Source organism: Rana temporaria, chromosome 4 (genome assembly GCF_905171775.1).
Source record: "Rana temporaria chromosome 4, aRanTem1.1, whole genome shotgun sequence".
In the NCBI taxonomy this organism is placed as follows: domain Eukaryota; kingdom Metazoa; phylum Chordata; class Amphibia; order Anura; family Ranidae; genus Rana; species Rana temporaria.
In genome coordinates, this window is record NC_053492.1 from 185,684,630 (window position 1) to 185,806,525 (window position 121,896).

At 43.1% G+C, this 121,896-nt stretch overlaps 3 protein-coding genes across 6 annotated transcripts; 2 read left to right on the forward strand and 1 right to left on the reverse strand.

Annotated features, from left to right (window-relative positions):
- Nucleotides 1-4,911: 4,911 nt before the first annotated feature.
- On the reverse strand, nucleotides 4,912-8,438 carry FAM43A (family with sequence similarity 43 member A). The gene has a single exon (XM_040349502.1). The coding sequence runs from the start codon at nucleotides 8,304-8,306 to the stop codon at nucleotides 7,260-7,262; it is 1,047 nt and encodes a 348-aa protein (XP_040205436.1). The 5' UTR covers nucleotides 8,307-8,438; the 3' UTR covers nucleotides 4,912-7,259.
- Nucleotides 8,439-28,527: 20,089 nt separating this feature from the next.
- Nucleotides 28,528-54,031, forward strand: LSG1 (large 60S subunit nuclear export GTPase 1). 2 transcript variants are annotated; one of them, XM_040349503.1, is made up of 14 exons: nucleotides 28,528-28,733; nucleotides 32,197-32,323; nucleotides 34,559-34,679; nucleotides 34,887-34,973; nucleotides 37,902-37,988; nucleotides 41,084-41,144; nucleotides 41,914-42,090; nucleotides 42,402-42,764; nucleotides 44,436-44,537; nucleotides 45,929-46,072; nucleotides 50,858-50,981; nucleotides 52,282-52,361; nucleotides 52,457-52,630; nucleotides 53,627-54,031. In XM_040349503.1, exons 1-14 carry the CDS (start codon nucleotides 28,641-28,643, stop codon nucleotides 53,804-53,806), a joined length of 1,920 nt encoding a protein of 639 aa, XP_040205437.1. In that variant the 5' UTR covers nucleotides 28,528-28,640; the 3' UTR covers nucleotides 53,807-54,031. The 2 variants fall into 2 exon arrangements, with proteins under 2 accessions (XP_040205437.1, XP_040205438.1); XM_040349504.1 differs by having other exon boundaries at nucleotides 42,405-42,764.
- Nucleotides 54,032-64,424: 10,393 nt separating this feature from the next.
- On the forward strand, nucleotides 64,425-117,207 carry TMEM44 (transmembrane protein 44). Of its 3 annotated transcripts, none has more exons than XM_040349505.1 (10): nucleotides 64,425-64,848; nucleotides 70,300-70,426; nucleotides 74,917-75,010; nucleotides 77,842-78,005; nucleotides 91,213-91,299; nucleotides 97,920-98,090; nucleotides 99,779-99,934; nucleotides 101,899-102,000; nucleotides 103,990-104,157; nucleotides 116,477-117,207. In XM_040349505.1, the coding sequence occupies exons 1-10, from the start codon at nucleotides 64,694-64,696 to the stop codon at nucleotides 116,612-116,614; spliced, it is 1,362 nt and encodes a 453-aa protein (XP_040205439.1). In that variant the 5' UTR covers nucleotides 64,425-64,693; the 3' UTR covers nucleotides 116,615-117,207. The 3 variants fall into 3 exon arrangements, with proteins under 3 accessions (XP_040205439.1, XP_040205440.1, XP_040205441.1); XM_040349507.1 differs by having other exon boundaries at nucleotides 64,716-64,802; XM_040349506.1 differs by lacking the exon at nucleotides 103,990-104,157.
- Nucleotides 117,208-121,896: the final 4,689 nt, after the last annotated feature.

Genomic DNA, 121,896 nt, shown 5'->3' on the forward strand with positions numbered 1-121,896 from the left:
TCAAGTATGGGGCAGCACCAGTGGACACCAATAGCATTCTATACTTTATTCAAAACGGTGAGGGTATGCATGCTTCAGCCTTGTTTTACATATATGATATGGTCTAAAGTTCACACTAAGGTCCATTAATTCAGGACTTTATATGTATGTGTATATATATATATATATATATATATATATTACATTTTTGAATTGAGAGATCTACAGTATATAATTCATGAAGGATTGATTTAATTTGAAGTAAGAATCCAGAGTACAGATCTTTGTTTTATGTACGATGTGTAGTTTTGGCCAAACCATTTTATATTGTTTTATGTATTGGTTTCAATAAAGGACGTATGTATTAATATTACATGGAGGGTTTTGCTGATATGGTTTCATTTTCAGTAATTGTTTTTATGGATACTTTATTATAAAAGCCTGGGTTGAGACTACTCTAAAGTGTGCACTGGTGCTTCCTCTAGGTCAGGGGTCTCCAAACTTTTTACGCAAAGGGCCAGTTTATTGTCCTACAGACTTGAGAAGGGCCGGATTGTGGCTAGCAAGGGCAGAAAATGTCACAGGCCCGGCATGAGTGAGAATAAATATGGCCTTGGGGTTTGTGGTCAATAGTAAGAGGAATAGTATGCCATTATTGGTATCGGTGGAAAGAATAGTGCCCCATTTTTGGTGTTAGTGGGAGGAATAGTGCCCCAAGGGCCAGATAAAGGCTAGCAAAGGGCCACATTTGGCCCTCGGGCCACAGTTTGGAGAATATATATGTGTATGTGTGTGTGTGTGTGTGTTCTTTTGAATACATTATTACTATACATGCAAGAAAAAAAATATATATCTTAAATTAGTTTTTTTTTTATTATATTTTCCAGGTGTGCAAACAAACATCATAACAGTGATGTCTTTTAAAAAACAAAGAAAAATAATTATATACACAAAATATGTACAAGTGAACAAACAACATATTGGTCTTTTGCACAGCAAAGATAACATTTATATTTATGTGACGTATGTACAATATCTATATATTTACACATATGAAACACTGGCAAGGTACTTCACAACAGTGCAAGTATTACAAAAACCATAATGGAATGTAATGAAATAAAACAGAAGTATCCCAGTGGGTTGGTTAAAAAAAAATAATAATAATAATAATAATACAACAAAAAAAAAAAGATGTGTAAACATTTAAAATGTACCAATTCTCCAAGAATATTTTTGGTGGAGTTTTGGCAGGTGGCGGCAGGCGGCAGAGGCATGAACACATTTACCAAGTTGGCAGGAAACAAACCTCCAAGTAGACTAATGAGCTTCTTCTGTTAGATGCTATTACAGTGTGTTGTGGGATATGCTGGAAACAGATTTGTGGATGATTTGAGATTTTTTTTTAAATGTTATTACTGATCTGAATATAGGAAATCAACTCCATCACTATAGACTACCACACATTCAACTTCCTTACTCAACAGGCCCAATGGGTCATTTAACTTTCCTGTAGAAACCCTGGTGTTGCCTATAAGAACCAAATAAAATTTTACTGATCTGACTATAATCGTAACTGGTCCTTTTGGACTATTACACATTCATCTTCCTTACTAAATAGACCCAATGGGATAATTTCCTATACAAAAACCCAGGTTTGGCCTTTAAAGGACAATCCAAAGTGTTTGATCTGACAATAGGAAATAATTATTGGTGAACAATTGAGTCCTTCCTATAGTCAGATCAGGAAAATTGGATGGTCCTTACCGGCCAAACCTGAGTTTTCGTACAGGAAATCACCCCCCATTGGGTCTGTTTAGCAAGGAAAATTAATGCATAATCTATAGCGACCAACTCAGGCTATTACGTATTCATCTTACTTACTAAACAGACCCATTGGGGTCATTTAACTTCCTGCAAGAAAACGTAGGCGTTGCCTATAAGAACCATCTAATTTCACTGATCTGACTATAGAAAAACAAGCTCAACTGGTCACTATGGACTATTACACATTCACCTTCCTTACATAAAAACTTACTTGGGTCATTTGAAATTTCCTTAAGAAAGCCCAGGCGTTACTTAAGAACCATACAAATTTACAGAGCCAGCTACAGAAAACTGAAACCTATTAAATATTAAAATCGCTATATGCGCATTTATCTTCCTCAACTAAATGCCATAAAACCCCTCTGTTGCCCATAATAACCAGTTTTACAACTAGATGTTGTACTGCACATCTAACAATAAGCATACCACACACCAGTTGTCTTAGGCACTTCTTAGAAGCTTATACAATTAGGTTACTGGGGTACTTGTAGGTCTAAAGCAGGGAACAGCAGACATTTGCTATGGAAACTGGATTTCTGAGACATTTTCCCCTAGCCAGGAATAAAAAAAACTGAAATCATGAAAGATTATTATTGGCCAATAAATCCATTCAGTACATAAACCTTGTCCCCACTAGCTGGGAGTGCATAGCCATTGGTGATTCAAAAGAAGAAACCGCAGTACTCAAGAAATAAACCTCAAAAAGGTTTATTGAGGTGATAATGCATTGATGGTAGGAAAAAAAATAAAAATGAAAAAACACATCACATTTCAAGGTCACAATTTCAAGGCCACATGGGTGACATATAACCACCTTGAGAATTTTTTTTTACATGGCCTTGAAATGTTGATTATGTATTCTTTTCCCATATTGTCCTGCCATCAATGGACTGTGACCTCATAAAATGTTTGCGCAAAATTGACCAAATGCTGCTTTTTTCTTGTTTAGAGGTTATTGCAGACAACAGATACATCTGTTTAATCCAGTGTTATTGAAAATACTGATTTTTTTTTCATCAGGGTAGAAATAAGAGAAGGATAAAACGTATCGGTTTGTTATATGAAGAATGTAAGAGTAGCAAAACTGTATCAATTCCTCAAACAAGCCAATCACATTTTTCTCCATTCTGAATTCAATGTGAATACAAATTTGATGGCCTAAAGATCCAATTAATAAACCCTCTCTGTTGGTAGCTTCTCTGGTAGTACGGGCTTGTTCACCCCATATCTATTGAGCTACATTTTTCTGCACACAACCACAATCAGATGGTGTGAACAGGACAAAGGCAATTGTTTCCTAGGTCCCGTGTTCACACCATATGTTTGCGGTGATGTACAGAAAAATGCAGCTCAACAGACACTGTGGGGGTGATTTTCTAAAACTGGAGAGTGCAAAATCTGGTGCAGCTTTGCATAGAAAACCAATCAGCTTCCAGTTTTTTTTTTGTCAAAGCTTAATTGAACAAGCTGACGTTAGAAGCCGATTGGCTACCATACACAGCTGCACCAGATTTTGCAGTTTTAGTAAATCAACCCCTGTGTGTACAAGTCTCAAAAAGTGTACCCTCAGTCCGAAACCACACAGGTTTTCCTACACAATAGTATACAAAGTGGGTTACTTACGAAGACTGGAGCATGCAGAATCTGGTGCAGCTCTGCATAGAAACCAATCAGCTTCCAGGTTTAAGCCCAGGTTCACTCCTGCTTGTCAGTCCGTTTTCGGCCGCAATTACAGAGACAGTTTCTGTACAGATGTCAATGTAAATCGCGGGCCGAAATCGCAAAAAGTAGTACAGAAACGACTTTTTGAAATCGGTGCAGCGCCGCAGATGCGGTATCGCACCAATTAGGATTGTGCCATTGCCTGCAAATGCCGATTTTGAATGGCATGTCAAATCGCACCAGTGTAAATCAGGTCTTATTGTCAAAGCTTAATTGCACAAGCTGAAATTAGAAGCTGATTGGCTACCATGCACAGCTGCACCAGATTCTGAGTGCTCCAGTTTTAGTAAACCCCCCCCCCCCCTATAGTCATGAAAGGCCACAGTATCATACAGCAAAGGGTCTTTGGCATGACTGATTATAAATGTAGCTGCGTCTCTTCAACAACGGATAGAAAGAGTAGCACTGGCAGATATTTAGCAATCTAGAAACAGCAGGCTAATTATTTTAAGTAGTACTAAATTGTAAATCAAGACAAAACATGACTGGGGAAGAGTTTGTTAATGTATCTATTGTGTCGTCAATAGCAGAACCACTATAAACGGTTACCTCTTCAGATTCCGCTACTAGAGGGTGGCTGAGAGGGCGGATTAAGCGGTGATTAGCCAAAGCACTTGGTCTGCCATGTGCTGCTTACCTTTCAGCTGCTATGTATTAGTGTACCTGGTGCATGAGCAGATTGGCAATATTTAATCTTGTGCCTCACCCCACCACAGTTCTATGTGCAAATATCGCACTAAACCAAGAACAAAACAGGAAGCAGACATGGAAAAAATAAATCGTGTGCCTGGCCCCGCTTGACTTCCCGGCATCACTTTTTTTTCCCCTTTCATACAATCCTGAACGTGAGCCCAGAACCTAACAAACAGCAGCTGGGAAGATACTGCTCATAAAGTGCTGCTTCTGCACGACTGCCAGAAAACGTCTGCTTCTGGATTCACAATTAGAATAAAATAATCAAGCCGGGTATGAGAGTGTCAGCACAACTTGGATGGGTCACCTACATTTGGGAAAATCCCCAATTTAGCAGCAGAGTCAACCAGGGCACACACACATCTTGGATAGATAAGTTCTGGACCATACACTTCTGAGGGTTCCTCAACAACTAGAATTACTACAAACACTAGAGTGCTACTGCCCAAAGATGTCATCCATTATGTTCTAAATCTCTTGGATCTCAGTTAAATGTTTAAATACAAGAAGAATTAAAACAACGTTACAGGCAATACTGAACGAAACAGAAGGTGCTGGCACCATTCTAGTTATGGAACATACACCAGGCCACAAAGTGCTTATTACGCATACCACATGGTTTTCACTGTGCACCTGCTGGGCTTGAACGCATATAGTGTTGGAAATTGAGAGACATTGCACACAAGTCCCAAATAAAAAAAATAATATTAATAATCTGACATGGATACAGCTCTTAGTAAACCTGGATTAAGAGGGGGCATAAGATGTTCATCACAGTTCAGTTGTGGAAGCATGTGTCAACCATTTACAATTCCTCCAAACGATGCACTTTGACAGAAGTAGAACAGTTTGAGGGGAATAGCCTGGAAATATAATATGCCTCTGCCTCTCTATAGCCTAAAGGCCATACATGCATTGAATTACAATTGGCTTCTGCAGAATCACCAAACTTAGCTCTGTGGGTGGCCCTGTCAGCATCACCTGGATTGTCAAAAAGTTGATTTTTCAATTAAATGTTTGTCAAAAGAAGCAGGAGGAAGCTTGTCAGCCAAACCACGTCTGCATCCAATCAAATGCAGGCACTGTTCTGGTATTCTGCACAGTTTAGGGCTAATGGAGGAATCTGATTTATTTATTTTTGTTCGGTCTGCAGGCTGACTGAAAGAAATCAATACATGTATGACCAGCTTAACACATGCATTCCCACAGTGCACAACCTCCAGAAGGACTGACCCCTGGACAGCACAACATTTGTGGCACAAAGAGCATCAAAATATACATTTCAAAAAGAATACATACAACACATGCACACTATGCAGTACTGTAAACGCATTCACCCATGTGTCACCATAACAGTGCATGTGCCAGATCATCTTCTGCCATCATAGATATGCATTGTTTTCCCTTCCATGTCAGAAAATCCTTTTGTACTCTCTGCAAGGGGGGGTGAGTTAGAACTGCAGGTCTCTGGCAGTCCTGAAGGTGCAAAGTCCCTAAGGTGCCATCAGGATGCGGTCATTGTCTAAAGGTATTCCTGACGTCAGTGCGTTCATGTATGTAAAGATGTGCAAGATCTGTAGGACCCCTATTAAGATGCTGTCATTGTTCAAGGTATTCCTGATGTCAGTATGTTCTTGTGTGTTGTATATATAGTGAACACAGTTCTTGTATGTACAGAGCTGCAGGACCCCCATAAAAATTGTATCATTGTTTAAAGTATTCCTGACATTGGTAAATGATTGTATGCATGAAGGTGCACAGTCCCTATGAATCAATCAACATGCTGTCATTGTCATTGTTGAAGGTTTCCTGGTCTCTAGGACCCCATCATCAGGATGCTGCCATTTTTTATGGCCTTCCTAACGTCACTAGGATTCATAGATGGTCATTGTCTATGGTCCTCCTAACATCAGTATGGTTCTGGTGTTCTGTCATTATAGTCTTCCTAATATCAGTATGTCCCAAGTATGTGGTCATTGTCTATGGTCTAATATCAGTATGTCCCAGGGATGTGGTCATTGTCTATGATCCAATATCAGTATGTCCCAAGGTCTAATATCAGTATGTCCCAGGGATGTGGTCATTGTCTAATGCCTTCTTAATAACAGTATAAAGGCGCATGGTCTCTACAATGCCATTAGGATGCGGTCATATGTCCCAGGGATGATGTCTAATGCCTTCATGACATCACTATGCCCCAGGGATGGTGTCATTGATTATGGTCTTCTTAATATCAGTATATCCCTGGGATGCTGTCATTGTCTAATGCTTTCTTGATATTGGTATGGAGGTGTGTGGTCTCTAAAATGCCATTTGGATGCCGTAGTATGTCCTAGGGATGATGTCAATAATGCCTTCCTGACATCGCTATACTCCAGGGATGGTGTCATTGTCTATGGTCCTCCTGCCATGAAGTATGTCCCAGGGATGGTGTCATTGCCCATGGTCCTCCTACCATGGAGGATGTCCCCAGGGATGGTCTTCTTGTCCTCCATGCATGGAGGATGTCCCCAGGGATGGTGTCATTGTCCTCCATACATGGAGAGTGTCCCCAGGGATTGTGTTCTTTTCCTCCACACGGAGTATACCCCCAGGGATGGTGTCATTGTCCTCCATACATGGAGAATGTCCCCAGGGATGGTGTTCTTGTCCTTGATGCATGGAGTATACCCCCAGGGATGGTGTCAGTGTCCTCCATACATGAAGAATGTCCCCAGGGATGGTGTTCTTGTCCTCCATACATGGAGAATGTCCCCAGGGATGGTGTCATTGTCCTCCATACATGGAGAATGTCCCCAGGGATTGTGTTCTTGTCCTCCACACATGGACTATATCCCCAGGGATGGTGTCATTGTCCTCCATACATAGAGGATGTCCCCATGGATGGTGTCCATGTCTTCCACACATGAAGTATGTCCCCAGGGATGATGTCATTGTCCTCCACACATGGAGGATGTCCCCAGGGAAGGTTTCAATGGCCTCCACACTTGGAGGATGCCCCAAGGGTTGGTGTTCTTACCCCCCCCCCCCTCCCTTGCTCATACAGTCTCAAGCACCCTGCACTCCTGGAAACCATTGCCAATGTGTCCATTCTCCTGGTTGCTGTCTATGGAGGACTCACTGCCCGTACTCTCCCCGGACAGCAGCCTGGTGACCCTGAGGTCAGCTTTGAGGGTTTGCAGGTCATTGCCCAGACTAAGTTCCCCCAGGTCACTGATAAGCTGGGCCAGTTCTTGCTTGTCGTGCTCCTCATCCCCCCCTCCCCCAGCGTCCAGCACATCCTCACACTCGAAGCTCATCGCCCTCTCCTCCTCCTCTTCCCCCTGCTGATCCTCAGTGATGGAGCCCAGTTTGGGGGCGCTGCGGCTCCTCTCCACGGGGGGCTTGTAGCAGCACTGACCATTGAGGAGTTTGCGGAGGGGGACAAGGGGGATGTTGTGCTCCCCGATCAGTTGCTGCTGCTGGTGCCGGGCATCTTCCCTCCTCTTCAGCCTCTTGAACTCTGCCAGGGCGTTGGCGGAGGTCTGGTAGAGGAGCAGTGCCATGGCCTTGGCCTTCTCCGGCTTGGACACCAGCACTGCATGGCATCGCAGCATCACCGCCTTGTGCTTCATCTCGTGTCTGTAGATCCAGGCGAAGATCTTGGGCAGCCGGGGGTCGGCCACACAGTAGGTGACCCGGTGCAGTAGGTAGAGGTGGCCGGGCCGCTTGGCTTTGTCCTCCATGTGTACCATACGGATACCCTGGGCACTGACCGTCAGCTTCATCTTAGTGCCATGCTTGCCCATCTCACTCTTACTCCAGATCTTACACACAGCCAGGTCGGTACAGCCGTCCCCCTTAGACTGCAGGGTGGTGGCATTGCCCAGGTAGAGCACGGTGTAGGTCGGGTCCTCCCCGGTGATCTTGATCTTCTTCCTCTTAGATTTAAACATACTGCCCACCCTGGTGAGGGCACCCTCCGGGCAAGACTTGGCCAGGGAGGTCAGGGCGCTGTAGTTCAGGCTCACCGCATAGCCCTTCTGCTTGCTCTGCTTGCTGTCCTCCTCGATCAGGTCGAACTTGCTCTTTTTCCAGGGCAACATGTCTGTGTATGGGAGGGCGAGGTGCGATCGTCCTCACTGCATCGCTTGGTGTAGGGGAGAGCTGTCACTACATGCCGATCATCAGCACCGCTCCGACCCCTTCCACTGCTGGGACTCCCCCTTCCCATCTCTGAGCTTTACAGCTCTGCACTGTTACATATAGCCTGGAATAAACCATCTCCGACTACAGAGCAGGGGAGGCCAGCCAATGGAACGTAATACTCCCCATTAACACTCTGCTTACCTGACAGCACATAGGATCTCTATTCATTTACAGCCCTATGAAGAGGGACTACATAGTTACATAGTTAGTCAGGTTGGAAAAAGACACAAGTCCATCCAGTTCAACTACAAAAAATAAATAAACAAATAAATAAAATAAATAAACAAAATAAATAAACAAACAAAATAAATAAATAAACAAAATAAAAAACACAATACAATCCCATACCCACAGTACAATGAATATACATGACACCAAATCAGAGAAAAATGATACAAGGAGCTGACAATCATTAGTGTCATCAGACAGAGCTGGAGAATACTAGGATGGGATCCAAGGTTCTGACAATGCATGGTCAGGGTTCGCTGCATTTAGAGGCCTACAGCAGATCGTTTTCTACACATGGAAACGCAGCACTATAGTAACCAATGAGCCCATACGCACATCTGCGTCTACACACGAAAATGCGTGCTGCATTTATCCACGCGCGGAAAAAGTTTTATGCACCATCAGTACTGTGCAAAAGTTTTAGGTGTGAAAAAAAACTGTAAAGTAAAAATATATATTTCAATTGTTGATTTTTTATCAATTTACAAAATGCAAAGTGAGTGAAAAGAGGAAAAATCTAAAAATCAATATTTGGTGTGACTACCTTTGGGCTTAAAACCAGCATCAGTTCTTACACTAGGGTGACCAGACATCCCCAGTTTCAGGGGACAGTCCCCTGATTGAGGACACTGTCCCCGGACCAAGTCTGTCCCTGGTTTTGTCCCCAGATTGGATCTAATAGGGGGCAGGGGCAATTTCAAAGACAGTCAGTGCCGAATTAAAATAAAAAAATCTGAATTACACCCCCCCGCTCTGCCGTACCTACTAGCATAGGGGGGCAGAGGCGTATCTAGTGAAAATGGCGCCTATGGCAAGCACTGAAACTGCGCCCCTGTCAAAACATTTGAAACCTTTCAGATTTCAAACCTTTCATATAACCAGGGATAGGGAGGGACGCAGTGCGAGGACAGAGAGGGACACTGGGGATCACTGGCATCTGGTGCTTAAATTTTTTTGGGGGGGGCGCAAACAAACTGAAAGAAAAATCAATTACAGCCACTGTGCAATCAATGGCAGGTCATCGGCCGTCATGGGGGCGCCTGTCACTCCCCTCTGTAGGCCAAGCTGCAATATTAGCAATTGTTGTACCGGCGCCACGCTTCAGCAGACCGGCTGCAACGCGGGGAGCTACATTAGTGCGGGAGGCGGCCACAGGAGGACAGGTGGGGTTATTTTTGTGTGTGGGGTAGCTTTTTGCCGCCCCCCCTCCCCATGGCCTCCTCCATCTGGTCACCTTAACTTACACACTTTGTACACTTGCACAAAGTCACAGATTTTGTAAGATTAAAGTGGAGTTCCACCCAAAAATGGAATTTGGGGGGAATTTGGGGGGAGGAGGGAGCAGTGTAATACAGGTATTTGCTCCCACTTCCTGGCATAGATCACCGCGATGATCTACGTCGTGTCAGGCGCCTACACTGTCCTCCCCTCGCTGTCTTCTGGGAAACACACAGGTCCCAGAAGATAGCGGGGACCAGTGAGGACGCACAGCGCGACTCACGCATGCGCAGTAGGGAACCGGAATTTGAAGCCACGAGGCTTCACTTCCTGATTCACTCACCAAGGATGGCGGCGGGGGCAGCTGAGAGCCGATCGATTGATCGGCTTCGGCTGCCGACATTGTGGGCACCCTGGACAGGTAAGTGTCCTAATATTAAAAGTCAGCAGCTGCAGTATTTGTATCTGCTGGCTTTTAATATTATTTTTTTAGGCGGACCTCAGCTTTAAAGTGATTGTAAGGGCAGAAGTTTTTTTTGTTTATCTTAATGCATTAAAGCGGAGCACCACCAATATAAAAGTCAGCAGCTACAAAAAGTGTAGCTGCTGACTTTTATTAATCGGACACTTACCTGTCCCACGGTCCAGCGATGTGGGTGTACGAAGCCCCGCTCATCTCCCCCTCCTCTTTGTAGCACCGGCATCGTAGCCCGGCTGTGGCTTCACAGCTGGGCACGCACTGCGCGAGACGCGCTGCACGCTGTGATTGGCATGGCAATCATCTGGCCCCTGTGACGTGTCGCAGATGATTGCCGACAGGGAGGGGGGAGAGGTGAACTTCCTTCCGGCACCGCGGTGCCCCAGGAGGAAGTGGGAGCTGTAACCCCCCCCAAAAAATTACATGCTAAATGTGGCATGTCAGGGGGTCGCCTTCCCTTAAAGCGGAAGTTCAATTTTTGGGTGGAACTCCGCTTTAAAGTGTTACTAAACCCACAACAGTAAAATCCATCTTTATATGCAGTAAAGCATACTTGTTATAGTCACTGTGGAACCTAAGGTGTTAATCCTCCACATTGTGTAAAAAGTCTGTTTGATCCTGTATGCACAGATCCTCCTCTTCTTCCACTGTCCCCAATACATCTACTGATAGAACAGAGCTTTTGTTGTCACCTCAAAATCCACGAGGGATTACATCAAGAGGCGTAAACTGAAGGTTTTGCCATGGCCTTCACAATCTCCTGACCTCAACATAATTGAAAATCTATGGATAGACCTTAAAAGAGCAGTGCGTGACAGACAGCCATTTTTTTTGTTTTCTGTAATTTTGAAAGTGTAAATGATGGAAATAAAATCTAACTTTTTTGACATATTATAAGAATGTCTAATCTGTAATTTGATGCCTTTTGGAGATTTTTCCATCTTTCCTTGGCTTCGTTATGCACATTAATACAAATTTTTACCTGGGGTGCCCAAACTTTCGATCCCCACTATATATAGCAGTCTTGTGACTTCTATCAGTGTCCAACTGAGAACTGGTTAGAGGAGTTTTCATTCTTCTATAAATGTCCTATAAGCTGCATGACCCCTGACCCTCTATCTCAGAGGTGGGCAAACTACGGCCCGCGGGCCGTATACGGCCCGGCGGACCTTTTAATCCGGCCCCCGGGCGGATCGCTAGAAATCTGAATTTGAAGTCTGAATTTGCAGCCGAAAGAATTGCGGGTGTTACTTGCACCTCTTTCCCGCCCCCCGCTGGTGCAGCCGAAGAAACCCGTGGGTGTTAGCCGCGCCTCCTTTCCCGCCCCCCGCTGATTCAGCCGAAGAAGCCATTGGAGCTGGCCACGCTTCCTTTCCCGCCCCCCGCTGACGGCATTCCCAGCCGCCCGTCACCACATGGAGTGAGTGTCCCCGAATTCAAAAAAGTCCCCCAATTCCCGCCAAGTAATGACCCGGTCCCGACTCCTCACCTCACACTGTGCACACTGCACAGGCTGCTGTAGGAGACCCGAGACGGCCGAGGACTGCAGGCAGCAAAACACTGACAGGACAGAGATTTCATCATCATCATCATCATCAGGTACTTGCTTGTGGGGATGCTGGCAGCAATTGATGGCACACTGGCAGCAATTGATGGCACACTGGTGGCACACTGACAGCAATTGATGGCACACTGGTGGCACACTGGCAGCAATTGATGGCACACTGGCACCAATTGATGGCACACTGGCAGCAATTGATGGCACACTGGTGGCACACTGGCAGCAATTGATGGCACACTGGCAGCAATTGATGGCACACTGGCAGCAATTGATGGCACACTGGTGGCACACTGGCAGCAATTGATGGCACACTGGCAGCAATTGATGGCACACTGGTGGCACACTGGCAGCAATTGATGGCACACTGGCAGCAATTAATGGCACAATGGTAGCAATTGATGGCACACTGGCAGCAATTGATGGCACACTGGTGGCACACTGGCAGCAATTGATGGCACACTGGCAGCAATTGATGGCACACTGGCAGCAATTGATGGCACACTGGTGGCACACTGACAGCAATTGATGGCACACTGGCAGCAATTGATGGCACACTGGCAGCAATTGATGGCACACTGGTTTATGTATGTCTTAGTGATTGATTAACATCACAACTTCATTGATTTGAAATTGATACCCTTATTTTTTGTATGATTTTTGCTTTTGCTCATCACTGCCACACACATGCAGCCATGCATTGCACGTGTGTGGCAGTAATGAGCAAAACTAAAGATCATACAAAAAAAAAGCTATCAATGAAGTTGTGATGTGAATCAATCACTAAGACAATAAGACATACATAAACCATAATTTATGACACGGCATACATTGTCGTTTGGCAGGACTTTATGGGGACAATGTCTGCAGTCTCTGATCCTCTCTAGTATCATGTCTGCAGTCTCTGATCCTCTCTAGTATCATGTCTGCAGTCTCTGATCCTCTCTGGTATCATGTGCGCAGTCTCTGATCCTCTCTGGTATCATGTCCGCAGTCTCTGATCCTCTCTGGAAATTTTCACTAATATGAGTCACAAATAGTGAAAAATGTTCATTGTTTTGGGAAATTTTGTTTAATAAATTAATTTTTTTTTCTTGTAAGGCAACCTCACTTTTTCATTGTTTAACTATAACAAGTACTCGTACCAGTTGTCCAACAATGATATTTACTGCTTTTTATAAAGAAATACAATTGATTTTATGCAGTATTGAGTTTAGCCTTTTGGCCCGGCCCTCCAAAATATTTTTAGTTTCTCATGTGGCCCCATAGAAAAAATAATTGCCCACCCCTGCTCTATCTGGACTGTGCAGATTGGCCCTGTGCTGATCACATGCACCCTCCAAAGAAGAAAAAAACTGTTTAGCAATACACACAAAACTGAGCATGTGCAGTGTGACTCCAAAGGCTCTGTCTTATCAGGTGGTGGCTTGGGGACATTGGAAAAGTGGAGGATCAGAGAAGACAGAATCAAACAGCCTTTTTACACAACATGAAGGATTAACCCCTTATGCTCCATGCACACTGGCGTTTTGTGTTCTGCCTTTAGAAACAGCTCAGTGTTATCCTATGTGTCCATGCATATTAGGACAATTGGAGGCAACGTTTAGAGTCAGGAAAAAAACCTTTCTGGTTTGCGTTTCTGATTGGAGCTCACTGTTGTGGGTTTAGTAACACTTTAAATGTACAAAGAATTTTTATATAAATATTCTTACAAATGTTCATTTGAAAATCTACTAGCGTATGGCCAGCTTTACATATTCCTCCTCCCATACAATCAAGATAGAGGAATCCCTACCAGCCAGGACATTATATTGTGACAGCCGCACCAGCCACCGTCAGAATACAATAATCAGCAGCTGCAGCTGATTGGGTGAAAGAACAGCAAACAGTTTAATAATACAGTGCTAATAATACACTACTAAATGGTTCACTTCTGGTGGTTCGCTCAGCTGCTCGCACAAGAATCTCTATAGACCGTACACAGTTCTGAAGTCTCCCTCATATTATTTCCCCTGCTGGTTAAATGTAGTTATCCCAGGGCTCGACAAACCCCGGGCGCCAGGTCGCAATTGCGACTAGAATTAGCGACCTGGCGCTTAGGGCGGCACAGCTGGGGTACCCTGTCTCTGTCCCCAACCACCCCGTGATCACGTTGGGCTGCGCCGGCCAGTAATTGAGGCCGCAGCTTTGCGGCCTTCTGCAGGGCTATGGTTCCTTATGTGATCTGGCGCCATCTTGTTGTGGCCGTTGGTATGACAAGACAACCAGCAATGCTAATGGAGCTTCCCTGCCTGTTTTCATTGCCCGCTTATCTCCTTCCCTTAGAACCCCCAAACATTATATATATTATTTATTGTAACAATAAAATGGCGGTTGGGCAGCGGTCCTACAAGCACACTTTTTGGGGAAAAATACACTTTTTTTAATAAAAAATTAAGACAACTGTAAAGTTAGCCCAATTTTTTTTATATTGTGAACGTCCGCTTTTACCCTTTAAAATCTTCATAGGCGACGTTTAAAAAATTCTATAGGTTGCATGTTTTGAGTTACAGAGGAGGTCTAGGGCTAGAATTATTGCTCTCCCTCAACAATCGCGGCGATACCTCACATGTGTGGTTTGAACACCGCTTTCATATGCGGGCGCTGCTCAGGTATGCGTTCGCCTCTGCATGCAAGCTCGGCGGGACGGGGCACGTTCCTGGCTCCTAACTTTTTTAGCTGGCTCCTAGATTCCAAGCAAATTTGTCAAGCCTGTTAGCCTATCGTGTTAGGTTATTTACTTTTTAACTCTTATTCTCTTTTGGGAAGTTTTCTATTAGGACCAAATGTCAGGTGAAAGGCAACAAACAAACTATTACACATATATTACAAATATTATGGGTATTATTCGTTACATTTGTGTGAATGATAATTTGCAAAGGAAATTTTTTATAAATAGACTTTTTTATTTCACCAGTTTAGGCATGGGGCAAGGAAAGGATCATATAATTTACAAAATCAGATATGTCACAAAAAAAAAAAAAAAAAAAAACTTGTGAAAAATGTGTTAAACTGACATGCAGAGGAGAAAGAAATTGTAACCTTAAGGGCTTTATAGATGTGTTTGGCGCTCCATTGGCTTTGGTACTCTAAAGCCAGCAAAGTGCTATTAAATAATTGGAGAAAGTAAAAAAATAAATTGTGACCTGCACTCCTCCAACCACTGAGCTCTCTCAAATGTGTTAAGCAAAAAAATTCTGTAGGGCACGGTGACCGTTTTTTTTAAAGCATCTTGCAATTTATGAAAAGGTCATATAATGCAGACCATACTTTTTTTTCAGGAAGATTGTTTTTTTGTTTGGTTGTAAATGTTAATGGATATCTTCTGATTTAGTATAGTACAAAACATTTAGTGGTATATTTCTTGCTAGTACCATAATCTAACAACAAAGAACAGTGAAAAATAAATTCTCCTGCTCCTAACGATTGCAGCAATACCACATATGTGTATATTATTTGTTGTTTGTACCTGTAGCAGGAGCCAGAAACAATAGTCTGTATTATGCTTTTTTTTATTCTCATTAGCAATTACACTAAAGCTGGCCATAGATGGTGTGATTTTCTAATGGGGGACTCAAGCTGCTTTCTTTCCTGCAACCTGTGGTTGCAGGAACGAAAATAGCTTCATTCCCCTATCACAACAGTCAGTGTTGATGGTGGAATCCCTCCCACAGAGCTATTGTGTTCTCCCAGCATGGATGGGGGGGGGGGGGGGGGGCAGAGGGAGCCATTCCTGCCAGGAGCGACTATAGTCGCTGGCAATATCAGGTGGTTCTTCATCACTATTATGTTGGCTTCTGTTGTTTTTAAGACATGGGCATCTAATGTACCTAGTTCCCTAAGATGCATTGGCATTTAGTATCCTTCGCTGCTTGGACACAGGTCGCTCTCTTTGTCGCTAGGATGCTCATTTGTTGCTAAAATGCAGATGGATCCTGCTGCCTAGCAATCTTCATCTTGGACAGTGGTGGCTCTTGATGCCTAGGTCATTCATTACTAGGGCTCTGGTGGCTGCTGCCATCTAGCTTCCTGTTTTGTTAGGACCCAGACGGCTATTGCCACCTACCATTGCTAGTCATGGCAACTGTTGTCACTGAGTGTCCTTTTTTGCTAAGATGCAGGTGGGTATTGCCAGCCTAGCATCCTTCTTAGCTAGGATGCAGATGGTTTCTGACACAGGAGGCTATTGTTTTCTGGAGTCCTTCATTGCCAGGACATAGGCAGCTTTTGTTGCCTCATGTTCCTCATTGCAAGGGTGTGTTCTTCATTTTTGGGATGCAGACAGCTGTTGACGCCTAGTATCCTTCATCCCTAGAACTCAGGAGGCTCTTCACGCCTAGCGTCCTCTGTTGAATGGACGCAGGCAGCTATTTCCTGTCTAGTATCCTTTGCCAGTAGGACACTGGTTCCTCCCACCTATCCTTTGGTGCTTGGAAGCGGTCATGTATGACGAAACTAGTAGGGTGGAGTTTATGTTCAATCACACCACGTTTGTTTGATTGTGATCTGTAGATTGTTTTAACACAAGATTATTTCATGTCTTGCTAGACTTGTAGAATTTTATATTAACTTTTCAATAAACCATCATGGTTTTATACTATGGGGCAATTGTTTCCCCTTTTTTACACCGTATCCGTGAGAGAAAGAGGGAGTGACCAGTGCGGTTGGTATCAACATCACCCTGCTTACATCCAGTGGATGGATCCCTCGTGATGCATGAATCCATGTCTTACTAGACTCCTAGAACGTGGAGTCTAGCTTTCTGGTAAGGGCACAGCCTTTTCTTATCACGGTGAAAGCTGCACTTTTGGGTGTATAGTCGTCTACCATCCTTGAGACACAACTGCAAAGGATTCTTTCACATTGTTTGTTTGGACACTCTCATGGACTAATCATTGTTATTTATTCATTTTATACATAATTATTATTTCACTTACATAGTGTGGCAATTTAAATTTTTTCTTTGTATTTACACAAATGTTCTGTTGTGTGATCGCCAGTTGCTTTTTTTTTTTATCATATTTTATATTTTTACCCTCAAAATCACTAGATTTTCTTCAGGTCAGCTATTGTTACCTAGTGTCTTTATTCACTAGGATGCTGGCGGCTCCTGGCGACTAGCATTCTTCATCACCAGGAAACAGGCAGCTCCTCCCTCCCAGCATTCTTTGTTCCTAGGATGCAGGTAGCTATTGCTGCCTGTTGTCCTTTGTCGCTAAAACATAGGCAGCTCCTTCCCAGAAATAAGCCCATGTGTATGTAAAACATAAACAGTCATGGAATTTAGCAGTGCTCCAAAGCCTATCACTTGAATGGAAAAATGTAAACGCAAAATGTGTAAAACTACTACAAGATATAAGTAAAAATAAAACAAAACACGTAAAAACTGTAAGGTACAGGTTATCCAAAAACAAAATAGCCAGCTGCTTCCACTAAATGATGGTGAATGCTGCCAGGTAGACTGGAGGGGGAGCTACAACTCTATGTGAAAAGAAGGGGGGATGGAAGCGCAAACACAAAAAACACATATAGGGGGTTATCTTCGAAAGGCAAATCCACTTTGCACTACAGTGCAAAGTGGATTTGCCTTTCATAAATAAACCCCACAGTGTTAATCCACTAAAAGATGCAAAAAAAAACTCCCAAACGTGCTGTCCCTCCACCCCTGAGCACAACGCACTTACCAGATTTATTTGTCTAACTTTATTCAAGAAAGGCAAAACAGGCAGAGACACTGGGGAATAAAATGGCATTTTTGTTGTTGTCACACAGTATTTGTGCAGCAGTTTTGCTAACCCTTTTTTTGGGAGAAAAAATACACTTTAATGAATTAAAAAAAACACACAATGTATACCCCAATTTGTTTGAAAAATGTGAAAGATGATGTTACGCCTAGTAAATTGATACTTAAGGTGTCATGCTTTAAAAGTGCGCACGCTCGTGAAATAGCGACAAACTATGGTACTTAAAAATCTCCATAGGTGATGCTTTAAACACCTTTACAGGTTACAGGGCTCTAGTACTAGAATTATTCCTCTCACAGTTCGCAGTTAATGTTCACAGCGATACCGCATATGTTTGGTGCGAATACCGTTTACATATGCGTGCGTGACTTACGTATGCGTTGGCTTCTGCACGTGAGCACGTAGGAATGGTGGTCCTTTTGTTTTTATTATAACTTTTATTCCTTTTACAAGGAATGTAAACATCCCTTGTAATATAAAAAGGGATGACAGGTCCTCTTTATGGAGAGATCTGGGGTCAAAAAGATCCCAAATCTCTTCTTTACATTTAAAAGCAAAAGATCCAAAAAAAAAATTCTTTTGATCTTTTGTTTACAAAAAAAAAGAGATTTACTTTCAGCCTGGGCTGGAAGTGACGTTGTGACTTTGCTCAGGTCCTCCAAGGCCATAGAGGCAATCAAAGAGGATCTACGCTTTAATCGCCTGTGGTAACAGCCAGCCCCACAGTCCGAACAGGCGGAAACGGTAAGCCTGAGAGACACAGACAATAGGCGGGAGGGGGGCACGTCCCCTCCCGCCGCTTCTCAAAGCCTTTCAGTGGCTCATGAGCTGCTCAGAATGCTTTCATGAGAAAACTACCTGCCGGCTGTAAAAAACGATACCGGGGTTATGGCTGATTTATTCGACCATAATCCTGGTAAAGCACTTCAAAGCTTTAATGTATATATACCTATTGCAGTCTTGAAGTGGTTAAAATAAACTCAAAACTACTCACTAGCAAAATATCTTTAAGGTGCAGCATAAACAAGTATAACCACTGTTGTTACCAAGCGGGCACTCCACTAGAAATGCGTAAGTCAATTTCATACGACCTATGCATGTCTAGTCAGTCAGTTTTTCTCTGGTTAGCGTTTTTGGGTTTATAGGGTTTGAAAGTGGTGAATGACCTATGCTTGTGAGTAAATTGTAAGCTCATTTGAATTTATTTGAAAATCGTATTACTACTACTATGGTGTTCCGTTTCTTTTTATGATACATTCTGTTGTGACTGATAGGGGGGAATTCTCTTTTGAATTTGAATTACCATTTTATAGGATTTGATTATTATTGTATTTCACTTATTTAGACACTGTTTATTTTACGATAAGAGAAGTGTAAAGTTGTTTTTATATTTAAAGCTCTGGTTTTTGAATGTTGAAACACCAGGGCGTGTTATTTTACCAGCAGGTTGGGAAAGTAGAGCTGATTGCAGGTAAAGTGAGTTATTGATAAGCAGATCCTGCCCACCGAGCATCCATCGTCACCACTCCTGCTGCCTGGATTTCTTCTTTGCTAGGATATAGGGTCCTTTGTCTCAAGGCAGTTCATGTGGTCTAATGTGATTCCCTACTAGGATTCAGTCAGCTCCTGTTGCCTACCTTCCTTTGTCTGTTTTGCCACCTAGAGTTTTTCACTGTTAGGATGTAGGCAGCTAATACCAGCTAGAGTCCTTCATTGCCAAGAGGAGGGTGGCTATAGCAAAACATAAGAAGGGATTCTTCTGGACAGCCGCACGCCGCAACAAAAGTTGCCTTTATTGTGTAGCGCCTCCTTACTTTCAGTATGGGCACTACGCTAAAGTTAGTTGGGAATGGGAGAGTTACCTTGCTCCCATTCACTATTTGTTCAAATTGTGGGACTTCTGTCATTCCAGAAATGTCCACTGGGTCAGTCTGTGGTCCAGGGATGCAATATCATCCCTGGCCAGCAGTTGGCGCCAGAGGGGTTCTGGCAGAGTAAGTTTCTCCAGCAGCCAATCAGAGGAGTTTTTCCCTCGGGGGGCGTGCTGGAGAGGAGTATATCTGTGACAGGTGTCATGTGTTCTAAAATCTTCGCGGCCATGAATGCAGACTACTTGGGACCTCACCTGGAGGTACCAGGGGACCCCAGCGACTTGCTGGGTTCCCGATTCCACTGAAAGGATCCCAGGCTGGGTGCCGTTCGATTGGGGAGTCGGTTTGAGGGGGACCCGGAGGCAGGTCGTCCAACAGAGCCTGAACAAACCAATTGGGGTTCCGGTGACCAGAGTACTGACAGGTATGTTTGCTGTCATCTGGTGACAAATGCAGAAATCTACTGGGAGGATTCGCTCCATCTATCTATCTAGCTCAGTTAGTTACCAGCCGAAAATAAAAACTGTCGGCGGGTATACAACCGCTTTAAGGAAGTCAATGCATTTTTATACCTAGGTATGTTAAATGAATAGTTAACTTTGTGACCCAGCTGAGAAATGCACTATTTTGACTGGTGGCTGCAATGGATTTGTAAACAAAGAACAAAATGCATTTACTGGAATGTTGCATAGAATTTTCCACAAGTCCAGAAGTTTGTGTTTGCAGTGTGTCACAAGCTGGAAGGATTGAAGGAGAAAAAAGGTAACTGTGCATATTCGTAAGTAATGGAATGCTACCATCTAATGGCGGTCTTTGAAATTACAGATAGGATGTTTGTGCATGTTGTGACAGGAACACAGATACAGTTATGCCGCGTACACACGGTCGTTTTTCGGCATGAAAAAAAACAAAATTTTTTAAAATGTCATTTAAAATGATCGTGTGTGGGTTTCACATTGTTTTTCGGCTTCTGTAAAAAATTATCGTGTGTGGGCAAAAACGTCGTTTTAAACCCGCGCATGCCCAGAAGCAAGTTATGAGATGGGAGCGCTCGTTCAGGTAAAACTACCATTCATAATGAAGTAAGCACATTCATCACGCTGTAACAGACAAAAAATCGTGAATCGTCTTTTGCTAACAAGGAATCAGCTAAAAGCAGCCCAAAGACGAATAGAACTTCCCCTTTTGAGTTCCGTCGTACGTGTTGTACATCATCGCGCTATGTTCATCTTTTTTCCAAAACAATGGTGTGTGGGCAACATCGTTTTTAATGACGAAGTTGGAAAAACGTTGTTTTTTTTCATGCCGAAAAACGACCGTGTGTACGCGGCATAAGTGATGTCCATTATACTTTTTTTTCGCACTAGCCCCCTCTTCTTCTCTATTGCTTATCTGCCTAACTTTGTTGCTTTTGTGTGGTTTTCGAAGATTGTTGTCATGGCAGATTTTTGCTTCATTGTGTTCCAGTACTGCTTGAATTCAGAAGAAGAAGGAGACACCCTGAAAAGTTGTCCTGAAAATGTAACTGTTAGGCCAGGGTTTAAAGAAAACTCTGCTTTTACAGTAGTTTTTCATCACTTCGATGTTAGCCATGTACACATAGGCCTTTACAGACAAATTAGAAGAGGAGCATTTACAAGCTAAGAAAAAAAACATCACCATTGCATATAGGATAGGAGCGCTTGAACAGAAAAAACGAGTTTAGTGCTTGAGCGTTCATTTGTGTTAATGGCCAGAATAAATAATATTCCAGCCAATGGAATTCAGTAACACTCAAACGCTTAACGCACCTGAACGCATCTAAACCCATGTGCAAAACCTGGATTAGGGTTCTGTGCCCCGAGGACAACGTAATACAAGCCAATTATAGCCTCAGGCTCTAATCACATGCTTGTCAAAATTAAACACTTACCTGAGTCTTCTCTCAATCCAGTGCTGTCCTGTCTGCAGAAGCTCTTCTCCCCTCTTCCTGGCCTTGCATGCTTTGCTGATAGCAGCATGATCCATTGGCTCCTGATACTGTAAATCAAATACTGTGAGGAGGGACCGGGGGTCAGAACCAAGCTGTGATGTGTGTCAATACATGCACACAGCCCGGCTCTTGGGTGTGCCTGCTCAAGTACCATCATCGTAAGTGGCTTGCTATGTAGGTACTCAGAAGAGAGAAGCAGAGAGCACTGGCAGGGCACCCCAGTAGAGGAGGCTCTGGGCCGCTCTGTGCAAAACCATTGCACAGAGCAGGTAAGTATCTCATTTTTTTTTGTAAAAAAAAAAAGTTTACAACAGCTTTAACCCCAAAACAATAATACAGTAATATATTGCAGCTTACCAGTCATTGCACAAGCAATAACAGCAACTATTTTTTTATTTTTGGATAAAGGTTTTACATAAATCAATAGCTGATCATTATAAGAACTCCTGCCAGTGGTAAATGGTCTCTCTCAACCCTCAAGAGTTTGTTCTCTTGAAAAATAATAGACTTAAGCCGTGTACACACGATCTGTTTGTCTGATGAAAACAGACCGATGGACTGTTTTCATCGGACAAACCGATCGTGTGTGGGCCTCATCGGTCTTTTTTATATCGGTGTTAAAAAATAGAACATGTTTTACATTTTTCCTATGGATAAAAAAACGATAGAAAAATACGATCGTCTGTGTGGAACTCCATCGGAGAAAAATCCACGCATGCTCAAAATCAAGTTGACGCATGCTCGGAAGCATTGAACTTAAAGTGGAGTTCCACCCATAAATATAACATTACATCAGTAGTTTTAAAAAAATGTCATTAGTCCTTTACGAAAAAAATTTTTTTTTTTAGATGCCTTCAAAGTGTTGTTGCTAGGCAGAATAGTTAATCTTCCCACTTCCTGCACCTAGGTGCTTAAGCTTCCTAACCTACACCGCACAGACTCCTGGGAATGTAGTGGGTGTAACTTTCCAGGAGTCTGTGCACTCCCCAGTCTCAAAGAATCATGTGACTTGGACAGCACAGGTGCTGAAACCTGATCTGACACTGCTTGTGCAGCACTGAGCATGTGTGAGATTTGCAAGGCTGAAATCCAGGAAGTCATACAGTCTGGCTTCATGATGCCCACACTTAAGATGGCCCCAGTCAATTTCTGTTTTATAAAGGTTGTTACAGCATTTAGACATGCTGTAACAACCTAACAAAACGGACCTTAGTTTACAGACTAACTTTACTAGAATACATTAAGCTTGTGTATTACAGGGGTATTTATAGTTAAAAAGTGAAATTGTGGCCGAAACTCCGCTTTAATTTTTTTCGGCTCATCGTTCGTAGTGTTTTACGTCACCGTGTTTTGGCACGGTCGGAATTTAGTCTCATGGTGTATAGGCAAGACTGATGAAAGTCAGCTTCATCGGATATCCGACGAAAAAATCCATCGGATTAGATTCCATCAGAAATCCGATCGTGTGTACAGGGCTTTACTGTCTGGATCACCAGATGAGAATAAAGGAAAGAAAGCCTAAGGCTGGGTTTACACCAAATATGGACACGGCTCACAGCAGGCATCCGGTCAGTGTCGCCCCCCTAATCCATGCGTCCGGCCACCTAATCTACATGTGGAATGCATTGATTCCAATGTGGGTTATTTTTTTTAGAAGCATTTGATTAGAGCCAGAGGTTCTAATAGGATTTAAAAAAGGGTGGGCTCAGGGCGCAGAGCACTGCGTCCCAAGCCCACCCACTTGTGTTTCTGGTGCAGTTCCATTGAAGTCTATTACCCGCAAATTGTGGGAAAAAAGTCCCTGACCCTTTCCAAAAAACACACTGGCCGCAAAATGCATTGTACCGTAGGAAACCATGTTAAATGGACTGTAGTGCGTTTCCGCAAAACGCACTAAAAACGCATAGGTGTGAACCTAGGGTTAAAGACATTAGTGGATCCAGAGCAAATCATCTAATGGGTGGGCCCTCTCAACACACAGTTTGTTCAGCAGCTCCATACAGAATAATGTATCAAACCCATTTTCAAAATGTGACTTTAGTTTAACTTGCAAATGTGTGCCCACTCATGATCTGAATACCTTTGGGAGTGGGTGCATGCTGGTTTTTCTATAATTCCGTAGGACAGTTTCAGGTCATGTTCTTTTTTTTAGCAATCACCTTGCTTATGCTTGCCACCCACTCATCAATTTTGCATATGTTCTTTATCCAGTTTTCTAATCATGAAGGAAAATGTATTTTGGGTTTCTAAATGCGCGTTAGCTGTTTTTTTTTTTAAATTATTTAAGTTATTCTAAATTAAGACACAAAATCGTCAGTGTGCTTTTCTTATGTTATATATGTATCCTAATGACTTTATCTTAAAAATGTTATTAAGAATGGTGTGGCTTATAAGTTCACCCTTTCACAAAAAAAAGCAAGGTGAATTAACAACCACCCCCCCCCCATCAATGCCGCACTTACCTTGATGGGTGATTGGCTGCACTGCCCATGCAGACAGTGAAGCCCTGCTCTTCTCCCGCTTCTTTCCTTGGGGCTTCCAGGATAAATCAGAGTCATTTGTATTGGTCAAAGTGGTCACCAATCAGAATCACTCAGATCTGTCCCGGAAACCTAAAGAAAGAAGTGGAAGAAGAACAGGGCTTTCAATTCCCAGGACCACTGTGCCAGTTTCGCGGGCAGTGACAGACAATCACTCACGGAGGTAAGTGCAGCGGGGACCAGGGGAGAGGTTGGAGGCTGTTATTTCACCTTATTTTATAAGTACTTTTAAATACTGGCAAACCCTAACATGATGACATTTAGTCCTTGTTCACACCGGCTGCGGCTTTGAAATACTTCAGTGCGATTTCAAGGCTTTAGACTTGCATGTGAAGTCTAATGAAGGAAAACTTCAAATAAACTCTGTAGCTCTGACAATGGCTCCATTGCTGGTTGGTTACCGCTGTCCAGTTGCTATTCCATAAGAGTTCAATACTGGTTCTAGTATAGATCTGTGAAGTCATTTTCTCTGAGTCGATTTAGGTTTTATCCTGTGTTGACCCTGATGAAGGGGAAGTGGGGTTGCCCCCGAAATGTGTTGGATGTTTTTATATGACTTTTTTTTATTAACATTTAAAATCACGCTGGACGATTTCATCCAGTTTTGGTCTTGCGCTCCTTTCTGCATTTCTATCCTAGAGTTGAAGGCACGTTCCTTTCAAGCTGCAAAAGATGAAATCAGCAATAACAAGCAGAGAGAGGTGAATCGAGGAGTTCATACTTTATTAGGGAGTTTTTCAAAGTAGTCTCTAAAGTCCTAGACTTCCCCATCCCTGCTTCCCCCCTAACAGGAAGCTTTTCAGAACTAAAGCCTCAAAGATTACATTTTTGCCACAAACTGGTCCTTATGTTTCCCATAATGGCCAAACAACAGGCAGGGTCCCAGCACACTATGTATACAGAGACCTCTTTCCCAAGATTATTATTATTATTATTATACAGGATTTATATAGCGCCAACAGTTTGCACAGTGCTTTACAACATGAAGGCAGACAGTACAAATCAGTACAGGAGGAATAAGAAGGTCCTGCTCATTAGAGCCTACAATTTAGAAGGGAGGGTCAAGTGGAACAAAAGGTAATAACTGAGCTGATGGAGAAAATCAAACTAAAGTTGTTAGGTGTGGGTAGGATAGGCGTCTCTGAAGAGAAGGGTTTTCAGGGATCGTGTAAAAACTAATAGAGTAGGAGATAATTGTACAGATTGGGGTAAGGCATTCCATAGGATTGGAGAGGCTCTGGAAAAGTCCTAGAGCCCAGCATGGGAGGAGGTGACGAGGGAGCTAGAGAGCAGGAGGGTTTGAGAAGAACGAAGGATGTCCCACATTGGCAGGGGCAGGGCCGCTAAAGTCTTGTTATACAGTGGAACCTCGGATTGCGAGTAACGAGGTTAACGATTGTTTGGTAATAAGATCACTGTATTTTTAAAAATCCTAACTCGGTTTGCGAGTGTTGTCTCGCAAAACGGGCAGGATTCAGGCCAAAGTGGTGTGCAGTACCACGTTTGGCCTGAGGTGCGGGGTGCCGGAACTGAGCGGAGTCGAACAGCGCTATTCGGAGCCTTTCATAAATGCTCGGAAAGACACGGAAATACTCCTTTGCAAGGTTTGCCGAGGTCAGCTGTCCTCGGGCCTTTACGGCTGTTTCCGAGGCTCTCTGGCACCCCCCACCTCTGGCCACATACGGTATTGCATGCCATTGAAGTCAATGCGGAACAAATTATTTTTGTTTCCATTGACTTCAATGGGGAAACTCGCTTTGATATGCGAGTACTTTGGATTACGAGCATTCTCGTGGAACGGATTATGCTCGTAATCCAAGGTTCCACTGTACATGGTAACACTTCACTCATTACTCTGGGGACCTGTAGAAGCTACTTAAGCAACTACACTGCCTACACTCACTAAGCCTAGGTTCACACTAATGTGGTGTATGAAACCCAGTGATCCATGCGTGTTTCCCCGCAGCGCATTCAAATTGCACTGCCCTTGCGATCTGCAATGGTTCTCAGTGCAATCTTAGTCACACCACAAATGCAGGTCACAAATGCCATAATTACCATACAATCCAGTTGCAGAGCCGTTCCAAAATTGGTGCATGCACAACTTTTGTGTGATTTAAACCGATTCAAAATAAATGGGCTCAAATCGCAGGGCATTAAATCATATGTGAGTTGAACAGGAATGTGGTGCCGCTCCTGTGCGATCACATGCAGTTTATGGTGTGAACGGAAGCTAAAAGGGTTCCTTGCACTAACTATGGAGACACCTAGTGGCTAATTTGGGGAACTAGAGGGGCCCCCATTTTACATGACAATTTAATTGGGCTTAAAATTAGATAAAGCGTGCCTGTAGTTTGCTTTTATTTGTTACTTCCATTATTAGGCAGGTAAACCTCCAAAACCTATTAAAAATGTGTGTGATAAATGAAAAATCAAGCTGCTCTTTTCAGTAGAGGAAGAAGTGGTAACCATAATCAATAATGCAAATCACATAGTGTGTGCAAAGCCAGTTTTTTAACCACTCGTGCTGTATTGCTTTGTGTGGAGCCTGTATGAAGCCTGCAGCAAGGAAGTGTGGAGCTCGGGAATAAATGCCTCCTCTGGGAGTTTTTCGGCCAGGCTTTGGGGAGTATGTAAATGGCCTACACCAGGGGGTCTCCAAACTTTCTAAAGAAAGGGCCAGTTTACTGTCCTTCAGGCTTTAGGGGGGTCAGAATGTGCCCAGTAGGAATAAACAATGCCCAATCTTTGGTATTAGGGGGATAAATAGTTGGTGTCAGTGGGAAGAATAGTGCCCCATTGTTGGCGTCAGTGGGAAGAATAGTGCCCCATTGTTGGTGTCAGTGGCAGGAATAAGAGCTGGGCAAAGGCAAGCAAAGGGCTGCAGTTTAGAGACCACTGACCTACACCTATAGCGAGGGCATTAGTCAAAGCAGAACAGTTTGCTTTTATCTACAGGCACCTCTTACCTACATAGACAATTCTTTGGTAATGGTAAAGGGACCTTGTAACCACTTACTGCCCAGCCGTCACTCTGCTATAGGCCAGGCGGGAAGTTGCGTTATCCTACCTGGGTGTCATATGATGTGCAGCCGGATAAGCCGTACCTGCGGGGGCGAGCATTGTGGCGACCGGTGGCGCTGTGTGTCACTCTGACACACCGCAACTCCAATCGTGGTAAAGAGCCTATGACGTAGGCTCTTTACCATGTGATCAGCTGTGACCAATCACAGCTGATCACAGCACTTAACCTGAAAGTGCCGGTAAACGTTTTTCCTCGGTTCACGCTGACAGGGAGAGCCGACCGGCGGCTCTCCTGTCAGTGGGGGGGGGGGGGGTGTGCACTGATGATCAGTGCATTGATTATCAGCTCAGCCCCCTTCAGAGCTGCCCACCACAGCTGCCAATCAGTGCCCACCAAAGTGCCAGTCAGTACCCATCAAAGTGTCAATCAGTGCCCATCAAAGTGCCAATCAGTGCCCATCAGTAACGTCTGCCAGTGCCCTTCACAGATGCCAATCAGTGCCCATCAGTAATGACTGTCAGTACCTCACCATCAGTGCTGCCTATCAGTGCCATCTACAGTATTAGTCTCCATCAGTACCATCTATTAGTGCCCATTAGTGCTGCCTTTTAGTGCCCATCAGTGCCCATGGTCAGTGCCTATTGGTGCCCATTAGTGCTGCATATCAGTGCCGCCTATCAGTGCTCATCAATTCTACATATTAGTGCCTCCTCATCAGTGCCACCTTATCAGTACCAACTCATCAGTGCCCATCAGTGAAGGAGAAAACTAAATTGTATAACAGAAACAAAGAAATAAAAAATGTTCACAAAAGTCAGTCATTTTTAGTTTGTTTGGCAAAAAATGAAACCCCCAGTGGTGAATTAATACCACCAAAAAAAAAAGCTTTATTTATGGGAAGAAAATTATAAAAAAATAGTTTGAGTACAGTGTTGTATGACTGTGTAATTGTCATTCAAAGTATGACAGTGCTGAAAGCTGAAAATTGTCCTGGGCAGGAGGGGGGGGGGGGAGTGCCCGGTATTGAAGTGGTTAATGTGCTTGGTTATTGCTTTGTTCCTCTGCATGCTGCATGTATATCGTATGTGCTGTAATTTAGTGTTATTATATGTTACAGCGCCTCACAATGGCCTGTGTGAGAATGCAGCCTGGTCTATTTTTTCAGCACATAAGGGGGATGCCTTGTTCTTGTGTAAGGAACACAATACTGTGTGATTGAGCCCTAATTATTAAACACTCAGAACGTGTTCATGTCATTAGAATAGCATGGCAGTCAGAGGACTTTTCTATGGAGACTTCCCAGGTGACTGCACACGTTTCTTCCTATAGAAATGTAATCCCTATAGGAGAATAGAGCACAGTCACCACACATCAGCACGACCTGGCCACACCCCCGCCCTCTCCTGATTGGGTGAACCCGCGGCATCCTGGAAGCTAGGGGGGAACTCAGAGCTCATGTACCTAAACACGGGGAGCGCTTTTCCTGTTACACCCTTCTTGTGTGTTTCCAATTTGATTCCGGGCACGTGTTTCCGTTCGCAAATCCTGTGTGATAGGAATGGGGAAGAAAAAAGCAGCATGTGGTTTAGGAAGAGCCCTGATCCGAGACCAAACTCAGAGCCAGAGGGGGCAGCGGATGAAAGATTCCTGGGTAAGTGTTCCCTCTGACATGTGTGCCAGGCTGGGGAAGGGGGCTGATAGAACCTGACACCCCTTTATATGTAGGCTGCTTCATTCTCTGCGGGGTTGTCACCCTCTGATATGTGATGGCAGCTGATAACATTATGGCACCCAATTTTATCTCATCCTCTGTGGGGTTGTCACCCCCATATGTGTCTGGGGACTGGTACATCATAACGCACCTTTATATCTAGGCTGCCTCTTTCTCTGTGGGGTTGTCACCCCCTGATATGTATCATGACACCCCTTTTATAATTAGGGTGCCTCGTCCTCTGTGGGGTTGTCACCCCCTGATATGCTTCTGATGGAAGCAGACATAGCATGACGCCCCTTTTATATTGTGCCTCATCCTCTGTGAGGTTGTCACTCTCTGATATGCATCTGATGGGGTCAGTCATGTTCTATATGCTTATATCAGAGAGCGACAACCCCACAGAGGACACGGCACCTCAAATATAAAAGGGGTGTCATGTTCTATATTCTTCCATCAGATGCATATCAGAGAGTGACATCCCCACAGAGGATGAGGCACATTAAATATAAAAGGGTCGGCCATGTTTCATATGCTTACATTTAATGTGCCTCATCTTCTGTGTGGTTGTGTCTCTCTGATATGCATCTGATGGGAGCAGATAGAGCATGACACCCCTTTTATAATTAGGGTGCCTCGTCCTCTGTAGGGTTGTCACTCTCTGATATGCATCTGATGGGAGTACATAGGACATGACACCCCTTTTATAATTTGGGTGCCTCGTCCTCTGTAGGGTTGTTACTCTCTGATATGCATCTGATGGGAGTATATAGGATATGACACCTCTTTTATAATTGGGGTGCCTCGTCCTCTGTGGGGTTGTCACTCTCTGATATGCATCTGATGGGAGTATATAGGACATGACACCCCTTTTATAATTGGGGTGCCCTGTCCTCTGTAGGGTTGTCACTCTGATATGCATCTGATGGGAGTATATAGGACATGACACTGCTTTTATAATTAGGGTGCCTCATCCTCTGTAGGGTTGTCACTCTCTGATATGCATTTGATGGGAGTATATAGGATATGGCACCCCTTTTATATCTAGGCTCATCCTCTGTGGATCTTTTTTTTTACTAACTGATCCTCTTGTACAGGGATAGTCCCTATGTATGTATTGTTTCCCCAGACAGTCTTTTTGTGTTACTAATACCAAGCTACATTTTAAATGACTGCTTATTTACCACAGTCAATGTTTAAAAAAAAATTGTTGGTGCTTACACCCGATTCCTGTATGTATCAGACACCTGGTACTGAGGTTAGAGTGTGCATTTTGGGGGCCCCTCTTTCTCAGTGTGCTCCCTCTTCACTGCACCCAACACACAGACACATGGCTAAGGAGTTTTTTTTACTGGGGTGAAGGGACCTGAAAGATTAGTTCCCCCATCAGGTCTTTTGATTGACACGGTTAGGGATGAGCTCAGACATGTTTTGACACAAGTCCAAACCTGACAAAGTTTTCCCACCTGAAAGCTGTCAAAGCCGATCATAGCCGGCAGGAGCATGCCCCGCACATATGCAAGAGGCGTATATAGCTGCAGCTGTGGGGTGGGGAATACCTCCAACAGCTATTATTGGCTGTCAGCTTTTACATCTTCCTGGCTGGATCGCTCAGATTGGCTTGAACCCGTGTTTGAACATGACTAAGCTTATCCCTTTTATGGCAGTGGGCGGATGTACAGATGCTATTCAGTCCAATCGTGACTTTTAAATCCACCCACTACCAATCCAAAAGCAAGGCGTATCTGATGGGGAACTGGTTTCTTAGGCTTTGCCCACCCAACAGATGCTGTGGGGGACTAGTGCCCCATCAGGTCTGCCTTCCCTATGAGCTTCTTGTTCCACGTTTTAGGCATTTCCCTGAAAATAACCTAGGTTTAAATCAAAGTATTGTCTATTCTTTGCTTGCTTTTCTGAAGTGTGTGTTTTTTATATATAATGTATATTTTAAATATTCTGTAACATCATTTTATTGTAGTGGGGTGCAGCAAAATGCATCTCAACAAGACATGTCAACAAGCTCCAGGCCCATGCAAAGGGAAACTCTCCAGTGAGTTAGAATGTCACTATTTGACACACGCCTCTATCTGCGGAGATGCCTAGAACACTCTTTTTTAGGTTTTTAGAAAACGACAACAAATGCGAACAATGCTTTAAATCCTTAAAGCTGAATTCCAGGATTTCGGACACTTTGTGAAAAATGAAGGCACACTATGAGTTAAAGGGGTTGTAAAGGTAAAAAAACATTTCCTAAATAGCTTAATTTACCTTAGTGCAGTCCTCCTTCACTTACCTCATCCTTCCATTTTTGCTTTTAAATGTCCTTATTTCTTCTGTCACTTCCTGTTCTTCTGTCTGTAACTCCACACAGTAATGCAAGGCTTTCTCCCTGGTGTTGAGTGTTGTACTCGCCCCCTCCCTTGGACTACTGGAGAGTCAGGATGCCCACTAACACACAGCTCCTTTCTCTATCTGCAACGTGGAGAGCGTCCTGACTCTCCTCTAGTCCAAGGGAGAAAGCCTTGCATTACTGTGTGAAGTTACAGACAGAAGAACAGGAAGTGAGGATTTCTCAGAAGAAATAAGGACATTTAAAAGCAAAATGGAAGGATGAGGTGTAAGTGAAGGAGGACTGCACTAAGGTAAAGGAAGCTATTTAGGAAAAACATTTTTTACCTTTACAACCCCTTGAAGTCCAAGGAGCTGCATGATATCTCCTGAGCTTATCTCTATTATTTTTATCTGACACATTTATTGCTCTGCTGGGAATTACACTTTGAGACACTTGGGGCTATGAGAGAGGAGAAAGCCACACAGAGCAGCTGTGCCAACCCTCGCCCCTCTGTCCATTCAGAGAAGTCTTTGTATGTTGTGAATGAGCTAGAGGTGGGGAGGGCACAGCAGCTACAGCGACTCTCCTGTTCAAGATGCAGAGCTTAGTAGGATCAGCTTTGCCCTCTCGGATCTACAGCGATAGATGTCATCCAGGAGTACTATAAAGCTGTCGGATATAAACAGAGCTATGCCCAGAAGGTGTCATGCACCTCACTGGACTTGGTGTGCCTTCATTTCTTACAAAGAAGCTCAATTCCTGCTTTTCATAATTGACTAGCCATGCATGGCTACCATTAAGTAAATATTTTCATCACAACTGCTTTCCTCCTTGTATAAGTCAATGTGAATGCGCAAACAGCTTAAGCAGATCAGTAGCACATGCAAAGTAATTTAGAATGACCTCATAAAATCAGATATAACCTAGACAGTTGTGCAGAAGTATAGAATGGTATTTTATATTAATGCAGAGGCATTGTATGCTTGGGGATAATTCTTTATGTACTGTAATATGATGCATTTACAGGTCACACTTGCTGATCTTTCTAACCCACATTGTGTCCTTTTGTAGCTGCACACGAGTGAGCTGAACGATGGCTATGACTGGGGCAGGCTTAATCTGCAGTCAGTGACAGAACAAAGCTCTCTTGATGACTTTCTTGCCACAGCGGAGTTGGCAGGGACAGAATTTGTTGCAGGTGAGCAAAGCAGTTCTGACATTCTTTCCATTAATGTACTCTGATGTCCTTGTATAGCACAGAGTAAGGCTAGACCTATGCAAATTTAATTTAATAAGATTATACATAAAAACAGTATTTCTGAAGTGCTTAGATTCTTTTTTTTCCATACATACAACCCTTCAGTGAAATTTGCTTAAACTGATTTTGTCACCAAATAAATCAAAGATAAGACAATAATGTTGTTGTACATGCTTGGATTAGCTACCTGGTAGTGTGGATTGCAGCTTCATCCTGTTCCCCACCATGCATTCCTATTAGCCATTTGCTATGCTTGGCAGCCTCAGTGACCAGTAGGGACTTTCAGATTGCAGGAAGGAAAGAGTAAGCCCATTAGAATGGGCCAGAGACACCGCTACTACAGGTATAGTATGTGCCTGCAATTTATAGCTGACAGCAGGTGTGTGGGTTGTTGTTTTTTTGTTTTTTTTCTTTTCTTTTCGATGCAGGATCTGGAAACTAGTGATCGTTTTGATCTTCTGCCTGTTATAGTGTATACTTGAGATTCAGAAGATCAGTTTGAAGTTATGTGAGCTTTTGTTTTAATAAAAAAAACACTATAGGAATGGAGTTAAACCTTTCATCCATCTACCTATCCTCCGTTAATAGAGAGTTTTTCATTTGGAAAAGTTATGGTACGGCTTCTATGAATAGAGGATAGTGGGTAGAAAGGGAAGTCAATACTTTGTTATTGAGATCTACCAAAATTTCAGTGACTAAAACATATCGTCCTAAAATTGTGTTTTCGGCATTTTGTCTATAGAGAAAAAGGTGCCAAAAACGCACATGATTTTTCTGCAATTTTTCTGTGCTTATGCTTTTTTTTTCATGGGTCATGTAACTCAAAAACTGCATCAAAAACATAACATGGGTGAATTATTGTGTTGCTAGGTTTTTAATGCATTTACACGGGGAGGTGCGTTTTTGCCGATAATGGCCAACAATAAGTTCATAATCATTAAAATTTATGATATTAATTTAAGTCATATAAATAAAAAAAATTATATATAAACTGTCATTTTCGGTTTTGGCCGAGTACATTTTGAATTTTTTGGTTTTGACACCAAAATTTCCCTTCAGTGCGCCTCTACCTTGTTTATTGACCTGGAGCAAGCATGCATAGTAGGAGTTTTGACTTTGCAGACAAATTGTTTTGATTTGGTAACTCAAAGTATTAAAACAGCGGTAGCCAGTTAACGTGCAAAAGAAGGGCAGTAACTGAAGCTCCCACAGTTCTAAGCCTGGTACACACACACACACACAGTTTTTTTTTTTTTTTTTAGTTTAACATATCGCTGTAAACTAAAGCAATGCTAGTATTGTGATCTCCCCTGCTGTGCTATTGTGTTCTTAAAAGGGGGACGGCCCACCCACCAAAACACACTGATCAGCACGATCGCGGCGTGTCACTCCGACACCCCGCTCGTGATAAGTAGCCTCTGTCAGAGGCTTCTTACCTTGTAATCAGCTGTGACCAATCACAGCGTGAACCAGGAAGTGCCGGTAAACGGCATTCCTCGGTTCTCGCTGACAGGGAGAGCGGATCGGCTGCTCTCCCTGTCAGAGGGGGGGTCTGTGCTGATAATCAGCACATTGATTATCAGCACCGCCCCCTCAAATGTGCCAATCGCCTACCAATCAGTGCCCAGCAGTGCCACAATAATAAAGTTAGCAAGTGCCCACCACAGTGCCAATCAATAACACCTGTCAGTAACACGTCAGTGCTGCATATCAGTGCCATCTATTGGTGCCTATCGGTGCCGCCTCATCAGTGCCCATCAGTGAAGAGGGGAATTTTTTTTTTTTGACAAACTGAGAAACTTATTTAAAAAAAAAAGAAAAATTGGTACTTTTTTTAGTTTGTTTAGCAAAAAATAACCCCAGAGGTGATCAAATACCACCAAAAGAAAGCTCCATTTGTGGGAAGAAAATGATAGATGTAGTTTGGGTACAGTGTGGCATGACAGCGCAATTGTCATTTAAATTGCGACAGCGCTGAAAATTGTCCTAGGCAGGAAGGGGCGAAAGTGCATGGTATTGAAGTGGTTAATTATGCTTGGATGTTTGACTATTCTAGTATCTTGACAGTTTGTTAGATTTTGTGTACAAAGAAAATGTTAAAATGACTTGTTGCCTGTCATTCATACTTTTTCTCTATTTATTTTAATGGAGCTTATCCTTGCATTTCTTTTCCAGAGAAACTAAATATTAAATTTGTCCCAGCTGAAGCTAGAACTGGTCTGCTAACATCTGAAGAGTCTAAGAGAATCGATAAACTGCATGAAGAGTATAAACAATTTCTATGTATTCCAAGGAGGTAGGTATATGATCTGAATCATTGGTGTTTGTTTATACAACAGACAGATGCACTTAATTTTTGTTCAGACGTATAAAGTATTTTTTAGGTGTAAAGGTTTTTTTAGGGTTTGTACCATCCATATGTAGTTGGGATATGGAGACATTATAGTTGTGTAAGTATTAAGATTGATATTGACTATTGCTGTTTTGTATTTTACAATTTAAGGCCACGCTGGGATGAAAATACCAGCGCAGACGATCTACAGCTAGCAGAACGCGAGGACTTCTTGAAGTGGAGGCGCGAGCTCGCTACGTATGTAATTATATAAAGGGGCAGGTATTTGGCTGTAGTGATAATTCTGAAATAGAATCTCAGGTAAATCTTTAAATACATACAGTTAGGTCCATAAAGATTTGGAATTGTAGAAAGAAATTTTTGGACAGCCGCACTCTGGAAAAACCTTCTCGGTTGCCTTTTATTGGTGAAAGTATTCAAACACCAGCTATGAGAAAGCGCTGATTGATGGTGTGAAACGTCAGCTGTATGCCCCTGTCTTTGCTGTGATGTGTGGTGTTTGAATACTTTTACCAATAAAAAGCAACCGAGAAGGTTTTTCCAGAGTGCGGCTGTCCAAACATTTCTTTCTACAATTGCTTCGTGCATTGCCGGCACCTGGGTTTCTCTGAGAGGATACGGATTCATCCACATACCTTATTGGAGCGGTGACTATCATTTCTCCATAAAGATTTGGACACAGGCGCAATTGTATTTTTTTTTTAAAGATATTTACCAAAACATATTCAAGCTATAGTTTTATAATGTATATTGGCTTAAAGTGCACTCTCTCAGGTTTAATTGTGAAGGTATGTACATCCAAATGTGAGGAAGGGTTTAGGAATTACAGCTCTTAAGAATAGCCATCCCCCTTTTTCAAAGGATCAAAAGTAATTGGACAGTTGAATCAAATGCTGTTTCATAGCCAGGTGTGGGCTTTTCTTTAATTTTCTTCATCAAATTAAGCCGGTGAAAGGTCTGGAGTTGATTCTAAGGCCCCATACAGACATAGATTTTCTGCAGATTTTTGTCTTCAGATTTACCAAAACCATATAATATGAGGTCAAACTTTCAGAGTTTCAATTTGTATTCAATTAGGCAGGCCCTTCTACAACATGGTTTTGGTAAATCTGAAGACAAAAATCTGCAGAAAATCGAATAGTGTGTATGAGGCTTTAGTTTGGTATTTGCATTTGGAATCTATTGCTGAGAACCGACATCATGCATTCAACAAAGCTGTCCATGCAAGTGAAACAGGCCATTGTAAGGCTTAAATAACTAAACAAATCCATTAGAGAGATAGCAACGTTGGGAGTGGCCAAATCAACAGTTTGGTACATTCAGAGGAAAGAACGCGATGGTTAGCTCAGCAACATAAAAGGCCTGGACATCCACGGAACACAACAGTGGTGGATGATCGCAGGATCCTCTCTGTGGTAAAGAAAAACCCATTCACAACATCCAGACAAGGGAAGGACACTCCAGGAGGTGGGTGTATCATTGTCAAAGTCTACATTCAAGAGAAGATTTCACGAGAGCAAATACAGAGGGTTCACCATAAGATGCAAACCATTCATAAGCCTGCAGAATAGCAAAGCCCCCAATGAATCATGGTATGTTGAAGCTGTTTTGTGTAGTTTTCCAATTCAATCCAATGCTGCATCTGTCTCCCACCGTCTCTGCACTGAGAACCGAGCGATTTGAACATCGTCGATGGCTCGGTTCTCGCAGATCCCTGAGCAGAGAGCTTCTGCCTGTCAGTCAGCAGCTCACTACTCTGCCCCCCACCAACACTCAATGGAGCGCTGAGCTGTGGAGGGGTGGGGAGCGGCCGTCTCAGGCTCTCAGCGGCTCGCTGAGATGGGCATCAGTCCAGGCACCTGGCGGATCCAGACTTTATTGTCGTGATGCCTGGACTGATTCCAGTGATGTCAGCAGAGAGCAGACCGCTCTCTGCTGAAAATGGTTTACAGAAGTGCAAAACGAATTGCACTCCTGTAACCCATAGGAGAAGCCCAGCCAAACGAGCTCAGGCTGGACTTCTCCTTTTAAAGCTGAAAGTCTACACTTCAAATTCATTCATTTGGATTGTTTTGTTTTAATTTTATTCTGGTGGCATACAGAGCCAAAAGTATGAAAATTTGTGCCTGTTTCAAAATATATATATATTAGTGCTGTGCGTTAAACGCGATATTAACGGCGTTAACGCAAACCCATGTTAACGCCGTCAATTTTTTTTATTGCGCGATTAACGCTCGGGGTGGACGTGCAGAGTGTGCAGCGGCGCGGCTTACCTTCTCGCTGGATTCACAGGCAAGTTACTCACCTTGTCCCTGGATCCAGCGATGCCACCCCGCTGTGTGATCGAGCGGGTCCTCCTCGCTCGATTCACAGTGTCTGTGTGCCGCCGATCTCCGTTCCCTGCGATGTTACGACGCACGGGAGCGGAGAACGGCGCCAAATTCAAAAAAGTAAACAAACACAATACACACAGTATACTGTAATCTTATAGATTACAGTACTGTATGTAAAAAAATACACACCCCCCTTGTCCCTAGTGGTCTGCCCAGTGCCCTACATGTACTTTTATATAATAAAAACTATTCTTTCTCCCTGAAAACTGTAGATTGTCCAAAAGTGTCCCTTTATGTCAAAAATGGTTTTAGATCAGCTAGAAAACAGCGATCAAAATGTATGACGAATTAATCGTGAGTTAACTATGACATTAATGCGATTAATCGCGATTAAAAAATGTAATCGTTTGACAGCACTAATATATATTAGACCTAACTGTATGTGAACTGTTTTACCTGCAAAAAAAGATTTATAATTCTTTCCATCCAGTTTTCTGATTCAAACCCTTGCATAGCCAGGAAGGTGCACTAATGTAACTTTTTGTTGTCGCCTGCCTTGTGAATGGACTGTAAAAACAGCAGCATGAGATGTTTTCCCTGTGCTCTTTTCTTGTCTAAGCAGCGCCCTGTGCCTGAAAACATGTTGGCTTTGAAACGTTCTATAATAGAACAGATTTATAAATCTTCCAGTCTAATTGATGAGATCAATCTTCTAGCCATTATACTAGCGGCTATTAGAAATCCACATAATGATTTTAATGGATACATGCATGGACTTAAGGATGCGAGTTTTACTTTTTTTATGCTTTTTTTTTTTTTTTTTTACTGTTAGACTTGAAGAAGAGAAGAAGTTAATTCTCACACCATTTGAACGCAATCTAGACTTCTGGCGTCAGCTCTGGAGAGTTATTGAAAGGAGGTAATGTTAGTCTGAAATAAAAGTGCTTGATATCATGTTCTTGTAGAAGGAGGAAAAGTATATTTTCTTTGCTAACGATTCAAAGGACTACCTGTCAATTATGAACTATCCAGCTTATGAACAACTTGCTGGTATGTGATTGGTGAACAAAAACTCCAGTTTTTGCCTTTTCTTAATATAAAGATGAAGAATCCAGGTTGTCAATCACAACCATATTCTTTCTGTCAGTCGTGTCGAAGCTCTCTGCGTATCCCAGGGGATGTGGTTCGAGATAAAATTTCAGCTGAAAGTGACACTTGACTCCCCTCCAGTGATTTTTTTATTTTGTTTCCCCTTTCCTACTGGCCCTAGATTTTTTGCTAGGGTGCGTGGCGATACTTTACTTTGTGGCGAGTAGTTGTCATATATATATATATTTTTTTTTTAACGTATACTACCGTTGCGTTCATTTTGTGTCCAGGGGCTGAGGGCTTTAAAAATGTTTTATTTTTTTTTAGGTATTAAGCTTTAATAGAGGGATGATAAACCTCCTGTGTGATAGCCTGGTTTAGGTGCCAGGTTCTCTTTAAGGGGACCTCAGGAGTTCATTAGACCGCCTAATATTATCCCTGAGCTCTGCTGAAGCCAGTTGAGCACAGACTTTGCTTGATCGGTGTGACGGAACACTGCCACCCTGCCTGGTTGCTACTGTAAAACAGTGCTTCTTGCTCTCCAAATCCTTCTAGTAGACCTATTACCAGCATCGTACATAGACAAGACTTTGAGGTAAAACCAAGGGAGTGACTCTTTATTGAACAGAAATACAGGTTTTTATACACTTCAAAAGTAGGGTAGTCACCACAATAAAACCAAATGATACACAATACATCACACAATGGTTTGATAACTAGGTAAAGTTGATGCAAGGCTAATCCCTTCATGTATGAACCTTCAAGAGGATTGGCCAACAGACTGAAACAATAGGTGACTCGAATAACTTGGCAATGGGAATTCACACATGGACAATGCTTTGCTTAATCAGGGATCCCAGACTGTCCTACAACAGTCTGAGACGAAACTTATACAATGGGGTTTATTTGCTAAAGCTGGAGAGTGCAAAATCGGTCTCACTTCTGCATAGAAACCAATCAGCTTCCAGGTTTTACTGCCAGAGCTTTATTGAACAAACTGAGGTTTAGAAGCTGATTGGTTTCTCTGCAGTAGTGAGACCCCAATGTTCCAGCAGTCTGAAAAAGTGGAATTCATTTATCTTCATAGATTTCTTGAGGGCTATTGTTGATAAATATTTCTGTCCCAAATGGATCAGCTTCTCCCACCCAGTCTGCAGGAGGGCCACCATATTCCCTCTGACTATTCACCTGTATAAGATTAACATTACACCTTTCCATCCACTCCAGAAGGGAAGCTTTATTGTCCTTATTCAGAGAATAAATCCAAGCCTCGCATTCATCATATTGTTGTTCGTCATTACAGGATGATCTGCTCTCTCCATGGAATCAGAGGCTCAACTGAGCTCTTTACCGTGCTCTGGCTGGGAGAAGCAGTGGGCTATGGGCCATAATCAGTGGGTTGGAGGCAAGCCCCTGTCCCAGTTGGATCTGACACAATCTGCTTTTTCTCCAGCCAGAGCGCTCGGGGGGGGGGGGGGGGTGTTTAGTGTAAAATTGATCACTATATACCCTCCCAAATCACTTTTTACAAGAAGGCCAGCAGTTGGGGGGGGGGGGGGGGGGGTATAAACTTCTCGCTGCTAAATCCTTGGTAGTGAAAAGGTTAAAAATTCATTGTTCCCAAACCTCTTGTATGGCCAATGAATATGCAGTTGAAAGGAATTGCGGAGAAATTGTAAAGCTGAACTCCTGGATAAGCAAATGTCTAAATACAAGAAGCATGTGTATTGTTACTTTGAACCTTGGTGTGCTTTTAGTAATACTGTAGATCTGTGCAGTACTCTGGTGTGAAACTTTGCCTCTGCAGGAGCTTCCTGTAATAAACACCAGTCACCACTTCCCTTCTGTAGGGCAACTGGTCTAGTTTTCTGAAGGCAGCCTAGGTTGGGGGTGCACCACCGGTTAGGTCCCACTCACAGCTTCTCTCTGCACAAGCTGTATGCACAGCACACTGATGATGTTGCAGCTACTTTACAAATGAATATCTGGGTTTTCAAAGGCATTTGGTGTACACAAAGTTGATTTATATATTTTGTGACTATTGAGGAATATATTTAAATGTATTTGTGCTCAGAGTTCAGCTTTAATGTCAATTGGGCAAACTGTCTGTTAAGAAAGCTGCAGTGTTTGCTGAATAGCATTTTTTTGCCATATAGTTAATTTCACATGTTGCACTTTTATATTTTATTTTTATTTCTATATTTTGACCTGCTTTATTTATTAACCACTTAAGACCCGGACCATTATGCAGGTTAAGGCCCTTGCCCCTTTTTGCGATTCAGCACTGCGTCGCTTTAACTGACAAGAGCCCTCCCTTTTACTTACGGGATACCAGACTTTCCAGCAACAGGGACAAGCACACCAGCTCCAGCCGGTGGTCCTGATTGGATAGATTGATAGCAGCGCAGCTATTGGCTCCTGCTGCTGTCAATTCAATCATGCAGAGATGGGGGCAGGGCCAAGTCCTGCTATCTGTGTCAATGGGCGCAGCAGCAGGACACAGGAGAGTGCCCAAAGAAAAAGCGGCTCTCCAATGTGGCACTCAAAGAGAATCCAGGAGTGTCGCTGAGGGACCCCAGAAGTGGAGGGTGAGGGCCACTCTGCAAAACCAACTGCACAGAGGAGGCAAGTATGACATGTTTGTTCTTTAAAACAAACTATTACATATCCTTTAAGACGGCGTCGCAGGACCCAGTGTGTGACAGCAGCAGGACAGCACTGGATTTGCTGGGTGGGTATGTGAATTGTGCTTAAGACAATTCAGAAAAGATGAGGGGCAAAAAAAAATGTGGGAAGGGGGGGAAAGTTCCCTTTTACAGGGCTCTAGTCCCTATGACTTTTTCTTAAACGTGAGATTATTTTAAAATGTGTGCTGGTGCAAGTGTTCTTACTGGAAATTCGATCTGCTTTTTCTTTCTATAACAGTGATGTAGTGGTACAGATTGTGGATGCCCGAAACCCGCTGTTGTTTAGGTGCCAGGATTTGGTGAGTTAGTATCCTGGTTTGACATGCATCTTTCATTGCTTTCTGTTCACTGCAGGAACCTTACGTATTTATTTATTTCTTTTAAGCAGCTTGTTAGGCATGGATCCAGATGAGTGCTGTTACTTAAGCTTGTTTTCAATCATATGTAATTTTGAGTCTTCTACTAAAATGAAAGATTAGTTCATATTTGTTTTCAGTGTCCATCAGAATTTTGCAGAGTTTTTTTTCTTGGGTGCTCCTGTCTTAAGAGATCACTGGTATTGTTTCATTACCAAGCGTCTGAATAGAATGTCCATGTGATATTCTCCACTGTAATACAATTTTCTGTGCTTTGTTACAGAACAGAATACCTTCTCTGATTTTGCACTTGTCTAGTTGTGCAGGTCCAAAATTACAGCTATTAACATAGTTCTAGCAAATCTGAGTGTGTTCTTTAAAATGCTCAGAATGGTGGGTGGTGTTCCTTATCAAATGGAAGTTTTTGTATCAACAGTATTATAGCCTACAATTTTTCTGCGAGACACCTACAGATTTCTATGGTCGATCTCCACATACGCTCAAATCCATACTATCTACACCTCAGCAGTGTCCTAGGATAGGATATTTCTTTGTACAGTGAGGGCAAGGTATGAACCATGGTATAGGGCTTGAGGGAGTACACCCATTTGGATTGCTTTTGTGTCTGTCCCTACAGCTACACTAACCTTCACAAGGGGCACAGCAGGTCACCGTGTCAGATTGTATACTAAATTCTTTTAAATTTTTTCAGGAGCATTATGTGAAAGAAATAAGTCCTCATAAAGAAAATATCATCCTTATAAACAAGGCGGACCTGTTAACAACTGAGCAGCGTCAAGCCTGGGCAACATATTTTGAGAAGGAAGGAATTAAGGTTGTCTTCTGGTCAGCCTTGGTAGAAGCACAGAGACTTGCTGAAGTTGTCATGGTATGCTATTTGATTTTTTTTTTTTTTTTTTACATGTATGTTGCCTATTGCTTCTACAACTTATTTTCAACTCTTGTGACATGATTTTAGCTTAGCCTATTGCCTGTCACAGGACACATTTTTATCTTGTGCTGCAGGGTTTGACCGGTGGCACTGTCTGTCATACTTGCCCATTTGAGTTCAACCAGCTCACAGTTGCAGTGCATTTGTTTTTTGTTCACCGCAAAAATCCCCCTTGTTGTTCCTGTATCGGTTGGCAGTTGTAATACATTGTATTTGTGCTTGTTGCTAACATTCTGTATGCGCTTTAGCAGGGTGCTGAGCCAGAAGATGTGATGCAGGATGATGTTTCAGATGATGAAGACAGTGAGGATGAGGAAGACCGTGAGGATGAAGAAAAGTTAAGTGACACAGAAGCCCAAACTGGAGATTCTAGTCAGTACAGCTCAGATGATGAGTATGAGGACTGTGAAGATGATGAAGGCTGGCAGACCTGCTCTGAAGATGCAGAGGGGGAAAATGAAAGGATCTTACCAGACCCAGAGCCTAGAAGTACTGAACCAACAGAGGTCCATAACTATAGTCACTTAGTGCAAAGTGATGAACTGATGGAGATCTTCAAATCTATACACACAGGCAATAGGGTTAAAAAGGAACAGGTCACTATAGGACTGGTGAGCGATCTTCTTTTTTGTTTTTTATGAATTTTTTCGTGTGTGTGTGTGTGTGTGTGTGTGTGTATATATGTATATGTGTATATATATATATATATATATATATATAATGTATATATTTTTTTTTTTTTACACACAGTAATGTAAGCAGTACTATATTGTGATTGATGATCGGACTGGTGGTCAACATGAAGACAATTCAATGTGTTTTGTTTCAGAATATTAGTTTGGTGTGTGTATATAAAAAAATATTCAGTCTTTTTTTTCCTCTTTGACCATTTGACTTTTGCTGTGCTTTTACATATTCATGAAGTATCTTTTATTTGTAACAAAGAGTCAAAAACAAACTTTATGTCTTACTATTTTAATGGTCCTTTCACATGACCCTTCTGTCTGTTCATTACACAGGGTTCATTTCTGCATTGGTTGTTAGGAGTCGGCATCCTAACAACTATGGATCCTCCCTGCTATCGGAGGGGAATTCCCATCTAACAGCAGAATGTAAACCAAAAGAACTAGAAAAAATAAATTGCATAGGGGGTCCCTTATGGCGTGGGTTTCCCCCAAAAATCCTTACCAGACCCTTTATCTAAGCATGCAGGGAAGGGTACGATAGCGCCACGCCCCCCCCCCCCCCCCCCCCCCACCACCTGAACCATGGGGAGGTGCTTTGCCAGGGGAGATTTAACAAGAGGGGCCCCCAGTGTGTTTTTTTTTTTTTTTTTTTTTTTTTATCCAGTGTGGGATAATGCCAGTACATAGTTCACAAGCCCTTAACGACAAAATCCTAAGATTATTTACATAAAGATGATCTTTCACAAATGTGTCTTTTAAGGGCTCTTTTCTACAGCATGTGTTCAAAAATGAATGCATTTTGACACATTTTAAACGCAGAGCCCATATATGCTCAGATTTGCATTTTTTTTTTTATTAGTATGCATTTTTGTATGCCTTTGCACACCTTAAAGTGGTGGTTCACCTGAATTTTTTTTTAAAAGCCAGCAGCTACAAATACGGCAGCTGCTGACTTTGAAAAAATGGACACTTACCTGTCCAGGTCGACCGATGCGGAGGGGCAGGACTCCCGTGGGAGTCTATACCAGAAAGTGGTGCAAATACCTGTTTTATACAGGTATCTGCACCCCCTCCCCTCCTATAAGGTGTCAAATGTAACACCGGAGAGGGGGAGGGTTCCGAAAAGCGGAGGTACACTTTTGGGTGACCCTCCGCTTTTAAGTTTCCTGTTTTGTCACTTACTCATAAACTTTTAAAATTTATGTAGAAAGCATGTACCATACAGAGTAATATATGCATATACAATTCTATATTTGCATGCTTTAATAGAAAACAACTTAAAATTAATGTGTTCATTCCCCGACTTAGTTAGGGTAGGCGGTACACTTTGGTGGGGGTGGGTCAGCCACGCCCTGTGACCTTTGACCTCTGGGAACCCGCCTTTTGACCTTTGGGGGAGGTCCCTGTTCCAATTCCTGAGTCCTAGCCATATTCTTCAATTGGAAACCCTAACCCCCTGACCCTACCACTGAGTGAATTTTGGCCAGTTCATAAGAAACCAGATGCAATTTGATTAGTGTATGGCCGACTTTAGAGGCAGCCAGTGAAGTCAAACTATTTATGGGACAGTGAAATAATATTTTTTTTTCCTGCTAGGTGGGTTATCCCAATGTTGGCAAGAGTTCAACCATTAACACAATCCTGGGGAACAAAAAAGTTTCTGTTTCGGCAACTCCAGGACATACAAAGCACTTTCAGGTATTTGATGTGAATTCCTTTTTTAAATGACAATTCTGTAACAAAACATTCATAAGAAAAAAATACACTTTAAACCTTGTGGAACCGCATTAAATGGGGGAAATATCTTATAATGGTGGGTTATTCTGCCTGAGAGTATATATTGTGTTTATAAGTCCCAGGGATTTAGGAAGGAACCCATCTGTATGTTGCCAAACGCTATACAGAATTGCTTTGCATGGCGAGTCTTGTCTTTCTCACCATAACCTTTCCTATCATAGCAACTTTAGCAAAAAATACTTTTAAAGTGACCCAGGCGCAAACCTGGTCAACTGAAGCTCCATGGATGTGAATGGTAACTAATCAGCTTCTAGCTTTATATTTTGAAGCAACTGAACAGGCTGAAGCTGGAAGGCGATTGGTTTCTATGCATGGCTACTGCAGATTCTGTCTGCTCTAGTTTTAGTAAAACGATTGGATGATCCACAGATGGAAGCTGTTGACGTATTGGCCAAGAATAACTTTTCTAGCAAAATTGCATTTAATTCAAACCCCTTTTGTTCCTGACCTTCAGTACTGGTTAATGTGCCTTGTTCAACTCTCGATCGCTAGATCTACTGATCCTTTTTGTATGTATGTAACCTTTTTAGGGTGTTTTTTTTCCCCCCGTTTTCTTGATATGGTCAGTTTTTCATTGGCTTTAACCCTCGCTTCCCCTTCAGTTAATCACTTGCTTTTGTAGGACATGCTTAGTCTATATTTTGTCTTATTTCTGTTACTTTATATAATGTTTTGATGCAGATATTTAAGAGAACTTGAGGCCCTGTTCACACCTGAGCGTTTTAGAGCTATAAGCAGAAAAGGTCTCAACAAGCTAAATCGCATTTATTTAAATGGCCCCTATTCACATCTGAACATTCTGTTGCCTGAAGCAAAACACCTGTTGCTCAAAAAATACATGAGCTTATTTTTGGAAGATTACAAGTGTTTTTGGCCCCATAGGCTTCAATTGAAACGCCTGATTTGAGCTTAAAAGGGCTCAAATAGCAGCTCTCCACCCCTAATTCCCTCTCCTAGTGCTTTCTATTAGCTAAACAAAAACTTCTGAAGCTGTAAAATGTTTGTAAAAATGCTTTTAAAAAAAAAAAAAAATGCCCAAAAAATGCCAGTAAATTGCTGCGCTCAGGTGTGAATGGAGCCTTGGATAGACATTAATCATAAATAGTAGAAGTAGGCAAACTTCAGTCTTCCATCATGTCTCTGGGAGCCATGCTTGTGGCTGTCAGTCTTGCAATGCCTCATGGTTCTTGTAGTTCCACAACAGTTGGAGGACCAAAGTTTGCCTACCCCTGAAATGCAGTATTGCTTGCAAAGATGTGTGTGTAAATGAATGTCACTTTCTTCTGTTGTAGACACTGTATGTGGAGCCTGGCCTCTGCCTTTGTGATTGCCCAGGTCTTGTAATGCCATCCTTTGTCTCCACCAAAGCAGAGATGATATGTAGTGGTATTCTGCCAATTGACCAAATGCGAGACCACGTCCCACCAATCTCTCTCATATCCTTTAACGAACAATTCACAGCAATACTAAACTGACATTTGATTTTTTTTTTTTTTTTAATGTCCAAACTATTTTTACTTTTTTTTTATTATTATTATTATTATTATTATTATTAAAAATATCTATCTATAATATCTACCTTGTCAGTAAGGGAGTTTACAATTGTGTTTATATTTTGTATCCCTGTTCTTTTTATTTAAGCAATCTGTAGTTCCGCCATGTTACTAAGTTTATTACAGCAGTCATCAGGTCACGGTGTATGTGGATATGGCTGTCCAGTGCCTCATTAATCGTGACCTTGCATCAGACCTCTTCATAACAGGCACAGCTGTCTATTACATTCACTTTTGAGATGTGGGTGAGTTAAAGTGCTGATCACATAAGCTTGTTCATCCTGCAGCACCACCATTACCATAGCAAAGTTTATTTCCCTCAGATGCACAGACATTATTTTCGGGGTCCGTTCAAAGCTAGATGGACTGGTGTGTTACATTAACATGCGTTATGTTAATTCAGCTCCTTCAAATAAATGGGCTAGCAACGGACCAAAACTCAGGAAAACACTGACATGCAACATTTTTTTTGCAATACAACATATGGTAGTGTTTTAACGGTGTGCTGTAATGTATGTACATTCGCTTGGTCTATTAGGTGGCCATTATAAACCAATGGCACTGACTGAATTTGTATTGGTAAATCCTCTTTATCTCAATAAAAAAAAAATGTAAATGTCACTTACAAATTGTGTGCAGAAACTTGTAAATGTTTCCCTCTAGCCACCGGGGACATCCCCCAAGTTTGTGTCTCTGACTTGTGACAGGTGGAAAAGCAAGAGCTTAAATGTGCACAAGAGCCATATCTGTCATAGTGGTGTTACAATCTGTTTCATATTCCCTCTTTATATAGATCAGCAGTCTTAATTAAAAAGACTGATTAATTGGTAGAGTAGTGCTATTTTTGTAGGTAGTCTGGTAGAAGTTTACCACTGCAAAGGGTATACCCACCTGGTGCCTTGTAGCGAAATCATGAAAGGAGCACTTTACTTTACGGCCCCCTTCACACTGAGTGGATCCGTTTGACAGACTCCGCTTGCTTAGCGTGGATTGATCTGCTAAGCAGGCGGATGACGGGTCTGTCTCTGCTCACTGTGCTGAGAGTCCCGCTCTCATCTATGGGAAGAGTGGATGAAAACGCCTGTCCATTTTCATCCGATCCTCCTGACAGATGGAAAAATAGGACCACCATTTGGTGGACCGGATCGGATAGCAGTGGGTGTCGGACACGTCACCGCTAACATCCACTGCCCCATAGCGGTGAATGGAGCGTCCAATCAGGTCTGCCTGAAAAACTTGCAGGCAGACCTGATTGGACAGCTCATGTGAAAGAGCCCCTACACTAAAAAATACACATTGCAGTTGGGGTGTGTTAGTGTCGTTTAGGTTAATAAAGGAATATGCATTAAATGGCATTTTTGGTTTGTGGTGCTCAGATGAAGTATAGTTCCACTTTAAGAGTTGATCAGGGAAAAATAGATGGTGTGAAGCTCACCTAAATGCAGCAGCTCCTAAGCTCTGTACATTGACACATAGGCTTATTTTAGGAGCTCTGGCAAACAAACGCCCAAAAGCTCCTAATTTGAAGTTTAGGAGTTGCTAGTGTAAATGAAGGCTTAATGATCCAAAATGCTCAACAAACACAATCCCATGCTTTTAATTTGTGCCTGTTTAGGAATGAGAAATAAGGTGTCTGAAGCTCAAAAGGGTAAATAAGCTACCTTTTGAAGCAGAATCTAACATTTTTAGCCCCATAAACTTCCAATGGAGTATATGGAAAATTAGTTTTTTTAAGCCTATATAACAATTTCCGCCTGTTCCTAGTAACTAGCTTTCCATTGGCTAAAGCAAAAATGCTCCAACCTGAATGTCTGAAAAAACTGTTCCAAATTTGCCTGTAAATATTCATGCGTGAATGTAGAGTTTTGTTGTGATGCTTGAGAATAAATTGCTTCACGTATAATAATAGTAATATCATACAGGATTTATATAGCGCCGACAGTTTACGCAACGCTTTACAATATAAGATATATGCAGCTAGAGAGGTCAGGGATGGTTTGTTTTAAATCTTTTTGCTACTTAAATATGTGAATACTTTACAGTCCATAGTCTGGACACCGGTGCACTTTATTTTGACAGCCTTGGCCCATCTCCTGTAAGAGACTTTGTTTCTAATATGGCTTTTTTAGGGAAACTCATTATTGTGGATTTCAATTTATGGCCGTCATTAAAGACTATTATATTTTTCATTGTATTTCTTCAAGGTACTCCATTTTTAGTAATCATAAAATATGGTAATCATTATATAACATTATACAGTGGATATAAAAAGTTTACACACTCCTGTTAAAATGTCAGGTTTCTGTGATGTAAAAAAAGAGAGACAAAACAAAATCATTTTTGGAACTTTTCCCACCTTTTAATGTGATCTATTAACTGTACAACTGAATTGAAAAACAAACTGAAATCTTTTGAGGAGAGTAAAAATAAACTCAAATATTGTGGTAGCAAAGGTGTGCAAACCCTTTTTATAACTGGGGATGTCGCTGTGTTCAGAATTAAGCAATTGCATTCAAACTCATGTTAAATAGTAGTCGGTACACACCATCATTTAAAGTGCCTCCCACTTCAGCTGTTCTAGTAGGTCTTTCCTGATATTTTCTTAGTTCAGGGCTTGACAAAATCCGTGCGCCAGGTCAATTGCCAGGTCAATTACCAGCCGTCGCGGGCCCGCGCGATCGCGAGGTGGGGGCGCACCAGGCCCACGACGGCCGGTAATTGAGGCCGCGGCCTTGTGAAGTCCCAAGCTTCCTTCTGTGACCTGGCGCCATCTGGTGGTGGCCGTTGGCATTACAAGTAAAACGGCAGTTCTAATGTGTAATTTTTCACTGTTTTCACTGCCATCTCCTTCCCTCTTATTAGAACCCCCAAACATTTTATATATTTTTTTTATTGTAACACCCTAGAGAATAAAATGGCGATCGTTGCAATACTTTGTCACGCCGTATTTGTGCGGCGGTCTTACAAGCGCACTTTTTTTTTTGGGAAAAAATATTTTTTTTTTTATTAAATAAGACCACAGTAAAGTTATCCCAATTTTTTTTTTTTATATTGTGAAAGATAATGTTACGCCAAGTAAATTGATACCCAACATGTCACGCTTCAAAATTGCGTCCGCTCGTGGAATGCCGACAAACTTTTTACCCTTTTAAATTCTCCATAGGCGACGTTTAAAAAATTCTACAGGATGCATGTTTTGAGTTACAGAGGAGGACAAGAGCTAGAATTATTGCTCTCACTCGAACGATCGCGGCGATATCTCACATGTGTGGTTTACATATGCGGGCGCTCCTAACTTTTTTAGCTGGCTCCTAGATTCCAAGCGAATTTGTCAAACCCTGTCTTAGTTGCATTCCTACAGCAAATGCCATGGTCCGCAGAGAGCATCAGAGGTATCGGTCAGGAGAAGGGTACAAAAGAATTTTCAAGGCATTAGATATACCATGGAACACAGTAAAGACAGTCATCATCAAGTGGAGAAAATATGGCACAACAGTGATATTACCAAAAAACGGGATGGCCCTCCAAAATTGATGAGAAGAAAACGGGTCAGGCAGACTGCCAAGAGGCCTACAGCAACATTAAAGGTGCTGCAGGAATATCTAGCAATGTATGTGACAACAATCTCCCGTATTCTTCATTTGTCTGGACTATGGGGTAGAGTGGGAAGACTGAAGCCTTTTCTTACCAAGAAAAACATCCAAGTCTGGCTTGATTTTGCAAAAACACATCTGAAGTTTCCCAAAAGCATGTGGGAAAATGTGTTATGGTCTGATGAAACCAAGGTTGAACTTTTTGGCCATAATTCCAAAAGATATGTTTGGTGCAAAAACACTGCACATTACCAAAAGAACACCATACCCACAGTGAAGCATGGTGGTGGCAACATCATGCTTTGGGGCTGTTTTTTCTTCAACTGGAACAGGAGTCAAGGTAGAGGGAATTATAAACAGTTCCAAATACCAGTCAATATTGGCACAAAACCTTCAGGCTTCTGCTAGAAAGCTTAACACGAAGAGCAACTTCATCTCTCAGCATGACAATGACCCAAAACATACATCCAAATCAACAAAGGAATGGCTTCACCAGAAGAAGACTGAAGTTTTGGCATGGCCCAGACCTGAATTCAATTGAAAATCTGTGGGGTGATCTGAAGGGGGCTGTGTACAGGAGATGCCCTCGCAATGACAGATTTGGAGTGTTTTGTCAAGATGTGCCATGCTGATAGACTCATTCCCAAAAAGACTGATTGCTGTAATAAAATCAAAAGGTGCTTTAGCAAAGTTTTTTTTTAAATTTTAAGGATGTGCACACGTATGCAACATTATTATATATATATATATATATATATATATATATATAATTGTTACTTCCACCTAAAAGATTTCAGTTTGTTTAACTGAGTTATACAATTTATAGGTCACATTAAAGGTGGGAAAAAGTTCTGAAATGATTTATCATTTTTTTTTTTATTTATTTTTTTACTTTTACATTATAGAAACCTGGCATTTTACCTGGGGTGTATAGTCTTTTATATCCACTGTACCTTGGGTTATGTATTTGCATATGCTGTTTAGCTATGGCTGCACCATAATTATTTTTAACTCTTCGTTGGTTTTGTTATACACTTCCTGTTTATTGAGGTCTAGTATTTCTTAACTAACATACATTGCACAGCGAATCCCACGCTACGTATTTGAGGCCATTTATGGGATCAATATTATCAGACCTAGGGAAGATGAAGATCAGGATCGTGCTCCATCCTCAGAAGAGCTGCTCTTTGCTTATGGCTGTAAGTTACAACTTTAGTTCAGCAGGCTGAGTTACTGTTTTTATAACGAGGGGATGCGTGCTGTAAGTAAAGCTCTTGCTTGCAAATGTTTCTTCAAGCTAAAATGTTTTTGAAAGTCTGTCCATAAATCTAGTGTTTTAGAGCTGACCATAATTTTCTGTAATGCCCCGTACACTTTATCGGATCTTCCGTCGGAAAAACCTTTTGGATGGTTTTTCCAACGGAATTCCGCTCAAGCTTGCCTCGCATACACACGGTCACAAGTTCTCTGAACTTTCAACCGCCAAGAACTCGGTGACGTACAACACTACGACGAGCCGAGAAAATGAAGTTCAATGCTTCCGAGCATGCGTCAAATTGTTTTCGAGCATGCGTCGGAATTGCCGCAGACGATCGGAAAAATTGAGAAATTCCCGACAGCAAAAGTCTGATGGGAGCATACACATGGTCGGAATTTACGTTCAAAAGCTCACATCAGACTTTTGCTGTCGGAAAATCCGATCGTGTGTATTTTCTAGAACAGATAATCTCATTCCCTGTAGCATCTCTTTATCCCCTGATAAATGGAAAGTCAAGGGGAGATTTTACTTCTATGGGGGCTATACTCTTCTAGCCGATAAAGTGTTTAGAATTAATAGAAGAATCTTTTGTATGTGAGATAAGGTAAAGAACCATCCAAAAGTCTGGCAAGCATTGGCTTTAAATACACATGGACATCAGAAGACTTGCCATTTCCTTATGCAGGCCATACGTGATTCATGTTCTCGTTGAACCAGTGGATTGAACGAAAGAAAATTGATTGATTTCCCCCAACCACACATTCAAGTAGATATGGGGGGGGGGGGCGGGGGAATCCCTCCCCCAGGCCTATTATATTCTAACAGTGGGGAGGCTTCCTCACTGTCGGAATACACTCATCAACACTGCTGGTGGCACTGATCAAGCAAAGATTTTCCAATAGGCTGGTTATACAGAAGTTGATCAAGAGATCTGTGCAACCAGCTTGCCCATAGATGGGTTGAAATTTGACAATCCCTGCTGAACTGGCCAAGTTTTGAACGATCTATGGTCGGCTTTACTTTCAATCTTCTCTTTTGTTTTAACAGGCACATTCCTCTTATTTGAGCATGTCTGCTTATGTAGCTACTTGATGATAGGCAAGCCTGAAGGATGTCTATTTTAATGTTCTTTCAAAAGAACCCACTCCTCTTTTTAAACCTTCTAGTGCAGATTTACTTCATGTAGATGGGCAGAACTGATAAATCTGATATATACTAGTAATGGAAATGTGTTCTTGCAGATATGAGGGGATTCATGACCGCGCACGGACAGCCGGATCAGCCAAGGTCTTCGCGATACATATTGAAGGACTATGTCAGTGTACGTTTCTCACGTTTTTATTAGAAGCCTTAAAATACAATTCAGGAACATAATATTTCTCTGGACCATTTTTAAACATTGTATTTTTATTTTAGGGCAAGCTTCTGTATTGTCACTCTCCTCCTGGGATAAATGCATGTGATTTCCAGCCTCAGCACACAGCGTATCAGGAAAGAAATATGGCATGTGATGGAGCCGAGACAGGAGCTCACAACAGCAAGAAAGTCAAACACATTGAAAACGTAGTAGACACAAACTTTTTCCATCAGGTATGGTTCATAAATCTCTATCTTCTCTTCACTTTTACAGAAATGTTTGGTTTTAGCATTTTAGATAGACGAGCGGAGCAGTTACAATGAAAATGGTTTAATTGCTGCACAGTGATAAACAAGTATTTAGTTATGACATAAAATGTGTGGTATACCTGGCTTCTTACAACCTGCATGCTTTTAGCATGAACGTTGGCTTGTATAACCCTGCATATAATGTTGGTAATTACACTCCCTACCTCCTTTCTTTTAATTTTAGGATAGTGCAGACCTTCTCTTGTCTATCACTGCAAAGAAATAAGTTGGCCAAAAAATGAATATATTTGATCTTAAAATATTTTTTGTAGCACAGCTGGAGCCCTGCACCAATTCCCTTTACTGTGGACCAATTGCAGATCCACATTACTAAAGCTCTGCAGCTTTGGTTAGCCCAAGGAATTTAAAAGCAAGCCTCAAAGGTGCCTTAAACCTAACTTTGTTGATCTCATGTTATAGCTTTGACATCCTGCATTCCTTCCTGCAATTTGCTGTGCCTCTATGACCAGAACAGGGGTGATCACTGAGAAGGTTCCCAGCAAACATGTACTGATAATTATGAAGGATTTTAATGCTAATCTTTTTGGCAAGTGCTGGATTCTGTACTTTGAGTCAGTGACTGGTAGCAACCATTGCAGCACGCTGCAGTAAAATGTGAACACCGGAGCTGCATGATTGTTCTGGGTCAGTGACTCAAAGTATTCAATATATTGGGTCAATATGGTGATCAATAAGAATTCTTACAAGGAGTGCTTGGCAATGGCATCCTGCCCATATCATTAAAGTAAAAGGTCATGAAATGGTCACTTTTCCTAAAATACAGTTTATGTATAGCTGAACGAAGAATGACCCTTTATGTCTAGAAGTCAGTTGATTGGCTAATATGAAAATGTTGGAAATCAGACTAATTGTTCATATTATCCTGTAGTGACTTCCCTTTTCTTTTTTTTTCATTTGCAGGCAAATGTCCGTGCTCTGACCAAAGGTGTGCAATGTGTGATGGGGTACAAGCCGGGCAGTGGCCCTATGCCATTAACTACAGCCAGCGCAGAAAGTATGTCAGGAAAGCCTTGGAAAAAGCATGGAAATAAAAACAAGAAGGAAAAAGTACGGCGGCTTAACAAGCACCTGGATGCTTGACCGTGTATAAAGGAACTCTGAATAACTCTGAACTCTACACTTTTAATTTTGCCAACCAAATTTGACTGATATTTTAAATATTTGAAAACAAATTTCAACTTGTGTATATACGCTATTCCTCTGTATGACCTATTTCTACAGCAATCGTGACCATGCTACCTTGTGGATAAATTATTCAACAGTTGTTTTGTCAGCAGTGACATAAAATTTCATATTTGGTCCTATTTTCTAGAAGAAACTAGTCCTTTAATTTTCCTTTTTTAATATTGCTGTTCATAAAAATATACAGGTAACACTTGATATATAGAGGGCTGGGGAAAAGATGGTTAATGCATCTGCTATAATACAACCCCAATTTCAAAAAAGTTGGGATGTTGTGTAAAATCTACATAAAAACAGAATGCAATGATTTGCAAATTTCATAAATCCATATTTTATTCACAGTAGAAAATGTATTAAATGTTTAAAGTGAGAAAACGTACACCATTTAGAAAAAAAACAATTTTTAAATTGATGGCAGCAACATGTCTCAAAGTTTGTACAGGGCCATGTTTACCCTGGTGTAGCATCCCCTCTTCTTTTAAACAATACTCAGTAAATGTCCAGGAACTATGGAGACTAGATGCCGGAGGTTTGGAAGAGGAATGTTCCAGTCTTGTCTGATATAGGATTCTAACTGCTCAACATTCCTGGGTGGTCTTTGTTGTGTTTTTTGTTTCAAGATGTAAACCAAATAAATCGGTTGGTAAAAAAAGGTCAGGACTGCAGGCAGGCCAGTTAAGCCCCCGGACTCTTTTACTTTGCAGCGATTCTGTTGAAATGGATGCAATATACAGTTTAGCATTGTCCTGCTGAAATATGCAAGGCCTTCCCTGAAATCCATTGTCTGGATGGGAGCATATGCTGCTTTAAAACCTGAATATATCGTTTCAGCATTGATGGTGCCTTTCCAGATGGGCAAGCTGCTTGTTCCATACAAACTAATGCACCCCTAAGCAACGAGAGATGCGTTTTTAACGGAGCGCTGCTAACAATCCAGAAGGTCCCTATCCTCTTTAGTCCGGAGGGTGCAGAGCCCGTGGTTGCCAAAAAGAATGTCAAATTTTCATTTGTCTGACTACAGAACCGTTTTCCACTTTGCAACAGACCATTTTAAAGAGCTTTGGCCTATAGACCGCAGCAGTTTTGGATATGGCTTACAAAGGTGTGTTTGCATCACCCATAACGGGTGTCCTACGCTTGTGGATGTTGCTGTATTATGTAAAAATATTTGTTTAGTTTTTTTTTTTACATTTTAGAATGGGGTATCTCCAGGTTGAGCAGAATTTTAAAGGGTGCCTTGACTGAAAAAAGGTTGAGTAACACTGCTGTAGATGGTGGTGATATATTTAATATACTGTGTGAATGAGCCCTATGAAGCTGGAAATCTGGTCATCGCTGCATCAACCATAGAGCGGAAAGGCACATTTCACTGCTGCCTCTCAGTACATTATCATTCAGTAGATGACTGTACATGAGGGAAGTGTGAGGTGCTTATCAAAAATATGATATGAAGGTTAGGGCTGCTTTTTTTTTTTTGTTGTTATATATATTCACTGTAATACAGGTTGAGTTCTGTCCCCATGGCAACCGGAAAATCACATGCTACCTCTCCTCCAATCACTGTCCAATATCCCCATACTACCTCTACCCCACCCAGCGAATCGGAAAGTGGCAAGGAAGAATCCCCACACACATTCTGTCCTGGGACAGAGGTGCTAGAGGTAGTGGGCAGGGCTTGTCAGCTACTGTGAAATCAGGAGAGGCAGGACGAAACTGAGCTGCCAGGGCGTTCGATTAGGGCCCACACTGTGCCTGCCCAGTGCCTTATTAACGCCCAAGCCTACTTTCACACTGATCTGCAGCAAAACCGATTTTACAGTATTTGTGATGTGTTTTTTCACAGAACATGTGACAAAAAATGTGTTTTCAATAGGGTGGTGCATGTGTTTTGTTTTTTTCGCACCAATCATGCGGCAAAAATACAGTAAGCAGGCTTTTTTACACCGGAACAGAAGCAAAACGCTCCAGTGTGAACACATACGTAGAATTTAAAGGGAAGCATTTTTCTTGAGATTTTCTGGCCCTCTTTTTTTTTTATGTAACGTAAAAGCACTTCAAAAACTCCTCCGTGTGAAAGCAGCCTAATTTGAAGTCCACTAGCACCTGCCCTGCGTCTTATTGGCGCCTTACTTGGGCTTCACCAGTGCCTGTCCTGCCCCCCCCCTTTGGCACCTAACTTGTTCCTTTTCTCTTCACTGTGACTGACAAGTCACCTCTTGTAGCCAAGAGCTAAACCCTGAACAGAACATGGGCAGGAATTATGCCTTTGCCACTTCTTGATTGGCTATCTCTGGCCAGAAAAGCAGAAGACACTGGTTCGGAGAGTCGGACTCCTCCCTCTTACCCACCAGCACCTAACGTCTAGCCGCCCAGTGAATCAGAAAGCGGCAAGGCAGACTCCCCACTAATATTCTGTCCTGGGGTAGAGGTGTGGGGTGGGGTTTATCAGCTACTCTGAAAATGGCAGAGGTAGGATGGGGAACAAGAGGCGAAAGTAAGACTGGACTGAGCTAAAAGGGTGCGCCGTTGCCACCCAGGCTGTGCCGCCCAGCGCCTTAACACCTAACTTGGGCTCCACTAGCGCCCGCCCTGCGCCCCTTTAGTGCCTAACTTGAGGTCCTATTAGCGCCTAACTTGCGTTCTCCCTATTAGAGCCTACTTTGTTCCTTTACTCTTCACTGTAGCGGACAGCCGAGGGATGCACCCAAAACAGAACATGGGCAGGGATTATAACTTTGCTGCTTCCTGATTTGGCTATCTCTGTGTCATCAGGTTTGCTGGCCAGGACTGGAGATTCGGGGCCCTCCCTCTCATCCACTAGGTGTGTGGTGTAGTTTGTGGGTGAATTGTTGAGCAGTGAGGTAGATGGTGATGTGAAGCGATGGCCAAGTGCTGTACTGTCACCTCAGAGAGCCCATGTACCATATGGTTGTATTTATGCCATTATTGGAGTAATGGTAATCTAGGACAACCAATCACATCTCGCAGCAATATGGTTACGGCATTGTGTAGCCCCATGCACTTTCCTCAGGAGGTTACTTTAAAGTAAGTGACTTTTTTTTTTTCATGTATTTTATGTATCGATGTATTTGGCTGCCTGGGGAAGTGTTCACTTTGGGGCTCATTCATATCATCCCAGATGCATTGACCAGGCAAATTGCTTTATGTCCGCTGCACTGCGTTTGTGTGCGTTGGCAAAAATAGGACAGATTGCATACTTTTATGCAGAACATTGCTTGGAGTTGTATGACATTTCATTCAATAAAAATAAATAAAGAGGTAAACCGTGTGATGTGTTGTACTAATGCCTCGCACACCCTCTTGTCCCAAAGACACAAGTTGAGGGGAATGTCCTGAGGCCTATGGCGTTCTGTGCATTTGCCCTGATTGCACAGGGTCATCGCTGGTTGCAGCGCGTTGTTGATTTTGACAGGTTGCCTGTGGCGGAGCTGGATGCTGCACCGGTCCACACAAAAACACTGGAAGGGGCAAATTGCAATCCTAGACAGCCCTGTGTAAGTTGGTAAGCTTCCACTGCATTGCTAGTTGGATTTTCCATCTTTTTCTATCCCGCTGATAATGCCAGCACACATACAGAGGGTAAATCTGCCAGGCTGGGACATTGGCGATAGTATGACCTATGGTGGTAATGTCACTTTTGTTAGTTGTTTAAATGTTATTTTTCCAGCATTTTTTTCTGGTAAAAATAAAAAGAGTAGTGGGGTTCTAAAGCCAGCCATACTTGCATCAAAATTTAGGTGGTTCAGTGGGACTGGAGAAATTTGTGGCCACTGGTTGAACAGAAGTTGATCTACCGGTTGACATCTGTGCAACCGCCCTGTCTGTATATTTCCCCTCAATCTGTACCGCAGGCAAATAGGCTGCAGTGCTGATCAGTGTATTCTGACAGCACATGTCAGAATACAATAGCTCAGTGGGGAGGATTCCCCTGGACGTTTGGCTGGGGGAGGGTCAGTTTTTTCATTCAACCTACTGTTTGGCCATCCGAAGGCCTCATGCACTCAATGCTCTTGATGCTTTTTCCTTTTACACGAGTTTAGCAGCATAAAAAAATGGGCATTAATGTGTGCACACAAGTGTTAGAGCGTTCCTGCGTCTGGTGTTAATACATTCTATTACCCATAATTCTGCCCATTGGAATGCATTAATGCAGAAACTCGCCTAACATTTTTGTATGCGCAAAAGCTCCTCTCCTGAATGCACTTGTGATGTGTTTTTTTTTTTCTGTCTGTATAGTCCCCTGCCACTTAGCTCCTGAAAAAGTCCACAACAGGGTTTGCACATCGGCATGGGCTCTGATATGCCGGCAGCAATTAACAGGTTCCCGGTGGAGGGGGCGTGTCCCCTTCTGCCTTGACATTTAAACCCTCCCACTGACCAGGGCTTCTCCGAGACATAGATGGGGATTGGTCGGCAGCTGCTGTCTTTTATACACAGCTGTCACTGGGTGTTCCACCCCCTTTTGTAGCTGCCGCCACATCTATTTGCATATATACACACAGTGCAAGTAAGGGAGGGTTATAACCTGTCAGGGTTCTTTTACCATCTGTGTACACTTCCTGTCCCATAGTCAAAACAGGAAGTGAGAGGAAATCCCCTGCAAATTATAGAAATTCCTTGGGGACTTCCAGGTCCCCAGAACTAGTGTCCCTAATGCAGTGTTTCTCAATTCCAGTCCTCAGGCCCCCCCAACAGGTCAGGTTTTCAGGATTTCCCTCAGATGAAAAGGCTGTGGTGATTACTAAGGCAGTGAAACTGATCAAATCACCTGTGCAAAATAATGGAAATCCTGAAAACCTGACCTGTTGGGGGGGCCTGAGGACTGGAATTGAGAAACACTGCCCTAATGGAAGATTTCCCCTATATTACTTTTCTTGGGACAGTCCAAAATTTGGGATTTTCTTTTACTTTCAATGTTAATGGTATATAGGACAAATGGAGATTGTGACTCCTTAATGGGGGCACAGACGGCAATAAAAACTGACAGGTGTTTTAATCCATCTCCACTATATCCAATACTAAAAACAAAGTGTTTAATATTTTGCATTCTTCTTTGGAGTCAGCAGGTGGAGCTGGTCTTCATTTTATGTTTTACAGACTGCTTTCCTTTTTAAACAAGCTAATGTTTTTACAGTACTTAAGAGGTTGTAAAGGTACAATATTTTTTCCTAAATAGCTCCTTTTACCTTAGTGCAGTCCTCCTTCACTTACCTCATTCTTTCATTTTGCTTTTAAATGTCCTTATTTCTTCTGAGAAATCCTCACTTCCTGTTCTTCTGTCTGTAACTCCACACAGTAATGCGAGGCTTTCTTCCTGGTGTGAAGTGTCGTGCTCGTCCCCTCCCTTGGACTACAGGAGAGTCAGGACACCCACTAACACACAGCTCCTTTCTCTATCTGCAACATGGAGAGCGACCTGACTCTCCTGTAGTCCAAGGGAGGGGGTGAGCACAACACTCCCCACCACACCAGGGAGAAAGCCTTGCATTACTGTGTGTAGTTATAGACAGAAGAACAGGAAGTGAGGATTTCTCAGAAGAAATAAGGACATTTAAATGCAAAATGGAAGGATGAGGTAAGTGAAGGAGGACTGCACTAAGGTAAAGGAAGCTATTTAGGAAATAAAAAAATGTACCTTTACAACCCCTTGTAATGCTCATCCTATATCATCCGAGGACACAATAGATGAAGCTCATTATTATAATAAATTAGCATTTTATTTTTTTCATCTCAGCTTTTATTGAATGTTTTATTATAAGGCATTTACTGCAGGCTCTGGTATTGGGTTCTAATCTCTACAGGCTCTAAAAATCATTACAATAGTCCTTCCTTTCTGCAGCAAATTCATTGGTACCCTTAAAAACACAAAAACAAAAATAGTTTTCTATGAAATAACTGGAAACTAACCAAGACAATTGGCATCCATCATAGTTTGTTCTATATTTTATAAATATAGAGCCCATTGCTATAATGGAGCGTTTTGAATAGAAATCGGGCACCAGTCACTTTCGGTCTTTTTATTTTTTTGTACTTTATATGTTTATTTGTTTTTTTTCTTTTCTTTACATAAAACAGCATATGGAAAGGCACAGGGCAAATACTCTGCCAAAAACAAACATGAATACAATCCTCTTGACAAAAAAAATACATACATATTCGCTCTGGACCCTCCCATAAACTCCCTCACTAAATCTTCCCACTCTAACCCTTTTCTTAGTCATCACTCTCTCTCTCACAGAGAGACAAGTGATGCATCTGCCCTTTCCCAGCTCCCCCCCCCCCCTCAAAAGACGAGAGAAAAAAAAGATAAAAGAGGGGGAGAGAGAAGGGGAACCCCATCCTCTCCCTCCATTAAACCACAATTCATAACAGGAAAGTCGGTTTATCCTTCATATTATATTTTACATTATAATTCCCTGCGCGTATCCGATTCTTCATTTATCAGGTTCAGTCATTAATCTTTTCCCCTCATCTGAATTTTTAAACAAATTCCAGCTCTTCCACGTTTCTTTGTATAGTTAATTTTTACCCTTCGCTGAGAGAACTAGGTCTTCGGTCTTTTTAAAGCTTTAACCGCTTAAGGACTGCCACACGCAGATTTCCATTGACAGAATGGCACAGACAGGCAAATGGGTGTACAGGTACGGTCCCTTTAATTTGCCACCATGTGGTCACGAGCTCCGTGCCGGTGGACTCGATGTCCCGCGATCGGGTCACAGAGCTGAAGAACGGGGAGATGTCAGTGTAAACACAACATCTCCCCGTTCTTCCTAGTGACATGTCACTGATCGCTGCTCCCGATGAGAGGGAGCATTCAATCAATGATGTGTCACTCGTAGCCACGACCCCTAACAGTTGGAATCACTCTCTAGGACACACTTAACCCCCTTCAGAACCCCTATGGGTTAACCCCTTCACTGCCAGTGTAATTTTTTACAGTAATCGGTGCATTTTTATAGCACTGATCGCTGTAAAAAGATGATCCCAAAATGGTGTCAAAAGTGTCCGCCATAATCACAATAAAAATTGCTGATAGCTGACATTAGTAAAAAAAAATTTTTTGGAGGTAGGACACAAGTCGGTTTATGTCTGCCACTACTTGGACGTGAATGGAGGGTCCAATTGGTCAGACTGACCGTGTGAAAGGGGCCCAAGACTGATGCGCTGCGGTTTAACCTGCACCGCGGGTGCAACGCAGTTTACCTTTTAGCTTTCATGCACTTTGCAATAGACTTCTATAATATTCTGCAGGTGTGATGCACTTTCACAAAGCTCACTAAACTTGCCGGTCATAACAGAAGCCTATGGCTCAGTGCAGGTAACCCGCAGGTAAACTGCTCTGCACCTACAGATCAGTTTTAAAGCAGCCCAGTTACCACTGCAGAAAAGATATGCCCATATATACACTGATTTTAGTAATAAACTGACCTTAAGCCCTGGTTCACACTGGGCTGCGGGAGTGAAGCCGTGCGAGTTCAGCTGAACTCGCACGATTTCACTCCCGCCGGCAGTCCCGATTTCGGCCGCGATTTAAGAGACATCTGTGCAGGTTTCTGCACAGATGTCTATGTAAATCGCGGCCCGAAATCGCAAAAAGTAGTACAAGAACTACTTTTTGAAATCGGTGCAGCGCCGCAGATGCGGCGTCGCACCGATTAGGACAGCGCCATTGCCGACAATTGGCGGCATTTGAGATGCGATTTCACATGTGAAATCGCATCTCAAATCGAATGAAATCGCACCCAGTGTGAACCTGGGCTAAATAACAGTATACTATTCCATTCCAGAGCAGGAGATTGCGGGCCACATCAGAGGGCCCTGCGGACTACTGGTTGGGCACCCCTGGGTTAGAAGCTCATTGGTTTCTCAGCTCAGCCAAAAACTAAATTTACATTATAGCCCCAGTTTAGGATGGGGGGGGGGGGGGCTACATTAAAATCAGATTTTGACTCATCGCAATATTTAAAATAAAACAAATAAATTACATGGACAAAAATCATGGGTCCCTAAACCTAACATTTTGTTGCACAACCTTTAGAGGCAATCCCTGCAAACTGTAGCTCCGAGTGAAACTTAGCCCATGAATAAGTAGTTTGGCCCACTCTTGAGCAAAAAAGCTGAAGTGATGGGCACCATACACTTTTTGAATGCAGAGATTTATTGTCTCTTGAACAAGAACCGTGGGAGAGAGGGTTAGGGCCAGGACACCCTTAAGTAGATGCAATGGTAATTGGCAGACTCCGAGACTGCTATCGGTAGACAGCTGTACAGTGGAATGCCTCCAGCCAGATACCACTTCTGTATAGGTAGGACCGCTGTCTCCTATGGCAACAAATCTGGTAACAGTCACTAACGGTAGTTGTACCTAACTATTGGTAACACAGAATAGTTCTCCTCACACGCTACAGTCTCTCACTGTAGGTCTTCACTCACTAAGCTCCCAGTTTCTCACTAGACTCTCAAACCCAATCGCCACTGGATCTCCTGAGCTCTTCCATTACCTTCTTCAAGCGTCACCCTCTGCTGACCAGCTAGGTCCCTGGCTTGGCACTCTCAGATCCTCCTTACCCTCTGCTCACCCGCTAGGTCCCTAGCTTGGCACTCACTGATGCTCCTCAAGGGTCACCTCTGCTGTCCCGCTGGGTCACTGGTTTGGCACTTGCTGAAGTTTTCCCACTTCTTCACCATCCCCGGATGGTGAGAAGAGTGCTCTGGTACTGGCTCCAGCTTACTCACAATAGTCTCTGGTAACAAGGTGAATGGTTCCTTAGTGGTAACAGCTTCCCCTCTACCTCTGACCACAACTGGTTCCCCCTTCTGGCTGAACCTTTAATCTCGGTGGGACTACAATCCTGCAGTCCCAACCACGTGCTGCTTCTCCTGCTTCTGGATAGGCCTCAGGCTTACGGCCTAGCAGCCGGGAAGGCATAACACACATCCACCCAGACAGAACCCCGATCACCTGACTCCACCCAAATAAATAGGCTCTGCCAGCAGAACAGGGGACCAAAAAAAAACCCTGCCAATCTGAACACAAGCTGTCTGTGGCCGTGCAGCTGCTCCTGCATGGCTGTCAAATTATGACACCTGACTGTATCCGTCCAGCCGCCACGTCTGCATCCACCTCTATAGGCTGTCTGCACACAGTTCAGGGTGGATGCAGATACTAAATCAGCCTTTCTCAAACTTTTCTACAGAGGAACTCTTGAAATAACTTTCCAATCTCAGGGAACTTCTGCTAAAACTTACTATATCTGGAATTCATGATACATTAGCATAGGTGTGTACAGCCTATGGCATTAGGGTGTGCACTCCAAAGTTCAAACACATAAGTGTGTATATATACTGACAGTGTCACTAGAGCAGTGGACGGTGTCAGTAAAAAATGTTTTTATTATTATTTCTTTTCCCTACAATTTAGAAACCCCATTTGGTGAAATGTCAGGGGTCTAAATAAGGGGAATCTGTGCCACATGGGGTTATTAGGGTGTACATTAGTGTGAATTGGTTAGGGGGAAGAATACTCCTTAGACTTGTGGTCATTGGGAAGAATTACCCCCTTTAAGATAGCTAAGGTCAAAGATGTCAGTGGGAACTTATCAACAAAAATTGCTCATTGCTCAAGGAACCCCTAGCAACCTCTGGAGGAACCCTGGTTGAGAAGCCATGCGCTTTATTAAAGGCAGCCTGCGGGCAGGACAGGTGCCAGGGCTCGTCTGAATGAGGCCTGATTGTTCAGTTCTAGAAGTTCCTGATGTCAGTGCTTTCCTTTTTAATGTACAATAAGTGTAGGACAACAATATAATAATCGTCAAGTTAGATTGTCAGATCCTTTTAGATACAGCTTACTCAATAAAGCAGTGCAGTCGCTACTAATCAGAATCTACTTTGCACTGGTCTGACAACAGTAAAGTGAATTCTGATCAGCTAGTCCCTCTGCTTTCCTATTAAAAACTGACCACACTAAGCAAGAGAGCACAACATGGGCAGTTCTCTAGCTATGCTGGGAACTCAGTGTACTCTCCTCCAATGATCAGACTTGTCCTAAACCCCCCCCCCCCTCCTGCTGCTGCACAGCCATTCACTGGGAAGCTTAGTATACGGCTGCTTCTCCTCCCCCCAGCTTTTATGCAGCTGAGAACAGAGGGAATGTGATCATTTATAAAAAAAATATGGGAAAGATGGTACTTCTAATGTCATTTTTATATCTATACACAAATGCTTTGCCTATCATTTCTATTTTAAACTGAATGGGTTGTTTTAAAGGTGATCATTTACAATCACTTTAAACATACAAGTTGCTTGATAGAACAGAGAGCTATTATACCAGATTTTTCTTTCTTTTTTTTTTTTTACCTGATTTTTTTTTTCAGTACACGTCTTTTGGTGATAGGCGGGGAAGGTGGAATTAAGTAAAGTAGCAGAGGTTTAGACAGACTTCCTGCTTGACAAGGGTTTCTGGGCAGGGCTTGGAGCCTGGAGCAGTAAGGTGTGATTGTGTATCTAGTTGAGTTCTTCAGAGAACATTCAATGTACACGTTAGACCGTCGCAGTGTACATCAGGAAACAGACACAGCTAGTGTCCACTGCACATAGACTGTAGAAAATGTGACAAATCCTTGTATACAGAGCAAACACATTATCAGGCAACCAGTTATTGTGCTGATAGCAGTATACTGTCCTGCTCACCCCCACAAGAGACCTGCAGTCAGGATGCTCTGTGGCCCAAGGTGACCGGTCATTTGGTACAGAACCCTTACACGTATGGACGGGGTCAGAAATGCCACCGGGCAGGAAGATCGTGACACCGGACTGTGGAATTTGGATTACCTGATCACCTGCTTCGCAGAAGAAAAAATCTGCGTGTCGTTTGGTTTGTGGCTGCTGTCCTGCTTGTTCTGGTTTACGTCATTTTCTCTGTAATGCTCTTTTACTCATTTAGCATTAATGTTCCTGCGCTTTAACTATGAATGACTGATTAGCAAATCTTTGTTAGTCTTTGCTAGTAAGAGATTTAAATATTTCATAGTAACTGAACTTTTTTTTTTTCCTTACATTTGTAATTAACTAAGACGGGTGTTATAACGAAGGGTTAAATCTCTTAGAAACTGGTTAACTCCATCAGTGCCAAATGTAGTCCCAACGCTCAGTGGGAGAGTAGTGTAGGTGTGTGATCATGTCCTGGTTTATGGGCATTACTCAGTGAAGTCACTTTTGGCCCACACTGCTGAGCAAATACTCGCTGTCATAAAGCTGATCTACATCACACAGGTGTAATCTGAGTAATGCTCTGCTGGCTTTTACTTCCTTTCTTCTGCTACTGCCAAAACCTTCATAGAAGCAATAGCAACAAAAAGACAAATGTGCTATATCGCTTTAACCACTTCCGTACCGGGCATATTCTAGCACTACCCTCAATCATATTTTTTTTGCTAAAAAATTACTCAGAACCCCCAAACATTATATATATATATATATATATATATATATATATATATATATATATATATATATATATATATTTTAGCAGACACCCTAGGGAATAAAGTGGCGGTCATTGCAACTTTTTATCTCGCAAGGTATGTAGGCAATCATTTTTTAAATACAATTTTTTGGGGGAAAAAATGGTTTCATGAATTAAAAAATAACAAAACAGTAAAGTTATTTCAATTTTTTTTCTATAATGTGAAAGATGATGTTACGCTGAGTATTTAGATACCTAACTTGTCACACTTTAAAATTGCACACACTCATAGAATTGGCGCCAAACTTCAGTACTTAAAAATCTCCATAGGCGACACTTTAATTTTTTTTTACAGGTTGCCAGTTTAGAGTTACAGATGTCTGACGTAGGCATCGATAACTCACATGTGTAGTTTGAACACTGTTTACATATGTGGGTGGGACTTAAGTGTGGGGACAGGGGCGCTTGAATATATATATATATATATATATATATATATATATATATATATATATATATATTATTATTTTTTTTTTTTTTACTTATTTTTTTTAATTTTGACACTTTGTTTTACATTTTTTTCATCACTTTTATTCCTATTACAAGGAATGTAAACATCCCTGTAATAGGAATTGTTAGTGACAGGACCTCTTTATGGAGAGATGTGGGGTCAATAAGACCCCCACATCTCTCCTCCAGGCTGGAAAGCATGAGATTGAAAAAAAAAAATCACGATCTCATGCTGACAGCTGCGATTGCGGCTTTGTTTACTTCCGGGTACCCGGGCGTGACATAATAACGGTCATAGTGATCTCTATGGTCCTCATTCCGGAGAGCCCGGAGAAGCACCGACGCCCCCCCCCCCTCCCGCCGCCTATAAGAACGATCAAGCGGCGAAACTGCCGCTTTGATCTTTCTTATGGTGCGCAGAATTGTCGACAGAAGAGAAGAATATCTGAATGATGCCAGTAGCTGCAGGCATCATTCAGATATCCCCCCCCCCCAAAGTCCAGGACGTCGTCATATGATGTCCTACGGTATGGAAAATGTCTCACATTTCAGCTTTTTCTCTAGGCAGAAGCTTATGATGTTATTAACCACTTAAGGATCCCTTCGCGCCTATATACGTCGGCAGAATGGCACGGCCTGGCACATCCACGTACGTGGCCCTTTAAGCCCAGCCGTGGGGTCGTGCACGCGCCCCCAGTCCGAAGCTTCGTGACCGCGCCCGCGGACCCGATCGCTGCCGGTGTCCCGCGATCGGTCCTCCGGAGCTGAAGAACGGGGAGAGGTGTGTGTAAACACACCTTCCCCGTTCTTCACAGTGGCACTGTCATTGATCGTCTGTTCCCTGATATAGGGAAACACGATCGAGGACGTCACAAGTCCAGCCCCGCCCCCTACAGTTAGAAACACATATGAGGTCACGGTTAACTCCCAAACTGCAATTGTAATTTTCACAGTAAACAATGCATTTTTATAGCACTTTTTGCTGTGAAAATGACAATGGTCCCAAAAATGTGTCAAAATTGTCTGATGTGTCCGCCATAATGTCGCAGTCACGAAAAAAATCGCTGATCGCCGTCATTAGTAGTAAAAAAATATATTAATAAAAATGCAATAAAACTATCCTCTATTTTGTAAACGCTCTAAATTTTGCGCAAACCAATCGATAAAAGTTTATTGCGATTTTTATTTTTTTTTTTTTTTTTTTTACCAAAATGGGTAGAAGAATACGTATCGGCCTAAACCAGGGGTCCTCAAACTACGGCCCGCGGGCCACATGCGGCCCGCGGGGGACTTTAAACCGGCCCGCCCGTCCCTGACAGGCAATGCCGACCGGTTACACAGCAATCCCGCTGTGTCACGGAGATCTCCGTGACACAGCGTTAACAGTTCCGGCGCGCTGTGTTAAATGTCCCGCCCTCCTCCTCCTCCTAGAAGACTAGCTTGTGTGATAGAGCCAGCGTGCTGTCTGTCACACAAGCTAGTCTAGGAGGAGGAGGAGGGCGGGACATTTAACACAGCGTGCCAGAACAGTGGGGGAGCATCGTGACAGCCAGACTGACACAGCACAAAACAGTAAGGAGGCTGTGAGGTGCTTACAATGGGGGGGGGGGGGGGGCTGGCTTATTTTTAATGATGATGATGATGATGGGGGGGGGGTGACTTGCGATTGTGAGGGGAGCTAAAGTTAATTTTTAATAACGATGATGATGATGATTGGGGGGAGGGGGGGGGGGGTGACTTGAGATTGTGAGGGGAGCTAAAGTTTATTTTTAATGATGATGGGGGGGGGGGGGGGTGGCTATATTGTGAGGGGAGCTAAAGATTATTTTAATAATGATGATGATGATGGGGGGTGGGGGGGCTGGCTTGCGATGGTGAGGGGAGCTGATGGGTTTTTAATGATGATGAAGGGGGGGGGGGCCTGGCTTACGATAATGATGGTGGGCGGGGGGGGGGGTTTAAACCAGGGGTCCTCAAACTACGGCCCGCGTGATTTTTTAATGATGATGATGATGGCGGAGCTGATGATTTTGTAATGATGATGATGGCGGAGCTGATGATTTTGTAATGATGATGATGATGGAGCTGATGATTTTGTAATGATGATGATGGCGGAGCTGATGATTTTGTAATGATGATGATGGCGGAGCTGATGATTTTGTAATGATGATGATGGCGGAGCTGATGATTTTGTAATGATGATGATGGCGGAGCTGATGATTTTGTAATGATGATTTTGTAATGATGATTTTGTAATGATGATGATGGCGGAGCTGATGATTTTGTAATGATGATTTTGTAATGATGATTTTGTAATGATGATGATGGCGGAGCTGATGATTTTGTAATGATGATTTTGTAATGATGATGATGGTGGAGCTGATGATTTTTTAATGATGATGATGATGTAATGATGATTGGGGAGCTTGCATTGTTCTTATTCATTTTAAATATTGTATTTGTTCCCATTTTGTTTTTTTCACTTCAAAATAACATATGTGCAGTGTGCATAGGAAATTGATCATAGTTTTTTTTATAGTCCGGCCCTCTAACGGTCTGAGGGACAGTGAACCGGCCCCCTGTTTAAAAAGTTTGAGGACCCCTGGCCTAAACTAAGGAAGAAAACGATTTTTTTATATATTTTTGGGGGATATTTATTATAGCAAAAAGTAGAAAATATTGCATTTTTTTCAAAATTGTAAAATTCATACCAGACCCTTATCCTAGCATGCAGCCTGGCAGGTCAGGAAAGGGAGGGGATGAGCGAGCGCCCCCCCTCCTGAACCATACCAGGCCGCATGCCCTCAACATGGGGGGTGGGTGCTTTGTTGATGGGGACAAGGGCCTCTTCCGACAACCCTTGCCCAGTGGTTGTCGGGGTCAGCGGGCGGGGTGCTTCTTTCTTCTTTCTCCTGTCTACTTTGTCCAGTGTTGTTCTTCCTCTGCCACTGCTCCCGCCAACGACCCTCCTCTGATGCTGCATCCGTGATGTAAAAAGGGGGTGGGACCTCCGGACGACATCATCTGATGGTCACGCCCCCATCGTTATCTAAGAAATGCTTGACGTCGGAGCGGACGCAGCATCGGAGGAGGGTCATCGGCGGGAGCAGCGGCAGAGAAAGGAGAAGCAGGAGAAAGAGAAGCCTGGAGGAGGAAGAATCGGGGAAGAAGATATTTTTAATAAAAACTTGTCAAATACTATCTACTGTATTTTTTCAAATGACACTACTTTTTTGTCGTGAATGGTTACGGGTACCTCATGTACAATGTACCCCATACTCAATGTACAGTGTATATTGTAATTCTAGCACTAGATCTCCTCTGTAAATCTAAAGTGATAAAGCATCGCCTATGGATGGTAAAATTTACGTTGGTTGTCGCCACTGCAGGGTAATGCGCAATTTTAAAGCTTGACTTGTTTGGTATCTATATACTCGGCGTAAAATCATAGTTTAAGTATTGTGTTTTTTGCAATAAAATTCTAAAAAGTGTATTTTTTCCAAAAAGTTGCATTTACTACTGCACAAACCCCATAATTGTATTCTCTAGTCTAGGGCCTCTGCTTTAAAAAATATATAATGTTTTGGGATTCTAACTGATTTTCTAGCAAAAAAAATACAGATTTTTACTAAAATAAAAGTGTCAGAAAAAGGCCTGGAGGTCAAGTGGTTAAAGCAGGAACATCTAAATGGCGAAAAAAGTGATATGAGAGCAAAAAAACTTTTTTTTTACTTCTCAGGCCGGGTACTAACGAGCAAACATGTACAATGAAACCGGTCCGTTGGACCGTTTTCACCGTACATGTCTGCCATAGGGCTTCTGTACGATGGCTGTACTAACCATCGTACATAAGTCAGCGCGTAAACAATCCGCGGGGCGTGTCCGCGTCGTCGCCGCGACGATGACGCTGCGACGTGGGCGGGCCTGCCATTTAAAGGCTTCCACGCATGCGTCGAAGTCATTCGACGCATGCGAGGGACGGGTAGGTCTGTACTGACGACCGTACATGTCCGAGCGGGCAGGATTCCAGCGGACGGTTTTAAAACACGTCCAGGAATATTTGTCTGCTGGGAAAAGGCCCGGCGGGCAAATGTTTGCTGGAATTCAGCCCGCTCGCGCCTACACACGACCGAACATGTATGCTGAAACTGGTCCGCGGACCAGTTTCAGCATACATGTTTGGTCGTGTGTACGGGGCCTCAGAGATCACTTCTGCATTTAGAACTGCTAAACCCAGGTGTGCCAGTGTGAATGAAGCCTAAGCATATTGTTTAGTGTCACTTTATGGAGTGGGTCATGTTGGGGGGGGGGGGGGGGTCTGATGGTGTAGGGTTTGTCCATCAACCTTAGTTACATAGCTTTATTTAATTTATTTCACCATTTCATTTGATTTCAGACATTTCTACTTACGATGCAAAAGAAAATCCAGGCATGAGGAATCAATATTTTGGAATATTTATAGCTTTTTTGGCTCCATGTGTAATGCAATTGGATCTCTTTTGGCAAAGCAGCTCACAATACAGGTATGTGCATGAAAACATACATTATTTTTACACTATAAATAATTGTATTATACCTCCTGTATGTAGTCTAAAGTCTGGTACACCCAATTGGATTTTCAGCGGACAAAGCGTAGGAGTTTTGTCCGAAGTGTGTTGGCCATGAACTTGTCTTGCATACAAACGGCAAAGAACTGTCGGCCAACAAACACGAAACTACGTGTTTTTTCAGCTCTTTAGCGTCACCCTTTGGGCAACTTCTGCTGATGTTGTGTTATGGTTAGCATTGTTTCTGAGCATGCGTGTTTGTACTTTGGATTTAGTACCACTTACCCCATCACCAGCGACTTCCCCTGCTCAGCGGCGGCTTTACCTGCTCGGCAGCTTCCCGTTCACCTGCTGTTCTCATGCAGTCTCCCGTTCTCTGGGTCATCACAGTGGCAGCGGCGGCAGCTTCTTTTTCCTCCCTCCTCCTCACCCGGCTAATCGTGAGTCTTCTCCTTTTGGCCAATCGGAAAAGGGCCAGATTGGCCAGATTGAGGATCAGTGCTTTAACAGCGAATATTAATTTTATGTTGTAACACACCTGGGTGGGATCGAATCGTATACTCTGCGACCCAAGCCCACCATATCTTGAAGCCTCTGGCTCTAATAAAAAAAAAACTGCCGCTGTAATTCATGTACCCGGTGCCCTGAGAGGGTCCGGATGTATGAATATGGAGTGGCCTTGGCAGCCGTAGTAGATAGATTCATGCTATGCAGGAATCTATCCATTGTATATAGGGGTGTGGAGGGGAGAGAGGGAGCGGTGCCCGGGCACCTCTAATGGACAGGCCGCCACTGGGTTATAGCAAAGTAAGATAAAAAAAATGGCAGTACATGAAAAAAGGAAGAACACAAAAACAAAGAACACTAAGGCCGGTTCACACTGGGGCGATTTGTGATCCGACTTGAAATCGCCTCAAGTCGTCCCAAGTCGTGCTGTCAAGAAAAACAATGCAAGTGAATGGGAGTGGTGTTAATACACACTACTCAAGGCGATCCGACTTCAAAGGAATTTTGTATAATATTACAGAATGTGGCAATGTAGGAATCTCAGTTTTGTTCAGGGAGTGGTTTGCTGAATTATGTTAGAAAAAAAAAGAGTATTTTATTTTTAATTTTTTTTAAAGATGTGTGTCTCTTTAGTGGCATATTTAGAATGATGTAGTTTCTTTCGTGAAATCACGCCACTCATTCCTACTATTGACCTTTCAATCTTAAATTAAAAGAGATAGAATTAAATGTGAAAGAATTTAGGGAATTCAAATCTCACTTTTAAACATTGTGTATAGTGAGAGGCGTATCATGTTTGGACTGATTAACCCTGACTTCTTATGATGGAAAACCATTGCACGTAATGTTTGCATAATTATAAATGTAGCGGTACCCCCGTAGGGGCTGCTGAGTGTTGTGGTCAGTCCGTCACCCTGCCCAGCCAGGCACACAGTTCTCATTTACTCTTAGTACACACGAGAGGATTTATCCGCGGATACGGTCCAACGGACCTCTCGAGGATTTCCGCGGATTTGGATCCGATGGAGTGTACTCACCATAGGATCGAAATCCGCGCCGAAATCCCATCGCGATGATGTGTCGCGCCGTCGCCGCGATGATGACGCGGCGACGTGCGCGACGCGGTCATATAAGGAATTCCACGCATACGTCGAATCATTACGACGCATGCGGGGGATCCATTCGGACGGATTGATCCAGTGAGTCTGTACAGACCAGCGGATCAATCCGTTGGGATGGATTCAAACGGATAGATTTGAAAGCATGTCTTCAAATTTTTATCCGCTTGAAATCCATCCCAGGGGATAAAAATCCGCGGAAACAGATCCGCTGGGTTGTACACACCAGCGGATCTATCCGCTGGAACTGATCCGCAGATCAATTCCAGCGGATAGATCCTCTCGTGTGTACGGGGGCTTAGGCAGAAAACCAATCCTTGAACTTTGTTTTTGTATTTTTGTTTAGGGGATTAAACTTGGATGGGGATAGGGTAGTTATAAGATGCCCAAATGATTGCAGAACATGTTAGGGACTGAGGGACTATATACACCTTCTGGATATACAACTTCCTCCAGCACAAACTCGATTCTTGATCTCGCTCTCCAGCACTTTATTTCACTCTTGATCTCACTCTCCGGGACCAGCTAGCACTGATATGCAGGTCTGACACTGACTCAGTCATGCCCAAAATGAATGCCCTTTGCAGGCAGGGACCACGGGCCTCTGTAGTGTAGCAAAATTATAGGTAGTCCCAGTGCTAGCTGTCTACGTGGCTACTGCTCCCAGTACCACCTCTTCATGAACTGCCAGTCCTCCTGGCTGCAGCTGCCTCTCTCCACTGACCGTGCCATCACAGTCCACTCCACTGGCTCTGCACCCATCCCAGACTGCAATCTCTCAGGCATGCCTCTCCAGTCCTTCCTGACTGTGAGTCACTAACCGGCCTTCCTGGCTGCGACCTGTTGTACCTCCCTGGAGACTTGCCTGGCAGTGTTCTCCTGCTGTCCTCTCCTTGCTCCCGTGCCTCCTGTCCAGGACACCTCCATGTGTCTTGAGAAGGATTCTGTCCGCACCTGAGTCCCAGGCCCAGGGTCACCCCCCAGCAGGGGTGGATCCAGAGTCTAGCCTCGGGAGGGCCACTGCCAGAAAATAAGGTGTTGCTTATAGAACTGTATTTAACGTATCATACAGTTCTAACCTTGTTTAAAACAGTGACACTGTTTTAAAGTGTTACATGCATCCCCATGCCAGCATCCGATTTATTTGTATTCTGACACATGCCACACTTTAATTTATTTGTACACTGACACAGCCAATATGTACCAATATCAGCCCTCAAAATTTCCACTCGCCTACTAGCATTTGGCGAGTGGATTTAAGCTGGGGGCGAGTGATGACAGGGCTGCATGACCAATCTCCCTCCAATCTGTGCCTACACTTAGAGTCCCGATGAGATTGGCGGCCGAAGAGGAAAGGTGCATGCTCTGGAAAAGTAGTCTGGTGAGCCGCGCACAGGCAGAGCAGTACACAAGTGCTCTCCTTACAATTCTCATTAAGCCATGGGACCCAACAGTATGACCTCTCTGAGCCTCCCCCCCTCCCCCGGGCCCCGACCAATGTAGCTGGAGAGCAGAAAGTAATGAGTGAGGTGGAGGATTGCCCTGACATGAGAGCGGCAGCCTTCTAGTTTGTGCAGTTTTCTTCTCCTTGTGCTCTATGTAAGTGTCCAACAGTTTAGCCTGAGCACTGAACAGACTGGTCTCAATGTGTCCTGTCCCTCTGGTCTGCCCCCAGTGCCCTGTCCCTCTGGTCTGCCCCCAGTGCCCTGTCCCATTTTGTTAAAGTTGTTGTTGGTAATATTTAATTTTGTAACTTGATTCTGCATAAAATATTGTCATTCCATGAGATAATCTACGAGGGCGTGTTTACGGGTGCAATTAGGCGCAGGGCAGTGTATGAATTAGGTGGGGCAACTGGTGGCGAGTAACTCTTGAGGCCTGGCTAGTAGCTCAGGACTTGAAATTTTGAGCCCTGCCAATATGACATGCTATATCATAATCACACAATACAGGTGTGATGATGATGATGACCAACAACGACGACGACAGACACACTTACTGTGCCACTGCTAATTCCCCCTCAGCTTGAGTCTGTCCTCCACTCAGCACCTATTGGCTCAAAGAGTTAGGCAGTGACAAGGCTGCTGACTGATATCACTCCGCCAGAGCCGAAACCTTCATTTCATTATCGCAAAATGCAACTCCTGGTGTAGTTAATACGCCTTAGTGCGGAATTAAAAACAAAAAGTCTCTCCATGCTACGGCATCTTGGGCCCCTCTAAATGGACTGATGGGGCCCAGGGAATATATTTTAGGCCAACTGGGAGCAGCCAGGGGAAGCAGAAATAAAGTCCCTGCAGCTGCATTTAGATGGTGTCTCTCAAAATCTGGTGAGATGGCGGAGGGAGGGAGCCTCTGAGTCGTAATATTTTCTTCGGTGGGGGGGGAATTGCCCCATTGTCCCTCCCTGAATCTGCCCCTGCCCCCCAGACTGGAGAGCTCCCTCCGGCCCATGACAGCCTACCACTCCATCTCCAGCTTCCACCCCGAACAACTCCTCCCCAGCTAGGCTGACCCTAAGCATTTAAGGAGGCCTGCCCCACTGCCAATCCAGGTTGGGGATTGGTCAGGGCTCCTCAGAATACTCCAGACAGCTCCACCTCTTATCTTCTGGAAAGAAGTGGGAGGTCTCAGTGATGCTGCCTGTGAGTTACCAGCTCTGCCTAAGTCACTCAACCCTGACTCAGAAAAAAAAAAAATACCAGCAAAGCCTGACAATTTACCTATCATACACAAAAATCATATTCTATACCTTTGTGAACCATTTAAATATTTAGCATTTTCATATAAGCATTCTTTTAATGTTTCAAGTTTTACTTTTTTATCTTGATGCTTTAACAGGTCATCACTGGAGCTTATATGGCATTATCAGATGTTATAGACTTTATACTTACTTTGTTTCCAGTATGCACATCCAGCTACAGAGTGAGAGCAAGTATGTAACACATTTTATATAAAGCCCAATAATAATAATAATACAATTTTGTCACTGACTTGTACTCAACTTAAAGGGTTTGCAAAGGATTTTTTTTATCTGAATAGCTTCCTTTACCTTAATGCAGTGCTGTTTTCATGTCCTCATTGTTTGTTTTTGCTCTCAAGTTGCTGTAATTCTTCTCTGATCTCCACACTTCCTGGTTGTCTGTTTCCTGATAACCACAGTACTGGGAGCTTTCTCTCTGTGGTCACTAATCAAGGAGGTGTGATTACTGTGTGTCTAAAACCCCTCAGCACCAATCAGTTTCGTTTTCCAAATCATCACTGCCCTGTATTGGCTCTGTGGCTCTGTACAGCAGAGAAGCAGGAAACATGCAAAAACGAAACTAGAAACTACAGGTACATTATATGATTGATTGTTATCTATTTTTAATCGTTTTTAAAAGGAATCAGTTAACTATTATGGCTCTATACCCTGTAAACGGTCATTTCAGCAAAAAAAGTATAACTAAAAGCAAAGCATTTTCTTTTTAGTTTTGGATAGAGTGGAGAGGGATTAGATGACCTGTCAGTTTTTTTTTTTCTTTCGTCCTGTTTACATTTATTATTGAAAGTGAAAGTAAAAGAAAATCCCACATTTTTGGTTGTCCCCAGAAAAGTAATAGAGGGGAAATTTTCCAATAAGGACATAGGGGTCCCCAAGAAATTCCTTTATTTGGAGGGATTTCCTCTCACTTCCTGTTTGACTATGGGACAGGAAGTGAAGGGAAATCTCAACAATGGGATACAGATGGTGGATAAAAAATCTGACAGATGTTTTAACCCTCTATGGTCTATATGAAATGGGAAAATATAGTTTTGCCTATAGTTCTACTTTAAATGCAATGTAAACACTAAGGAGTCAATTTATAAAATATTCAAATAGCTGTTTGTCCATTGACGCTGCATGTAAATTTTTTCTGTGTGAATGGGGCTAAATCGATTGTTCTTAGGCTATATTCTCTGGAGATTGAATGTTAGGCTACATGCATACGGGCGTATTATTGTTTTGGTGTGTAAGTATGCTTGTTTATGTGTGTTTACAGACGTATGGTGTTTATTTCAATCTACTGGTCAGAATATTAATGTATTCAAGCCATTCAGCTCCACTCCATCTATTTTTGCACTTATTGTATAAAAATCATGAAAACTTTTCAATGGTATGTAGCACTACCCCCGGAGGAGCTGCTGGTTTGTTTTGGGTGGCATGTTACCTCATGGCTCTTCCGCCGGCCTACGGGTGTATGGTGCATATAGCAGTGACGGAATGTCCACGACAGGTGTCTTTGCTGTGATCTTTATTACCCAGCCGGGTAAAAACATTAAAACTTGTGATGAAGAGTAGAGGTGAAGTAGAAGAAGAAATGGCAGACTCAGGAGCAACAATAGGGAAACAGTCCTGCTCCCAACAATACTTTGTATTCTTCACCACTCTAGCCAGAGTGGGTATAGCGTACCTGAACAGGCCCACTCTCACTGACCTGGCAGCCAGAGTACCGCTCGAACTTGTAGGAAAAGTCTCTGCCACAGACCCTCCTGGAATGGACTCAGGGAAAAGCCTCTGCCACAGGCCCTCTCTGTGATTGTGATTACGGAGATGATCCTCCTTGATAGAATTGCGTCTGGAACTCCTTCAGATAACTTTCAGGTACTGACTGAGAGGTGACCAGTCTCTCAGCGTCCGGCTACCTTGATCCCCGGTGGTTTGCCGAGACCCTATTGGATTGCAAGCCTCTCAATGGCTCTCCTCAGATGGACTCCCCACTGAACAGCTATCCCGTTTGGGATCTTCAGGATTGGGAACCCAGTCGACCACTGGGCTCCCTGCCACAGCTCAAATGTTCCAGACCAACATGGTCCCGGAACCAGGAATACAGCATGGCAGGCGCACCCCGGCCTGGAAGACCATTTCGCCGGGGGGCGCCATGATGCGCAGTCACCCTAAAGGTGGGTGCCGCACGCGAAGAAGAACCCATACTAATGGCGTCTGCCCCATAAATACCCTCCCCCAGCATGCACAGCGAGGCTCAACCCTCCTGAGCTGGCTGCTGGGGAAGAGCACCCAAACCTCGACTCCACTGCTGCCACCCACTGTCCTGGGGTAGGAACTACACCCCAGTAACAATAGACAGCCCACAGCACAGCCAAGCCGAGACAGAGACCAGTTTTAGAACATAATAATTGGATCCTCCTCTAAATTTGACTAGCACCGGTACCTTTAAGTAACCAGGCGCTACAGGTATATTTAACAGATCAAACAGGAGCAAATAAGAGAAGTTTACTGTTAGGGTGTTCATACACTTCTAATAAATAGACAACAATTACATTTAGATTTTAGTTTGGTACTTGACTGGTTTACCAAATAATACAGTATGAGCAACAAGGATGATAGAAAAAACATAGCCCCACAGCCAACAAAGATTAAGGCTGGGTTCACACCTCCGACAGATGCGGCTCGCAGCAGGGGCCAGGTGTGTCCCTGTTCTCAGTTTCAGGGCCGATTTTTTGCCAGAATTTGGCCCTATAACTGAGCCAAAGAGGCGTTACTGTGCAAGCCGCTGCGGGGATGTGGGAACCAGCTCCATAGAGAGCCTGTCACAATCTCCTGTCATAAGAATTGGATGCGGGGTAATCCGCATCCAATTCTCATAGGTATGAACCCAGCCTTTAAAGGTTCACACCTGTGCAGTGAAGGAAAATGCACATTTAAATTTTTGTGTGCTAACAAACCATTAAACCATTAAACAGATTAAAACATGACGTAATAAAATATTCTTTTTTTTTTTAAAGGTCATCAGCCTTCCAGAAGAAAAAGACACCGCAAACCGGTCCTATCTGCCCTTACATACTGTGTGATGATAAGTCTTGGGTACTACTCTCTCTATGTAAGAGCCCCTCTACTTCCTGAAGTATCTCATGGTCCTCAAAGAAAGCTGCTTGAGAGTGTACTGCAGGTAACTATGAACCACTTCTTTTAAAGGGAGGTCATGCAATGGGTAGACAGTCTGTGAACCACAAGGACATTAGGCAGAGGGTGAGAAGTTGAGAACCAAACTATGTCAAGGTAAAGCCTAGGTAGAGGGTTCAGGGAGACCAGAGGAAAAACTTGGGTTGGTAGTAGGAAAGTTGTGAGAGAAGGATAAAGAGAGGAACACATGGAAGAGAAGACAAATGACCAGAGAATAAAAAAGGCATGACCCTATACATAGCTGAAACCCTAGTTAGCATGGGCATCCGCAGCATAGGGCAAGGGGAAGCAATTACCCGCCCTGGAATCGTAAGGAGGTGTTGAAGACAGTTGCCGCTGCGGCCGATGTGGACTTTTTTTCTGAGTTTGCTGGCCTGGGGTTGCTCTCTTTTCCGACTTATCACCGATACAGACATCTGTCCCTCCCTCACGCCTGGCCTGATCATCGGATTGGCTCTGGCACTCAAGACTCTGCTTGACATCTCGGCTGTTCCGTGATTGACTACTTGCCTGTATATATGCGTCGCTATGCAGATCCGGCCGGGGTGGCGCCGGCTCCTCCCACAGGTGCGTGCAATCAGTCAGTGGCTGAGACTACGCTGCCAGTGCCTGGATCTATGGCATCACAGGAGGAAATCCTGAAGAACCACAGATAACAGCAGTGCCAGTTAGGAGGAGAATTTAGATATATATATTGCTTGAAAAGTTGGACAGCTAAGCTACTGCTGGAAAAGATATTTGTGTGTTATATAATCTTCCCTTTGTATGGAAGTTACTCAGTCTCGGGCACACCATGCCCATATAAATATAGCCTAGAGAATGTACATCTATATTGCAATACATTTGTTGTGACCATATTTTGATCTTGATGAAAACAACCAATACTGTATTGCAATATAGAAAAGTTTACATTCTCTAGGCTATATTTATATGGGCATGGACTGGTACACCTGGCCTGAATAACTTCCAATACAAAGTGAAGATGAATTATCTCAAGAGCTATTTCACACTGCCATCTGGCCATGTTATCGGTAAAGTGCCGCTTTATCATCGTTTTAGCGGCGCTATTCTGCCATTAACGGGGTGGTTTTATGAAAGGGTTAAATGCGACTGTGTATCGCCGCTGCCGAAGCACCCCCCTCCCCCCCCCCCTGAATACAATTCTGTGGACGCCCATGCTAGTTAGGATAGTTTGTTAAACTGTATGGGGTAGATTTACAAAGGGCGTCCTAACTTTGCGGCGGCGTAGCGTATCGTGTTTACACTACGCCGCCGTAAGTTAGCGAGGCAAGTACATGATTCACAAAGTACTTGCCTGCTAAGTTACGGCGGCGTAGCCTAAAGCGGGCGGGCGTAAGGGCGCCTAATTCAAAATAGGCTGAGGGGGCGTGTTTAATGCTAATTTGGTTTGACCTGACGTGATTGACGTTTTTTTGGAACGGCGCAATAGCCGTCCGCCTACATATCCCAGTGTGCATTGCGGCAACGTACGCCGCACAAGCCTATTGGTTTTGACGTGGACATAAATGACGTAAATCCCTATTCACGGACGGCTTACGCAAACAACGTAACATTTTCGAATTTCGACGCGGGAACGGCGGCCATACTTTAATATTACTATTCCAGCTATTTGATGGAATATCTTTAGGCCTGATAATGCGTTACGTAAACGGCGTATCTGTACTGCATCGGCCGGGAGTACGTTCGTGAATAGGCGTATCTAGTGATTTACATATTCTACGCCAACAGCAATGGAAGCGCAACCTAGCGGGCCAGCCTAAATATTATATTAAGATAGAATGGCGCAAGCCGTCGTATCTTAGATAGGTTTAAGTGTATCTCTGTTTGAGAATACACCTAAGGTCGGCGCAGATTCCGAGTTAGGTCGGCGTATCTACTGATACGCCGGCCTAACTCTTACTGAATCTAGCTACATGAAGGCATGTCTGGTTGGTGTGTGTTGTAACTGATGAGATCAGCTATGGAGGCTCTGTTTGGATGAAGTTTCTAGCTCCTGGAATTTGCTTTTCTAATAAAATCATGTATGTGAAAGTTTCAAGGGCTGCAAGTCAGTATATTTTGTTTCTGCTTAATAATCTTGTCTAGATGATATTACATTTACCCAGAAAATATGTGCACCAAACATTGTTTAGTTTCAGTACTGTGAACGCAGGGAAGAGATTAAGCTAATGTTACAGTCAGTAATGCATGTTACTCATAGGTCTTATTCTCTGAAGAAAGGCTTGCAGGAATCTTTTAATCATAAACTAGAAATCCAAAACGGGACGCTCTTCATTTTTGAGACATACCTTTTACCTATTAGTTACAGCAGCTGTCAGCAGTATTTAATGAACAGTACGTCCATTCCTTCTCCTTCCAAAACACTGCTCTCTTGTTATTCCTTTCAGTGGTATTCATACATTAAAGCGGTTGTAAAGACAAAAATATTTTCCTCTTAAATTAAAGTCTGACAGTAGCTGATAAAGTAAAAAGTAATGTTTTGCATTATAACTAGTTTGATACCTGTTGAAATCAAGGTGTTTTATTCACCTCCGTCACTCCTGAATCATTATTCTCACTGACTTCCTGGTTTGCGGTGCGCATTCATTCTTGCTACATCACAGCCTAATGGGAACTACAGTTCCCATTAGGCTTAGCCTCCATGCCTGTGAGGGATAAGAGAGCATCTTCACGCAGGGCTGTAGTCATAGGGAGGGGGTGAGCACATTCTGCTTTCCACCATGCAAAACGGCTCAGATGCTGGTGGAAAGCAAGAAGAGGAGTGACAGGAAATGGCATTTTCAAACCTGGATTACTGTATTTTGGAGGTCAAAAGGAAAAATGAGGTAAGTGATATTTAAATGCTCTAGCTTACAGCAATCAATTGATCTAGTAAAAAACGAACCTTTATTGTTCCTAACGGACCGAACCCCTGTTTTTAACGCATACTGTAGACAGGTTAATTGGTTTTCTGCAAGCTGGTCGGTAAGTAGGCTTGGTTTTTCCCTGGGCATTCCCCAGGTTTTTGTTGTTGTTGTTTAGTGTTCCTTTAACCTGGATGTGGAATATGTTATCTCCAGATCAGAAATAACGGAGCGCAAAAGCAAAGCTGAAAGGCAACCTAAGATCATTGAAAGCTAATTTCTGATTTGTTATTGCCCCCCTTTGTTACCCCTTTTTTTTTACCAGAGTTAATTAAAGTGGAGGTTCACCCAAAATATACATTTTTAACATTAGATTTAGGCTAATTAAGGGGAGCAGAAACAGGTATTTTTTTAAAAATCAATGCCGTACTTACCGTTGTAGAGATAGATGTTCTCCCGCCGCTTCCGGGTATGATCTTCGGGACTGGGCGTTCACGAGTTTCCGAAAGTAGCCGAACGTCGGTGCGCAGGCGCCATATAGAGCCGCACCGACTTTCGGCAACTGGTGACGCGCTGTGTGCGACCGTCAGAAGGCTGTCAATCAAATATGAACGCCCAGTCCCGAAGATCATACCCGGAAGCAGCGGGAGAACATCTATCCCTACAACGGTAAGTACGGCAAAATACCTGTTTCTGCTCCCCTTAATTAGCCTAAATCTAATGTTAAAAAAAAAAATTCGGGTAAACTCCCGCTTTAATACCTGGATGTCCATGCAGAATTTAATAGAGTCAGCTAACTTAATAACAGCTCAACTACTTATCTGCATACCTAATTTTTTTAGGGATATATAACATTTTTCTATTGTACGCTATTTTAATAAACCATGTCTTTTCAGTTAATTTGTACTTGAGGCGGACCTTCAGTATTTTTTTCAACTTTCCATCTATTAAATCTTCTGCCCTTGTTTTAACTTTGGATAGTAAAACATTTTTTTTCTGCCAGTAAATACCTTATACAGCCCATTTCCTGTTTCTTGTCTGGTAAAATGCCTAGGCTTATGACATCATGCACAGCTCTCCCTCTCTCTCGGATGAGTTATAAGAGGGCCACTGAAAGCTGCAGAGCTGGAGGTCTGCCTCTGTTTTTTCTGTGTAAATCCAGGAAATGAACAGACAGCAGCTTCAGCTGCCCAAAGTTAAAATGGCTGCAGCCAGACTCTGTGGAGGGAGATTTATGCAGCACATTTGGCAAGTGCAGAATCACAGTATATATAAAATAATATGCATAGTGGTTGGAGGGAAGCTTCAGAATGACAAAGATCTTTTTATTACAAATTATGTGAGAAGACTGCAGTTCCTCTTTAAAGAGGTATTATCATCCCTGCACATGGTTCAAATCAACAGCCCTGAGCAGCGCTATTGATTGATGTAGTGTTCAGGGGGAATGTCAGACCACTGGTCAGTCAAACTGCTGTGTTCTGTGTCAGAGCTGTGGTCAAACTTTCCTTAATTTTGCCAGGACAGGGTATTTTAACCCTCATAGCGGTATTCCAGAGTGTGTCTCGGGGTTACATTTCAGTACCATTAACGGTAACCCAAAGCCACACTTGGGATTGCATTGCAGAATCTTGGTACAGTATACTTACCTTGTCACCAGGATCCTGCGATGTCCCCCCTGCTGTGTCCTCCGCCAGATCATCTGTGTTCCGGGGCTTTGTTCCCTGCGAGTGTCGCGACTAAAGGGGGCGGAGCCTGGCTGCAAATTCAAAAAGTACATAAAACATGAACACATACAGTACACTGTAATCTTACAGATTACATTACTGTATGAAATCATTCCACATCCCTTTTTGTTCCTAATGCTTTGTCCAGTGCCCTGCATGCACTTTTATATTATATATATACTGGGCCAGATTCAGATACCTGAGCGTATCTGTCCGGCTGTATCTGTAAGGCCGTGTAATTCAAATGGGGATGTAGGGGGCGTGTTTTATTTAAATGTGTCTTGACCCCGCGTTTTTTACGTTTTGTTTTACGTCCGTAAAATATCCCAGTGTGCATTGCTCTAAATGACTTCGCAAGGACGTCATTGGTTTCGACGTGAACGTAAATTACGTCCAGCCGTATTCGCGAACGACTTACGCAAACGACGTAAAATTTCAAAACTCGGCGCGGGAACGACGGCCATACTTAAAGTGGAGGTTCGCCCAAAAAATAAATTTTTAACATTAGATTGGGGCTATTTAAGGGGAGCAGAAACGGGTATTTTTTTTAAAATCAATGCCGTACTTACCGTTTTCGAGATAGATGTTCTCCCGCCGCTTCCGGGTATGAGCTGCGGGATTGGGCGTTCCTATTTGATTGACAGCCTTTCGACCGTCGCATCGGATCTTAGGGATATCTATGCGTAACTGATTCTCTGAATCAGTCGCATAGATAGGACCGGCCAAATTCAGGAGATACGCCGTCGTATCAGGAGATACGCCGTCGTATCTCTTTCTGAATCCGGCCCACTGTTCTTTCTGCCTGGAAACTTGAGATTGTCCATAGCAACCAAGTGTCCCTTTATGTCAAAAGTGGTTTTGGACCAGCTAGTACATTAGAACACTTGTGGAATTGAGCGATAGTGAATCGAGGGGAAATTCATTTTATTATTATTATATTATTATTATTTATAGTTATCTATTATAATTTATGATTTTGTGTTTCAAACGTTATCATACCCGGGATGTCTACTAGACTCTTGTTTGGACAGATTTAAGTGCGTTATGCCTAATAATTACAGGCATACAATATAAAATGCCAAACTTCTATGCAAAACAATGTAACGCTTTGAGATTCAAAAATCTGATATAATCATACCGTTAGGGAGGTTAAAGTAGAAGTTTGGGGTTTATAAACAAACACACATACTCACCTCCCTGCTGCAGCATCGGTGTGATGCTGCAGCTGTCTCCTACCAGCTCTAAGCCCGAGACCACTGATTGCTATGTTCTCAGTCAGCTCTGTCAGTCACCACTCTGCTTTGCCCCTCCAGTGCCCACTGGAGGCCAGGCTGAAGAGGAGGCAGGCGCAGCTGGCTTCGACTCTCAGCCTTGCACAAAGCCGGAGCCTGCTGTTAATCAGTCATCTGGGCGGATCCCGACAATATTTCAGAGCCTGGAAGCTCCTCAGCGATGTCAGATGACATTGGACGTTAGCCTACTGTCAGCTGATTCTGGGTGACCTAGAATAGAAGTATAGCAAAATAAGCTTTGGTCATAATTTTTATAACCCTTGCTGCAGCGCTTAGCAGCTAAGAGAAAAGAGCAGCATATTTATTACTGTGTATGCAGCCTGGCTGAATTAATATTAAATCAAGAGTTCAACTGAGCTTTAATACCACTAAGCAGATTAACATCACTACCCCCGAAGGAGCTGCTTATTTATTTTGGGTGGCACGTTACCTCTGTATCTCTGCTGTCTAGGGTACTTGATGAGAGCTGCAGTAAAGGGAATGTCCACACGACAGATGTCTTTTCTGTGCTTTTATTACCCAACAGGGTAAAATGATAGAAATAAATGGAAGGTGAAGGGATAGCAGAATGAAAGATAGCAAGTTCAGGTGTAACTGGATAGGGAAACAGTCCTGCTTCCAACAACAACTTTACATCGCCACTCTAGCCAGAGTGGGTATAGTGCATCTGGACAGGCCTCTCTCACCAGCCTGGCAGCCAGAGTGTCACTCGAACGTAGGATTAAGTCTCTGCCACAGACCCTCCTAAAGGTTGGAGACAATTATGGTCCGAAATCCTCTTTCATTAGATTCAGCACCCGGATCTCCTTCAGGTAGTTTTGGTCAAATTAGCAACTGACAGGCGACCAACATACAGCCTCTCAGAACCAAGGTTTGTCCTCCAATGAATGGACAGGCCTCTCCTGGAACACCAGCCTCATGCTTGGTATCTTTCAGACAGACTCCTCATCAGTCGGCTTTCTCCAATTGGACGGACAGCTCAGCACCCCCTTTAGATTGGGGACCCAGTCGATCACTGGGCCCGCACAGCAGATCAATTGCTCCAGGCCAACGTGGTCCTGGAACCAGGAACACTGCGACACACGCACACCCCGGCCAGCAGGGCCATTTGCGGGGGTTGTCTTGGAATGGCTACCCCAATGGTGGGTGACAACACGAGGAAGAACCCCAGGAGAATGGCGTCTGGCCCTAAATACCCCTCCCCAGCATGCACAGCGAGGCGTGATTGGCTACTGGGGGGGATATCCAACCGCACTTGACTCCACTGCTGCCACATATTGTCCAGGGGCGGAACTCACTCCCCCAGAAACGACAGCATGTACAGTCAGCACAGCCAAAGCTAGAGCAGAGGCCCCAAATTTAAACAATTAGCCAACTATTTCTCTGAACTTTCCCCTAAATTCCCAATAGCACTGGCTCTGAAAATAGCCAGGCGCTACATTTATAATTATAGGTCATGTGATAATGGGTCAATGATAACTGCCCTCTTACAACTGATATGGCCCCCTTGCTGTTCTATCCCACACTCTCTAACCCACATCTTCAATCTCTCCATTTTCACCACCACCTTTCCTTCCCCTCTAAAACATGCACTGGTTACCCCCATACTTCAAAACCACAGGACCCCATCTGTTTGAACAATTTAAGACCCATTTCTCTGCTCTTGTTTGCCACTAAACATCTTGAATGCTTTGTCCACAATCATTTGAAACTGCCCTACTAAAACTCACTAATGACCTACTTACTGCTAAAACCAATGCCAATTATTTCAGAATTACTTAGACCTCTCTTTTGCCTTTGACACAGTTGACCTTCCCCTCCCCATCAATAAACTCCACTCCCTTGGCCTCTGCAACTCTGCTCTTTCCTAGTTCTCCTCCTAAATTTCTCATTGCACCTTTGTTGTCGCCTAAAACTCTATCTCCTTCACTCATTTTCCTTTTTCTGTTGGGGTACACCAATGCTCTGTCCTTGGACTGCTCCTATTCCCACTATTCTACCTTTTCCTGGGCCAGCTGATAACCTCCTATGGCTTCCAATAACACCTCTATACCAACGACACCCAGGTCTACCTCTCCACTCCCCAGCTCACCCTCTCAATTCCAGAATGGAACCTCTGCCATAGGCCCTTTAAATGAATGTCAGAATGGAACCTCTTTTATTAACGTCGCCACAGGTACCGACTGAAAGAGGGGTCAATCCTTCAGTGTCAGGTCACCTCGATCCCCGGTGGTTCATCAGAATCCTGTTGGACCGCCAGCCTCTCATTGGCGCTCCTCAGATGGACTCCCCACCGAACAGCTAGACTCGCTTGGGATCTTTGAAGTGGGAACCCAGTGGACCACTGGGTCCCCGTCCTGCTCGAATGCTCCAGACCAACTTAGGCTCGAAACCAGGAACACCGCATAGCGCGCACACTCCGGCCAGGTAGGCCATAATTCCGGAGCGCCGTGAGGTGTCCACCCTAAAGGTGGGTGCCACACCGGAAGAAGACCACACAAAATGGCGTCTGCCTCATAAGTACCCCCCTCCCAGCATGCCCAGCGAGGCCCAAACCTCCTGATTGGTCGCTGGGAGAGAACACCCAAACCTCAACTCCACTGCTGCCACCTACCGCACTGGGGTGGGAAAACACCCCTGCGCGACAGAATGAGCGCACAGCACAGCCAAGCTGAAGCAGAGACCCTAATCAAATGGTTGCAAATTGGAATCAGAGTCACTTACACTCTGATTACCCCTAAATTTCGATAGCACCGGATACCTTAGAAGTAACCAGACGCTACAATATATACACACACACACACACATACAATGCCTTGAAAAACTATTCATACCCCTTGAATTTTTCCACATTTTGTTATGTTACAACCAAAAATGTGAATGTATTTTATGTGATAGACCAACACAAAGTTCCAGGTTAGGCGATACACAGTAGTGCCAGGTTAGGGTAGTAGTGCCATGTTAGGGTGGTATAGTGCCAGGTTATGTGATAGTGCCAGGTTAGGGTGGTATAGTGCCAGGTTAGGGTGGTAGTCCCAGGTTAGGGTGGTATAGTGCCAGGTTAGGGGGTATAGTACCAGGTTTGGTGGTATAGTGCCAGGTTAGGGGTGTAGTGCCATGTTAGGGTATGTCAAGTTAGGTGGTATAGTGCCAGGTTAGGTGATAGTGCCAGGTTAGGGTGGTATAGTAAAAAAGAAAAAAGAAACAAAAACCAAAAGGTTGACGCTGCGCTAAATTAAATATTGAATTATAAATGTAAATAGCTGCTAGCACTAAATTGTGTACAACAACTTGGTAACATAAAAAAGAAAAAAACAGTGCAGCGCTAGTGAGTGATATTGTGCTCATATAAATTAATAATAAACAAAAAAAGTCATTCTGGAATAAACTGAAAATTTAGCCAGAATAGGAAAAAACATAAAAATGCAGATGGATATATGAAGAAAAAGTCTTAAAAAGCCACGAAACAAAGTTCATATGACTCTATCCAGTAATTTTCCTTGTGAAAGAGAAGTGGATTGTGCAGACAATGTGAAAGACTCTTGATTGATGTGAGGTAAGCTGTCACCAATACACCCGTGAGGAAGGATAAGATTGCCTGCTTACCAGATGAAAAGACTGTTTTGCATCAGTCTAATAGGGCCTGTGGGAAGTCTGGTCTCCCAATACCTTAGCCGTCAAGATAACCACGGTATAGCTCAGCATACAATCCGAAGAGTCATAAACCAAAAAAAAGAGAAGAAGGACCTCTCATAGCGTATAACGTTTGAAAATAGAAGAGGGTTTAATAAAAATTGCACTTACAATTAGGCAATATAAATACAGCATGGATAGCAAAACGTCTCCGATCTCTTGTTCCGATGCTTCTCGCTACTCGGTCAGGAAAACACAGCCGGCGTTCAGGACGGAACGCGATGACGTCACGGCACCCTACGATCGTTTCGTCGCTAATGGACTTCAACGGGGGAGTAAGCCGGATCGCAGGTTAGGGGGTATAGTGCCAGATTAGGGTGGTATAGTGCCAGGTTAGAGGGGAATAGTACAAGGTTAGGGTATAATGTCAGGTTAGGTGGTATAGTGCCAGGTTAGGGTATAATGTCAGTTTAGGTGGTATAGTGCCAGAGTAAATACATGACAACATGAATAGATAAGTGAATGCTGGTCCTGTTCCCCTCTTCCTCTGTCACGTGCACTAAAAGTCTAAATGAACACATGGCTGTCCCTGCTGCAGAACCTCATCCCCCCCTCCCTTAAGTAAACAAAGAAAGAAAAAAAACTCACATGGGTACAAGCTGAGGACTAATTCTGTCTTCTTCCTGGAACTGAAGTCAAAATGTGGCGGGTGGGAGGGGCTGCAACATGGGCAAAGTATTATTGGCTAACAGTGAGATGAGATGAAAATATTTCCCCTGTGATGGTCGGCAGTCGGGACACTAAATCGTCATCATGCAGCCCTGAATCTTACTGCTGTGCTGTGAGCTCTTCAGCTGGAGCTGGCTCTGCCTTTTGTCATTATGACAAGCAGGAGACCCAACATTGAGGAATGGATGATCGGCACAGCAATTATAGAACGATTCTCTGTGTCTATCCCTCCAGCAGCTAAGACCTTACAGGAGAGGGGAAGGGAGAGACACACAAAGAAACACTCTATAATTGCCTTGACGATCATTTTAATTTGGGGGGCACAGCTGTGCATCAACTCCGCTCTTCCTCCCACATACAGCAACTTCCTCCCGCCGCCCACCCGTATACACTGCACTGCCGCGGACCGAATAGTGAGCGCCCACACTGCAGGGAGAACATTAAGATGTGCCGAAGGGGTAGTCACCTGACCCACACACTAAAAACACTTTCCCAGCCCTTCCCAGGAGAGGAGAGCACAGACTGTGTGTTCTGCTGTGGGTAATCTGAGCAGCGAGTAGACTGCCAGCTACTCACCAGCACCCCCTTCATGTGGCGCCCATGGCACTTGCCATGTCTGCCATACCCCTGATATGCCACTGCACCCATTTCTTGAATGGTGACCAGACACTCCTTACAGATGTGGGAATGGGATTACCTAATGTTTTCACATACAACACGCATGACAACAAAATTCTGCTGTTTCCACCAGGAATCCACAGACACTGTAGTTGCACCCTGGTGTCACCAAAACTTCTTATAAAACCTTTTTAACTCAGAGGTGATACCATTTGAGACATTACAATCTAAACAATATTTTTGACCTAGAGCAGTTTTCCAGTACCTTCAAATCAATACTTTCTCTTTCGATTTATACCTCCACAACAAGATTTATCCTTGCGTATGTACTTCCAGAGATACATTTCAGTAGACCTACAAAGCTTGGGCCTTGTTTCTTTTATATACACCCCACTCTTGGAAGAATTGCATAAAATATCCCCCACTTATGTAGTTAAATGGGAACTGGATTTTCAGAGATCCCTTTCGATATGCTTCCAGTGGTTCAAATTTGGATAGATACAGTCAAAAGCTGAGCCCATGTTGGAACATTTGCGGCAAATTACAAATTTCTTTTATGCTGGTACTAGCTCCCTTTTGGAATAGCCCTTTCAGTCCCCACATACCAATCATTGTGTTTTCAGGGTTGTCAGGCAGATAGTTACATTTTACACATATGGTGGAAATGCCCTAAGTTTAAGAAATTCTGGATCAGGGTATACCAACTCCTGTATACGGTAATGTATAGGATTCTTATGAGGCCCTATTGAACATGAAACCTGATTGCTTCCAGTACGTGTTCATGCGCTACTTCCTTATTTTTCTGTTCAATGTCGCCTCTGCGTAGGCAAACCACGGCGTGTTACAATTTTTGAAAATCCAATAAAATATTAAAACAGAAACCTGATTGCCTCATGACCACTTATATTCTAAAAGGTACTTCACAGATCCAAAGTGACACTTTGGTTACATTTTAAAAGGAGTGGACTTCATAGGTTAAATCTTTGTACTTTTTGCTTTTTTGGGGGGGGGGGGGGTTATTTGTTATTAGCATATCCCCTTTCAGGAGCATTGTTAACTGTGGACAAACAGATTGCAAAAGATACCATGCCTGTATACCGTAAGGCTGTCTCGCTGGCCCACCTCAAGTGCCTGGTTTCCCAGACCTTTCCCTTTATCTCTCACTCTGCTTCTCCAGCACCCTGATCCTTCCCCATCTTGGTTTTCCACTTTTTACAATTTCTTTAGCTTTTTATTTTATTTAATTTTTTTAATTACCTCATAATATTTTTACTTATTGCCTTTCTCGGGCTCTGTAGTTTGAAAACCAAACTTGTACAATATCCTTTATTAATCGGGGTAGACAGACTTGAGAAAGCATACTTTACAAGAAACTTTTCTCTGTACCTAAGGTTATCATACATTTCACTTGACTTTCAACTGAACATAATGGATGCTATACAGTGGATTATGATGCACAAGTGTATGTTTGACTTGCTTTAAATCTATTGGACCTTGTCATAAGTCTACATGTTTATCTTCTTATGCTGTGTACACATTCCGACAACAAAACCGTGGATTTTTTTCCAACTGAATGTTGGCTCAAACATTTGTTTGCATACACACGGTCACACAAATTTTTTCGGAAATTCCTAACGTCAAGAACGCGGAGACAACACGTACGACGAGCCAAGAAAAATTCAAGGCAGTGCGGCTCTTCTGCTTGATTCCGAGCATGCAAGGATTTTTGTGAGTCGGAATTGCACACACACGATCTGAATTTCCGACAAGAACTTTTGTTGTCGGAAAAATTGAGAACCAGCTCTCAAACATTTTATTTTCTAAATTCCGACAGCAAATATCCAATGGAGCCTACACACGGTAGGAATATTCGACCAAAAGCTCACATCGAACATTTGTTGTCGGAAATTCCGATCGTGTGTATGCGGCATTACTGTATGTTTGTTATTGAATCGTGAATAAAATATTTGAGTGAAAACAATATTATATGGGCATAAAAGTATTTTATTTATTTTTTTATGCAGTGAACATTTCTTGTGTTGGTGCTTAGTTGTCACATGGTCTTCAGGTAATTTTGTCATATGAGATGTCTTGATTCTAAAAAAAAGTGATGCAACTGTAAATCCTTAGCCTGATATATTGGGGAGAAGAGTTATATTATGGGGAAAAAAAATGTTTTTCTTTTGATTCATAGCTATACATTAATGCAATAGCAATGTAATCTTAGATATTGCTAAGGTTTAACATTTCTCTGTTGCAAAGCTAAACATGTGAAGCAATTCTCTATGTCTACAAAATAAATTGTGCCACAGAGTATGTTTTTCTACTTTTAGGAACGTATAGATGTTGTGGGATTTACTCTGGGGATCATTGCAGTCCTGGTGTCCTGGACAGTTCGAGTACCTGTCATTACAAAAGTGGTAAGAGAATAACAGAATATATCTCTGCGTCCTTAACTGCAGTTACTTGTTAAAACAAGGGAAAACCTGTCTGTTTCTTTATTTTGTTTCTTAGGGCCAGATTCACATAGAATTACGTTGCTCCTGGGCAGCGTAACGTATGTGATTTACGTTACACCGCCGCAGGTTTACAGCATAAGTGCCTGATTCTCAGAACTCTTACCTGTAAACTTGTGGCGCTGTATCGGGCACCATTTAAATTAGGCACGTTCCCGCGCCGAACGTACTGCGCATGCTCCGTCGGGTAAATTACCTGACGTGCATTGCGCTAAATGACGTCGCACGGACGTTATTTGTTTTGGCGTTAACGTAAATGGCGTCCAGCGCCATTCACGGGCGACTTAGGCAAACGACGTTGTTTTTTAAATTTCGACGCGGGAACGACGGCCATACTTAACATGGCTTAGGACACCTAGGATGTAGTCCTAATTTTACGCGGCGTAACTCGACGGAAACGACGTACAGTTAGATCGACGGGCAGCTCGGACGTTCAGGGATCACCGTAAGTATTCATTTGCATATTCTACGCCGACCGCAATGGCCTCGCCACCTAGCGGCTGGCCTAGAATTGCATCCTTAAGATCCGACAGTGTAATTCAATTACACCTGTCGGATCTTAGGGCTAGCTATGCATAACTGATTCTATGAATCAGTCGCATAGTTAGGACGGCCCTAACACAGAGATATGACGGCGTATCAGGAGATACGCCGTCGTATCTCTTTTGTGAATCTGGCCCTTAGCACCCAATTATTGAATGGCTACATGTCTGCTGTTAGCCCTATAGGACTGATATAGTTGTTCCTTATGTCATTTAGGGCTACATTGGCAATTAAGTACCTTTGCTGCTGAGAGATTTATTTACTTGTTGCCCATTATTATGACAGCACATTTCAATGTGTTACAGTTGAGGATACTGCTAGTAGGTAATTTTCTCGGTAGCAAAAAAAATGTAGTACCCTGTATGGCAGACCTGGGCAAACTACGGCCCGCGGGCCGTATACGGCCCGGCGGACCTTTTAATCCGGCCCCCCCCCCCCCGCCGCCGCCGCCACCGCCACCAAAATCGCCGCCGCCGCAGCTGCCACGTTAATCACCGCGGCGGGGAACATTACAGACAGCGTTCGTTTGAACAGCTGTTTTCCCCGCTGCGCATAGACACTCCCCCTTGGACGGATCTGTCCAATCGCGAGCAAGGGGGAGTCACATAGACACTCCCCCTTGCTCGCGATTGGACAGATCCGTCCAAGGGGGAGTGTCTATGCGCAGCGGGGAAAACAGCTGTTTAAACGAACGCTGTCTGCCGCGGTGATAACAGTAGGCAGCAGGGCCGCTGATAGGCCAGTACAGCCAGCCCTGTTGTAGCGGGCCCGCCCCCATCAGCTACACAGTGTGGGCCGGGCATCATTAAAATGCTTTACTGCATTTAAAAAAAAAAATGTTTTCTAAAATCTTCCCCGCCTCCACTTGCTTACAGAGTGGTTATATACACTTACTGGACCCCATCGGGTCAACACAGGGGCCCAGGAGGGGAGCACAGCGGAGGGACTATTTCTTTGTTTTCGGGCACATGTACATCATGCCGCCCCACTATTATAATAGTCCCGGCAGGCGGAGTGATACGGCGATTCTCCTTTCGGCTCCCGGCTGCTTCTCTCATGAGATATGATAGAGTTGAGCGGCTGACAAGGAAGAGCAGGAGGCGATCGTGGCTGCACTTGGACACAGTGAGTGGGCAATAGAGAAATAATACTCACTGTGTCCTATTATATGTATCTTACAGCACATCAGGTTACAATCATCACACAGGTGAGGCAGAACAGCAGGGTCTCTGTCATGGCTCTGTGTCACATGGCTGTTGGGTGCTGACTTTGTTATGGTTGTACTGTTACAGTCTGTTATATACAATACAGCCATAAGTTAAGTCAGCACCTAACAGCCATGTGACATAGAGCCATGATCGACCCCATGGTTACTGTGCTGCCTGCGTGATAATTGTAACCTGATGATAATAAGAAATATGCTACTTTAACCACTTGGGATCCGCGCTATGGATGAAAGACGTCCACAGCGCGGCTCTCAAGTGCCGGGTGGACGTCCTGTTGTTGTCATTCTCAAACAACGTGCCCGGCGCATCGCTGGGAAGCCGATGGTGTACCTGGTGGCCGCGATGTCCGCCAGGTACCCACAATCGGCGGTGACAGCAGAGACGTGGAGCTCTGTGTGTAAACACAGAGCTCCACGTGCTGTCAGGGAGAGAGGAGACCGATCTGTGTCCCTTGTACATAGAGACACAGATCGGTCACCTCCCCCAGTCAGTCCCCTCCCCCCACACAGTTAGAACACACCCAGGATACACATTTAACCCCTTCCTCACCCCCTAGTGTTAACCCCTTCACTGCCAGTCACATTTACACAGTAATCAGTGCATTGTTATAGCACTAATCGCTGTATAAATGTGAATGGTCCCAAAATTGTGTCAAAAGTGTCCGATACATCCGCCGCAATATCGCAGGCCTGCCAAAAAAAAAAAATTGCTGATCGCCACCATTACTAGTAAAAAAAAAAAAAAACAGAATCTATCCCCTATTTTGTAGGCGCTATAACTTTTGCGCAAACCAATCAATATACGCTTATTGCGATTTTTTTTTTAACAAAAATATGTAGAAGAATACGTATCGGCCTAAACCGAGGGAACTTTTTATATATTTTTTTTAAATTGGGATATTATAACAAAAAGTAAAAAAATATTGTGGTTTTTTTTTAAAAAAATTTCTGTCTTTTTTTGTTTATAGCGCAAAAAAATAAAATCGCAGAGATAATCAAATACCACCAAAAGAAAGCTATATTTGTGGGAAAAAAATTATAAAAATATAATTTGGGTACACTGTTGTATGACCGCGCAATTGTCATTCAAAATACGTCAGCGCTGAAAGCTGAAAATTGGTCTGGGCACGAAGGGGGTTTAAGTGCCCAGTAATGAAGTGGTTAAACTTCATTTGGGGGAGCAGTAACAAGGACTTTATCACTTCCTGTTTCAGGCTCCTGTAAAGAAGCCATTACAAACTTGAACAAGCATCTGATTAAAATGATCTCGGTTTGATCAGATGCATTGGAGGTCAGAGGACAGATGTGGGGTCTAAAAGACCTCATATCTCTCCATAAAGAGAACCTGTGATGGCCCATGCTATCACAAGGGATGTTGTCCATCCCTTGTGAAAGCAAAAATCTAAAGATACAGTGTAAGATTTATTTTTTTATTATTTGTAATAAATAAAATACAATTTAAAATACATTTAAACTGCCCCCTGCTCCTTCATGCTTACTAATTGCAAACACATGCATTGGCTCTGCACGCATATGTAAACGGCAACAAACCTGCATTTCGCTTCAAGGCGGGGGGGGGGGGGGGGAAGGGCGTGGTTGAAGGGGGCCCCTTCAGGTAGACTGTACGGGGCCCCATGATTTCTAACAGCGGCCCTGGTAGGCAGGGCCGGTACAAGGCAGGGGCGGGAGGGGCGAGTGCTCCGGGCCAGACCTGGCCCGTCCATGGGACCCAATGGGACCATTGGTACCAGGCGGCACCTAGGAGGGAGCGGCAAATTCCGGCGGCAGAAAGTTATAATACTAGCGCTGCGGCGGAGAGCAGAGCGATGCCGACCGCGGCGACCGGCACCTAGCAAGCAGAGTGATCAGGACATCAGGAGGAGGAGCCGAGGACGCCGCGGCCGCCCCAGCATTCACAGCGCGCCTCCGCGCCAAATTGCAAATTGCTTCCGCCCATCTCGAGTCCACAGCGTGAGGGAACTCAGGGAAGTGTGGGGTTGAGGGCTGAGGAGTGGACAAGGAGGTGAGAGAGCTGCAGTGCTGACTGTGCTGAGTGTGGCCGACCACCGACCTGACTGAGTCTGACTGACAGTGTGAGCCAGCCTCTCAGACACTGAAAGAAAAGTAAGTATAGCTGTGGCATGTGTGCTGGGGGCCTGGGGCCTGGGCAGCTGTTACTTCCTCAAACGAAAAAACAAACAAAAAAATTGAAGCCTCACTGTGCCCATCATATGCAGGCAGCCACTGGGCCCATCAATTGTCACCACTATGACATGCCATCAAACGCAGCCACTGTGCAATCAAACACAGCCACTGTGCCATGCCATCAAACGCAGCCACTGTGCCATCAATTGTCGCCACTGTGCCATGCCATCAAACGCAGCCACTGTGCCATCAATTGTCGCCACTGTGCCATGCCATCAAACGCAGCCACTGTGCCATCAATTGTCACCACTGTGACATGCCATCAAACGCAGCCACTGTGCAATCAAACACAGCCACTGTGCCATGCCATCAAACGCAGCCACTGTGCCATCAATTGTCACCACTGTGACATGCCATCAAACGCAGCCACTGTGCAATCAAACACAGCCACTGTGCCATGCCATCAAACGCAGCCACTGTGCCATCAATTGTCGCCACTGTGCCATGCCATCAAACGCAGCCACTGTGCCATCAATTGTCGCCACTGTGCCCATCAAACGCAACCACTGTGCCATCACACGCAGCCACTGTGCCATCACATGCAGCCACTGTTTAATCAATTGTTATTGATTAAACAGTGGCTGCCTGTCCCCAGCGTCTGTCCCCCTCCTGTGTCATGTCCCCAGCGTCTGTCCCCCTCCTGTGCCATGTCCCCAGCCTCTGTCCCCCTCCTGTGCCATGTCCCCAGCGTCTGTCCCCCTCCTGTGCCATGTCCCCAGCCTCTGTCCCCCTCCTGTGCCATGTCCCCAGCCTCTGTCCCCCTCCTGTGCCATGTCCCCAGCCTCTGTCCCCCTCATGTGCCATGTCCCCAGCCTCTGTCCCCCTCCTGTGCCATGTCCCCAGCCTCTGTCCCCCTCCTGTGCCATGTCTATAACAAGTACTCGTACCAGTTGTCCAACAATGATATTTACTGCTTTTTATAAAGAAATACAATTGATTTTATGCAGTATTGAGTTTAGCCTTTTGGCCCGGCCCTCCAAAATATTTTTAGTTTCTCATGTGGCCCCATCGAAAAAATAATTGCCCACCCCTGCTGTATGGCCTTAAATGGTCACTAAAGGATTTTTTTTTTTTAGCTAAATAGCTTCCTTTACCTTACTGCAGTCCTGGTTTCTTGTCCTCATTGTTCATTTTTGCTCTGATATTGCTGTAATTCTCCTCTGTTTTGGACACTTCCTGGTTGTTTCCTGATCACCACAGTACTGGGAGATTTTAGTTTCGTTTTCAAACCAATACTGCTCTATGACACTGTCCAGCAGATACAGCATAACATGCTAAAACAAAACTAAATGCAAAAACGAAACTAAAAAACTACAGGTACATTATATGATTGATTTTTATCTATTTTTAATAGTTTTTCAAAGGAATCAGTTAACTATTATGTCTCTATACCCTGTAAACAGTCATTTCAGCAAAAAATTTTTTTTCCTTTAGTGACTCTTTAAGCTTGCCCAAAGTTAATAGAATGCCATTACCTGATTGGTTTCTATTAGCGATGAGCTCAAGTGACAGCTTCTAGCAGGTTCACCTGAGTGAACCTGCTAGAAGCTGTCATTGCAGTGGGCCAATCATAAGCGGCCAAGCAATTTCCAGCCCTCAGCTGCATGTATACATGCCCCTTGTATATGTGTGGCTGTTGGACAGGTAATGCCCTGGTCACAGATGATTGGTCCAGCACAGTGATAGCTTTTTGGAAGGATTGCTCAGGTGGGTTTGGACTAGGATCCAAACACAGTCGAGCTCATGCCTAGTCTCTAAGGGCCAGATCCTCAAAAGGGATACGCCGTCGTATCCCTGTTTCTATCTTTGGAACTGATCCACAGAATCAGTTTCCAAGAGATAGACAGAAGATCCGGCATGTGTAAGAGACTTACACTGCCGGATCTTAGGATGCAGTACCGCATCCGCCGCTGGGGGCATTTCGAGTCGAAATGCCGCTTCGGGTATGCAAATTAGCACTTACGGAGATCCACGAAGCTTTTCTGCTTCGTTTTTTCTCCGTAAGTATTAGTTTGCCTGCGTAACTTTAGGGCTGCTTTTACAAAGTGTAAACTGTTTACACCTTGTAAAAGTAGACCCTTCTTACCCGCGACGCTGTGTTTTTTTTTTTTTTTCCCGCCGTATCTTTTTTTTTTCCCGACGCAACTTTTTTTACCCGGCGCGATTCACAAAACTCGGCGTAACGTAAAACCGCGCTATACCCGTCGGGAATATGACGTCACGAGCATGCGCAGTACGTCCGGCGCGGGAGCGCGCCTAATTTAAATGGGACTCGCCCCCATTTGAATAGGAACGCCTTGCGTCGGCGGAATTTAAGTTACACACCCGAAAATTTCTAGGTAAGTGCTTTGTGGATCGGGCACTTAGATAGAAATTTTCCGGCAGTGTAACTTAAATGGGAAAAGATAAGTTACGGCGGCTGGCTGTGGATCTGGCCCTAAGTGTGAAAGTGTTACTACTCTGTACACTCTGCAGAACAAGAACTATTTGAATTATTTGCACTTTTGCCCTCTGGTGTTTTTTTTTACTTAGCCGTTATAATCATTTGCAGTGCAAAGGAATGGTGTTCCCAGTAATTCAGGTCTGGGCTGTCCTCTTCTCTGCTTTGGCAAGCATTATGTATGCGGCTGCCATCATGTCACATGACCGACATCAGGAGTACTATGTGAGAGCAATTCCTTGGTTCCTTATCTCAATGGGCACCGCTGCTCTGGATGTTGCTGTATCCTTTATCAACTAATTATCTTAGTTTTAAATAAACTCAGACCATTAGGACTATGTAGCTGCAGGATTAGGATTTAAGATGATATTGAATATTAAAATTACTTAAACTGGTATTAAACCCAAAAATATTTATTTTTTATATTGTAGTTTAAAATCCATAAATGTGGGGGCTTCATTTGTTTTCTTTTGTTTAGGCCTTTTTTACCTTTATTTTACATCTGGTGATCCATACTTCCTGCCAGGGTGGCTGTTTATTGACCGGAGGAGCAACGTAGATACCTTTTGGACAGCAACATTTTCAGTCTGGCGAGAGGATAGTGTTAGATATATTAGCAGATATGTCTGGACATGACTAACAAATTAAAGCGGAAGTCCAGCTAATGCTTTTTAAAGTGGAGGTTCACCCAAAAAATCTATTTTTAACATTAGATTGAGGCTAATTGTGCGAAGCAGAATCGGGTGTTTTCTTTAAATCAATGCAGTACTTACCGTTTTAGAGAGAGATGTTCTCCGCCGCTTCCGGGTATGGGCTGCAGGACTGGGCGTTCCTATTTGATTGACAGCCTTCCGACGGTCGCATACAGCGCGTCACGAGCTCCCGAAAGTAGCCGAACGTTCGGCTACTTTCGGGAGCTCGTGAAATGTATGCTGTATTTACTGAAAATTTATGAGGACCTCAGCCAATCTCCAGTAAAGGGCTGGCAGGGGGCAGACCACCTCATAAATAGGCATGAGTTATGTTAGCAGGGACAGTCGGGTAGATGATGGAGTGCTGAGGAGGTTGTCTGTTGCCCTTGAGGGTGCCTCCTAGTCTGGGGGGGTGACCTTGGGCCGGGGCTCGGGTGCTGGAAGGATCCTGCCAAAACACACAGAGGAAGCCCTTCCTGGAGGCACATGAGAACGGAGAGAGGACAGCAGGATCAGGTCAGCACATCTGGGAGGTCTCCTGAATCTCAGCCAGGTGGGCTGCTAAGTTTCCATCTGGAGGACCATGGGGAACAGTTAGCCTGGGGGGCTAGTGAAAGGGGCAGCTGCAGCCAGGTGGGCTGGCATCAGTAGCCACAGGAGTGATACAAGCTGGACACTGTAATTCTTGCTACACAATAAAGGGCATTGGGTTCCTTCCTGTGTAGAGAATGGGGAGATGATGGACAGCCGCACTCAAAATAACTTCAAAAAAGTTGTCTTTATTAAATAAAAGTCGGCATGCAAAACAAAACACAGCCACAGAGGAGGATAGCCGCACATGTTTCGCACTATATTAGTGCTTAGTCATGGGCTATCACCTTTAATCTTACTGTGAGCTTTACAGTGACCCAGCTGGGTTCTGCAAGCACATGTGTGCTGGAGGAAGAAGAGGATCTGTATATAGAGACTGTATATAGAAAGTAAATTAAACATTGAAATTAAATTAAACAAAATTTCACTCTGGAAGCCACAGTATTGTCTTCTTTACCTTCTTTCATAAAGTCTAAGCCTAGCTGTTTATGAAACTGGCCAGAGCTACAAAAGCAATGGGTAGCAATTTAAATCCTATTTCATAAAAAGAAAACGGGTTTCTTTATCGTAATAAGCATTCAACTTCTTTTGAGAGGACTTTGTAGGACTACAAACTAATCCACTTTTCTGTTTATATTTAAAGAACTCTTTTAGTCTTTACATTCCTTAACAGTCTGACACCTGCAGCTGATGTTCCTTTCATGTATGATGAAAAATAAGCTGATACAGCAGATGGGTCCTGTGATGGATGTCACACTGGATGACGAGAGCTGTAAACTGGTGGCACATATGGAAGAATCTAAACCTGGAGCACCTGGAGGCCTCATAAATATAGACAAAGAGGTTTGTTGTTTGTGTGAAAGTACTAACGTGATGAACAATTATCTACAAAAAATTATATATTTAATTTAATATAAAGCCTCCTGTCTATGTATATAGGAGACAATATCTACATTGTGCTTGTGTAATGTTTGACAATATTATTTAATACTAGGAGGACCTGTAAAATGCCACCCATACTGTATACAGATATGTAATTTTTCCTGTATTGTCCAATATTTTATAGCTAAGAGTCATGGTAGTAAGGTGAATAATGTAAGGTTTAATATAGTCAGTTTTGTGATCATATTTTTTCTTGTTTTATAACATCCGCCTAGAGAAGACTATGTTTAGGCTACTCAGCTGATTGCCACTTGCACAAGCCTTTCCAATGACTTCAAGCTGACCACAGATATTAAAAATGTACCCTGCAGCTACTGAACTATTTTTGTTTTCCCTGAATGATAAATTACATAAGCATGTATGTCATGAAGACCTCCTCAGCACATTTAGTGAAACTCTATGCAAACAGCTAAACAAAAAAGTTTTAATACTCAATTGTGTACTATTTTGCCATAAAAAAAAAAATCTGTATATCTTTGTTGTGATCTACTTAATTCGGTCACACTACACAGATAGGAGGATCACTCTGCTATGCCCGGGTTCACCTTTTCTATGTGCTGGATCACTGCTACTAATTTGTCCATGGCAGTAATTGGGATTTATAGTCCGATAAGAAGGCTGTAGACAGAGAAGTTACAAAGGAAGCTACATAATGAAACCAGAACAAAAATGTGTATCACAGGTCTAAAAATCAGTCAATCACATGAACTTGTTGAAATTCAAACCGAGCATCAGAGTGGGAAAGAAATGGGATTTAAGTGACCTTAAACATGGAATAGTTGTTGGTGCCAGATGGGCTGGTCTGAGTATTTCAAAAACTGCTGATCTACTGGGATTTTCATGCACAACCATCTCTAAGGTTTACAGAGAATGGTTTGAAAAAGAGAAAATATCCAGTGAGCGGTAGTTGTGTGGATGAAAATGCCTTGTTGATCTCAGAGGAGAATGAATAGACTGGTTCGCGATTATAGAAAGACAACAGTAACGCAAATAACCACTCGTTACAACCAAGGTATGCAGAATACTTGAAGCAGATGCGCTATAGCAGCAGAAGACCACATCGGGTGCCACTCCTGTCCGTTAAGAACAGGAAACTGAGGCTACAATTCGCACAGGATCACCAAAACTAGACAATAGAAGATTGGAAAAACGTTGCCTGCTCTGATGATTCTCGATTTCATCTGCGACATTCAGATGATAGGGTCAGAATTTGGCATAAACAACATGAAGGCATGAATCCATCCTGCCTTGTATCAATGGTTCAGGCTGGTGGTGGTGTAATGGTGTGGGGGATATTTTCTTGGCACACTTTGGACCCCTTAGTACCAATTGAGCATTGTTTAAATGCCACGCCTACCTGAGTATTGTTATGCGACAAAGAATTAAGACAGTTCTGAAAGCAAAAGCGAGGTGTACCTAATAAAGTGGCGGTGAGTGCATATACAGTGGGGTTGATTTACTAAAACTGGAGAGTGCAAAATCTGTTGTAGCTTTGCATGGTGGCCAGTCAGCTTCTAACTTCAGCTTGTTCAATTAAACTTTGACAAAAAAAAATGAAAGTTGACTGGTTTCTATGCAAAGCTCTACAAAATGTTGCATTCTCCAGTTTTAATAATTTGCTCATAGTATTTATTTTAATTGTGTATTTGTCTTTTAGATATTAGATTTAACTCTGGTACAAAGTATACTATCAGTTGGGAAAGTTCAACACTGCCAAAATGTATGGAGGGGGGGGGAGGGGTTACTTCTAAAGTCTAAAGAAGCCCTTAAGCATCCTTTTTGCTTTGTACTCTATACTAAAACAGTCTACATGTCTTGCTTTAATTTTCATCCATCACTTTGTGTTTATCCTTTTATATTTTTAGAGGCTACATTGGACTCCATTAAATATGCTTCCTAATAGAAGTCTTAACACAGGACCATCTTTGGGACATTACATGAAGCTCCGTATTCAGCAGGTGCAAGAGGTATGTTGTAAATTAGTATGGCATGGCCAAATCTATGCAGATATTTAAAAAAAAAAAAAAATAACGGGTCAAGTGCCTAATCCTGAATTCTGAAGGAACATTTCAATGCAACTAAAACTAAGAAAAAATTGCTAGCATTGCTTTATATTGTCATTTACCTGGGGGTGTAATCTTTGGCATGCCTCCTCATGTGCTGGCATTCCCCCGTTTGGTAGAGGATGAATGTCCATCCAGTGACGATGTGCATTAGCCACTTACATATCCATTTTTTTTTTCATTACTCTATTAGAAGCCTGTCCGTCCCATTGAAGTGAGCTCAACCAGCTATGCCTGAAATCATTTGTACCCCTTTCTACTGGATTTTATTTGTAGCATTGTGGCTGCTTGTCATTGGCTATAGATCCTCTTTTTGTGAAACTGGAATGTAATTTCCTCTGACCACCATTCTGTTTAGTAATTTTTTATGCAAAAGTAAATAATAAAACTTTTCTAGCCATTGAAGACTTTTGTGTACTTTTGTGCATAGAGTTTCTGATATGCACTCCTTAATATAATTTTTATTCTACACCTCATTTAAGCCAAGCCTCATGCCACACCTCCTTTCATGGTATATTGTTGTCAGTTCTAAATTGTGAGAGTCTGTTTCAGTTACCATCCATGTGTCCAAAACTCACAAGCACATGTGTTTTTGTGTTTTAGTTTTTTCCCAAATGTGATATCACACACCATGGGCCAGATCCACGAAGAAGTTACGACAGCGTATCTATTGATACGCCGCGTAACTTCTAGGTTGCTCCGGCGTATCTTTGTTTTGTATCCACAAAACAAGATACGCCTGAAGCTGGGCTAGATCCGACTGGCGTACGTCTTAGTATGCTGTCGGATCTAAGGTGCATATTTACGCTGGCCGCTAGGTGGCTCTTCCGTCGATTTCCACGTCGAGTATGCAAATGAGCTAGATACGCCAATCCACAAACGTACGTCCGGCCGGCGCATTTTTTTACGTCGTTTCCGTAAGGCTTTTTTCGGCGTAATGTTACCCCTGCTATATGAGGCGTACTCAATGTTAAAGTGGAGGTTCCATCAAAAAAACAATTTTGCTTTAAACTGTAGCTTACGACTAAAAAAGAAAAAAAACGTTTTTTTTTTTTTTTTACTCATCTGGAAATGCCTGTTGCTATGCGGTCCCACGAAATCTACCTTTGAAACCACCTAGGATTCTGACATCATCTCGCTCTAATGCTCCTGGGAAATGTGTGTCATCATTTCCCAGGATGCAGTGCGCTGTCCAATTATCACTCCCCATCCAAGACTTCCAGGAAGTCACAATGCCCACAAGCAAAATGACAACGGTGTAGATATAGTTTTATAAACTATCTTTTTTGAATATCTATGCGGATCGGCGGCGGATTGTAAAATAGTAAGTGACCAGATTTATATTATAAAAACGCAGGATGAAAGGACATACATTTAAAAAATGCTAATTGTGGTTGGAACTCCGCTTTAAGTATGGACGTCGGGCCAGCGTCGAATTTTACGTCGTTTACGTCATTTGCGTAAAACGTTTGCGAATAGGGCTTTGCGTAGAATTACGTTCACGTCAAAAGCATTGGCTTGTTGCGGGTTAATTTCGAGCATGCGCACTGGGATACCCCCACGGACGGCGCATCCGCCATTAAAAAAAACGTTGATTACGTGGGGTCAATAGGAATTACCATAAAACTCGCCCCCATCTCATCCATTTGAATTGCGCGCCCTTACGCCGACACAGTTACACTACGCCGCTGTAACTTACGGCGCAAATTCTTTGGGGATACGGAAAATACGCTGTAAGTTACGGTGGCGTAGTATATCTGAGATACGCTACGCCGGACGTATAGATGCGACAAGGTACGTGGATCTTGCCCCATGTCTCTATGCTCTGGGCAGCTGCTAATATGCTCTCTCTGTTCAACCAAACATTTAGCTTGAACTTTCTTAAATATTTAGGATGGGGTCGGAGCAGTGAGATTGCCGGGAGATGGCCAGACCAATCCTGGGACCATTCATAATAAGGAACCACTCCGTTACCTTGATTTGCCGCGGTATCCGCCCACTTGTATTTCACACTACTCTTCCAGCTCTTCTGACAGGTCCTCTAACACAACTGATCTGGAGGTATGTTCTTTCTATCTCTCTGAGTTATAGAATTGGCCAGAGCTTATCTAACCATGCTGAGACCTGGAATGCATGTGTTGTTTGCTGTAACAATACTCATTGTAAGTATGGAGAGAGAAAAGGATACTTGCACATGGTACTGATATTTGAGCATCAGTATTCCTGGCCAAAATTTGTTGTGTATTTGCATATATTTGCACAAACACGCATAAAATAATTTAATAAAGTAATATACTGACCGATAATTATGATTTCCATATTTTTCTTTACTTTTCTATATGCAGAACATGCTTTTTCTTTTTTTTCTTTCACAAGAAATGTGCAGAACATGTTTACACATCTGTGTGTACAGGCACGTTGAAAACAATTGGCTGCATTTAGATTAGTAAAAAAAGTCTTGAGTATTTACGCAGCAGAGTGCAAGAGGCGTAAGAAAATACAAATCTTGAAATGAATGCTTTAAATCAAACATACAGTATTTTTGGATATTTGATTCACAGTGGAAAACTTCACATTTTTCCTCCTTATTCGGACATACAAATATCTCCTAGCTGAAGCAGTCTTTATTTTATCTTTTAGGTACATTGGACAGAAACAAGCTGTGTGTTGTCTTTTTTCAGAGGAGAGTTAAATTTGAATTTAAGTGTTTTTTGTAGACTTTTTAAAAATCTATTGATTGAATTTAATAATTACACTGGTGGCCAGAGACACTGGTTACATAGTTAAAAAAAGACACTAGTCCCCTCCACCTAGTACCCAGATAGAAAGGATAACTTGCCACACATTTGTGGCAGTGTTGAATTGTATATCTGTTAACTTGCTGCACATTGTCACTGGCAAGTTGGACACTTTCAGAGCACTTGAAGTTCTAGGCCCGCATTCAGAAAGGAGATACAACGGCGTATCTCCGGATACGCCGTCGTATCTCTGAGTGTGCGGCGTCGTATCTATGCGACTGATTCATAGAATCAGTTACGCATAGATTTCCCTAAGATCCGACCGGCGTAAGTGTCTTACACCGTCGTATCTTAGGCTGCATATTTACGCTGGCCGCTAGGTGGCGTTTCCGTATATTTACGCAATGAATATGCTAATTAGGCAGATACGCCGATTCAGAAACGTACGTCTGGCCGGCGATTCTTTTTTTTACATTGTTTATGTTAGGCTTTTTCCAGCGTAAAGTTACCCCTGCTATATGAGGTGTAGCCAATGTTAAGTATGGACGTCGTTCCCGTGTCGAGTTTTAAAAATTTTACGTTGTTTGCGTAAGTCGTTCGCGAATAGGGCTGTACGTAAGTTACGTTCACGTCTAAAGCATTGACGATTTGCGGCGTAATTTCGAGCATGCGCACTGGGATTTTTTCACTAACGTCAAATAAAAAAATGTAATTTAAATAAAACACGCCCACATCATCCACATTTGAATTAGGCGGGCTTACGCTGACACACATACGTTACGCCGCCGTAACTAAGGGCGCAAGTTCTTTCTGAATACGGAACTTGCGCCCTAATTATTGGCGGCGTACCGTATCTGAGATACGTTACGCCACCCGGAAAGATACACCAATGTATCTGAATCCGGCCCCTAGTTGACACTTTTCCAATTTGTAACAAATTTGCATGGCAAGTCTCTAGCAAGAGCAAAGTTGCAGTGATGAGTCTACAGCAAAAGCTCTGCAATTCTACAGCATGAAAATTCAGTCACAGTGGCCCCTGTGGTGGGATGACTATTGCACAATAAATCAAAAAGCATAAAAGGGGAACAGGGATGGGGAGAGCACTCACATTAGCCACATCCGTAAGTATTGTAGACAAAAGAAGGGAACAATTACTCGCAAGAAGCAATTGATGGTCGGACTTTGGAGGCAAGACGGAAGTATATAAAAAATATAAATTTATTACAAAAATATAGATTTAACAAAGAACAATAAAGATAATAAAACCATATAGATTGAATAGTATATATGGACAATATCCTCTGTACATCGACGATGTACAGAGGATATTGTCCATATATACTATTCAATCTATAATGTTACAGGTAATCTAGAGCTAGAATTATTTCTCTCACTCTAATGTTCACAGCGATACCTCACGTGTGGTTCTAACACTGTTTACATATGCGTGTGTAACTTACATATGTGTTCGCTTCTGTGCACAAGTATGGAGGGATGGGAGCTCTTTTTTAAAGAGGACCTGTAATTTTTCATTTCTATTACAAGGGATATTTACATTCCTTATAATAGTGATAAAAAATTAAAGCGGAGGTTCACCCTAAAACAATTATATACCATTCCAACCAGCATACTGCCGACATGTACAGTATGCTGTTTTTTTTTTTTCCGATGTACATACCGTTTCATACTTGTTTTTCTTTCCAGACTCCCGCGGGGAATAGGCGTTCCTATGAAGAGGCGTAGATGATTGACGTGCGGCTAAGGCGCATCACACGTTCCGAAAATAGCCGGACTGGGACTCGGCTATATACGGCGCCTGCGCAGTCAGCTTCTAGTCTGTGCGCAGGGGCCGTATAGAGCCGAGTCCCAGTCCGGCTATTTTCAGAATGCGTGACGCGCCTTAGCCGCACGTCAATCATCTACGCCTCTTCATAGGAACGCCTATCCAGTGGGAGTCTGGAAAGAAAAACAAGTATAAAACAAGTATAAAACGGTATGTACATCGGAAAAAAAAAAAAACAGCATACTGTACATGTCGGCAGTATGCTGGTTGGAATGGTATATAATTGTTTTAGGGTGAACCTCCGCTTTAATTTTTTATCACCTTTATTACTATTATAAGGAATGTAAATATCCCTTGTAATAGAAATGAAAAATGACAGGTCCTCTTTATGGAGAGATCTGGGGGTCAATACGGCCCCAAATCTCCTTTACCTTTTAAAAGCAAAAAATAAATAAACTGATCTTTTGCTTCAGCCATAAGCTCAGTAATTCTTACTTGCAACTTGCAAACCGCAACGTATATATACCGTATTTATCGCGGTATAACGCGCTCCCGCGTATACCGCACACCCCTAATGTTGCCCCGAATCCTGTGGAAAAAAAGTTTTTTTTGTACTTACAGTTTTGGTGTCTTGTGCGGCGTCCATCAGCGGCCTCGTCGGGTCCGGCGTCCGTCTGCGGCTTAGGGTGTCCTCTTCGTCGGGTACGGGTCCTTCTGCGGCTTCCGGGGGTCCTCTTCGTCGGGTCCGGGGTCCGTCTGCGGCTTCGGGTGTCCTCTTCGTCGGGTCCGGCGTCCTTCTGCGGCATCCTCGCGGTGTCCTCCCCGCTCGTTTCCTGCGCCGAGTTTGAATACTGCGCCGACATATACCGAGCGCAGTACACTTGTGTATCGTCGGGCAGGCTCGGCAACTCTCGCGCTGATGTCCTGTACGCTCAGGACGTCAGCGCGAGAAGTGCCGAGACTGCCCGAAGATACACGAGTGTACTGCGCTCGGTATATGCCGGCGCAGTATTCAAACTTGTGGCGGGAAAGCGGGTATCGGCGTATACCGCGCACCCACAATTTTGCCCTGATTTTCAGGGCAAAATAGTGCGCGGTATACGCCGATAAATTCGGTACATATTGCGGTTGACTTCAGGATTTTTATAATGCAGCATTCAGCAACAATTCCCCATCATAGTAACATTCCACCAGCCTCGCTAGCTCCTTTCCATCTCCTTATTGTCTTGATGGAAACATTCTCCTTGTTCCTTAATTACTGCACTTGGATTTTCTGGTAAAAACTCCAAGTGTGCATTCAATAAATTCATTTTAACACTCATTGAGCAAATCCAAAAGTTTCTATTTTTCCAACATGTTTTCAACGAGTGCATATTCTTTGTTCTTATTTTTCCCAAGGAACTTAGTAACCATGCTTTTGAAGGAACTCCAGGCCTTTTTTTCAATTCCGGTCACCATAGACTAGATTTTTTCATCTGACTGCAGTCTTCCAATGTTTGGCATGCCAAAAATGCTTTTTTGGTCACTTCTTTCAGAGGTATTTAAAGCATTTTCCACTTTTGTGTAATGCCTTATTAAACGGTTTCATTTATATGAATAGGTGGCAGTAGTATTTTCTTTGGGTAAACTGGATTTTTACACAAAATATGCATGTTTTCAGGTCCTAGAGTTCTTTCCAACAATTTTAAGGTCTCCACAAATCACCCAGTCAAGTTCATTATATTTTATCTTTGTGAGAACTATTTCTAAATTCTCATAACTTTTTTTGGGATGTACCGAGAGAGTACAGAGGCATACTTGTCCCCATAGTGGAAAAGAACAGCTTTTAGTCTTCTTTTACAAGTTGATGAAAAGTCGCCATTCATCTGTTTTGTACTCTATGCCAAATTTCAGTATGAAACCATCAGTATTACTACAGTAGATTAAATCATCCTCCTGTAAAAAGTATTTTGGTGAACTCCTTTTAATTTTTTCTTTTAATCTGGACCCTAAGGCCCAGATTCTCATACAATTACGTTGCTCCTGGGCAGCGTAACGTATGTGATTTACGTTACACCGCCGCAGGTTTACAGCGTTAGTGCCTGATTCTCAGAACACTTACCTGTAAACTTGCGTCGGTGTATCGTAAAAGCGCTCGGCGCAAGCCCGCCCAATTCAAATGGGGCAGGCACCATTTAAATTAGGCGCGCTCCCGCGCCGAGCGTACTGCGCATGCTCCGTCGGGTAAATTACCCGACGTGCATTGCGCTAAATGATGTCGCCCCGACGTCATTTGCTTAGACGTTAACGTAAATGGCGTCCAGCGCCATTCACGGATGTCTTACGCAAACAACGTAATTTTTTGAAATTTCGACGCGGGAACGACGGCCATACTTAACATTGGTTGCCCCTCATAATAGCGGGGGCAACTTTACGCGTCGCTTAAGCTACGGAAACGTCGTAAATTCTCAGCGTCGACCGCGCGTATGTTCGGGAATCTCGCGTAATTACCTAATTTGCATAGACGACGGGGAAAACGACGATGCGACACCTAGCGGCGTGAAAAAAAATAGCATTTAAGATCTGACAGCGTAAGAGCCTTACGCCTGTCAGATCTAATGGGTATCTATGCGTAACTGATTCTAAGAATCAGTCGCATAGATACCCGGGGCCAGATTAGGACTTACGACGGCGCAAATGGTGTTGCGCCGTCGTAACGCCATTGAGAATCTGGGCCTTAGAATTTAGCAAAGTTTTTGATAATACAAAATCCCTCATTTCATATTGAGAGAAGAACCGAGGGTCTTAACTTCCTATACTACACTAAAAAATGTTATGAACACTATCTAAACCGGAATTATTGGGTGATCTTCCAGTGTTAGGCTCCATGCACACTTGGCTTAAGAAAATGTATATTCTCTTAGGAGTAAAAAACACTCATATAGACTATTTTTTGTTCAAATTTTAGAAGAGTTTAGTAGAGTTTTACATTTTTTCTGCCTCCAAGCTCCAAACAGAAACGCAAACCAGATTTTTTTTTGTTCCTGCTTCTAAACGTTAAACTCAAAATATGTCTCTTACCGTCCTAATATGCATGTACACATATGATGGCATTGAGCTGCTTCTACAGGCAGAACACAAAACTCCTGTAGAAGCAGCAATTTTTAAGCCAGTGTGCATGGAGCCTTACTGGTTAAAGTAGAACTGGAATTTCTGGGCCATGCGAAACACAAAAATAAGTTCAAAATCACTGACAGAAATCTCACAGGATAATCAGTGTCTGCATTCAATTTAAAGCTGGCTATTAACTGAATTCACAACTGATGGGAATTTTTGACTCAGTATTTATAGTCAGTTTTTTTATAGAAAATTTTGGAAATCTGGTATGTTCACTAGCCTGAGACAGACAGGGAAGACAACTTCCTAGACTACAAAAAGACGAACCATTGCTGTATACTGCATATGTAAAATTACTGTTTGAGGTATGAAAATGTATTTACATATCTCATTCACTAGCCTGAGACAGCCATTATTTTTTAATTCCCACCCCCACTCCTTTTCTGAAGTCATGTGGTTACTTTTCTGGATTTTGATTGGATGTTAGTGATCATGTTGACAAGAGCTCCAGACCGAGCTCCAGACAACAGACCCACCCACAGATGGGTGGGATAATGCATGGGAACAATATGTATAATTTGTGACAGTGCTAGGCCCTGCCACTGTGCGAGGATAAGTAGAAAATGCACAGTATTTGTACTTTTGCAGAGTGCAAAATTCGAGAGTGTTGTTTCTGAGTAGAGAAGACTGGCTTGTCCGTGTTCTCTGGCTTTTCCCCTGGATCAGAGCCTGAAGTGTGAAGGCTTTAAAGCGGGAGTTCACCCCCAAATCAACTTCCTGACATTAGTTTCAGCATACTGCTAACATCTGCAGTATGTTGTGTTTTTTTTTTTTTCCCGCTACTTCTCGTTTATGAGCCCTTGTTATCCGACTCCGAGCGGGGAATCCTGCGGGGAGTAGGCGTTCCTAAGTGAAGAGGAGTTGATTGACGGGCTGCTAAAATGTGTCACAGCTTCCGAAAATACCCAAAATGACACTCGGGTGTTTACGCCACTAAACGGCGCCTGCCGTGTAGAGCTGACTGCGCAGGCGCCATAAACACCCGAGTGTCACTCAAGGGTATTTTCGGAAGCCGTGACGCACTTTAGCCGGCCGTCAATCAACTCCTCTTCGCTTAGGAATGCCTATACCCGGAAGCGATCCCCGCTCGGAGCCGGATAACAAGGGCTCAATAAATGATAAGAAGCGGAAAAAAACCACCATACTGCAGATCTAATGCACTCTGCAGTGTCGTTGAGCATCATGGGAAATGTAGTTCCAAAACATCTGGGGTGCCAAGGTTCGCCATCACTGTACTAGGACATTGCAGGAGGAGCTAATTAACCTACCAGCATGTTTTTGGAGTGTGGCAGGAAACCAGTGGAAGCCCACGGAAGTACAGGGAGAGCATGCAAGCTCCATGCAGATAGTGTCCTGGTTGGAATTCGAAACAACGACCTCACTGCTGTAAGGCAGATGTACCAATCCACTGTGACTTAGATTTCTTTATAGAGCCATCATCTAAACTTTAAAATCAATATTGTAAGCAGGAAAGAGGCAAATTCAGTCCAGATTCACTTTTTTTTAAATACTGGCCATGACCTCTTTGAACATGTGAATAATGATAATTATATACTAAAGCATAGCATGTAATCAGGAGCGTAACTGAAGATGATAGGGCCCCTCAGTCACCTCCCTATTCCCTTTGATCTACTGCATAAAAGCACATTATGGCATACTTCCCTGCCAAGTGTTTCCTTCCAACCCTGTGGTGTCAGTACTCTTGGCTGTCACAGGCATCTCATTCTTCTGGTTTTCTTTCTGGGCTTGTGCTCTTTGGCCACCTGATTGGCTGGGTTGTGATGACATCACACCTGTGCATGTACATGGGAGTCTCATTATCGTGGCATGGAGTGGTGCTGTATATGCATGCTGAGCTTCAGCTCCATGTACATTGAAGCTGACAAGTAGGGAGAAGCCGTTTTGATAGAAGAGACCAATAGGGGTCTAGCTGTCAGGGTTTTTTTTTTTTTTTTTTATTCCACTTTATGATAAACAGTATCAAAATCAAGGACAGGTTGCAGGAGAGCAGTTACCATAGTAAATTACTAGAGGCCAGTGCTGTGAGCAGCAGTCAGGGGAAAAGGAATTAACTTATGTAGCGCTCATCCCCGAAGTATCCGCTGGTTGATTTGGGATCGGCCTACTAAGTTACCCTGGCGGTGTCTAGGGGTGTAGTTGTGAGAACAGAGGTAATGAGCGAAGGTCCAGACATCCAATAAAGAGTTTTTCAAAGCTTTATTGTCCAGGCCAAACACGGCCAACATCAACATAAATTGGGAAGGTCAAGGTTGATGAAGGAAGAAAGAGAACCTTGCGGTATCAGGCCCGGATATTAAATGGAGCAGTCAGTACTGCTCTGTATAGTACCAATTTCTGTAACTCGTCGCCACTCTGCTTGGAGTGGGCAGTGCCCCCGGACAGACCCTCATGACAGGCCTGGCAGCCGAAGCGTCACTCTGAACTAGCTGGGAGGAACAGGTCTCTCACACAGACCTGGCTCTAGGGCCTCTGCCACAGGCCAATTTCAATAAAGGACTTAGGTGAATAAAGAGAGAGCGAATCCTCCCAGTGGACTTTTTCTATATAGGCCCCCGGATGACAGCAAGCATACCTGTCAGTGGTCCGGACACCCAATCCCCAGACTGAGATTTTATCAACAGGTCCTGGAACCCAGCGAAGCACTGGAGTCCCCTTTTACCTCCAGGTGAGGTTCAATGCAGCTTTGAGCCTTGGCCAGGTGGGCCGCGCCGGCGGGGTCCATGGATGCACGTACCCTGAAAGTGGGTACTGCACCTGGAACGGGGACCCTGCAAAGATTTCTTAACACATGACCCTTGTCACAGATATACTCTCCCCCAGCATGCCCCGCGAGGAAAAAACTCTCTGGAGCCAACTGCCGGCCAGGGGTTGCATTGCACCCCTTGACCACAGACTGACCCAATGGACATTTGAAAGCAAGGGGGCGCTACACTTATATTAACTATAATATTAATATCCTTGATAATTGTGATTTTTTTCTGCATAATAATGAATACTACAAAATAAAGCTTCAGATTCAGAAAGAATGGCGTAACTTTCGGCGGGCGTAGTGCATCTCATATACGCTACGCTGCCGTAACTTAGAGAGGTGAGTACCGTATTCAGAAAGAACTTGCGCCCTAAGTTACAGCGGCGTAGCGTAAATGGGCTGGCGTAAGCCCGCCTAATTCAAATTATCAAGGCATGCGCCATGTATCCCAGTGCGCATGCTCAAAATCAAATGAATCGGCGTATCTAGGTCATTTGCATATTTATAATGGGATCGCCGAATGCGTCCAGCGTTACTATGCGCTCACGATACGCCGGCGTAGGCAAGTTACATCGGACGGCTAAAGCCATGTTTTTGGACGTATCTCGCTTTGTGAATCGGCGCAAAATGTTTCTGAAGAGTTAAAATTGTAAAAGTAAATTGGTGTTGAGCGATTTATCCTTATATTTTTATGTAAAAGTAATTGCCAATTATGCATTATCTCTTTTGGAAATATTGAATGTTTTTAGTGCAATTTATATAGTCAGCATAGAAGAGGAGACATATTACTTTCTTTTTTTATTATTGCACAAACTTCTATAACATCTCATGAACTATGATACTTTGTTTGAGATCATATGTAGAGTAAATGCTATAAATACACTATAAGTCTGTCCTTTGCTTCATAAATACATCTAAAAATGGAAAACCAAGCCGCAGACCAGTCACCCATCACAATTTATTTCATGCTGCTGATTCACGTAAACCATCAATTTCCACGGTCCAAAGGCTTGCATGCTCTCAAGAGAATTCATCGTATTGAAAGGCCCTAGAGAGAATCTTCTTGGGAAAGTGAAGTGAAGCTGAGGGTCCTGATATGTTTACGCCTGGGGAAATACTAAGTGGAAACTGTTTGAAGATTTTTCCAACATATTCCCCCTGACTTGTGTATTTCTTTTTGGAAATTTTCTATTTATTAACTTCTTTTATGACTGATGACCTAGTCTGAAATGTTATGAAACTAAATGTATGTAGCCCGAACTTTTCTAAAGGATTACTATTCGAGTTTAAACCTACTCTTGTCACCTCAGTTCATGAATTTCTACATAAGGACATTGCAAAAGGAACATTGTATATCACATTTTAGTATGCATCATAAAGGATGGCTTAAAAGCATATTATAGTTTATTCATTTTTTTAAAGATATATAGTACATGTAAAACAGACCTGTAAAATAATACACTGCTTGTACTTGGGTGGGTAAACTCACTCACTTTACTGAGTCTATGGAGGGAGCCTTGGCTGGACATGGGGATTGGGAGGTTAGTAGTTTATAGGAAGAAGATAACATTGTTTTTGCTTTAAAGCGGGGGTTCACCCTATAAACCTAAAAAAAAAAAAAATTTTTGTTCTACCATAAAATCAGGCATTGTAGCTCGAGCTACAGTATGCCTGTCCCGATTTTTTTCCCCCCGTACTCACCGTTTACTCCTACATCGAAGATACCGACTCCCCTCGGTGAATGGGCGTGCCTATGGAGACGGAGGATGATTGACGGCCGGCTCTGGCGCGTCACGCTTCTCCGGAAATAGCCGAAATAGGCTTGGCTCTTCACGGCGCCTGCGCATAGCCTGTGCGCAGGCGCCGTGGAGAGCCGAGACCTACTCCGGCTGTCTTCGGGGAGAGTGACGTGCCAGGGCCGGCCGTCAATCATCCTCCCTCTCCATAGGCACGCCCATTCCCTGCGGGAGCCGAAATCTACGATGTCCGATTACAAGGTGAGTCCGGGGTTAAAAAAATCGGGACAGGCATACTGTAGCTCGCGCTACAATGCCTGTCTCGATGGTAAAATCAAGTCAGTGAGGGTGAACTACCGCTTTAAGTTAAAAAAAAATCTTAGCCTGAAAACAAATTCAGCCACCACATCTAAGCACTGATAAGCTGTAATATATTTCATTTCTGTTCTTCAGTTTTAGTTATCATTTCATCTTAAAAATATTTTATTGCAGATTTTTTAAACAAACATTAGGGCAGTGCAATATAGGACAATAACAATACAGAACAGTTACAGAATCACCCTCCTTAAAAAGAAAAACACAGATTACCACCAATTATTTACTGAGACGTTCCTTAAGTTTTAGATATCAGTTAGCAGTGTTTCAGTGGACCTTAAAAGAACCAAAAAAGAGTGGGAAATTAAACATGTCATGAACTTTACTTTAAAGTTGGTGAAAAATGTAAATAGGGAACCAGAGTAGGAGAGAAGAAAACAGGAGAGTTCCAGAGGGTTCCAGAAAATGGTTCTGTTTAGACAGGCCATATATTATGCAATTTTCTTACTTTCAACCAGGGGTTGAAGGACAGAAAATTGTTTGATTCTTCCATCAATGCAGTCAGTGTTGATGGAGGAATCCCTCCTGCTGTGCTGTTGTATGCTGACAGCAGGAGGTTTCCCAGCCATCAGAATACAATGATAGTGTATAGTTACAATCAAAAGTTTCAAATTTTGATCCGTCTGACCACAGAACAGTTTTCCACTTTGTAACAGACCATTTTAAATTGTCTTTAGCCAAGGGAAGATGGCAACGTTTTTTTGGATCATGTTCAAATATGGCTTGGATGGCTCAAGACACAGGCAATGATTTTTAGAAGTATTCCTGAGCAGTGGCGGCTGGTGCTCAAAATTTTTGGGGGGGCGCAAACAAATGAAAAAAAAACATCAATTGCAGCCTCACTGTATCCATCAATTGCCGCCACTGTGCCCATCAAATGTGGCCACTGTGCCATACAATTGTGGCCACTGTGCCATACAATTGCGCCCCCTATAGACGCACCGCCACTGTTCCTGAGTCCGTGCAGTGATGTCCATCACAAAATCAAGCCTGTTTTTAAGGCAGTGCCATCCAATATTATGCTTTGGCAGAGAGATTTCTCCTGATTCTCAGAGACTTTTGATGATTTTATATACTATAGATGATGATATATTCAAAGTCTTTGCAATTTTACATTGAGGAACATTATTCTGAAATTGTTCAACAATCTTTACAGATTTACGCGGCTTTTTACAGATTGGTGAACCTCTACCCATCTTTACTTCTGGGACACTCTGACTCTCTCATTTTATACCCAATCATATTACTGACCAGTTGACCATATACCTAATAAGTTGCAAAATGTTCTTTCAGCTCTTCCTTGTTCATACCAACTTACTTTTTGTTGCCCTGTCCCAACCTATTTAAGACCAATTACATTTTTTTTTTTTTTAAATGGTTTCAACATTTGATATTTTCTATTGTAAATGAAACCTGGGTTTATGAGATTTGCAAATCATTGCATTTGGTTTTTAGGTAGACTTTACACAATGTCCCAACTTTTTTGGAATTGAGGTTATAGATGTTTTAACTACTATTAAAATATTTAATAAATATATATTTTTGTAAAATTGATATAATGAATATATATTAACGAAACTGTACTTTTTGTACAGTTTTAATTTTTTTAACATTGTCTATGCATACAGTCTGAACGAAAACACATACTTTTGCAAAAATTTGTATTTTTTTCATTATATTATGTATGATAAATATTTTATTTTATGGAAATTGTGCATTTCATGATATGAGGATCAGTAATGGTAATTGTCAGTGTGTGTTTGTGAAAAGAATGTATGTATGTATTTCAAATCTCCTAATACACAAACTTTTCTTTTTGCAGTGGGATTTTGAAGATTTAGATCAAAATTGGAATACGGACTCTGAAGTTCCAAGTATCCAGCCAAGTGACAGCTCTGTTCTAAATGTTGCAAGTTGTAATTCTGAATTGCAGTTTACATCCACTCTCTGGCCAAGATAAAAAAAAACTTTGAAATCAATAATGGCAAAAAGAAAACACAACTTGCAGCCATGGCAAAGACAGAACAGAAGTGAAAACAGCATAATAGCTTCCCTTGTCAATGGGCTAATTATGTTTTTTCATTCAAGTGTATCACTGTCACTGGCTTAAAGTATGATTTGATGTAAAGACTGTAAAGATTGTACTACATTCAAACAGGTTTTGAAGCCCAGAAGAGTTTATACTTTATCTTCTGCCTCATATAAATTAATCATCACCCGGTGAACAATTTGCTTGTACTACAAGCATGGTCACTTATTTTTTGCAAGCCTGTAGCTTGTAAATCTTCACCAGGCCACACCTCGTCATGTCCACTTCTTTCTGTATTCACAGCACTGCCTATGTTGCCGAAACCCTCTCACTGTGATCTACAGTGTCTGGGAGTAGAGAGGATTTGGCAATAGGGTAGGGTAGGTTAAGGAAGTTTTTATTTACTTTGAGGCTTTTGCGGAACATAATCACTGGATTTGGGACTTGTTTAGACTGTGATAAAGGAGCATTAAAGTAATATTAAACCCAAAAGCACAATACAATAAACATTCTCCTGTAAACTATTTGTTAAAATTCTTACCCCAGCATTTGGAGTTTATAACTTTTAATACAGCTGCTTGCGCCTGAGCTCTCAGGGCTGCTTCTCTGGAAAGAGTTAACAGTGGACAGTGCAGTACTCAGTCAGCTTGGGGAAGGGAGAGGGAGGAGGAGAGGAGTGATTGGCCATCCTAAGCCATGGGGCTGGTTGTTTCTATTAATGAACACAGTGTAGGGAGACATAACTCGAGTCCCCCTCCCTCAGTATTTCTCTTCATGTGCCTCCAGTCATGCCTCTGCTGACATGGGGGCTCCTCGCAGGGCTCCTCCCCCTTAACTCTATTGGTCGGCAGCTGGTCTGCTGACTTTGTCTATCAGTTTCTGCCTCCTTGCATGGCTTCTCTCTGCAGCCATGGGTGGAGAGGATAGGCGGGGCAGTCTGCAGTGACAGTGCTCAGCCTCCCCTCAGCAATGAGCAGGATAACTGACAGATGGGCATCCTATACATGCGAAACGAACAGAGGGCGGTCCCCCCCACAGTGACAGAACTCCAGGGCCCGGTCGCAAGTGTGACTGCTGCAACCCTGGTAGTTCCACCACTGAGTAATATATATATATATCACCATGGTCATGTACAATAAAGACATGAAAACAGGATGGCTCAGTGACTCCATAACTCTCTCAACGTGTTTCATGAATCTTAGTTCACTTCATCAGGAGATGATATTGCTGAATGAATGTATGCCATATACAAAAGACACTCTATAAGGATGTACATGTATCTGTCAGATACTAAATGCACATGAGCCCTCTCCAGAGAGTCTGGCTGGGGGAGCTGTGGAGCAAGTGGAAAGCCACTCACCAAGGACTCAAAGCAGGGGTGGCGGGATGAGACTGGCCTGACAGTGTGGATAGATGTCATCAAATGACTAGGGGAATGTCTCACTGATAGATCACCCAGCAGAACCTCTAACAAACTGAAGCCAAACTCCAGTCCAGCTCATATTTATAATCAGTTACAAGGAAAAAAAAATATTTTTGGGATAAAGGTTTTGCATGAATAAATAAAAGCTAATCATATTATTCACCCCTGCCAGTGTCCCATCTCTGTAAACGGATACAATTCTGCTAGAGAAAAAAGCTGGGATTTTGAAATACAAGAAACTTGAACAAATTTTTTGTTGGTAACGATCCTAAGCACAGCATACCCATTTTTGTTAAACTTGATGGCTAGTTCACCAGATGAAAATACAAGAAAGAAAGCCTAAAAAAATGCAGCCATTACATCCTAAGAATTGGTAAGCTTCAATGTAATAAAATAATAAATGGTTGCTTTTGGGCTTAATACAGTACTGCTTTAAATTAGCCACTGAAAGTGTTTAAAAACACGGAGGGTTTAAAGAGGAACTTCAGTATTTGTTTCATCTTTCCATCTATTAAATCTTCTGACCTTGTTGTTTTAACTTTGGATAGTAAAAAAAAAATTCTACCAGTAAATACCTTACACAGCCCACTTCCTCTTTATTGTCTGGAAAAAGGCCTAGGCGTATGAGATCATGCGCAGCTCTCTCACTCTCCTGAGTTTGCCAAGAAGGGGGGGCGGGGGGTGAGTCATAAGAGGGCCAATGAGAGCTGCAGAGCTTGAGGTGTGCCTCTGTGTAAATCCAGGAAGTAAACAGACAGCAGCTTCAGCTGCCCACAGTTAAAATGGCTGCAGCCAGACTCTGTGGAGGGAGATTTATGCAGCATATTTGGCAAGTACAGAATCACAGTGTATATATAAAATAATATGCAAAGTGGTTGGAGGGAAGCTTCAGAATGGCAAAGATATTTTTATTACAAATTATGTGAGCAGACTGCAGTTCCTCTTTGACATCACTTTGTTGTATTTTGACGTGATTTTAAGTCATTTTGTTACAGCCAGTTTATTTCACCCCATTTCATCAAATCTCAATGCTTCAAATTAAACATTTTCTTACTAACATGTGTCTAGTCATTTTGTATTATATAACGTAAACAGGATACAAAAAATGATGTTAAAGATCAAGTGAAAGTTATCTTAAAGCGGAGGTTCACCCTCTATATAAACATGACCTTATTCAGACGTGCTCCATATTTACTAAGACCTTCCGCTATCCACACTTTCTAAAATTATTTCTGTACCTTGATTCATATGTTAATAGCAGCCACTTCCTGCTATCCCTCCCGCAGGAGTAGGCGTGTCTACCTTCTCCACAGCGGCGCAGTGTCTCCTGGGAGCAGAGTGTGACGGTTCCCTCGAGACGATTCCTAACACAGCCCTACGAGATATCGCAAGATTTTACTTGTCACATGACTGGGGAACCAGGTCATGTGACGAGGGCGGATCTAATTCCGCCATTTTACTCAATGGCAAACCTTTTCATCAGCTGCTCAGTGCACGTTCTGAGCTATAGCTGATAGAAAAGATGTTGTGCATGTCGTCACAACGGGGCGTGACCTGTTCAGTACGCCGGCCGTTGTGATGGCAAGCGTGTAGTGTTGACGGCGCCGCTCGCCGTCAACACTGCACATGCGCGGGATAGAGCGGTGAATGCTGGGACATCAGCATTCACCGTATCCCGGAAGTATTTGCTTGTGGGCTTCAGAGTGTCCACAAACAAGATGGAACCATCCAGGAAAGATTTTAAAAAATTGTTTTCCTCCGAATGTCAATGCGGATGACTATAAATATGAGACACGTGAGTACAAACATAAATATATTAAAAGCGGCAGATGCACAAAAAAAAAAAACGATTTCCCGCGTAACCCCCGCTTTAACCTGCCTGGCGGTATTCCCGAGTCTGACTCGGGGTTAGATTTTCCTGCTGCGAGCGGTAACCCCGAGTCAGACTCGGGCTTGCCTCGCTAGATCCACAGGCATGGTTTACTTACCTTGTCCCTGGATCCAGCGATGCCACCGCGCTGTGCGAGCGAGCGGGACCTCGCTCGATTCACACAGTGCCTCCGTGTGACGCCGATCTCCGTTCCCTGCGACGTTACGACGCACGGGGACGGAGAACGGCGCCAAATTCAAAAAAGTAAACAAACACTTTACATACAGTATACTGTAATCTTATAGATTACAGTACTGTATGTAAAAAAAACACCCACCCCTTGTCCCTAGTGGTCTGCCCTGTGTCATGCATGTCATTTTATATAATAAAAACGTTTCTTTCTCCCTGCAAACTGTAGATTGTCCATAGCAACCAAAAGTGTCCCTTTATGTCAAAAATAGTTTTAGATCAGCTAAAAAACAGCGATAATAAATTATAATCACTTGCAGAATTGTGCGATAGCGATTTGTGGGGAAATTCGTCATAAAAAAAAAAAAATAATGACAGCAACAATTCTGCAACTGAGCAAATTTCAGTGATTTTGATTTGATTACATTATTGAATAATTTTTATTATAATTATATTATTATTTGTTATAATTATTTATAATTGTTTATTATATTATAATTTATCATTTTGTTTTTAAAAAAATGTCATACCCGGGATGCCTATTAGATTCTTGTTTGGTCAGATTTAAGTGAGTTATTTCTAAAAATTACAGACCTACAATATAAAACGCCAAATTTCCTTGCAAATAATGGTACCGCTTTCAGCATGTTTTTTCTGAAAGAATCATACCGCCAGGGAGGTTAAGTGCTAAGTCCAAATAAAGTGCTAAGTCCAAAGTTGTCAGTGACGGATTCAATGATCTACTTAGGCTCTTATACAGTATCTCTCACAGCCGTTGAGGTCAAGAGCTCCGCACCAAAGTTCCCAGTTCAGCTCCTATGGAGCCAAGCAATGAAGTCACACTTCTTTAACATTCCTACATCTGGAAAATAAACTAAATAGCCACCAGTAAGAGTAAGACACCACCCTAAAAGTTAGCTATAGTTGCGTAGAGCTGGGCACTCAGGTGCAGTGATATTACTGTTGGAATTCAAAAGAAATTAAAGCTTTATCTCCTTATATCAGTTTTGAGTGGACTGGCTCTTCAATAGAGCTATGAATAACATTGAGCCATGTAAGTAGAGACAATAGGGTAGATTCAGGTACCTTTGCGCATTTTTTACGGAGGCGCAGGGCAACGTTTTTGCCCTGCGCCCCCGCAAATTTGACTGGGAGTCTATGCCTGGAAGTGGGTGCAAATACCTGTCTACACCCCCCCTGAAAGGTGCCAAATGTGACACCGGAGGGGGGAGGTTTCCTGAAAAGCGGAAGTTGAATTTTTGGGTGGAACTCCGCTTTAATAAAAATCCCAATCACAGAAGGTTTTATACCTTAATGCAGAGAATGCGTTTAGAACCACTTTAAGATTGATATTTTAGTATCAAGCCGGGAATCTGATGGTATGTACTTTATATAACAGCTTTATATACCACATCTCTTAGACTAGTGGTAAGCTTCCTTACAGTGGGTTGCATTCACTCTCTCAGGCCCCGTACACACGGCCGAGGAACTCGACGTGCCAAGCACGTCAAGTTCCTCGTCGAGTTCTGGGATGAAGCCGCCGAGGAGCTCGGCGGGCCGCCTTCTCCCATAGAACAACGAGAAAATAGAGAACATGTTCTCTATTTTCTCGTCGAGCTCCTCGGCGGCTCCATCGAGCCAAAACTGTACAGACGACAGAGTTTCTCGGCAGAATCCGGGTTTTGACCGAGTTTCTCGGTGAATTCTGCCGAGAAACTCTGTCGTGTGTAC

What these genes read in the sequence shown, in the direction of transcription:
- FAM43A (XM_040349502.1), bottom strand. Translation starts at nt 8,306, where the DNA reads ATGTTGCCCTGGAAAAAGAGCAAGTTCGACCTGATCGAGGAGGACAGC.
- LSG1 (XM_040349503.1), top strand. Translation starts at nt 28,641, where the DNA reads ATGGGGAAGAAAAAAGCAGCATGTGGTTTAGGAAGAGCCCTGATCCGA. An exon ending in AGCGGATGAAAGATTCCTGG is followed by an intron (nt 28,734 to 32,196) that starts GTAAGTGTTCCC and finishes GTCCTTTTGTAG; the next exon opens with CTGCACACGAGTGAGCTGAA. An exon ending in TATTGAAGGACTATGTCAGT is followed by an intron (nt 52,362 to 52,456) that starts GTACGTTTCTCA and finishes TTTTTATTTTAG; the next exon opens with GGCAAGCTTCTGTATTGTCA.
- TMEM44 (XM_040349505.1), top strand. Translation starts at nt 64,694, where the DNA reads ATGGACGGGGTCAGAAATGCCACCGGGCAGGAAGATCGTGACACCGGA. An exon ending in CCGCTGCTCTGGATGTTGCT is followed by an intron (nt 98,091 to 99,778) that starts GTATCCTTTATC and finishes TGACACCTGCAG; the next exon opens with CTGATGTTCCTTTCATGTAT. An exon ending in CTAACACAACTGATCTGGAG is followed by an intron (nt 104,158 to 116,476) that starts GTATGTTCTTTC and finishes TTCTTTTTGCAG; the next exon opens with TGGGATTTTGAAGATTTAGA.